The sequence below is a fragment of the Schistocerca serialis genome, chromosome 6, assembly GCF_023864345.2.
Source record: "Schistocerca serialis cubense isolate TAMUIC-IGC-003099 chromosome 6, iqSchSeri2.2, whole genome shotgun sequence".
Taxonomy (NCBI): Eukaryota; Metazoa; Arthropoda; class Insecta; order Orthoptera; family Acrididae; genus Schistocerca; species Schistocerca serialis.
In genome coordinates this window covers 548,885,711-549,029,889 of record NC_064643.1, presented here as the reverse complement: position 1 = coordinate 549,029,889, position 144,179 = coordinate 548,885,711, and the positions used below count along the sequence as shown (strand labels likewise).

The 144,179-nt window shown below is 42.1% G+C and overlaps 1 protein-coding gene across 1 annotated transcript; it reads right to left on the bottom strand.

The window, feature by feature from the left end:
* Positions 1 to 25,327: 25,327 nt before the first annotated feature.
* LOC126483817 (solute carrier family 52, riboflavin transporter, member 3-A-like) lies at positions 25,328 to 125,215 on the bottom strand. The gene is made up of 3 exons (XM_050107010.1): positions 125,149 to 125,215; positions 76,219 to 77,428; positions 25,328 to 25,736 (listed from the first exon to the last, which is right to left on the bottom strand). Exons 2-3 carry the CDS (start codon positions 77,353 to 77,355, stop codon positions 25,542 to 25,544), a joined length of 1,332 nt encoding a protein of 443 aa, XP_049962967.1. The 5' UTR covers positions 77,356 to 77,428; positions 125,149 to 125,215; the 3' UTR covers positions 25,328 to 25,541.
* Between the last annotated feature and the right edge of the window lie 18,964 nt (positions 125,216 to 144,179).

Here is a 144,179-nt window from a genome sequence, read left to right as displayed (position 1 = left end):
AGCACAGTACGTCAGAATTGCTGCATTCAACCGCCGAAACCTGAGAATAGCAGGGAAGCTGCACTACACCACACCACACGATCTAGTTTACGAGAGCACCAACACCCGCTCATTTTAGATAACTCCAGAATGTGCCAAATACGGCCTGAACACAGTAGGTATGGAAGGGATCATGAAAGACCTAATCTGCAGACCAAACTATGAGTTCAGAATTATCCAATTCAGACACCCTTATCCCCCAGACTTCATCGCACACGCAATCCAAAGAACTTTCCCTAATAATAAGGAGCTTATCGAAAAAAAAAATCAGGAAAAGAAGCATTCAGTGAAGGGAAATTCAGCGAAGTGAAGTGCACCACACAACTACCTCCTATCCTCGCTAATCACACCAGTGAAGTGAAGTGCAACGACCCATCGCAACTCCCCCCTGACAACCTCCCCACACACTAGAGATTAGGAATAGAATCAGCCAAAAGAAACCTGTAAAATAGACGCATACTCAGTCAATATAGCGAATAGCGTAGCCATAATCTACAATTTAGAACAAAATTCCGTATGTTGTTGTTGTGGTCTTCAGTCCTGAGACTGGTTTGATGCAGCTCTCCATGCTACTCTATCCTGTGCAGGCTTCTTCATCTCCCAGTACCTACTGCAACCTACATCCTTCTGAATCTGCTTAGTGTATTCATCTCTTGGTCTCCCTCTACGATTTTTACCCTCCACGCTGCCCTCTAATACTAAATTGGTGATCCCTTGATGCCTCAGAACATGTCCTACCAACCGATCCCTTCTTCTGGTCAAGTTGTGCCACAAACTTCTCTTCTCCCCAATCCTATTCAATACTTCCTCATTAGTTATGTGATCTACCCATCTAATCTTCAGCATTCTTCTGTAGCACCACATTTCGAAAGCTTCTATTCTCTTCTTGTCCAAACTATTTATCGTCCATGTTTCGCTTCCATACATGGCTACACTCCATACAAATACTTTCAGAAAAGACTTCCTGTTACTGAAATCTATACTCGATGTTAACAAATTTCTCTTCTTCAGAAACGCTTTCCTTGCCATTGCCAGTCTACATTTTATATCCTCTCTACTTCGACCATCATCAGTTATTTTGCTCCCCAAATAGCAAAACTCCTTTACTACTTTAAGTGTCTCATATACTAATCTAATTCCCTCAGCATCACCCGACTTAATTCGACTACATTCCATTATCCTCGTTTACAGAAGATAAAATCCATTTATCGCAGACTAGAAACCTAACTTTGGAAACTAGCAGAGATCAGAAGATAAAAATCCAGCGCTATCCCTGCTGGGGTTTTGCTGGTTTTCCCCAGTTGTAAGGCGAATACCGGGATGAGGAATTCCACCACACAGATTTTGCAAAATCTGACTATAAAATGGCTTGCGCCACTATAAAACTAACAACCAAGTAGGCAGGACTCCCCCATGAAATAAATAAATAGTATCCCAACAGCATTAATCAAGCCCAGGCTGAGAAGGACTTGGATCCTCAAAAGCCGCCACTACCCGCGAGGGTATGGCATCCCTAAAAAAGTAAAACAAGGCCGAATATCATGTCGTACCTAAACAGCTCAATCGGCAGAAAGCAGCGCATTGCAAAGCCAGATGGCAAGCGGCTGCACCAAATGTGTACTCACAGGCGGCGAGTCGAGATGGAACTGTGGAAGTGCCATACAGCGACAGGAACGGAAGGTTCATGGGTCTCAAGAACCTCTGCTTTCCGTGACCATCCTCCAGGTCGTTTATGACCACGTTAGCGTCGATCTGACCGCCCCAAAGAGAATCGAGGCTCATCCATGAACAGCACAGAATCCCTGTCTATAATCCAGCTGATTCTGGCTGTGCACCATGCAGTCACTGTTTCCTGTTGCGTAGGGTCAGGCAACAGTTGTACACAACGCAATTCGAATTCTCAACCCAGTTTCCAGTTATATTTTCCCAATGGTTATTGGTGACATTTTGCTTGTAATCTTGCTCGCATTGCAGGTGCTATCATCCACCTATTCGCCATAGCCACTCTCGAACAATACTTCCATCTGTTTGTTCACTTTCCAGTCTTTTCTGATGTTTCTCAACATGTGTGTGTGCGGAGCGTTTTTGAGTGGTTCTCTGATTGAAAGACCACGACTCGCTGCGGTAAGTCGAATCTTGTTTTACGCACTGATTATTTTCAGACGCATAGGAAGTGCAGTTACGAAAACATCGATCCTTTTCTTACGGACACTCCAGGCCGTTATTTTATCTTATGTTTATTTCTTTCGTTTGACAATCCAGTCATCAGCTGTTCCATTACATCGTTGTTAGTTTTTTCAAATGGTTCAAATGGCTCTGAGCACTATGGGACTCAACTGCTGAGGTCATTAGTCCCCTAGAACTTAGAACTAGTTAAACCTAACTAACCTAAGGACATCACAAACAACCATGCCCGAGGCAGGATTCGAACCTGCGACCGTAGCGGTCTTGCGGTTCCAGACTGCAGCGCCTTTAACCGCACGGCCACTTCGGCCGGCCTGTTAGTTTGTATTACTTTATTTTCGATGTTCTGTTTGCATAACATTTCAGTGCTGTTATAGCCGATTTACAGACCTAATTTCAAACTGCCTATAATAAGTACTTCCATCCGTTGTTGAAGTTTACCTGCACTATAGAAGGACAGTCATCCGCGAAATGAAGCTGTTTCAGGATTGATCCATTAACGTGTATTTCTATTGCTCTGGAGGTCTACTATAAATTATTTTATCCTCATTTTTACACTTTCGTACTGTAATATAACAGAATATCCGTAATTTTATAGCTTACAAAAGGTTTTTACATCACATGCAAAGTGCCTTATTCCTAGATCTGATATAAATCATTTGGCTTCTACACTAACACTAGTTATTAAAAATTAAAGGTGTAAGTGTCTGTGTAGTGCACACGTTGTATACATCTATTCGGCAAAAAATCGTAGATGTACAATAGGCTAAAGGTATACCAACACTGTTCTTATCAGCGTTTCTAATATATCAATGATCATTAGTAAAAACGTGGACTGTATAAGGGACTAGCCCTTACGTGAGGTAATCTGATGACCCGTCAGCACACTTCTTTTTTCACGAATAAACGCGGGAAACTCGTATTTACTATCTAGTTTTGGTCTTTAAATTTCGAATAATCGAATAAACTATTTCATGGCAACCAACATGACGTTTAGATAACATAAAATGCCACCTGATATCCAAGCTATCTGGCGATGACCGGTGGTACTTGGCGATCGTGTTCATCTACGGTCATCCGTGACGTGTACCCATTTCTGGAGAGTGCTATTCCAAAGGCTCGCATTTCATAACCTGCTATACTGGAGTCAGTATACAAAGCAGGAAGTAATTTTATTTTTAGCGTGTCGGTGTTACGAAAAATAATCAGCTCGATCGCATCTAGCTATCAGCTAAATACAGTTAATTTGACTGATATATCTTTCTAATAACATTAGCAATATATGTAGTATAAAGCAGCAATAAGATTAGAAGCAGATGAAGTGGGATTTGCCCAGGTTAAATAGAGAGACAGTTCTAAAGTTAGTACACTGGACTCGCATTCGGGAGGACGACGGTTCAATCCCGCGTCCGGCCATCCTGATTTAGGTTTTCCGTGATTTCCCTAAATCGCTCCAGGCAAATGCTGGGATGGTTCCTTTGAAAGGGCACGGCCGATTTCCTTCCCCACCCTTCCCTAATCCGATGAGACCGATGACCTCGCTGTTTGGTCTCTTCCCCCAAACAACCCAACCCTCTAAAGTTAGTGATAATATTCAGCGAGATTAAGAAGGCTGATTAGTGAGCCAGTGCCACTAAACGTTACACTGTGAAGACGTAGTTATAACATCCCGTTCAGAGGCAGCTGAGTTCATATCCACGTCTGGCCATCTCGATTTAAATTCCATCAATTTCCCCTGAAACATCAGTCAAAAGTGTCGTATTAATTGCTGCATTTATTTCCAGCTGATGTGGTCTTTCTTTTGTATTGATCTGAATGTCGACGGGACGATGAACTCTTAACTTTCCCCCTCTAGTGAAGATAGTGCGGTAAACAGTGGACTTTGCCTGAATCTAACTTCGTAAGTGACGTGTTCCTGCTGTAACACCCACACGTGTTTCTCGGGTATCACATTATTAAGCGGTTTCAAGGACCCCAGCGTGTTTTCAGTTTACGGCTGGTGGGACTTAGATAACACCTTACAACACTGTGAGCTAGACAATGTTGATAATGTGTTCTTTAGACACGCAACTATGTTACAAATGCCAAGTCCTCACGTTAGGATAGAAGAAAGTCAGAGGATGAGATTTTCACTCTGCAGTGGAGTGTGCGCTGATGTGAAACTTCTTGGCTAGCCAAGCTCAGGTGGTAGAGCACTTGTCCGCGAAAGGCAAGGGGTCCCGAGTTCGAGTCTCGGTCCGGCACACAGATTTAATCTGCCAGGAGGTTTCAAGAAAGTCAGAGTTTAATGTCGTGTCGACTGAAGAAACGCTACTTGAGTTGTTGTTGTTTGAGGTTTAAGGCGTCCGTCGCTTACATTATTAACACACGTACATAATTTTCGTATACGAGGGAGCTTATAAACTGTTAAAACCTTTGTTATGAATTCGGCAAACAACACTAATAGTAAAAGGATTAAATAATACGTAATGTAAGAAACAGCAATAAGATAAAAGCTTTATAAACTGTAGCTGATTCACTAATAAAAAAAAATGGGAAAGGACCACCCACTGTTAGCAATGTCAATGATGCGTGCGTGGTAGATCACGCTTAAAAAAACAAACACGCAAACTTAGTTACTCACTCGACACGCATCTTAATTTTGTAGGATTCTGTAACCATCGAAAGAAGAATTATTAAAAATGTAGTAGTGAAATAAGACCAGTTTAAACTTTTACGTAAATGGTTGTGACTGCCTAACCACTGATAAAATGAGAAAGAGCGAGCCACTCCAATCCAATCAAAATCTAGCACAAATAATCTAGGGAATAGTCCTGTTATCTCTTAATTTTTAAATTCGTGCCACACTCGTCCTGTCTTCACCTGAAATAGAGCCAAGTACAAACGTAATTGTAGGACTGTCCTCTTCTCAACCAATAAAACACAGTGAATTAAAATGTAGCGTACTGTTGGGGGTACTTGACTAACACTGCGCTCTGGTGAAACCTCTCGTTGGAGCAGAAACCCATGTGTCAACGGACTGTGTCCAATGTAAGGGCATGTAAGCAGCGTTTCATTTCGGCTCTGTGACATGAAGGTTCAAAAATGGTTCAAATGGCTCTGAGCACTGTGGGACTTAACATCTGAGGTCATCAGTCCCCTAGAACTTAGAACTACTTAAACCTAACTAACCTAAGGACATCACACACATCTATGCCCGAGGCAGGATTCGAACCTGCGACTGTAGCGGTCGCGCGGTTCCAGACTGAAGCGCCTAGAACCGCTCGGCCACAACGGCCGGCGTGTGACATGAAGGAAACGCGCTAGTGTTGCGTAGTTGGCTTCACTAGCCGCAACATCTTTTCGTATTCTAGCTACGGAATTCCGAAAGCCCTGATGGCCTGAGTTCTTTGTAGGCTAACCTGTGCATGTTCCCAGCAGAGGAAGCATTCGACATCATCGGGGACACCCACTTTTGCTTACAACACCTGAGGACGCAGATGGTATTCTCCTGGGTGCCATGGCGTGCGGGAATTCAGAGCAACGAATTGGCAGATACGGCAACCAAAGAGGCGTACAAAGTAGCACTCGCGCAAAATAATGTGGCACCGGCACAGAAACGCACTCTCACTGTGAGCGTTGCGCGATAGTGTGCCTATGTTCCGAAGGGGGCGGGAGGGCACCTTACTTCATTGCCGCCTAATGAATTACACACTTCGAGCATTCTCGTTGCTATCTCTTTATTGCATAATATTCCATCACTGTCTTCGCGTACTGTACGTACAGGGAAGTCTACCATAATCAGATAAAAGTATGTGTATACCATCAGATCAAAAGTGTCTGGACGCCCTTCCCTAATGTGGAATGGCCTACCACATGTCACGAGAGGCGAACTCGTCGGTATCAAAGGAGGCGGGGGGTACTGTGCTGTCAGCAGGGTAGTAGTAACAGCAGTATGAGTCGGTCAAGGGAGCTCAGTGACTTGGAACGTGGACTAGTCACTGGATGTCACTGAGAAACAAATCCATCAGGGACATTTCAGTCCTTCTATAGCTGTTCTGTTTCACTGTTGGTGATGATGTGATTGTGAAGTGGAAACGCCAAGGAACAACCACCTACACCACGTCCAGGCAGACCTCATGTACTGGCTGACAAGGACGTCGAGCTTTGCGCAGTGTGTTTGTAAAAAGTAATCGCATGAAATCATTGTAAGGAGTCACTCGTGAGTTCCAAGGTCTGCCAGAAGGCCATCTAACACAATGAACGCGTGTAGGGAGTTAGAAAGAATGGGTTACAGTGGTGGAGCCGCTTCTCATAAGCCACATATTTCTGTAGTCAGTGGTAAGCGACGGTCGAGGTGGTGTAAAGAACCTCGTCACTGGACAGTGGACGACTGGAAACGAGCGATATGGAGTGACGAATCAAGCAATACCCTGCGGCAATCTGATGGAAGAATCTGAGTTTGCTGCATGGGGAACGTTACCCGTCATAATGTGGTGTGCCAACAGAGATGTACGGAGAAGGTGTCGTTACGGTGTGGAGCTATTTTTCGAAGTCAGGGCTTCGTCCTCTTCTCGTAGTTAAGTAAGCACTAAATGCGGAAGGATGTCAACACATTTTACGGTATCACGTACTGCGCACAGAAGGGGAACAGTTCGGAGACAATGATTTTCTGCATCAACGGGAATGCACACTTTCATAAAGCAGCACCCGTGATGGAGTGGTTTTTGGACAATGACATTCCTGAAATGGACTGGCCTACCCAGAGTCGCGTTGCGAACCCAGTGGAACACCATTAGCTTGAGTCAGAGCATCGGCTTCGGTCTAGGCCCCAGCCACCAACCTCATTACCTTTTCTGGTTTCATCTCTAGATGAAGAACGGACTGCCATTCCTCCACAGACTCTTAGACGCTTGCTTGTAAGTATCCTCACTGAGTTCTAGCCGGCATAAAGACGAAGGATGTACACACCCCATATTAATGTCCATGTTGTCTGGATGCCATTGATCAGACAGTGTATCAAATGAGATTAAATTTTTGTCCGAGGATGACAACGAGGAAGAAAACGTCTTATAAAAACTGTACTTGAGAGGATTGCAGGAAGCACTAGGTATTATAAGCACATAAGAAAGATAATAAAGAAATGGGAAAACGTAGCTACAAGTAGTTCCCAAAAATTCACTATTTCGGAAAGACGCGAGAGAAGAAAATTTTATTGTCAGGTAATATTATCGTTCAGGTTATCAGAGGAGTGAATATAATTTCCATTTGGCACATGTTCCTTATAATACATTGTACGGGGTGTTCAAAAAGTCCCTCCGCAGTGCCGTATGACTGTCAGCCATGCCGTATGCCGCAGTGAATGTACCGAAATGAAACTCAGTGAAATACAAGTTAATAATTTATTGAATATTCACTTTTGCTTACAAATGTTCACATTGAACGTTGAAAGCGTCCGCCTGTTGTTGAATACACAATTCGATTCGACTAATCATGTTTCCAAACACAAGCTGTAACATTTCTTCTGTAACAGAAGCAGTGAAAGTGGATACCCACAAACCGCCGTCTAGGAACTGCCAACTCCTATTTTCACAGAATGAAGTGATTCCTCATGAATACACAATGGATTTGCAGTACTCCACATACGAGAATTTATCGAGTTCATGTACGCGGATAAATGAAACCACGCTTCACAATTGAAAAATGTTTCATTAAGAATATCCCTTCCATTTTGTTGAACGAAATTTGTGAACCATTAATAATAATGCAGTCTCTTGCCATGATCAGTATTTTTCAGTTCTTGCACGACTGTCACTTTGTATGGGAAAAATTCTAATTTTTCCTTACAGCTGTGTGGGCCGTTCCGACACTTACATCAATTTCCTGGGCGAGTTTTCTTACTAACTTGTTCGGACTCATGGAAATTTTATCAGAAATATCGAGTAGTTTATCTCAGACAAAACGCTAGGACGACCACTTCTCGGTGCATCTGTCACTGAACCCGTACTTCGAAATTTGTTAATCAAATCTCCCACAGTATCGCGATGTGAGAGTGTTGTCTCCGGGAAAACTGAATTAAATGTTTAACGAACTGAAACTGTGTATTTAGCGCCAGCTTTGAACACTTGTTCGACTAAAACACACGTTCGTCAATGGTTAGCATTTCAACAGTGACAAAAACGAAACAAACGAACAAAGGAACTAAATTTAACGTCCACGTCAACACATAACGAGAAGCACCAACGATACTACTGACGCTGGCTGAGATAAACGAAACAGTGGAATGTTGGGAGAGTCCACTTGAAGGGAAGTAACCCAGGCAGGTGAACAATCATACGGCACGCGCCGTATCATATGGCACTGAGGAGAGACTTTTTGAACACCCCGTAGGATAGTAAGTGACGTTGACCTCTACGCGCTAATTTTTGCCCACTTCTTGTTTTATGAGATTTCCTTCTGGTAGCGCATGGTCGAAATTGTTTTGATTTGTTCGATCCTTTGCTTACGCGACTATTTCTTTTTCGGTGCTCTACTCAGGTACTTTTGACTTTGAACATCTACATTTGTCGAATTATTGATCGCACTGACTTAACCCGTTAATACGGATGTCTAAAAACTCGCTAGCTGCTAACTTACAAGCTATGGCCGGCCGCGGTGGCCGAGCGGTTCTAGGCGCTTCAGTCCGGAACCGCGCGAGTGCTACGGTCGCAGATTGGAATCCTGCCTCGGGCATGGATGTGTGTGATGTCCTTAGGTTAGTTAGCTTTAACTAGTTCTAAGTTCTAGGGGACTGATGATCTCAGATGTTAAGTCCCATAGTGCTCAGAGCCATCTGAACCATTTTTACACGTTATGCGAGATACGCGTTTGTGTATAGGGTTCAGTTGTAGAACTGCACCTCACTACCTTGAGGTATTCGTACACAATGGGCCTCACCTATCCACTCCCCTGACGCACCTTTTGCGCTGTTACGGGCCAAATTATTTCGAGTGTACTCTACAAACTGTGAGGAGGCAATCGTAAGTCCCCTTCATGCAGTGACCTCACTCCTCAAGTAAAGAAACGTATGTTGGTAGGAGGAAAATGACTGTGGCAGACAATACTGAATCAGCACGAGAGTAAAAAGATATTCACCAGTGTCTCTTTACAGGTATAGAGTAGTGATGTTAGGAAAATGTTGGTCCATATGGCTGGAAAAGAATGTATCCTGTTTCTCTACATATTTCATCCGATATCTTATCTATTGCTACATCTCGGCTGCTAAGTTTTCGCCGGTCCTGAACGTCAAAGATGTAGACTGAATTAATTTTTAAATAAGTTATGGGAGAGGCTAAGGTATTAATTTCAATTTGATGAGTTCCATTCTGTGGTAGCCTTATGTTTGTTTTTGGTTAAAGTCGATGTGCACATATTCATCATCATTGTTCTGCCAAAAGGCAGGTTTTCACGTGGTAGTTCTCCAGCCTGTCCAGTCTACTGCCATCCTCTTCAGGTCTGCATAATTTCCTCTTCCCTTTATGTCGTCTATCATCTTGTATCTCCTTTCTTCCTCTCAGTCTTCTCCCACAAACCAATCCTTCCAAAGCATCTGCTAGCAAGCACTCCCTTCTCAACGAATGTCCCAACCAGTTCTTTTTCCTTTCTCTTACAACCTTCAGCAAACATCTTCTCTCACCAACCATTTCCAATACTCTTTCATTACTCACTCTTTCCATCCAGCTTATTCTCTCCATTCTCCTCCACATCCACATCTCAAATGCTTCTAACATTTTTTCATCCTCTCGTCTCAGCGTCCATATTTCTGCCCCACATAGTGCTACACTCCAGACAAAACATTTGCCAAGCCTTTTCCTTAGTCTTTTATCCAATTGGCCACATAAGAGTCTCCTCTTTCTGTTGAATGCCTCCATCGCTATGGCAATTCGAGTTTTCACCTCCTGGTGACATCTCAAGTCTTCAGTTATTGTGCTTCCAAGATATTTAAATGCATTTACTTGGCTAATGGTAGACTGTCCTATTTTAATATTGGACAGTCTGAGTCTTGTACTAATGTCCATACTCTTTGTTCAAAAATGGTTCAAATGGCTCTGAGCACTATGGGACTCAACTGCTGAGGTCATTAGTCCCCTAGAACTTAGAACTAGTTAAACCTAACTAACCTAAGGACATCAAAAACATCCATGCCCGAGGCAGGATTCGAACCTGCTACTGGAGCGGTCGCGCGGTTCCAGACTGCAGCGCCTTTAACCGCACGGCCACTTCGGCCGGCCATACTCTTTGTTTTTGCTGTGTTTATTTGCATCCCATATTCCACACAAGCTTCATTCAGATCTTTCAGCATGTTATTCACTGTCTGCTCACTTTCTGCCACTAATACCATGTCACTAATACCATGTCATTGTGCACTAAACAACAACAACAACAACAAAAAGAAAGTGAAGCACCCACAAGGAGAGGTGGAAACTAAACGAAACTTCACGGGTTGAGAGGGTGTGTGATGATACTGCATTAATTACAAAATCGAGTCATAGTTATAAAGAAATTAGCAGTATGAGCCCAGTTATGAGTTTGGCGTTACATCCCCAGCCTCATGACCCAGGCAAGGATGCATATAGTGACTCAGTTTGGTATAGTGACATAAAGCCGTTGTATCCTGTCCTGAGGCAAGCTGGTCCACAACAGTTGTACCTGGTCCTTCATATCCTGGACTCTGGAACTGGGACTGAGTTAACGTCCGAGCTGGCCTCACACGTGTTCTACCGGGGACACATTTCAGGATGTTTCTGGCCACTGGAGTACCTCTACATCACGCAGCCAGTTAATAGAGACACGTGCCATACCTGGACGAGCATTGTCCTGTTGAAAAATGACATCGCAATATTCATACATGACAGGTAACACATGAGGATGCAGGATGTCCGTGACTTACCACTGTGCCTCAAGAGCTCCTTCAGTCTTTGCCAGCTATAACCGATGGCTGCCCTTCACCATGCCACCGGGAGTAACATCGCTGTACCTCTCCGAAATGTTGGAAGAATGGGACCACTCTCCAGGTCACCATCATACTTGCCAATGAGGGTCATCCAGGGTAGTGCAGAACCCCGATTAATCGCTGAACACAATGCAGCGCCATTCATTAGCTCTACATGCTTCCCAGTCATGGCACCGCTCCAAGTGCAACCGTTTGAGCTAACGGCAGCCTACGCACGCTATCTCCGACCATCAGAGCAGGATGACGCAAGATGTCGCCGAGAGTTCAGTACTTCCTCTCGGATGGGAGGTCAGACATGGTCGAATGGAACCTTGACCACAAGTAACCGAGCCCTCAACTTCCCGCATCGTCCCACTTTCAAATCCGAATGCTCCATAAATCTGATTCGTCCACCCTGTCCAATGGAGACCCACAATGAGGTCCCTTTCAAACTCTGCCAAGCGCTGATAACGCTGTCTCACACGGTTATCCACCATCTCCGTGTTCTTCACATTTCATCTGATGCTGTTCACGTCCCTTATATACCCTACCAGGCCTAAACACGAACGACCCTAATGCACTCTGGTGGCCGTTCTACCTGTCACAGAGAATTGCAACTCTAATCATTCACATACTCGCCGATGAAGTTCACGTGTACGAAGTTTCTTTGACATCCACACCTACATAGTTACTCTGCAATTCACACTTAAGTGCCTGGCATAGGGTTCGTCGAACCATTTTCATACTACTTCTCTACCATTCCACTCTCTAATAGCGCGTGGGAAAAAGGAAGACTCAAATCTTTCCATTCGAGCTCTGATTTCTCTTATTTTATTATGATGATCATTTCTCCCTACGTAGGTGGGTGTCAACAAAAATTTTCGCATTCGGTAGAGAAAGTTGGTGACTGAAATTTCGTAAATTGATCTCGCCTTTGTTTCAATGACTGCCACCCCAACTCGCGTATCATATCAGTGACACTCTCACCCCTATTGCGCGATAACACGAAACGAGCTGCCCTTCTTTGCACTTTTTCGATGTCCTCCGTCAATCCTACCTAGTAAGGATCCCACCCCGCGCAACAATATTCCAGCAGAAAACGGACAAGTGTAATGTAGGCTGTCTCTTTAGTGGGTTTGTCGCATCTTCTAAGTGTTCTGCTAACAAAGCGCAGTCTTTGTTTCGGCTTCCCCACAATATTATTTATGTGGTCTTTCCAATTTAAGTTGCTCGTAATTGTAATTCCTAGGTATTTAGTGAATTGACAGCCCTTAGATTTGTGCTATTTAGCGTATACCCAAAATTTATCGGATTTCTTTTAGTACCCATGTGGATGACCTGACACTTTTCTTTGTTTAGTGTCAATTGCCACTTTTCGCACCATAGGGAAATTCTCTCTAGATAATTTTTTAATTGCAATGATTTTACTAAACGGTAAATTACAGCGTCATCTGCAAACAATCTAAGGGGGCTGCTCAGATTATCATCTAGATCATTTATGTAAATCAGGAACAGCAGAGGGCCTATGGCACTACCTTTTGGAACGCCAGATATTACTTCTGTTCTACTCGATGATTTACCGTCTATCACTACGAACTGTGACCTTTCTGAGAGGAAATCACAAATCCAGTCACACAACTGAGACGATACTCCATATGCACACAATTTTATTAATAGTCCGTTGTGAGCAACGGTATCAAAAGCCTTCTTGAAATCTAGGAATATGGAATCGATCTGAGATCCCTTGTTGACAGCACTACGTGGGAATAAAGATCTAGCTGTGTTGTACGAGAACGATATTTTCTGAATCCGTGTTGGTTATGTATCAATAAGTCATTTTCTTCAAGGTAATTCATAATGTTCGAGTGCAGTCTATGCTCCAAAATCTTACTGCAAATTGAGGTCAGTGATATGGGTGTGTAATTCGATGGGTTACTTCTATTTCCTTTTTTGAGTTTTGGTGTGACCTGTGCTACTTTCCAATCTTTAGAAACAGACCTTCGGACCACTTTTTTGTCCGACAGTGAGTCTTATTCACAACAAAAGAGTTAGCCATTCTGACTGTAGAATAATGGTTCTGCACTCTGATAATAGTGGCAGGCTGAGATTTCATTTGTTCAGTTTAATTTCTTTGTCTAACATGCGCACCCTCTGTAGAACTCACGCCATCGACTTCCGCAGAGACCAACCACACCACGGCAGTACTTTCTCATTAGTGGGTACGAAGTCTGCCCCAGTCACGTCGTTAACCATCACAACGGCGCTTGCGCTGTTTCGGCTGCCTCACTCCTTTCGTACCTTCACATTCAACCGCACAATATTCTCTAAGTTCCAGTGAGCGAAATGCATGGATTGATTCCAGTTAGGCCGGCCGCTATGGCCGAGCGGTTCTAGGCGCTTCAGTCCGGAACCGCGCTGCTGCTGCGGTCGCAGGTTCGAATCCTGCCTCGGGCACGGATGTGTGTGATGTCCTTATTTTAGGTAGGTTTAAGTAGTTTTAAGTTCTAGGGGACTGATGACCTCAGATGCTAAGTCTCATAGTGCTCAGAGCCATTTGAACCATTTTGATTCCAGTTGTTTATCTCCTAGTTACTGCCTTCTTCTTTCTCCGTACTGTGGTTCAGCTCGTTTCACTTAGCAAAATACGCTACTTAGAGTTTCTCTTATTCTCGCTGCATTCCTTGTGTTTATCTTTCTCTACAACACTTGGTGACATTAATTGCACAATTCTTACTGGTTGTGTTACTGTCTGAACTTAGCCCTCTGATTGCGGTGTTGTTGTGAGAAATACAGGGTGTCTAAGAGTTGTCTGGATCATGTCCTCTGTTGTTTCTGCTCGTATTTGTAACTTTGTGTTTGCAACGTGTAGCTAGAGTCAGCTCTAACAAATACTGCTAAGTCGCTTCTGGGGTGCCCGACGCATTCCGTCGACACTGGGCATCGTATGAAAGTCATGATGAGCAAAATTTGTTTGGGCTGACACGAGCTAAACACTGCAAATCTAAATTGCAGATATCTGCCGTAAGACCAGAGAAAATGCGCCTGACGAATCTTAGGAGAAACCCCCAGTATAGCACATACAACTGTCTCCTACTTCTACTACATGTACTCTACAGCTACAGTCTACAAGCCATCTTACGCTTACCAATGTTTCATTGCAGTCTGATTACTTCATATGAACAGATATCTAAAAAAAAGTCCACTGTGCAAATAAACATTTGAAAAGTAACACTTCAAATTCGAAAAAAAGAGAAAGATTTGTGAGAAATATTGTTTGACTTCTAGGAGCTTACAAGCTCTGGAAACTTTAAAGGCAGATATAGAGCAAAATAACGAAAAAAATCAAAGTTTTTTTATTTCTTAATTTATTAGATTGATACTTTAAGAACGACATTTAAAAGTTTCACAATCTAAATATGCCTACAAATAAGTTCTAAGAAATTTCGTTTGGCCGTCTGCGCCTGCCATGCCCCCTTTCTCCGTGCTGTGATCCACATCTAGCCATTTTTCGTGTTAATATTGTGGGGAGCATGCTCAAAAGCGAATGGGAGGCAGCCTCCTCAGTTGGGAGAAAGAAATACAGGGCAAGAAATTAGAAGATCTAAAGACACTGGGACGTGCTAATTGTTTGTGGACAAAGAAACTCACACGTTACAAACATATTATGGTAAAGCCATCAGGGACAATGCACATAGTGTGAAAACAATGCAGCAAACAGTGTGGCCAATATTCTTTCTCGAACTTTGCACAGATGAGAATCCTTAGTACTTCCTCTGTGATGTATCGTGGTACAAATATATTGAGGCAGAATCCATAAACATGGTTTCCCCCTTACTGTTTTAAATGTTATGAAACCAACTTTCAGATACCTAGCGAACCACAAACTGCTGAAGAAATATGTAAGTGGTAAAAAGCAAAATACGAATGAGAGCTAAAATCATGTTATATGGATGCTTTGTCCAAAAACAGTATTTGTGTTGTCAAATGTTGAGAAGATAGCTGCATCTGATGCCTATCGACTGTTTAATAAAGGAAATGTAGGTAGGATTAAATCCCTGCGGAGATTAGGCTTCCAGCCAGGTGCATTCACGCTGGAGATAATTAGAAGCATCTAAGCAGAAAGACTTGACAAAGCACAGGCAGCACAGGAAAATATGCAAAAGATCGCTAGGCAAAGGAGGCAGACAAAGAGAGTACTCCAGGAAGATATAAAATAGAATGAAGGTCGTGGATAGGGACATAGTACAGGTATGAGAACATGTTAAAAATTGAAATTAAAACTTTATATGAGATTTGCCGTCCAGTGATTTTTCTGGGATGTAATGTACCTTTTCCAGTATCAATAAAAGTTAACATCCAGAAATTTGGCACAATTCTTAAATACAATTTTGTGAATAATCAGGTAAAGCACTTTCTCTTTATCTTGTACCTGAGGAAAGTTCTCCATTACTGTATTGTGAAATAGAGCAGGCTCGGTTAACATAAGACTGAAACATTAATCTGAAAATAACTATGAGTGTAAACGAACATCTGTTGCACACATTTTACCAGCCTTTTATGCAGATGTAAGCTGTAAAGTTTTATCTACAATGCATGATTGTTTTATGAGAGAAGGTACATTATGTGTACAACGGTAATTAAAAATTCAAATCGTTATAAAATTACTGTCCATGTACATTATCGAACGAAACCTACACAGGTTGTCATGCAGAATGTTCTACATCATAACCTAAAGTTTTACCATTTTAATAGAAGTATTTTAGGAGATACCAATTTTTAAATGTCATTACGCATTTTAGCCCACATCTGCCCTCAACTATAAACCACAGAATGATGCAGAAGCCATCTTTTGCAGCGTATACCACTAGAGTTGGCTGAGCATCTCCGTGACGTTTTTGCGCATACTAAGTGAACCTGTGCCTAAAAGCGCTGCTCTTCTTTGGATTTTCACTATTTCCTCTGTCAATATTATCTGGTACGGATCCCAAAATGACGAGCAGCCTTCAAGTATTGGGCGAACGAGGGTTTTGTAAGCTATCTCCTTTGTAGGTGGACTACAGTTCCTGAAGATTCTTCTAATTAATCTTAGTCTGGCATAAAACTTACCTGCGAATTAGTTTTATCTGGTCGCTTAAATACTCTGTACGCGTACTCCTACGTATGTGATGGACATCACTGTTTCAATTTGCAAACGTCTAATCACACAATAACGGGTTTTTCTATCATGTACAATGTGTTACATTTGTTTATGCTGAGGGTCAGTTGCCAGTCCCTGCACCAATTGTCGATCTCCTGCTGGTCTTCCAGAATTTCACTTCAGTTTTCCAGAATTTTGACTTCTCTGTGTTTAATAGCATTCTCCACGAAAACCCTCCCGGAACTTCGACGTTTCTCATTAGGTCGTCCATAATGGTCTTTCATAATTATCTCTGCGCTTTCAGAAGACGTTTCCGTGAAAACAGCAAGACATACAGAAAAATGATACATATCAGTGGCTGGAACATCTATCCCAGTCAGAGTTCGTAATGCTTTGGCAAACGACGCACCATTAGGGGCAGCCTTGTCAGGACATGTTAATGAATTAGTTCCACTGAACAGATTTCAAAAGCGAGCTGCTGTTGCTGCGCCTTCCTCTGCTTAAATCGATTGTGCGCACATGCCCTTCCACAAGTATTGATGTTTTACCACATGACAAACGGCGAGCACCTGTAATTTGAGTTAAAATCTTCATGAGATGCTCTATCTACTGATGTCTGTCATTTTTAGTAAGTCTTCTAGCTTTCACGCAGTCGTCTTCTGAAAGCACAGAGGTACTTGCGAATAACCGTATATATATTATGAAAATTAGTGGTCCTATAATACGCACAACACCATAATTTCTACATCACGTTTGTTGAGCGATGGATGGGAAGAAGAGGTCTATTAGCAAGGGCTCCCTGTTCGGCTGACCTTCATCCCTTAATGGTCTGGCTATCAGGGTGTTCGGAAATTCCCGTTACAAACTTCTAGGATTTGTAGAGGTAAGTGGGTACGTAATATTTTGAACAGAAACTCATGTCGCGAAAAGTATCGTTTCGGTTCTACGACGGGTTCATTTCAGATGTGTAATGCGTCCACGTCTGCTGCCAGACGCATAAAAGTCTCAGAGTGGCTTGTCCTAGTATGCTATAGCTTCGTCAGGATGATGTGGACTGTGTTAGATGGTCACCTGATGTCACTTAACGTCTGCCTCGTTGCGAGACCTATTCAATGCCTTTGCGTCTCCGATACTGTAAATACGGCACGCTACACGTTTACAGAATGCACAGACATGCTCGTCGTGTATGGCGAAGCTCGAGGTAACGGGAGAGCTGCAAGTCGGCTGTATCACGAACGTAGCATGCCACATCACAACCTTTTTGCCCAAGCTACGGAGCGACTCCGAGAGACAGGCACCTTCACAATGAGGATGCAGGACTGTGGTGCTCCACGACAACACCGCTCTCCCGAATTTGAAGTAGATATACTGCATCGCGTTGAAGAGAACACGTCAGCAAGTACACCGACAATTGCGCGTGCAATGGCTGTTAGTCACAGTATCGTCTGGGAAGTTCTACCTGAGCAACAATTACACCCGTACCACTTACAGGGTACACGCTATGGGTCCAGCCGATTTTCCACTACGCGTCGCTTACTGCACATGGTTTCTGCACCACTACATCGACACACCCCTTTTTCCACGTCGAGTTCTGTTCACAGATGAATGCGAGTCCACTAGGGACTGTATTCTGAATTCGCGAAACAGCCAGGTCTGGGAAGACTAAAACCCTCTTGCCGGTTTGGTATTAACTTGTGAGCAAGAATTCTCTAAAGTTATGTGATTGGACTATACCACCTTCCACTCAGGCTAATTGGTCCTGCATACTTTATATTCATACAAAACGTATCGGACACGATCTTGGAAGTTGTTAAGTACGATGGTGAACCACATCACTTCTCATATGCGGTTCGGAGACATCTCAACAGACGACATGGCGAAAGATGGATAGGCCGAGGTGGTCCAATCACGTGGCGCCGCGATCGCCGGATTTAACTCCTATGGACTACTTCTTGTGAGGTTGTATGCAAAGTTAAATTTACGAGACTTCTGTAGAGGCAGAAGAATATCTGCTGGCACGATTTCTGGCCACTGGTGTGACGTCATAAGCGAGTGACTGCGTGTGAGATCGCTCTCTAAGTTTTTATATATTTTTAGGCTTCAGATACATATTTTAACTGTTTTTGTGATAATATTTACTATATAAGTGACTTTTAGTAGTTTCTCCATTCACCTCTGCCTTTGTTGTGTTGTGACCTGATATTTCTAAGTGTTTCGTATCGGGCAACTTAACCTCTTACCTGTGTTTACATTCCGCGCTGACCAGTTGCAGCTGTAGCGGCGCATCGAAAGCTAAATACTAATTAATTGTTTGTGTATAGTAGTTTATTTAGGAACTTTAGTAGTCTTCAACCGGTGTTCTTGGTGTTTTCTGTTGAAATAATTTCAGAAGAAATTTTTGGGAGTTGTTTTCAGTTTCGTTACTGTGTCATTAGACGTTTGATTTTCTTTCTGTGTTACTCTTTTGTTATATTCTCATTTATTTTTGATTAATACTGTTAGTAATAGTAGTTACTTCCCTTGTAGAATAAGTTTGTGATTATTGTAGTCAGTTTTTTAACATCTTCTTATTGTCGTAGCGGAACTTAGATAAAGTAGTTTTCTTGTTACAATAACTGTAAAATTTTACCATGAGTGAGAAGTGTGGGCTTTGCCGTAGGTTCGTGAGTAGTGGATTGCGGTGTGAAACTTGTTCGAAGTATTTTCACTGGGGGGAATGCAGTGGGGAAGCCAGTGGGCATTCTGGTGAGATCCTCTCCTGGAACTGCAGGTTATGTAGCAAGAGTAAGTTGATAGAGGAGCAGGAGGGTAAGATCTGTGCCCTTCAGGTGCAGTTGAAAAACGCACAGGAGGAGCTAGATAGGATGAGGAGGGAGAAGGGGGTTGGGGAATGGGAACAGGCTGTTGGCAAGTGATCTGCTAGGAGAAGGAGATTTTCAGACAGTTTTACTATTGGTGTTTACAATAGATATGACCAGCTGTCAGAGTCTAGTGGAGAGGAATCTCTAGTAGCTGTAGATGTAGGAAGTATGCAGCAGACCTCAGCAGTTACGGTGGCTAGGACAGTTGCAAAGTCGAAGAGAAAGAAGAAGGTACTGCTGTTAGGTATTTGTTTTCCGTTAGAACGTTCAAAACAGGGTACTAGCACAAACAGGCAGCCTGGGTGGCTGACTAGAGGGATAAGAATATCTTTCAGAACAAAGTGGCAATTATATCAAAACGTTAGAAACAGTCACAATCAAAATACAGCAGCCCATTACAAACAGAATCGAAGGTGCTTAAAAATGTTATTAGGAAGGCACAAAGTATGTGGTATGCAGATAGAATAGCTAAGTCTCAGGATAAAATTAAAACCATATGGTAAGTCGTAAAGGAAGTGGCTGGTCTGCAGAGACAGGTCGAGGATATAGAATCAGTACGTAGTGGGAATGTCTGTGTTACTGATAAGTCGCATATATGTACAGTATTTAATAATCACTTTCTGAATGTAGCAGGTGAACTAAATAGAAACCTAGTCCCAACAGGGAATCATATAGCGCTCTTAGAAAAAAGTGTTCCGAGACTGTTACCTGAAATGCTCCTCCATGATACTGACAAGAGGGAGATTGAGTTAATAATTAAATCACTTAAGACCAAGATCTCTCATGGATATGACGGGGTATCTAGGAGAATACTGAAGTATTGTTCTATGTATGTTAGCCCAGTACTTAGTCATATCTGTAACTTTCCCTTAGGAGTGGTCAGTTTCCTGACCGATTAAAGTACTCGGTAGTGAAGCCACTTTATAAAAATGGAGACAGGGATAATGTTGACAATTTTAGACCTATTTCTATGCCATCGGTGTTTGCTAAAGTTATCGAGAAGGTTGTATATACAAGGTTACTGGAGCATTTAAATTCACATAATTTGCTGTCGAATGTACAGTTTGGTTTTAGAAATGGTTTAACACCTGAAAATGCTATATTCTCTGTTCTCTGTGAGGTTTTGGACGGATTAAATAAAAGGTTGCGAACGCTAGGTGTTTTCTTTGATTTAACGAAGGCTTTTGACTGTGTTGACCACAAAATATTACTGCAGAAGTTGGACCATTATGGAATAAGGGGAGTAGCTTACAATTGGTTCGCCCTTTACTTTAAGAACAGAAAGCAGAAGGTAATTCTCCGCAATATTGAGAGTGGTAGTGATGTTCAGTCCCAATGGGGCACTGTTAAGTGGGGCATTCCCCAAGGGTCGGTGCTGGGGCCACTGCTGTTTCTTATTTATATAAATGATATGCCTTCTAGTATTACAGGTGATTCAAAAATATTTCTGTTTGCTGATGACACCAGCTTGGTAGTGAACGATCTTGTGTGTAATACTGAAACAGTATCAAGTAATGTAGTTCATGAAATAAGTTCGTGGGTTGTGGAAAATAATTTGATGCTAAATCACAGTAAGACTCAGTCTTTACAGTTTCTAACTCACAATTCAACAAGAACCGATATTTTGATCAGACAGAATGGGCATATTATAAGCGAGACGGAACAGTTCAAGTCCCTAGGCGTTCGGATAGATAGTAAGCTGTCGTGAAAAGCCCATGTTCGAGATCTTGTTCAGAAACTGAATGCTGCTTTATTTACCATTAGAACAGTATCTGAAATAAGTGACAGTTCAACACGAAAAGTAATCAACTTCGCATATTTTCATACGCTTATGTCGTATGGTATTATCTTTTGGGGTAATTCTTCTGATTCAAAAAGGGTATTTTTGGCTCAAAAACGGGCTGTTCGAGCTATATGTGGTGTAAGTTCGAGGACCTCTTGTCGACCCCTATTCAATAGTCTGGGAATTCTGACATTGCCCTCACAGCGTATATTTTCTTTAATGTCGTTTGTTGTTAGCAATATTAGCTTATTTCCAAGAGTTAGCAGCTTTCACTCAGTTAATACTAGGCAGGAATAAAATCTGCATGTGGATTGCACTTCCTTGACTCTTGTGCAGAAAGGAGTGCAGTATTCTGCTGCATCCATTTTCAATAAGCAACCACAAGAACTCAAAAATCTTATCAGTAGCCCAAACTCTTTTAAGTCCAAACTGAAGAGTTTCCTCATGGCTCACTCCTTCTATTCTGTCGAGGAGCTCCTGGAAGAGCTAAAAAAATTAAGCAAATTCCAATGTTACGTTGTTGATTTTCTTTATTTAAACTTACGACTTGTCGCCTCAATATGTTTCTTATATTTCATTTTATCTGTTTCTACTATCGTGTTATAATTTCAAGTATTGACTCGTTCCATGACCATGGAGACTTCTCCTTAATTGGGTCCCACGGAACAATAAATAAATGAATAGAAAGACACTGAAGAGACAACATGTGGGATGGAGAATGTGTACCAGAACATGCTTCGTAGGTACAATGTCTGTAACAACGTTGGTGGTCGCCACATCGAGTCGCTGTTGTAATGCATCAGTACTGTTCATTACCTACAGTATGCTGGGTTCTTTTTTGATTTTGAATAACGTAAGCACGTAATGTTTAAGTGTCAATACAAACAAACTTGCTTAAATGATAAATGGATGCTCCGTTAATTTTCCGTTCGAATTATACTAAGTCACGCTTAACTCGGTTCCTCGAGCGGAAGTGAATGAGTTAAACCTCTAAACTGAAACCGTTGTAGAACGTATACGGTACGTTTCCGGACATGGGCTCCTATTCAATATATGATTTACTCACTCCCCCCTATAAGTCCTAGAAGTTTTTCGTAGTCGGTATCTCATGACTTCTGTGGCCTCAGTGTATGTGTATCTCAGTTGTCTGTATGTTGTGAAAGTGAAGGAATCGTGTAACTCGATGGAACTTGGTGTCAGTCCCGTATTCATTTAGGGGGATGTGGTAAACCGCCTGAAAGCTAAATCTATGGTGGGCGGCACAACAGCCCTCATTGTTAATCTGGCGGGCGGATTCCATCCGGGGCTGGCGCCTATCCCCGTTAAGGGAGCAGCATTTCAACAGGCACGGCTATTCAGGTGGATACTGATCTATGGAAGTACATCGTACCTAAATAAATAACCAAAAGTGAGTATCACTTGAATGAATTTAAGATGAGGCTGCGAATTTTACACGGGTCTTTAACGGACAAACCCAAGTTTTAAATGTGTGTAATTGCTCACATTTAAATACTTGCTGTTTCTATGAAAGTGTGAAACAGTGTTAATGTAAGAATGGAAATAATCTTTCATGTGAGAATCACTAGCTTTTTTTTGTACGTTGTTATCCTATTTGTATATTTTTATGTTAATGTTCTTATAGTTCTATTAAAATTGTAATGTCTAAGTGACAAGTAAATTCAATTATAAAATTTTATGTACATGTATTTTAAATTATAATGTTTATTGACAAGTCCTATGTCATTTTGATGATTTACTACAAGGGCGCTATAAATTGAATTGAATTGAACTGAATGTCGCCCGGCTTTAATCGATGGCTTCGCTTAGAACTGGCAACACCATCTGGTAGCCTACAACTGTGGCAAAACTGACGATTTGCCATAGGAACGTAAACGAATTCTTGTTACATGAATGGTCGTGTCAGGCGCGAGAAACAGTCATGAAAAGGCCGCACCAACTTTCATGGATCTTCTCTGAGTGAATACGCTGTGTTGAGAATGTATCTGACGCAGTGGAGCGAGACGCGCACATGCTGTACGTAGGTATGACTAATATCGCTGAGTTTGGGCGGCGTGTGAGCAGTTGTGGATAAAAATTGCTACCGGACACTTTCGATGGCTCGTGAGTTCATGGTGTGTAGCTGCTACTGCAGGGTCAGTCAAAGTTGATTTTAGAACTTTGGAATGATATAGAAATTTATTGAGGTAACTTTCAGAAGTGGTAGATGTGACATTTTGTAGGAAACAAGCTCAAGTTTCACATGAAAGTTTCAAGTGTCATTTTGATCCGATGTGACTACCATTTGTGATGCGGCAAACATCCCACTTGTAATAAATTTCCTCCCATATTCGTTGCAGCAAATCGGGCGTAACTTGTGCAACAGCAGCGTAGGTTCGATTTCTCAAGTCGGTTAAATTGTTTGGTAGGGAGGAACACACATACGGTCTTTAGCGAAACCCCAGAGAAAGAAATCCAGCGGTCTTAAGTCTGGAGATGGAGATGGCCTTGCGGTTAGTCCTTCACGGACAATCCACTAACCTGTGCAGCGAGTGCCCGGGAAACCTCGAACTTCCGTGAGGAAATGAGGTGGTGCACCGCTTTGTTGGTAGTAAACGGTCCCATCTCGGTCATGGTTCAAATGGCTCTGAGCACTATGCGACTTAACTTCATCTCGGTCATCTTCATCGATCTGTGGAATAAAAATAAATTTCAAGCATATCCAGATACACAATACCAGCGACAGCACGTTTTCAATTTGCTAAGGGCACAAAACACATTAACTCTGGGGCTGTCACGAACGTGTTCCAGGGTTGGATGTGAATTTTCGCAGGCACATACTCTGCAGTTAGAGGTGTTCACCACGCTACTGACATGAAAGGTTGACTCATTGCTGTAGATTACTGTGTTCAGGAATTCTCGTCGTCCTCTGTCCGATGCAACTTTTCTTCACAGAAATCCACTCGAGCAACCTTACCTTCCTCACTAGTGTGCTGTGCCAATTTCAAGACTAAAGAAAAATCAACACATGTTCGTAGGATTTATCGACCTGGAAAAAGCGTTCGACAGTGTAAAATTGTGCAAGATGTTCGAAATTCTGAGAAAAATAAGGGTGAGCTATAGGAAAACACGGGTAATATACAATATGTACAAAAGCCAAGAGGGAATAATAAGAGTGGACGACCAAGGACGGAGCGCTCGGATTAAAAAGTGTGTAAGACAGAGTTGTATTCTTTCCCCCCTACTGTTCAAAATGTACATCCAAGAACCAATGATGGAAATAAAAGAAAGGTTCAGGAGTGAAATTAATATTCAAGGTGAAAGGATAGCAGTGATACGATTCGCTAACGACATTGCTATCCTGAGTGAAAATGAAGAAGAATTACGTGAGCTGCTAAATGAAATGAATCGAAGAAAGACGAAAGCAATGAGAAGTAGCAGAAATGAGAACAACGAGAAACTTAACATCAGGATTCAAGGTCAAGACGTTGATGAAGTTAAGGAATTCTACTACCTAGGTATCAAAATAACCAACGACGGACGGAGCAAGGAGGACATCAAAAGCAGACTAGCACTGGCAAAAAGGGCATTCCAGGTCAAGACAAGTCTACTAGTCAATCAGTGCCTTAATTTGAGGAAGAAATTGGTGTTCATAAATGGCAACACAACAGAATGTACGTTTGGACACAGCATTGTTCCGTAATGAAACATGGACTGTGGAAAAACCGGAACAGAAGAGAATCGAAGCCTTTGAGATGTTGTGCTACAGAGGAATGTTGAAAATTAGGTGGGCAGTATTTTGTGGAATGCCAGTCTCGTGAGGCGCGCGTCGTGCTGATTTTTGTTGACTGCGGGCACAGCTCTCCCAACCTGTTCGAAATAATCATCAACACGTGGGCGACCTGGCGATTTATCATATCGCAGTGAACAGTCCTTCTCAACAAATTTATTGTGCCAAGAGTAAACTGTAGGCCTGCTTGCAGTTTCTTTAGTGTATTCGGAGCGAAATTTACGCCGAACAATTGTTGCACAGTTCGTTTGATGAAAGCAAAACACACAGCAACAGTGAAAGTAGCCATTTTAACTGTGCACTATGCCCTGGCACTGACGGTGGCGCAATGGGGTGCTGATGCACTTCGTGAATCAGACTTGAGGTTGTTTGCTAGAAAATGATACATCCACAGATTCTGTAAGTTATCGTAATAAATTGCTATGTCAATCCAAAGTTGTAAAGTCCTTTTTGACTCATCCTGTATAGAGCAGACATTGCGTGGATCTCTTACATCAAATCTCTACACGAATATTTGAAAAACATCTTGGTAACCTGTCGGTGGACACACTGTTATTCTTTGGACACTGTGTGCGAGGAGCCAGAGTTGAAATAAAAAAACATATACGGCATTTATTGTAAATGGCAGTATACATATAACACGTAAACAATTAGTAGACAAAACTGATGTCGTTGTCAGTTTCACAGCACAAGGTATTGTCATCTGCAGATCGTGTTCACTGGGCAGTATAAATAAACTTGCACAGTCACTGTGTGACGTGCGCAGCTTGTGGTCTCGTGCACACTGTCTGTGGAAGTGATCAGCATGGAGAGTACGAATGGAAGATGCCGGCGTAGTTGACCAGGAAGAAGGTGACCACGGAAGCGACGGCCGACCCCATCTGCTGAGCGGCGCCGCACCAGAACAGGCTGCTACCGCCCTCCGTGCGGAAGATGGACGCTATCGCCAGCTTCATGTACGAAATGGCTCCCGTGAAGATCACCCACGAAATAACCTGGAAACAAGCAAATATCGGCATTCGGTAGTTCTTCAAATACACTAACGGAAAAGAATCGCAAGGCAAAGAAATAATTAATGTAGAGTAATGAAATTTCGGGGATACATTTCTCTACGAAACATACTAAACTTTTTAACACTACAAGATCACAGGTTAATGTAAGAGCGAGACAAGCCACTGGAAATCTGAAAATCTGGTACATTAATAACCAGTGTAACCACTAGAATGTTGAATACAAGCATGCAAACGTGCATGAATTGTGTCGTACAGGGGCCGGATGTCAGTTTGTTTGATGGTCATTCAGGCCTGGTGCACTTGGTCGCCGGCCGCTGTGATCGAGCGGTTCGAGGCGCTTCAGTCCGGAAGCACGCGGCTGCTACTACTTAAATCCAACTAACCTAAGGACATCACACACATCCATGCCCGAGGCAGGATTCGAACCTGACACCGCAGCAGCAGCGCGGTTCCTGACTGAAGCGCCTAGAACCCCCCGGTCACAGAGGCCGGCCTCGACACAATTCCTGAGTCCCTTTCCTTAACTATAACATACCACACATCTGTACAAAAAATGAACTTTTCCCCAAAGTTGGAAGAAAACACGGGTTACATTCGCCTCCAAGAAAGGCAAGAAAGGTGGTGAAAGTAATCCATAACACTGTTGTCCAATATATATATGCACTATGGGACTCTCTCTCTCTCTCTCTCTCTCTCTCTCTCTCTCTCTCTCTCTCTCTCTCTCTCTCTCTCTCTCTCTCTATATATATATATATATATATATATATATATATATATATATATATATATATATATATGCTCACCACGAAGGAATTAAACGAATGGGACGGAACTCGAGAGAAAAAACTTGACAAATTGAGCAAGTTAATAAGTCGTTGGCCCACCTATGGCCCTTGTGAAAGCAGTTATTCGACTTGGCATTGACTACCAGACCTCTCCTGAGGGATATTGTGCCAAATTCCGTCCAACTGGCGCGCTATATCGCAAAAATCCCGATCTCGTAGTAGGGCCCTGCTCATAGTGCTCCGAACGTTCTCAAATGAGGAGAGATCCGATGACGTTGGTGGCCAAGGTAGGGTTTACCAACCACCAAGGAGAGCAGTACAAATTCTCGCCATGTGTGGGTGGGGAATTATCTTGCTGAAATTTAAGTCCAGCATGGCTTGCCATGAAGAGCAACATACAGGCAAAGGGGTCTTGCTACTAGAAGAAAACTCCTAGCTGTCAGACCAAATGTCAGGCAACAGTCAGGTTGTGGTCCTACCGCTGTCCAGGGCGTTTCCAAACACGTCTTTTGCCTGGAATCTCTTTGAATAGAGTAGAGTTGTCTTCAGTGATGAGTTCAACTTTGAATGAGCCTCAATAAACATTCGGGTAAATTCTTCATGGTGCGTCGTTTTTTTGTGTTAGTGAGTGTGTGAGACGTCCATCGGTTGTAGAATTATAGGACATATTCTGCGCTCAAACATAATAAGGAATCTCGAACGAATTATCTTCATAAAAGTCAACCAGAATGTTTTCCACGAACATCGCTTATGTGAAACGCAATTAGAGCATTTCGCAGATGACATTCTAAAAGCTATAGTTGAAAGCAGTCAGGTAGCTGCAATATTTATTGAGTTCCAAAACTCACCTACGCTTATTAATGAAAGTGCAATAATATGGGGCATCTAATTAAATCTATGACTGGGTTGAGGATTTCTTGGTAGGGACGAAGCAGCATGTTATCTTTTTTGCAGAGCCATCGACAGATGTAGAAGCAAACTCGGTTGTGTTCCATACTAGTGCCTTACAAACCTTGCTGTTTGTTTTCTGTATTAGTGATCTAACAATAGTAGCCTTGCCTTCTTGCAGATGATGCAGTTTTCTGTAACGAAGTTCAGTCTAAAAAGAGAGGACAAATACTGTCAGACCTTGATAAGTCATCAAAGAAGTAAAATGATTGTCAGCTTGCTTTGAATGTTCATAAATGTAAAATTGTGAGATTCAGAAAACCCAAATAGTGAGAAAATACGATGAGTCTACAAAGCAGATTGCCTATAAAACGCGTGCACGAACCCATCACAGATTATTTCTGAAGTGTGTGGGACCCAAAGCAAATATGAATGAATGACTAACAGAGGATATTGACCGCATACAGAGAAGGGCAGCACGAATGGTGACAGATTTGTTTGACCTATGCGAGAACATCACGTAAATGCTGAAAACGTTGAACTGTCAGGCACTTGAAGACAGACGCGCATTATTTCCTGAAAGCCTACTTGCAAACTTTCAGGAAACAGTAATCAGTGAGGGCTCTATAATATACCACAACCCTCTGTACTTAGCTCCATATGGATCATGAAGAGAGGATTACACAACTTACAGCATACACATAGACATTAAAGCAATCATTCTTCCCATTCTTCACATATGAATGGAACGGGAAGACACCTTAATAGTGGTACATTGGGAAGTTCCCTGTAAAATCTATTTACAGAGGTCTGAAGAATGGCAATATAGATGTAGACGCACTGTTGACCACTGACAACTGCGTCATTTGGATACGTTATGGAGGGGTATGTCATCAGCATACAGCTCTTGCAGACACTGTTAGCTTCCGAAACACGGGAGCTACTACTTCTTATTCGAGCAGAATTCGACAATGATTGCAAAGGGAAATCACTTGTGGCCTGTTTGGAGGAATTATTTTTGTGCTGGCTAAACTGTCGCAAGCACACTGGCCAGCAAAGATGTAGCGCGAAGGTCGATAGCAGGCGCTGGATCAAGTGCGCATATCACGAGAGAGGCCAGAGGCAGACGCGCAAACAACACGCCGCCAACGCCCTCTCGACAGCAACTATTTAAATCGCAGCTGCTGACCAGAGGGTCTCACTCACTAGCACAGTCACTGACTCCCTGACTCATTCTAGTTTGGCGTTTGTCATTCATTCACAGAGCGGATCACAGGCTATGACAGTACACAGTGACCAGATTTGGACTACAGTGAGTAAAGTTTGGAACAGTAAGATTTCCAATAGTGTATGCAAGAGGACTACTATTACTGAGCTTGTACCACAACATATGGACTCTGTTCAAGATACGCAGCTTCCTGTTCTTGTAAACAAAGAACTGCATTGGTCCACATGTGTACTTGTGTCGTAGAGAGAGGATACTGGCCACCCATACCAACATCCTCTCCCTTGCTCCATTGGTAGAACACTCTACAATTTTAAAGTTCATATTTAGTGATTTAGATGATCGACAGTTACACTTGGATTCTAACTCAGTTGCTCCCGAATGCGAGTCCAAAATCATGGGTGTTGCAGGATTTCCTTCAGTGGAACTTCCCAAAATATGTCTTGCTGACATAGCGACGTCACTTTTCCCTGGAATTTACGAGAATAACTGCAGTCGCAACGAGAGAGCAGGAAAGATTAGAAGTCCCAACACGGGACGAGGCAGCTAACTTTGGCGTGTACGCGGACGCGAAAGCTAGCCTCAAGAAAGACATCACTTGAGTCACATGGAACGTTCTAGTTCACGTGATTTGTGATTGTAGCGCATTCCAGCGGCAACTGTCGGCTGGTTTGCAGACCACAGTTTCTTTATAAAAATGAACGCGCGTAAAATCCCTACGTCAGGCTTTTTTTTTTTTTGTCAGACTTCTGGTTGGTTCGATGCAGCCTGCCACGAGGTCCTCTCTTGCGCCAGCCTCTTCATCTCTGAGGAGCACATGCACCCACATCCCCATAATGCACGTTTCCTCTCTTGCCATATCATAGTCATGTTGCGCTGTCTGTAGGATGCAGCAATAAAAACTTCAGTGTTCATGAACACGTCACAAAAAGAAAAAGAAAGACCGATGTTCAGTCAGTAAGGATATAACCTTATGAAACTTCACAAAATCTGACAAAAGCATCTGCTGAGAGAGAGTGCACATATTTTTAATTAAAATCGAGTTTTACAAAAAATATTCCTATTAATTTGATAACAAAACCACACAACCTTTTGAAAATGTGGAGGGAACTAGGCTTCAGGTGACTGTTATGAATTTTAAACATGAAGTGACTGGTTACCCCCCCCCCCCCCCACCCCCCCCCCCCTGCTGTAATTATGCCTGGAAGATAAGCAAAAATCGGGAAACAGTGCTATGTATTCAATTTTTCTTACTAGGCAAAAGTCATTAATGAAGTATCCCAACATTCAGTCCTAGCTCGACCGTTGTTTTGCATGATACATTTAAATGGTCTTCCTTTCAGTACACAATAAGAATTGGGAAGCTAAGGCGAAATGGCCGCAGGCAATGCATGAACAAATCTAAAAAGAGCTGGCTATCTGAAAGATAGATACAAGAGATAGAAAAGTCAAAATAGCATTTGATAAATTAAAAGTAAAGCCGTCAACATAAATAGTGCACGGGGAATTCCGCTGTTAAACATAGTGAAGAGAGCGGATTGGTGGAAATAATACGCTGGAGGCCTCTGCGAGTGAGTTGAACTGTCTCCTGACGTGATAGAAGAAAGTCACACAACCTTTTAGAAAGTGTGAAGGGAACTAGGCGCCTGTAGAATGCGTGCAGTATTACATGTTCCCTAGGTGCGCAGACAGTGGCCAATCGTAGTGGTGGAGACTCCTGTGGGCATGAGACTGTGCGGTAGGGGAGGTATAGTTCTGCAGCTTAAGCCTTCACACATACGCCATCGCGCAGAACATGTAAGCTATAACTAGCAAGTCGGAAAACGAACGTATTAATGGGTTACGCCAATATGACAAATCGTTCAACAAATCAATCGTTTATTATTAGAAACACAATGGTTTCAGGATGGAGCTGAAATTGCAACAGAGGGAACGATTTATTTTCACCTGTCTTGTACACCATTTTTTTCTTTCCGTTGTTGCCATGTTAAAATTAGCTTTTCTTCCATCACACAGCAGCGTTTACCCAATTTCGCATCAAAAACATGCTAATGCAGTTGCATAAAAGAGTCTGCTATTAATCAAACAATTGCGGACAAGTAAGGTCAATAGCTTATGAAAAGCACATGTTCAGAATAAAAATAAAAGTGTGAATCCCAACAGTGTAAAATCCAGGATAGAATAATGACAATATTATGAAAAGGTTAGATTGCTACTCACTATATAGCAGAGATGTTGAGTCGCAGACATACAGAACAAAAAGACTGTCAGACAAGTAAGCTTCCAGCCAAAAAGCCCTTATTCCGAGTTAGACAATGCTCTCTCTCTCTCTCTCTCTCTCTCTCTCTCACACACACACACACACACACACACACACACACACACACACACACGCACACACACACACACACACACACACACACACACACACACACACACACACAGGCAAATTCAACTCAATCGCACATGGGCACAGTCTCTGGCAGTTGAGGCCAGACTGTGAGCAGTGCATGATGAGAGAAGAAAGCTGGGTGGTGGGCGCATTGAGACTGGAGTGTGAGGGGGACGGATAGCAGAGTAGGGGTGGGAGGAAGTAAAGTGCTGTTTTTGCGATCATAGAGGGATGAAGTGGAGAGTGGGTAGGGGAGATAGGTGCAGTCGGGAGGTTAGACGCCGGGCAGGGGATGGATCGGGACAGCGGAAGAAGAGAGAAGACAGTAGGTCAGTTAGTGGAATAGAGGGTTGTGTAGTGCTAGGATGGGAATAGGTTAGGAGATAGGTGGGTGTAGCACAATAGCTAACGAAGTCTGATGCAGGCGGATTATAGGAACGTAGAATATACTGCAGGGAGAGTTTCCACCTGCGCAGTTCAGAAATGCAGGTGTTGGTAGGTACGATCCAGATCTGTCACGCTGTGAAGCAGTCACGAAATGAAGAACGTTATATTGAGCAGTGTGCTTAGCAACTGTGTGGTCCAGCTGTTTCTTGGCCACAGTTTGTCAGTGGCCATTCATGCGGACAGGCAGCTTATAGTTTGTCATGCTAACGTAGAATGCAGCGGAGTGGTTGCAGCTTAACTTGTAGATTACAAGACTGGTTTAACAGGTAGCCCTGCCTTTGATGGAATAGGTGATGTTTGTGACTGGACTGGGGTAGGTGGTGGTGGGAAGAACTATGTGACACGTCTTGCATCTAGATCTATTACTGGGATATGGGCCATAAAGGCAAGGGGTTAAGGAGTTGGGAGCAGGAGTGGAATAGGGGTGGACGAGGATATTGTGTACGTTCGGTTGACCATTGTGGGAGGGGTGGGAAGGATAGTGGGTAGGACATTCCTCATTTCAGGGCAGTTGTTGCCTAAACACATTAATACTTCTCGAATGTAGTTCAAGTCAATTCACTGGAGCATTACTTGCTAAACTGTGTATCTCATCAGCAAAACAGAAGTTTAATATCAAAAGTCGACTCACATGGTTAACTTTCTTTACGAATCATACTATTACTGAGTACAGCTTTGCCTAATTAGGCTGGCGACCGTTTCTTTTTACGTAATTACAGTTCGCCTTATTACTTATAGAACACTGGTTCGATTGCCGTTTGTTTTGCTGTTGTTCCACGTGATTTCAGTAGAACTGCCGGACATCACCTGAAGATGGCCAGAAGACCCTGCACCGAAGTATTGTGGCAGGAAGTTGCAGACATATAGCAGTTCTCCCGAAATGTTGTGGAACAATATGTACATCGTGAAAGTTTTAATCTGTTTTGGTGTTGTTTCCTCTGAATTAAGTCTTTCTACAATAGAAAAAAGACCGATAGGTTTCTATTACGCACAGTCACGGCCACAACAGTCCTTTCACAGACATAACATGGTCGGTATGCTGGAAATTTAGTAGTAGCCGGTAGTGTTACACGTTGCGCCGCATGACAGGACATTCGTTGAGTTCTTACACGGTAATATACTGACCATAGCACATGTACCAAGCGCAAAACAAATGTATTACAAGCACTGAATATCCAGCGGCACGAACTTGCAGTAATTGAATAAAACAAATGACAGCAAATATTATGGGAGTTTAGAAAGTAAATTCTAATTCATAATCAATATTAAATGGATACAAAAACAGTAGTAGATCAAAGCGAGCAGAACGTGCAGTACAGGGCGTACTGAGAAACATCATGGAGCCCGATAGCAGTTACCGAAATGGGTACACAGGTAGCGCCACAGAACTGCGGTTGGCTTACGTAGCATACCATACGTATGTAAAGACCAGATTCAGATGATGAGTCTGTCACAAATAAAACAGAAATCAAAGGACGGAACGAATATGGGGAACATAATGATTACGTAAAAGAATCGACTCATATGTTCAGTACTTCGCAAACAGAGAAAGAACCGATGTAAAATCAGAGCACGGGGTTGGAGTAGAGCAGGATAGCGAAAACCATTAAGCATGAACGACTTATTCAAACTTTTATCTACAAAAATTAATGATCAGAGTAAAGCACAAATTAGTGGCATTAAGAGTCAAATTAAAACACAGTTAGTGGTCTTGAGAATCAACTGAAAACACAGGCAAGTGATATTAGTAGCCTCAATAATCGAATGAAAGCACAGGGTGCAAAGATCAATATAAAGATCGAAAAAGTAGACGAGAAATAGGTGTTTTGAGTACTGCAATGAAAGACATGAAACTTGAAATCGATACCATAAATACCAATGTAGCCACTATGCAGGGACAGATCAATGATATCAACGAACGGTTCGATTTAGAAATCATAAAGATCCAAAAAACTGTAGAATATTTAGAAGTAACGAAAGTGAACGAAAAAGTTTTCGGTCTAAAAACCGAAATTGTTGAAGAATGTAGAACACAATGTCACGTTTCAGAGAGACAACGGTTGTTTCTGGGAAAGAAATAAGGAAACAAGTAAATATTTGCAAACAGAAGTGTAGCCAAAACAGTTCACAAATTCAAGGCATGATGTATGACCTCGAAAAGAAAATAAGAGACAAGTCCAGTTGCGTCAATGACAGGATACCTCATAACAAACTATTAGAGGGTGAAGAACGCTTTGATCCTACCAAAAGATCTACTGGCTGCCACCCGATGGATTTTTTGAAAAATTGAGAAAGGATTCTTCCTGAATATTTGACAGATCAGGAAAAGATTAATGTAGTTGTCAGTGCATTAGCAGGTGAAGCTCAACGATCGGGACTAAATTTGAACACTAATCAGGTTACATTTAACAAATTCAAACAAAAGTTTATCGAGGAATACTGGTCAGAACAAAAACAAGATTGTTTATGGTGGGAATTCATATTGACTAGATTATGACAGTAGGCGCAAAAACTGTATGAAAGATTTCCCTGAATCTTGGTACCAAAAACTGATGCCCTTAAGAAACAGACGAGCCGAATCCGAGATTATATGGGAGGTGCGGAAAAAGCCGCCAGAGAATTCGTAGAGACACGTCGGAAGCAATCATAAAACCTTTTCTCCGTTTTTAGAAAAAAGCAGAGGATGAAGACCATTGACGAAGTAATCGTGACCATCACCGTAATAACTACACTAGAACTAATCACAATGAGAATGAACAAAATGACGGCGATACGTGTCTCGTTAATATTGTTCAATAAGGTAGGGGCAGAGGTCGAGGTACTTTAGTCTGTCACAGAAGAGGATTTGCCCCGCGACTTTAGCACAACAACAACCATGCGAAGAACTAAGAACCGCATATGTTGTGTGCCAAACTGATGCGGGCAGACTTTCACTGTCGAAAAGTAAGAAACAACACTGGCGTCAAACCAGTGAAACTAATACTTGAGAGAGCAATTGCACAGGTCGCTGCAACTAAGGCGACAGGTGCGCTCAGGAATAAGTCACTACAGGCAGGTGATGAAACTAGTGTGCGGACAGAAGCCCTGCCAGTGAAGACTACATCAGTACGATCAGCTGTCTGTATGGAAGATACAAAAAATGTTCAAACGTGTGTGAATTCCTAAGGGACCAAACTGCTGAGGTCATCGGTCACTAGACTTACAGACTACTTGAACTAACTTGAACTAACTCATGCTAAGAACTACACACACACCCATGCCTGAGGGAGGACTCGAACCTCCGGCGGGAGGTGCTGTGCAAGTAAACGTGAACATGTTCGTAGGCGAGGAAAAAGGTGCTGCCGACAATTTGAATAACGACAAAAGTTGCGAAAATGAGTTGTCAGGGATTGCTAGTTGCTGTGAACAGACGAATGATCTGTACCAAGGGCTAAAGCAGTACGAGTGGGAGGATTTCAATATGAACTGTGCGACCAAAAGGTTAGGTAATAGTGAAAAGACGAAAAAGGATGTCGAGAATAGGACATGGCCTGATAGTAAGAAAAGAAATACGGCCGCAGTGAGGAGGATGGAAGAAAATGAAATCCTCAGCGTCAGGACGAAGCATTCCTTACTAACGAATCGCCAGCGGAACAAACTATTGTCAGTAAGCCATCAGAAGTAGATAAAGATGATTGTTTACGAATTACTGACGTTCACGAAGGCTACACAAAATACGAAGTAAAGGTAGACGACTCTAGAGCTGCTGTAAATGACTGTTCTGACGAAAAATCTGTAATGAAAGGGAAAGAACTAATAATAGTAGGAGGAAACTGTGACCCTACATATTTAAGGGCCGACAAAAGGTCGAATGAAGAAATTAACATGTGTCTATGAAAGGCGTTTCTTTTAGAAGAAGGTCTCTAGAAGAGCGTAGAGTTCCAAAGGATTGGAAAAGGGCACAGGTCATTCCCGTTTTCAAGAACGGACATCGAACAGATGTGCAGAACTCTAACATCGATCAGTTGTACAATTTTGGAACACGTATAATGTTCGAGTATAATGACTTTTCTGGAGACTAGAAATCTACTCTGTAGGAATCAGCATGGGTTTCGAAAAAGACGATCGTGTGAAACCCAGCTCGCGCTATTCGTCCACGAGATTCAGAGGGCCATAGACGCGGGTTCCCAGGTAGATGCCGTGTTTCTTGACTTCCGCAAGGCGTTCGATACAGTTCCCCACAGTCGTTTAATGAACAAAGTAAGAGTATATGGACTATCAGACCAATTGTGTAATTGGATTGAAGAGTTCCTAGATAACAGAACGCAGTATGTCATTCTCAATGGAGAGAAGTCTACCGAAGTAAGAGTGATTTCAGGTGTGCCGCAGGAGAGTGTCGTAGGACCGTTGCTATTCACAATATACATAAATGACCTTGTGGATGACATCGGAAGTTCACTGAGGCTTTTTGCGGATGATGCTGTGGTATATCGAGAGGTTGTAACAATGGAAAATTGTACTGAAATGCAGGAGGATCTGCAACGAACTGACGCATGGTGCAGGGAATGGCAATTGAATCTCAATGTAGACAAGTGTAATGTGCTGCGAATACATAGATAGATAGATCCCTTACCATTTAGCTGCAAAATAGGGCAGCAACTGGAAGCAGTTAATTCCGTAAATTATGTGGGAGTACGCATTAGGTGTGATTTAAAATGGAATGATCATATAAAGTTGATCGTCGGTAAAGCAGATGCCAGACTGAGATTCATTGGAAGAATCCTAAGGAAATGCAATCCGAAAACAAAGGAAGTAGGTCACAGTACACTTGCTCGCCCACTGCTTGAATATTGCTCACCAGTGTGGGATCCGTGCCAGATATTGTTGATATAAGAGATAGAGAAGATCCAACGGAGAGCAGCGCGCTTCGTTACAGGATCATTTAGTAATCGCGAAAGCGTTACGGAGATGATAGATAAACTCCAGTGGAAGACTCTGCAGGAGAGACGCTCAGTAGCCCGGTACGGGCTTTTGTTGAAGTTTCGAGAACATACCTTCACCGAAGAGTCAAGCAGTATATTGCTCCCTCCTACGTATATCTCGCGAAGACACCATGAGGATAAAATCAGAGAGATTAGAGCCCACACAGAAGCATACCGACAATCCTTCTTTCCACGAACAATACGAGACTGGAATAGAAGGGAGAACCGACAGAGGTACTCAAGGTACGCTCCGCCACACACCGTCAGGTGTCTTGCGGAATATGGATGTAGATGTAGATCTAGATGAACCGAACAGTGACGCAGAATGGTCAGATACAGAGGTTAGTTCGGATGAAGAGCATATTGAAGTAACGGAAATGGAGGAAGATGTGACGAAATGTTGTTTTGTACTACCAGACGAAGCAACTTCAAAACAAGAACCGGAAGTAAACACAGAACCACGAAAGAAAGAACCTCGAGACTATATTATACTTAACCAACAACTAACTAATTCAAGTCACAAAAGACTTTGAAATCTGTAAATCGAAAAAGTCTCCAGACATATGTAATTTGCAGGTGAATAACATGTCTTGGAATGATCTTAAGGTAGGTCAAGATTTGTTATGGGAGGAACAAAAGAACTCCGACAATAAAACAACTAAAGAAACTATCATCCCTAACGAAATTTACAACATTAGGCAACAAGTCCTCTTAGACAATGGGTCACAAGTCAGTGCCGTACATTAGTCATTTTTGAGTACATTTCAGATAAACATGGATTAATAATGACTAGAGACCGGATTATATGCATTTGCATGTTGCATATGCATTTGCATCTATGGCTTCTTTTCACCGGTTATTGCATATTTTAACTAAAAAATAGTGACGACGCATATTTTCGCTCCATGTTTACAATATTTAAAAAATTTAGACGGTCTCTAGCTCGATCTAGTTTTGATGTCTCCCAGATTGACCGCGACCTACAACTAAGTGCAGTCGCTAACCGAGAGGCCACTGCCTAGCGAAATCATTGCAGAAGAGGAACAGGAACAGGCAGACACAGTCAACGTTCCTGCGCCCGCGCCCCAGGTTAATCCCCTCCGCTGTCATACCGTACGCGTCGGCAACAGTTAAATTAAACTACGCAAGCTTTTAGTAACACGTCCGTTGTTCCAGTTTGGCTTTCTATTTACTTGTAGATAGTTGAATGTGTTTACAATGTGTATTGTGTAACGTGTTGTGCGCCATGCCACCCGAAAAAAGAAACGTCGTTTCGTGGATAGCTGACCAAACTGGAACATTTACATTTGATGGAATTGTTTCATATTGTCGAGTTTGCGAGAAAAACGTTTCGTGCAACAAAAAAAAAAGGTTTCAAATAGACCAGCATATCAAGGCAGGTCTTGGAATGCAGAAGAAAAGACCTCGACAACAACTTCTGACAACAGCAAGTTGCAGTACCAGGGATTTGTTCAAAGTTAACCAAAAAAGAAGGTTTTACATGGATCTATGTGAAGCATTCATTGCAAGCAATATTCCTCTTCACAAACTTAAAAACCCCATTCTCAAACGCTTTCTACGCAAATATTGCTTAAATCAAAATACACCAGATGAATAAACATTGCGAAAAGATTACATACCGACAATTTACGTAAGTTTTCTGGAAGAATTACGCAGTGAACTCAAGAACAGCGTTATCTGGATTTCAATTGACGAAACTACAGACACTTGTGGCCGTTATGTGGCAAATTTAATTGTTGGTGCTTTAAAAGAAGAGCCTTCTTATTCCTATTTAGCGGCCTGCAAATAACTTGAAAAAGTAAATCATTCTATGGTCGCCAGATTTGTGAATGAGGGTATTAGAAAAATATTTCCTGAATCTTCTGCATATGAAAGGGAGTTTGTGTTTATTTCAGATGCTGCTCTCTATATGATCAAAGCAGAAAAAGCCCTCCGAGTATTTTATCCCAATTTGATTCACGTGGCGTTGTTTGCTCAGGGAGTAAATCGCCTTGCTGAAGAAGTACGTTCCACGTTTGTGAATGTAAATAAACTGATTTTATCCACAAAGGAACTGTTTCTAAAGGTTCCTGCTCGCATCGAGACCTACAAAGAAAAACTACTAAATGTGCCTTTCCCTCCCGAACCAGTAGTAATTCGTTGGGGTACGTGGGTCGAAGCTGTGTTTTACAATGAACATTTCGAGGCCATTAGAGGGGTAGTAAACGACTTCGATGGTGCAGAGGCTTTGGCAGTTTGCTAGTGCAAGGAAGCTTTTAATGATTCCGGTATTAAAAAATACATTGCTGTGATAAGCACTCAGTTTTCCAAAATACTTGCAAATATTCAAAAGCAAGAAACTGGAGGTTTGGCGTTGAATAAATCTAGTCAGTTAATGAATAAAATTATTCTAGTGAACTCCTCATTGCCGGAGGTATTCCCAAGAAAACTTAAAGAAAAGTTTGAAATTATTTTAAACAATAACATAGGGTTTGAACCCTTGTGCCAAATTGACAGTTTTATTAATGGGACAGTGGAAGTTTTACCAGAAACAGTAAGTGCCAACATAGCATCCAAATTCAAATACTGCCCAGTTACCTCAGTTGAGGCAGAACGGTCCTTTTCTGCTTATAAAAATGTTTCGCCTGATCTAAGACACAATCTTGTTGTTGTTGTTGTGGTCTTCAGTCCTGAGACTGGTTTGATGCAGCTCTCCGTGCTACTCTAACCTGTACAAGCTTCTTCATCTCCCAGTATTTACTGCAACCTACATACTTCTGAATCTGTTTAGTGTATTCATCTCTTGGTCTCCCTCTACGATTTTTAGCCTCCACGCTGCCCTCCAATACTAAATTGGTGATCCCTTGATGTCTCAGAAGATGTCCTACCAACCGATCCCTTCTTCTGGTCAAGTTGTGCCACAAACTTCTCTTCTCCCCAATCCTATACAATACTTCCTCATTAGTTATGTGATCTACCCATCTAATCTTCAGCATTCTTCTGTAGCACCACATTTCGAAAGCTTCTATTCTCTTCTTGTCCAAACTAGTTATCGTCCATGTTTCACTTCCATACATGGCTACACTCCATACAAATACTTTCAGAAATGACTTCCTGACACTTAAATCTACACTCGATGTTAACAAATTTCTCTTCTTCAGAAACGCTTTCGTTGCCACTGCCAGTCTACATTTTATATCCTCTCTACTTCGACCATCATCAGTTATTTTGCTCCCCAAATAGCAAAACTCCTTTACTACTTTAAGTGTCTCATTTCCTAATCTAATTCCCTCAGCATCACCCGACTTAATTAGACTACATTCCATTATCCTTATTTTGCTTTTGTTGATGTTCATATTATATCCTCCTTTCAAGACACTGTCCATTCCATTCAACTGCTCTTCCAAGTCCTTTGCTGTCTCTGACAGAATTACAATGTCATCGGCGAACCTCAAAGTTTTTATTTCTTCTCCATGAATTTTAATACCTACTCCGAATTTTTCTTTTGTTTCCTTTACTGCGTGCTCAATATACAGATTGAACAACATCGGGGAGAGACTACAACCCTGTCTTACTCCCTTCCCAACCACTGCTTCCCTTTCATGTCCCTCAACTCTTATAACTGCCACCTGGTTTCCGTACAAATTGTAAATAGCCTTTCGCTACCTGTATTTTACCCCTGCCACCTTTAGAATTTGAAAGAGAGTATTCCAGTCAACATTGTCAAAAGCTTTCTCTAAGTCTACAAATGCTAGAAGCGTAGGTTTGCCTTTCCTTAATCTTTCTTCTAAGATAAGTCGTATGGCCAGTATTGCCTCACGTGTTCCAGTGTTTCTACGGAATCCAAACTGATCTTCCCCGTGGTTGGCTTCTACTAGTTTTTCCATTCGTCTGTAAAGAATTCGTGTTAGTATTTTGCAGCTGTGACTTATTAAACTGACAGTTCGGTAATTTTCACATCTGTCAACACCTGCTTTCTTTGGGATTGGAATTATTATATTCTTCTTGAAGTCTGAGGGTATTTCGCCTGTTTCATACATCTTGCTCACCAGATGGTAGAGTTTTGTCAGGACTGGCTCTCCCAAGGCCGTCAGTAGTTCCAATGGAATGTTGTCTACTCCGGGGGCCTTGTTTCGACTCAGGTCTTTCAGTACTCTGTCAAACTCTTCACGCAGTATCATATCTCCCATTTCATCTTCATCTACATCCTCTTCCATTTCCATAATATTGTCCTCAAGTACATCGCCCTTGTATAGACCCTCTCTATACTCCTTCCACCTTTCTGCTTCTTACTACCCAACATTTCGAATAGTACTTGATCGCTTGTGTCTACAACAGTACAAAAATGTAAAATAAATTGTAAATGATGCGTTGGTCCAATATTATTAATTAGAAGTTAATGATGTTCAAAATAATTCATGATCGTGTGTTGTTTCTTAAATACAATATTATAGAGTTTTTGAGCGTGGCCCTCTGTGTAGGATATATCTCGAAGTTGGTCTTGTACATATCGATTGTTTCGATGCGACTCACTCACGTCACAACTGCTTGTTACCGTCAACAATAGCAAAGAAGGAACAACTTTTGAAACACGGTAGGCGTTCACTTTTTGCAAATTTTTATAAAATAACCCCAGAAAGTCTCCCTTCCTAACTTCTACCAGAAAGAATTCAGAAAATGATTTCAACGTTCTAAATGTACCGATTTTTCGTGTGGCCTGGGGCTCCCCTTCGTAACTGATATGCACAGATTCAACTTAGAGATGTAATGCACACAGTAACTACCACGTTTTTTTCATTTTTTTTACTAAGTCTTCTGAGCGCCATTAAATCACGTGGACGTTGAGGGAAAATTTTTTCCTTTAGGTATCCCCAAAGAAAAAGGTCACATGAATTGAGGTCTGGACTATTGGGGGGCCAATTTTGTCCGTCATTGAAGCGACCTGGAAACCTGAGTGAAATGATCAGCATGTCGAAATGCTCGTGTAAAAACTCCAACACAGTGTTTGCAGTATGTGGCCTTGCTCCATCTTGCATGAACCACTGCGTGTTGAAGGGCAAGCCAGTAGCAAGAAGCTGTGGAATTTAATAGAGCTCAGAAGACTTTTTCTTCAAGCTTGCAGTGAAATTACGGAAGACATATGCCGTAGGGTAATCACTAACTGCAGTGTTCGTTTGAAGGAAGTTAGCAAACGAAATGGTGGACATATTGAGCATGTGCTGAGTTATAACAAATCTCTATGGACGGCTCTTCATTTTAGTGTATGTTCCTTTCAGAATGTATTGACAATGAAGTTTATACTCAAAAACAAAATGGTAACACATTTCGTGCGCCACCCTGTAGCCTCAGTCAGTAATATGATCAAGAAAGTAACTTACCGTATAAAGTCGTGTGACATTTGCTAAATAGCGAAGGTAGCGAATCGAAATAATCAAGGTCCTGTGCAAAACAACACACTGGAAAATACGATGTATCTACTGTCCGTGGATTTGTACAGCTCCATTCCGAAAACTTCTGGAAATTGGACATATATTTTATTACTATTAGAAGTATTTTCAAAGTTTATAAAACTTTTTCCTGTTAAGAAGGCAGAAGTTAAAGCAATATTGAATAGGATGTTAGAATACTCCAATATCACAGGAAAACCTAAATCAGTGTTGTCAGACAATGTGCCACAGTTTATTTCAAAGCTTTGGAAACAGGGTATGGAGCAGTACAATTTCCATGTAAAATATATTTCAGCCTACCACCCAGCAAGTAGCCCTGTTGTAAGGTACATGCATGTACTAGGTAGATTATGTAGAACTTACTGCCACCACAGCCGTAGGGCGTGGGGCAGATTTGTGTCAGAATGTGAAGTTGTCATGAATGCCCTACACCACGAGTCCAAGGGCTGAACTCCAGAAGAAATTTTGCTAAATAGTAAAAGTATAATAGAAGAGACCTTAGAATTTCCATCATGTGTAAACTCAGGACTTAACATAAAAAAGGAATTCGTGAGCGAAAGAAAGAAGCAAAAATTGGAAGCCAGATCTAAGTCGCATGATAAACACCTCAAAGTTACCAAGTTCAGAACTGAAGAGTTTGTTCTCGTTGAAACTCATGAGAAATCTAATGAATTGAATCATGACATTTCCAAATTTAAATATATTTACAATGGCCCATTTGAATTGCAAGGAACTCCTCACACTAACACATACTATCTGGTGTACCCAGAACAAAAGAACCCCTCAGGTGTTCATAACATAGTGAACTTGAAACTTTATGTCCGGAGCACTGTTTGAGAATGTGTCCTGAATAATATGAAATGTATTATAACATTTTATTTTTTTACAATATATGTTTTATAACAGATATTATAATAGTGTGAAGACATGATGTTATAATTTTGCTAGTATATGTTTATAAGTTCCAGATTCTTAACGATGTAACTGTGTGTAGATTGAAATGGACTTTCCAAAACAGTGAAATAACATGCTAAAAGGCTGTCTTGCGAAATGAATTGCAATTTGATAAAATGGACTGCCAATATGTGAAATAGGCATCAAAATTTCTTGTTAACTGAATAAAGCATGGAAATATGTTTCAAAAGGACTGCAAAATATCTCAGTGAGCAGCCAACTGATTCCTAGGTAAAGCAAGGTTTGCAAAGAAAGGCATTGGCGTGGATTGACTACCTGAAGTTATGGAGGGGCAGTGCGAAAATTTATGCTTGTTGTGAACATAGTTTTGCTGAACTGAATATAAATTAATGCAACCAAAAACACATATCTGGTGAAAGTAACAATTTTTCCTAATTGCTTTTCATACACACAAACTGAAAGTATAATCTTCAATAGTATTTTTGAAAATGATAAAAACTTTGAAGAACAGCTGCCTATATTGCCTTGAAGGCAAAATAAATGAATTACTTAAAGTTCCTAGTAAACAACTATAAATACTGAAAAAATTTAAATAATGTTTATGAAAAAGCTTGTATCATATTTTCTCTCTTGTATTTATGTATTAAGTGTTATCTTATTCATGTGTCATTATAATGTTGGTGTAACCATTGCTGTTCAGTGCTCTATGTAACGAAGAATTTCTTCCTCACAGTGAAATATTATATCAAATGTAACTAATGTTGTTCTTATGTGAATAAGGTGAAATGATGCTTTTTGTTTTTCTATAGTCATTTATATGAAGTGAATACTGTTGTCTTTTGTTTGCAATTTTTTTCTTTCTCCCTACACTGTTTGAGGTGTTATAGATGTTTCACTGATGTATCCCTAATAGGAAACATCACTGGAACATGGGGCATGTGTAACATAATTATCTATATTACCTGTACTAGTTTTATCTAGATTATTTTTCTGTTTTTATCTAATGTGACTTCTGTATTACTATGCTCTTTGATACAACATCGATGTTAATGTTTTATTCTTTATTTATGATAATTTTATGTTATTGTAATTAGTCTATGAATACAAATCCAAAAATAATGTGCTGTAAAAAAATGAAAAAGCTAAAAATTTAATTGTAATACTGGTTCATATATAGTGAAAGGAAGTTTGTAATCAAGTAAAACTTGGAGGGGAGTCCTTCCGCAACGGAAATGGCTAGGTGGGAATAGAAAAGATGGATCTGGGTATCGAACTGCAAGGCTCATGTGTGGTATGAGTCAGTCGAGGGCTAGCAGGAAACGGATGCAACTGCTTGTGATCTGAAAGAGGCGAGAAGAACTGTAAGACAGTATAATATAGCCACGGATGTGGAAGTAATGCGGCTTATTATTCATGGCATACTTTGGTTAGCTCTGTACTATGAAAATCCGACGTTAAGAAGCGAATTTCCAGAGCTCATCACACAGAAAGAGCCATGGATACTTTTGCCATCCTGTTTTGAATAGCACAGAAGATCGACGCTGCCACAACCTCTATCTCAAGTTAGCAGTTGAGTACTGTACGAGTATAACTGCGTGGGCAGTTATATGGTTTCTTTTTCAATAATAATAATTTTGTGTTCTGTAAATATCGTGTTGAGCCATCGTATTTGATCCTTGGTCATTTACCAAGACAGGGTCCTATCCCAAGTGCTACGATTAATCCGATAATCATGTTTTACTGAACTGGAAAGCAATTATTTTCCTTAACAAAAGTTAACAGACTTTGTGGAGTTGTAAAGTACATACTTATTTAGTGAGCCTAAGTTTTAAAATACTCTATGTAGTCTTCATGAATGGACAGTTAAAGCACTCAGTTCAAAGATTCTTTTACTTGAAATAATAGTAAACACAGTTTCATGTGTAATTTAGTTAACAGTGTTTCCCATTTTGTGTTGTGACTTAAGAGTACAGCCACAATCTGAATCTACCGATAAATTAGATTATGGGTCCCCATGCTGGTTGTTGAGACAAGTTTAAATGTCATATTACAATAACAGAAACCAAAAATAAGTATCTGGCTACAATTATTCAAACTGTACTAGATACAGGTGCTGTCCGCTTTGGTCGAGCGGTTCTGGGCGCTTCAGTCCCGAACCACGCGGCTGCTACGGTCGTAGGTTCGAATCCTGCCTCGGGCATGGATGTGTGTGATGTCCTTAGGTTAGTTAGGTTTATGTAGTTCTAAGTCTAGGGGACTGATGACCCCAAATGTTAAGTCCCATAGTGCTTAGAGCCATTTGAACTAGATCCATTGAGCTAAATAATATAAGGTAGTGAGTGTTCCTTGAAAATGCAAAACATAATCAGTACAAAAGATTAATTCATAGCTATTTCAATAGTAATAATTTCCTATAATTAAACTGACAAAAGAACCCCTTTTCATGTCAATACTGCTCCTCCATAAGTAATTGTTTACTTATAATTATCATCATCCTTCTACTGTAATTTACACCTTCCCAAGTGTAGTTCAAGTCAATTCACTGGAATATTACTTGCTGAATTGTACTTCTGTCCTCTACCTTATCAGCAAATCAGAGGTTTAGTATCAAGTAAAGTCGCCTCACATAGTTAACTTTCGTTGCGAATCACACTAGTACTGATTACAACTTTGCCCAATTAGGCTCGTGATCATCCCTTTTACGTAATTACAGATTTATTGATTACTAATTGAACCTTGGCTCGATTCCCTCTTGTTTTGCTATCGTTTCCTCTTAATAAAAATCTTTCTAGAACGGAAAAATAGTCCGATACGTTTCCATTGCACACGTTCACGGTCACAAAAGTCCTTTCACAGAAATAACTTTATAGGTAAACTGCAAATTTAGTAGCAGCCAGTAGTGTTACACACAACGTCTTCATCTCAGAGTGGGAGCTGCACCTCACATCCCTATAATGCCCGTTCCCTCTCTTGGCCATAGCCTAGTCATGTTGTTCTGTCTGTAGCATGCAAAAATAAACACTACAGTATTCAAGAACGTGTTACAACAAGAAAACAAAATCTCCATGTGCGGTCAGTAAGGATATAAGCTTATAAAACTTCACAAAATCGGACAAAAGCACTGATGAGAGAGAACGTACATATTTTTAAATAAAATCGAGTTTTACAAAAAATATTCCTATTAATTTGATAACAAAACCACACAACCTTTTGAAAACGTGAAGGGAACTAGGCTTCAGGGGCTTGTCATGGACTTTAAACATGATGAAGTGACTGGTTGCCCCCACTGCTGTAATTATGTCTGGGAGAAACGCAAAAATCGGGAAACAGTGCTATGCATTCAAGAAACCACAAATTTTTCTTACTAGGCAAAAGTCATTAATGAAGTATCCCAACATTCAGTCCTAGCTCGATCGTTGTTTCGTATGGTACACGTAAATGGCCTTCCTTTCATTACATGATAAGAATAGGGAAGCTAAGGTGAAGTTGCTGCAGGAAATGTGTAAACAAATCTAAAAAGAACTGGCCATCGGAAAGATAGATTCAAGAGATAGAAAAGTCAAAACAGAATTTGATAAATTAGAAGTAAAGGTGTCAACATAAATAGTGCAGGAGGAATTCCACTGTTAAACATAGTGGAGAAGGGGGATTGATGGATATAATACACTGGAGGCCTCTGCGAGTGAGTTGAACTGTCTCCTGACGTGACAGAAGAAAGGGACCTAGGCGTTTGTAGAGTGTGTGCAGTATTACATGTTCCCTAGGTGTGCAGACCGTGCAGTAGGGGCGCGGACAATCGTAGTGGTGGGGGCTCCTCTGGGCATGAGACTGTGCGGTAGGGGAGGTGTAGTTCTGCAGCTTAAGCCTTCACACACACACCATCGCGCAGAGCATGTAAGTTGTAGCTAGCAAGTCGGAAAACAAACGTATTAATGGGTTACGACAGTATGACAAATCGTTCAACAAGTCAACCGTTTATTATTGAAAACACAATGGTTTCATGATGGTGCTGAAATTGCAACAGAGGGAGCTATTTGTTTTCGCCTGTCTTGTACACCATTTTTTCTTTCAGTTGTTGCCATGTTAAAATCTGCTTCTTTCCCAAAACATAGCGGAATTTTACACAACTTGACACCAATAACATACTAATACAGTTGCAATTGCAGTAGAACTCTGAAAGAGTCTGTTGTTGATCACACAACTGAGGACAAGTAATGTCAATAGCTTATGAAAAGCTCATGCACGGAATAAAAATAAAGGGGTGATTTCAAACAATGGAAAATTCAGACTGGATTATCACAGTATTATGAATAGGATAGATTGCAACTCACAATACAGCAGAGATGTAGAGTTGCATATAGGCACAACAAAAAGACCGTCAAAAATGTAAGCTTTCAGATAAAAAGGCCTTTACCCGAATTAGACAAAACACACACACACACACACACACACACACACATGGCGCGCGTGCTCCCACGCACGCGCACATGTCTGCAAATGCAACTTACACGCAGATGACCACAGTCTTTGGCAGTTGAGGCCAGACTGTGAGCAGCGCATGATGGGAGAAGAAATCTGGGTGGTAGGGGTACAGAAGTTGGCGTATGACGGAGAGGTATAGTAGAATAGGGGTGGGGGAAAGCAATGTGATGCTTATGGGATCATAGAGGGATGAGGTGGATTGTGGGTAGGGCAGCTATGTGTAATATGGAGGTTAGACAGCTGGTAGGGAAGGGGGTGGGACAGAGAGAAGTGAAAAGACTGTGCGTTCACTAGCGGGATAGAGGACTGTGTAGTTCTGGGGTGGGAACAGATAAGGGGACAGGTAGGTGTAGACTAGTGAAGGTTGAGACCAGTTGGGTATGGGAACTTAAGATATACTGCAGGGAGAGTTCACACCTGTGCAGTTCAGAAAAGCTGGTGTTGGTATCAAGGATCCAGATGGCACAGGTTGTGAAGCAGTCATTAAAATGAAGAACGATGTGTCGGGCAGTGCATTTAGCAACTGGGTGGTTCAGCTTTTTCTTGGCCACATTTCGTCAGTTGAAATTCATGTGGACAGACAGCTTGTTGGTTGTCATGCTAATGTAGAATGCAGCAGAGTGGTTGCAGCTTAGCTTGTAGATTACATGACTGATTTAACAGATAGACCTGCCTTTAATAGGGTATGTGATGTCTGTGACCGCACTGGAGAAGTGTGGGACAAGTTTTGAGTCTAGATCTATTACAGGGATATGAGCTATGAGGCAGGGAATAAGAGGTTGAGAGCAGGGTGAGGTAGGGATGGACGAGGATATTGTGTAGGTGGGAAGCGGAATACCAATGTTGGAGGGGTGGGAAGGATAGTGGGTAGGACATTCTTCATTTCAGGACACGAGTTGTAGCCGAAACATTGGTGGAGAATGTGATTCAGTTGCTCCAGTCCTGGGCAGTACAGAGTCACAAGCGGAGTGCTCATCTGTGGCCGGACGCTGGGGGGTGAGGGGTGACTGGAGAGCTAAGGTATGGAAGATGTGTTTCTGTACACCTGTGGGGTAAAAGTGTGATTTCTTCATTTACTTTTCTAGATACCAATTTTCGTATTTTCTTCATAAAATTACGTTATTTAATTGAAAAATTTGTAGTCACTTGTACACCACAGTATATTAGAAAGTTTCGCATGTAAGTTATGTCGGAAAATATTCACTTCTTTTCACGCAATAATTTGCCAAAACTTCGTTTCGGTATCTCGAACTCTTTGTGAGATATGAGGACTATTGTGAATATTTCACTTCAGCTCTGTTGTTTACGCACAAAATGGGAAGTGGGTGCACGACATACAATTCATTTTCCCAAGGCAGGCGACAGATACTGATATTGTCTCAAGTTTAAATAAAAGTTCAATATGTTACCTCCATTTTGTATGCAGTAATATGGGATCCAACATGCACCAAACGCAAACACTTAGCGACCCCATTTTTCATTGCAAACCATTCGAATCGCAGTGCTTACTAAATATAGAAATATCAAAGTAATTATGACCTTTAATAAAATGGTAAACAGTTCATCACAAAGCTCTCGAATGGAGTACGTGGCTCTCATTTTCTTATCAGAGTTTCTTTAATGTCGTTTGAGAAAGGTTGCAGTGCAACCGGCGTGCACACGCATCCATTCCCGCAGTGTAGTCGAGGCGGGCAGGGACCATTTCGTTCGTAACGGACGAAGCTCACAGCTCAGTAGGCTACAGGCAGTTTAGGCGGTCGTTCCTTCAGAACAGAGGCCTAGACTCGCCCGGCGCTGAGAATTGGAATGCGCTCCTGCACGCTTGCCAAGTCACATTGTGCGAGCTCTACCGACTACACTACGCTGAACTCCTACAGCAAATAACTTCATATTTTATGTTACGATCTTCTGATGGCTTTACTAACCGATATTTGGTTACTTAACATTTAATTATGACAAATACTATCAAGAGTGATGCATTTTTGATGAATCTTTAATGTGCATTACTATTAAAGCAGCTTACCTACATAACACGAAAATAACTAAATACGGAAATTCTTTGACCAGCAATATAACGTTTCCCATCATTTTATTACAATAAATCCAACTAAAACGATGCAGTTTCGAAAGATCCTCTAAGTACTGATGCTTAGAAACAGCGTATATCCATAAGATGGGCTTCAGATGAAAACATAAAGTACAATATGGCGCATCGCAAGTTCTGTTTGTAGTGTAGAGAGTGTTCTTGCTTCTTATTGCTTCAGTCCTGCGTACCACGTTGCTGATATATCGCAGAACCTATTTCGTGTTTCATGCGAGTGAACGTAAAGTAACAGGAAGTGCCGTCACAAAATTTGTACAGTTGCACGTCAAGGATAGCTAACCGGTCGTAAGCGTGGCTTTAATGACCTGCCACGGACTTCAGAAATGGCGAGGTGACTGGTTAACACGACTGCTATAATTACATCTGGCAGATACGCAAAAATTGGAAGACTGTGCTATGCAACTAAAGAAAATCGGAAAAATTTCATACTAGGGAAAAGTCATTAATGAAGTATCCCAGCGTTCAATCTTAGCTCGACCGCTCTTTACTGTGGCACATGTAAATGGTCTTCCTTTCAATACGCTATAAGAATAGGGAAGCGAAGTCGAAATGGCTGCGGGAAAAGTGTGAACAAATCGAAAAAGAAATGATCGTCGGAAAGATAGGTTCAGCTTACAGAAAAGTCAGAACGACGTTCGGTGAAATTAAAAGTAAAGATGTCAACATAAATAGTGCAGGAGGAATTCCGCTGTTAAATGTAGAGGAGAGAGCGGATTGCTGGAGGGAATACACTGAATGCCTCTGTGAGAGGGAGGAACTGTCTTCTGACGTGACTGAAGAAGAAATGGAAGTCAATTTGGGAGACACAGGACATCCAGGATTACTATCACAGTTTGGCAGAGCTTTGGAGGACCTACGATATAATAAGGTAGAAGGCAGAGATAACATTCCTTCGGGATTTCTAAAATCATTTGGGGAAATGGTAACCAAAAGACTGTCTATGAGATAGGATACATACCATCAGCCTATCAGAAAAAGTTATCTATCAGTTCCGAAGACAACAACGGCAGAAAAGAACAGGAATTATTGCGCAAGCAACTTAACGGCTAACACACCGAAGTTACTGACAAGAGTAACATTCAGAAGTAATAAGAGGAAAATTGAGGATCTGCTAGATGACGATCAATTTGCCTTTACAAAAGGTAAAGCCGCCAGAGATGCACTTCCTAAGTTGCGATCAGGACCCTTCGAAATCAAAACTGGAGTCCGACAGGGGGCCGGATTATCTCCAATGCTTTCCAATATTGCTCTGGAAAAGATCATCGGGGAATTGGAATCTCATGTAAAGGTCATCCAAATTGTTATCATAAAAGAGAACCGAATTAAAGTCAAGTGCCTTGCTTTCGCTGACGATATTGCAAATATCACCAGTAACAGAACAGAAGCGATTCACGCCATGGGAAAACTACATGAAATTTCAGGAAAAACCGGACTACAGATATCTTATGAAAAAACAAAATATATGGAAAGACAGACAGAAAATAGATCCCCTTTAATCAGAAGACATGGTAAAACTGCACAAGTCTGCCATTTTAAATTCCTCGGAGGAATTATTCAGTCCTCAGGATTAAACCGAATCGCCAATGAACAGAGAATCACCAAGCTCCAGAAGGCCTCCAAGATAACATGGAAGCATCACAACAAGTGCATTTCGACAGACGCAAAATTAAGGCACTATAGAACAGTGATTCTTCCAGACGAAATCTACGCAGCTGAAACGATGGTGATTGATGGTCAGTCAAAAATTAGGGAAATAGAAAAGCAGGAAAGAAAAATTCTCAGGAAGATTTGCGGTCCAATCAACAAAAACGGCATTTGGATGAAGAGACCACAAAACGAGCTCTATATAAAGACCAACTGGGTAACAGACGAAACCAGAAAACGCCGAGCCAAATTTTATACACATATCTACACAGGATGGAAGACTTCAGAACAGCAAGGAAACTTTTCAATATTATAACAAAGAGTGAATGCGACACAGAATGGCTGAAAGGAGTCCAGAGGGATCTGCAGCAGATCAACATAAAAAATCTCGAAGACCGCATTGAGTGCTGGAATAAAATTACAAGCGTGAAGTTTGAGGAAAGAACATGGCGCTAGCCTGTTAAGGAATGGATAGAAGAAGGAGCATTCTGGGAAGATGAAGAGTTTTTGGGAAGCAAAGAATAAAAACGTCCGGAGTTGAAATTATGAATTCAAGTTCAAATGCTCTCCTAAAGGGGAGCAATCGTTATAATAATAATAATAATACTAATAATAATATATACACTTACTTAATTGTTGACAAGATGGTTAGTTAGAATTCCATCTCTCACTGCCACGAATGAAAATTAGTTTCACACATTGCTTGTCAGCTCTAGATTTCTGACATATTGAAGTCTTTGTTTTGCTTATTCTATTTAGTTTACCAAAAGCACTGCAGATCATTTTTACTCAACAAATTCCTTTCCTGTTTACGGAGTCGTCGTCTTCATTTCCCACAAATACAAAGACTCATCAGCTTGTTTAAACAGCTAAAATAAGGAGCTAAGAATTACTTGTGAAGTCATACTGAGTGTTGCTCAGTGAACAAGGAAGGGAAGTAAGTTGCGAATTACCACGAGACACAAGAAAACAAATAAGTGGACTACGATGAGAAAGATGTGCAGTGGAAGACATAGTTATGACTTGGCTGGAGATAAAAAGGATACACAGCCATGTGACAAGATTGCAGATGGGCCAAGGTAATTCTTTGTTAAATTCCAAGGGGTGAGAAAAGCTTGAGACTATAACGTAAAGGAAGCTGGGCAGATGCCACTAGAGAGCATGAAGGAGCTTGGGTGCGAGTTGCTGAAGACCAGAATGCAATGAAAAACCTGGAGGAGGCCATTGTGCAGCAATGGGGTCACATTCCTAGGGATGAAGCAACCACGAGTGGTCCTTTTGAAGATAGCACAAGTATTAAAATCAATCCCCGTACTTGTACGCTAAATTAAGAAACTGTGAGTTATGTCTCTAAAATAATTATTTTCTGATTTTCTGCAGATGTCTCTCTCTGTTAACAACATAAAAGAAACCAACAAAACGCACGATAACAGTATATTCAGCTTTGAACATCAAAGGTTACAACTAAGACGACATCTTAAAAAAAGTATGGGAAATTAAGTACTCGAAAACGCTTTCTGAAGCTTCCTAAGCAGCTGAATTTGACCACTTTCGTACTTGTATCACTGCATGTTTTGGAAAAAAACAGAATGATAAATTAATTTACTTTGCTTTTTTCAGTAATATACTATGAAATTATATTTTACGGCCATCTCTCTCTAACACCGAATACTTCCGTTGCACAAAAACTTTCCGTAGGAAACGTTTGTGGTTATCGTCCACAATCGGCTAGTAGAGAATTGATTAAGGAGTTTGGAATGTTAACTACAGCATCTTGTCAACAATTAAGTAAGTGTACATGTAATTATTATTATTATTTACAATTGTGACGATTGCTCACCTTTAGGAGAGCGTTTGAATTTAATTCATAATTTCAACTCCGGACATTTTTATTCTTTGCTTCCCAAAAACTCTTCATCTTCCCAGAATGCTCCTTCTTCCGTTCTTCTATCCATTTTTTAACAGGCTAGCGCCATATTCTTTCCTCAAACTTCACGCTTGTGATTTTATTCCAGCACTCAGCGCGGTCTTCGAGATTTTTTATGTTGATCTGGTGCAGATCCCTCTGGACTTCTTTCAGCCATTCTGTGCCGCATTCACTCTTTGTTATTATATTGAAAAGTTTCCTTGCTGCTCTGAAGTCTTCCATCCTGTGTAGATATGTGTATAAAATTTGGCTCGGCGTTTTCTGTTTTCGTCTGTTACTCAGTTGGTCTTTATATAGAGCTCGTTTTGTGGTCTCTTCATCCAAATGCCGTTTTTGTTGATTGAACCGTAAATCTTCCTGAGAATTTTTGGTGATTATCTGTTCATTGGCGATTCGGTTTAATCCTGAGGACTGAATAATTCCTCCGAGGTATTTAAAATGGCAGACTTGTGCAGTTTTACCATGTATTCTGATTAAAGGGGATCTATTTTCTGGCTGTCTTTCCATATATTTGGTTTTTTCATAAGATATCTGTAGTCGGGTTTTTCCTGAAATTTCATGTAGTTCTCCTACGGCGTGAATCGCTTCTGTTCTGTTACTGGTGATATTTGCAATATCGTCTGTGAAAGCACGGCACTTGACTTTAATTCGGTTCTCCTTTTTGATACCAATTTGGATGCCCTTTACACGAGATTCTCATTCCCTGATGATATTTTCTGGAGCAATATTGAAAATTATTGACTATGATCCGTCCCCCTGTCGGACTCCAGTTTTGATTTTGAAGCGTTCTGATATTTCGCTCATGAATTTCACTTTGGATGTTGCTCCTGTAGGTGTCTGTTCTGTGATTTTTCGTGTCTTTCGGTCGATCCCAAATTCTTCCATGATTTTAAACAGAGGTTTCACGGTTCACTGAATCGTATGCTTTCCAGAAGTCGATAAATGTAATTACTGTGTTTCTGCACACACACATATATATATATATATATATATATATATATATATATATATATATATATATATATATATATTCACTTACGTAATTGTTCGTAGTAACCTAGTAGGGTTCAAAAGGAACAACTATTCCCATGATTACAATACCAAAAAGAGATAATCTTCAAGAAAATTTTTCAATTCCAAATTTTTGCTCAGTTACCTATTGCCATAAAATGCTTGACAGTAGCACAACTTGATTTAAACATTTACCAGGTACGAGTAGGACTAGCACACTGAGGCTTCTGTACAAACTAAATTATGTATACAGAGACTTCATCCATTATGGGAAAAGAGAATTTCGACGAGTTTTGCCTGTCATCAACATTGATACTGGCAAGATTTCGGTCCCAGAGATTCCAAGACTTTCGTGAATGTTTTAGGTTTGAAGTCCGATAACAAATGACAAAAGACATATTTTTGTGTGATATAGTTATAAATTAACAATTTTTTGAACTGCTTTTCCTTTGCTTGCACTCTGAGTCCTTTCACCTTGCCAAATTTAATTATTCTAGACCAAAGAGAAGTACCCTATAGGTTTTAATGAGTGAACTGCGAGTCTCAAAATGTGTGACATAAATGGCTGCATCTTTATATTGCTTTGACGCTGAAGTTAATTTTTTACACCATCAAAGAATTATAGACCTCAGTATCTGATATAAATTTCAGCTTGATGCGTCTACCCACCACTGAGGAAAAGGGGTCTTAAGAGGAGGACGGAGAGAAAGACAGTCGGATAATAAACGGAAAAAAATTCTTCATGTGATATAATGACAAATTAACAATTTAGGATTTTTCCCTTTACTTGTACTGCGGAACCTTTCTTCTTACCAAATGTCATGGTTCATGCCCAGTGAGAAGTAACCCATAGGTTTTTATGAGTGATTTCGCGAACGTTAAAATATGTGGCATTTTAACTGCATTGATTTAGAAGAAGCTAACGTTTATTATACCGCGAGGGGCCATAGACCTTAGTATGTAACATAAATCTGAACTGATACGTCTACCCATTCCTGAGGAAAAAGAGCCGTCACACACATGCGGACAGAGAGACAATCTGATAACGAATGACAAAAAAAATTTCGTGTGTTATAATAAATTACACATTAACAATATTCGAATTTTTTTTGTTTGGCTGTACTGTGAAACCTTGCTTCGTAACAAATTTCATGAAAATGGGTGAACGAGAAGTACCATGTAGGTTTTGATGATGAATTCGCGAGTATCAAACCATGTGAAACAAAAAGCCGTATGACTTAGTCGCATTGCCTTAGAACCTTACATTTATTACACTGCCAAGTTACTATAGATCTTTATATGTGACATAAATTTCAACTTTATACGTCTACCATTTCCTTAGAAAAATGGTTCTCAACAGTTGCTCGGAAAGACATTTGCCGACTGGGGTACGAAACCATAAAAACGAGCTCAAAGACTTTCTGCTGGAAAACTCTGTCGATTTTTACTTTTTTATAACTGAAAGATTTTCTATTATTGTGTTAATTCACTTGTAAATGGGCAGTATTGAGCCATACACGATTATTCGCAAGTATTTTCGGGGTCTCAGAAGACGACTGCACGAAAACTACAAGACTTATGGAAAAGCGACACTCATCAGTGGATAAAGCATGAAGTATAGTTGCACTGCGGGGCAGGCGTATCGTACGCTCTGTATTGTCGCATAAAATTTGTTCACGCACGCTGATAGGCGACTCAATGAATGGATTTCCACAACGGGTTGCTGTCACACCTTCCCAGCAAATTCGTGTCAGTGAACTGCACACACGTATTGACGTTTGCCGCGTCACGAACGGTGCCCCCATTGATAACCTGTAATGTGAGTTAAAATCTTGGAGAGAGGCTCGATCCACTGATGTGTGTCTGCTTCCTGTACTTCTTGTAGTTTTCGTGCATTCGTCTTCTGAAACTTCAGAAGTACTTATGAGTAACCCTGCATACCTAACTTACATGAGTTGAACACACCTTCCCAGAAAATTCGTGTCAGTGAACTGCACACACGTATTGACGTTTGCCGCGTCACAAACGGTGCCCCCATTGATAACCTGTAATGTGAGTTAAAATCTTGGAGAGAGGCTCGATCCACTGATGTGTGTCTGCTTCCTGTACTTCTTTAGTTTTCGTGCATTCGTCTTCTGAAACTTCAGAAGTACTTATGAGTAACCCTGCATACCTAACTTACATGAGTTGAACACACCTTCCCAGCAAATTCGTGTCAGTGAACTGCACACACGTATTGACGTTTGCCGCGCCACAAACGGTGCCCCCATTGATAACCTGTAATGTGAGTTAAAATCTTGGAGAGAGGCTCGATCCACTGATGTGTGTCTGCTTCCTGTACTTCTTTAGTTTTCGTGCATTCGTCTTCTGAAACTTCAGAAGTACTTATGAGTAACCCTGCATACCTAACTTACATGAGTTGAACACATAAAATCAGTTGTGCAGTGGTATGAAGTCTCGTACAAGAGTCTTGTAGGATGCTGAGATCCACATCAGCCCAAAATAAGTGATGAAGTGGAAGGAATTCGAAGGGATAGGGCCAGATTTGTGACTGGCCAGGTATGCCAGTGAGAAAGTGTTATGTACAAGCTCAGCTATCTTACATGTGAATTTCTGCAAGAAATTATTTTTCGAAAATACGTTATGTAAGTGTGGACAATTGACAACAGAGGCAGAGCATGGAATGATTACAGTACCTGTCGCATAGCTCACGCTTAGATCACGACAACTTAGGGTAATTAGGGACGTCAAGGAGATTTTAAATATTTTCAACATTTCGCGGCCCTGTCAGCAACTGTATAAATATTAATTTTAATTTTAAAAATCAACAGGTTCAGTTGCACAGATTAGCTAGATTCACCCAACCTTCTTCAGAATAAAAGTAACTACCGTTTGTCCATAATGGACATCGTCAAGCTAAAACTACAAATATATAAATTATCGTCAGACTGTAAAAACTTATCTGAAACTGCCTCGGCCCCATTTCGCGACCGCGTTGCGGCAGCCATGACTGCTGTACTGGAACTAATTTATGGATTTGTAGTTTTAGCTTGACATTGTCCATTATGGACAAACGGTAGTTACTTTCATTCTGAAGAAGGTTGGGTAACTGAGGCTGTTGATTTTTAAAATTAAAATTAACCTTAAGGAGACATGCAGACAATAATACTTTACTTGCACCATACACAAAAGGAAGTAGGTAATAACGGGACAAACTACATTACAGTGTTGCACGGATTACAGAGTATGCATATAGATGTAGATGAAAGTAGAATGTTCCAAGCACACTGGATTTAAACAGTTCTTGTCTACTGGTGTGTCCCTGTGTAGCTTTTATACCAGTTTGTAGGAAATACATCATTTGGATCTTTATCATTGTATGACCAGTAAATTGCAAGGTTCCTGTCAGAGATTTCTTTGCACAAAACTGTTATCGCCTCTTAATCAGTTTTCGGTGCACACATAGAACATACTCCCGGTAAATCACGAAATTACCTATATGCACAGCGGCTTTAACGTTATAATCACAACAAATTATCGTTTTGATATGTCCTTAGGATCAGCAGGCAGCAACTATAAGAAGTATTCGTCTGTACAACGATGCGCTTCTGTTTTTCGTCATCTTGTCGTCGACGGCACGTTATACTCTTTTTCTGCCATATTAGATTAGACACAATGTTTCCGACATAAATTTACTGTATAGTGAGTGTATCCCATAGGATATAGAATATGTCAATAAACAAGACCACACGATATCTGTTTACAGAAAACGGTTATGCTAATGTTCTTTCCTCAGATCCTGTGTGATATGGTCCTCACGGATGTAGACTAAACATGTATCATCAAACATAGCAGTTTCCAATACTTGTCTGCATTTGTCACATTACTACACTGTAGATGTGCAGAAGACTTCTTTTACGCAACCTACACGTTATTTGAAATTATTAAACGGCCCAGTCAATTAATGTTCGACGTCAACGTGCAATAACGGCATAACGCCAGTGGACGCTACGTAAACCGTATGGCGGGAGGAGGGGAGGGGGGGGGGGGGGGGGCGGAAAACAGTGCTCTTGTTGACTGCAGAGACGGAGCGATTTAACTGCGTCGAATAGGGCATGTTCATTGGCTTTGGGACAAGGGTGGAAGCATTTCCGAAACGACTAAACTTGTAAACCGTTCGGGTGTCGCCTTGGTTAAAGTATATCGAGCATTGCAAAATGGCACTCTCAAAAACCAGCGGCAAGGCAACTATGGTGCACGACGGGCCATATATGACGTGAAATGATAATTAAATCAAGACCCTAAGCTGTCGACAGCCGTTGATATACATTATCGGGGGCAGTTAAAAATGTGTGCCCCGACCGGGACTCGAACCCGAGATCTCCTGCTTACATGGCAGACGTTCTGGCAAATGGCACTGAGCACTATGGGACTTAACATCTGAGGTTATCAGTCCCCTAGAACTTAGAACTACTTAAACCTAACTAAGCAAAGGACATCACACACATCCATGCCCGAGGCAGGATTCGAACCTGCGACCGTAGCGGTCGCACGGTTCCAGACTGAAGCGCCTAGAACCGCTAGGCCACACCGGCCGGCGGCAGACGCTGTATCCATCTGAGCCACGGACAGCATAGGCCATAGAGGATAGTGCGACTGTAGGGATTTATCCCTTTCACGCTCCCCGTGAGACCCACATTCCCAACTTAATTTCCAAACGCTACATTCGTTGTGCCCCTGCCTATTACATTCATTACTCGCGGCAGACAATCTTACCCAGCCTCGTAAGGGTTCGGGCAATGCGTGTGCATCCAGCACAGAAGAAGACGGTCAATGGCCGGTTAGCCTTAACTATATGACGATGGTATCTGTTCTTTCGGACATGTCCGAAAGAACAGATACCATCGTCATATATATGACGAGGGTGAACGATGGCTGCGAAGATGTGTACGGGCGAACAGACTTACGAGTGTTGAACAAATGGCCGCCCAGATGAATCAAGGTACTCACAACAGTGCGTCTTCAACGACCGTTCAGCAAACGTTGCTCTGCAGCAGCCATCTACTTCATGCACCCACGCTGACAGCTATTCATCGGTGAAGAAGATTGGAATTTGCACGCCTGTACCGCACCTGGACTTCCACTGATTGGCGACAGGTGGTCTTTTCACGTCACGTTTTATGCTCCACCGGACAGGCAGCCGTTCGCGTGTGCCGCGTGAAACGGTTGAAAGCGAAGGACCACGACGGAGGGGGGGCGCGTTATAGTTTGGGGAACGTTTCGTGGCATTCCCTGGGCGATCTCGTCATTCTGGAAGGCACAACGGTTCAACACAAGTATTTATTTATCCTTGGAGACCGTTTCCACCCCGGCATGCAACTCGTTTTTCCTCAGCACGATGTCATCTGCCAACAGGTGCCTCACAGCTCACGGTGTATGCGTGAGGCTCGAAGAGCACCAGGATCAGTTTGCCATACTCCCCTGGCTATTTAAACTCCCCGGATTGAAACCCAATCTAGAATCTGTGGGATCAAGTCGGTCGGATTCTTCGCGTCATGAATCCTCAACCGAGAATCCTAGCGCAGCTAGCTGGCCGCGGCGCTGGAGTCGACATGGCTCAACACTCCGTCGATACCGTCCAGAATCTCACGGACCCTGTTCCTGCACGTCTCACAGTGGTCCATGCTGCAAAATGTGATTTTTCAGGCTTTTAACAGGTGTTCACATTTATGTTACTGAACAGTGTGATAAAACACTACTAGCCATTAAAATTGCTACACCCCGAAGATGTCGTGCTACAGACGCGAAATTTAACCGACAGGAAGAAGATCCTGTGATATGCAAATGATTAGATTTTCAGAGCATTCACACAAGGCTGGCGCCGGTGGCGACACCTACAACGTGCCGACATGAGGAAAGTTTCCAACCGATTTCTCATACACAAACAGCAGTTGACCGGCGTTGCCTGGTGAAGCGTTGTTGGGATGCCTCGTATAAGGAGGAGAAGTGCGTACCTTCACGTTTCTGACTTTGATAAAGGTCGGATTGTACTCTATCGCGATTGCAGTTTATCGTATCGCGACATTGCGGCTCGCGTTGGTCGAGATCCAATGACTGTCAGCAGAATATGGAATCGGTGGGTTCAGGGGGGTAATACAGAACGCCGTGCTGTGTCCCAACGGCCTCGTATCACTTGCAGTCGAGATGACAGGCATCTTATCCGCATGGCTGTAATGGATCGTGCAGCCACGTCTCGATCCCTGAGTCAACAGATGAGGACGTTTGCAAGACAACAACCATGTGGACGAACAGTTCGACGACGTTTGTAGCAGCATGGACTATCAGCTCGGAGACCATGGCTGCGGTTACCCTTGGCGCTGCATCACAGACAGTAGCGCCTGCGATGGTGTACTCAACGACGAACCTGGGTACACGAATGGCAAAACGTCATTTTTTCGGATGAATCCAGGTTCTGATTACAGCATCATGATGGTCGCATCCGTGTTCGGCGACATCGCGTGAACGCACATTGGAAGCGTGTATTCGTCATCGCCATACTGGCGTATCACCCTGCGTGATGGTATGGGGTGCCATTGGTTACACGTCTCGGTCACCTCTTGTTCGCATTGACGGCACTTTGAACAGTGGGCGTTACATTTCAGATGTGTTACGACCCGTGGCTCTACCCTTCATTCGGACCCTGCGAAACCCTAAATTTCAGCAGGATAATGCACGACCGCATGTTGCAGGTTCTGTACGGGCCTTTCTGGATACAGAAAATGTTCGACTGCTGCCCTGGCCAGCACATTCTCCAGATCTCTCACCAACTGCAAACGTCTGGTCAATGGTGGCCGAGCAACTGGCTCGTCACAATACGCCAGTCACTACTCCTGATGAACTGTGGTATCATGTTGAAGCTGCATGGGCAGCTGTAGCTGTACACGCCATCCAAGCTCTGTTTGACTCTATGCCTGGGCGTATTAGGGCGGTATTACGGCCAGAGGCGGTTGTTCAGGGTACTGATTTCTCAGGATCTATGCACCCAAATTGCGTGAAAATGTAATCACATGTCAGTTCTAATATAATATATTTGTCCAATGAATACACGTTTATCATCTGCATTTCTTCTTGGTGTAGCAATTTTAATGGTCAGTAGTGTATGTACATCAAATGGTTCTACTAAGGAATTTGTCAATGTAATAGGAGGAGTTGGCCTTTAAGAAACCATTCAGGCTCCTCTTGAACTCAAATTTATTGCCAGCGAAACTTTTAATGGTTGGTGGCAGATTACTGAAAATACGTTTCCCTGAATAATCAACATTTTTTTGGATAAAAATAAGTGACTTAAATCTTACTTCTAGTATTGATTCCATGAACTGAGCTCTTGGTTTAAGAAAGAGACACGTTATTTCTGATAAACTTAATTAAGAAGTAAATATATTGGCAAACATAGTTACTACCCCCAGTTTCTTGAACAGGCATCTGCAGGATGTCCTTGACTTCAAACAGCAAATAATTCGCATTACACGCGTTTTGACTCGGAGAAATTTTGCCTGAATTGATAGTTACCCCAAAAAATGATCCCGTGTGACGTTATGAGATGGAAGTAAGCAAAGTCTGATTTTTTAAATTTTTTACAGTAACTCTGTGTTACAACGTCCACAGTTGAAATGATAGGCATAAACACCAACTCATGGCCTTTGCTGCCCTGCTGTTATCTGAAAATTCGCTGGAGTCGGTTCTTCCTCGATCGTAAATCTCAAGTAGGGATCATGAGACCATGATAAGATGGATTAACGTGCGTAATGAGGCAGACATATTTGCTCTGCTTCATATCTGAATACAACAGGACAGCAAGAAGTTAATATTCGTCTGATGCACCATTTACCAACCCTTGTATACTGGCTTGCAGAGTATGTATGTACTTGTATAGAGTAGAGATGGAATAATTCGTTCATGGTCGGGACTAGTTCACTAGTGGCCGGTCCCCTTTTCGACTCACTCCTGTTTACTTGTTCACCATAACTTTATTTGTTTATTTATTTTTGTTGCTTTGTTCTGCGTTAACAAACTGATGTCCAACCACAGATCTGCAAACCGTATCACTGTCTAGCAGATCTCAGAGGGCAGGGCAGTCCGCAAGGCCACTTGTCATTTAAATATCTTACATACATCAAACGCAAGTAGTTTCAGAAAGTTTCGAAATTCCAACTAAAATTGTTGGTGACACGAGCAAGGGAAACAGATTACCATGGGCTCCGGATTGTTCACCTACTCTGACTCAAAAGCTGCAATCTGAAAATGGTATAGGGAACTAACTGTTCTGATAAATACAGTTGATTCCATTTCAAAATTTAATTGTTTTAGCGATTCGTGGAAACTACAGATACCGTAACTGATATATTACCATTGACAGACGTTACTTGTAAACGCTAAACTTCGGTTACACGATAAATCAGTCTAATCTAAAATCCGTAAATTCAACTAAATACCTAGGTATTACAATTACGAACAACTTAAATTGGGAGGAACACGTAGAAAATGTTGTGGGGAAGGCTAATCAAAGACTGCGTTTTATTGGCCGTACACTTGGAAAATGTAACAGACCTAATAAGGAGACTGCCTACACTACGCTTGTCCGTCCTCCTTTAGAATACTGCTGCGTGGTGTGGGATCCTTATCAGATAGGACTGACGGGGTACATCGAAAATGTTCAAAGACAGGCAGCACGTTCTGTATTATCGCGAAATATGGGATAGAGTGTCACAGAAATGATACAGTATTTGGGCTGGAAATCATTAAAAGAAAGGCGTTTTTCGTTGCGACGGAATCTTCTCACGAAATTCCAATCACCAACTTTCTCCTCCGAATGCGAAAATATTTTGCTGACACCGAACTACATAGAGAGGAACGCTCACCACGAGAAAAGAAGGGGAATCAGAGCTCGTACGGAAAGATATAGGTGTTCATTCTTTCCGCGCGCTATACGAGATTGGAATAATAGAGGATTGTGAGGGTGGTTCGATGAACCCTCTGCCAGGCACTTTAATGTGATTTGCAGAGTATCGATGTAGATGTAGAGTTTTATGGGCACTGTGTTTTCGAAATTGTGCGGTAGTATATCTAGCAAACAATTTCTAGCGAATCGGAAATTCTTGTTAATTTTAACATACAATTACAACAGAGCTATAAATTACCGATCGTAGATGCTGGACAGCGTTCACGAAGAACTAAGTCTCGAAATTTATTGAAGGGTTTGAAATTGAACGAAAATGGGTGAACACAATGAACGAAAAGAACTACAACTGAAAGAAGGATGGTGGAAATGGAACGAGGAACAAGTGAGCACCCAAGGAGGACGAGACGGTCTGAACGAAACCGAGATGGGAAGGAGGAACGGCAAACTGGACCTAGGGAGGAGATGGAAGCTATCAGAATACACTGTCAGCTGGGAATGAGATCTGGTGGAAATTGAATGAGGAACGAGACCGAGACGGGAATAAGAAATGGCGGAATTGGTACTGGGAATAAGGCCAAAGTAGGAACGAGGAGCAGCAGAACTGCAACTAGGAATGAAACTGAGGTTATTAGGATCAGCAATGGACTGGGAACGAGAAATGGCGGGATTGAAACGAGGAAAGAGACCAAGGTGGGAATGAGGAACGGTGGAATTGGAACTAGGAATGAGATCAAGGCTGCCAGAATCCGGAGGTGGTGTGCAACAAGGAACAGTGGAAGTGGAATGAGGAACGAGGCTGAATGGGATCGAGGAATGGGGAAACTGGTATGAGGAACGACACTGAGGTGGGAACGAGGAACATCGGAAGTGGAACGAGGAACGGGACTGAGGCTGAATGAGACTAACCTGAAGGGAATGGTGAACGACTGTTCCTCAGAAGCCGTTCCTCGGTCCTACCTAACAGTTTAGCGAACGGTTAATTTCGACCTGTTGCCATCTCGAGAAGGAAGCTCCATCTCTAGTACAGATGTACTGCTGCCCAGTTTCCTGTATTTCACTGTGCATGAATATGGGGCGTTCAGCTGTAGAAGGCCGTAATAAAAGATTTAAAATTAACTTACAAACGTCTTTTTAAAACGAAACTCAACGCAATCACCCTTGGAAACAAACGAGTGCTGCCTTAGGGTATTTTATTTATAAAGGACCAATGTTAAATGCATAATTTATAGCAATTTCTAACTGGTTTCGCCTGCGCTTTAACACTCACAGCTATCCAGGGCGGATAGACTAGCAATTGTACAGTATAAAATAAAGCATTTCTGAAAAAAGAGAAGCACGGTCTGTCTGAAAATATATGACTGGAGTGTAGCTTTATATGGAGCTTTTGAAATTTGATGTTACTTGATAATGCTGACGATCAGAAAGGATAACTAAAGAAGAGGTACTGCATTAAACTGGAGAGAAATAAAATTTATGGTACAGATTAACTAAAAGAATGACTAGGTTGTTGGACACCTCCTGAAGTGTCAGGAAATAGTTAATTTAGTAATGGAGTGGCAGTGGCATCTGGGGGTTACAAAACTAGGGTGATTTTGGTTGGTTGGGAGAGGAGACCAAACTGCGAGGTCATCGGTCTCATAGGATTAGGGAAGGAAGTCGGCCGTGCCCTTTTCAAAGGAACCATCCCGGCATTTGCCTGAAGAGATTTAGGGAAATCACGGAAAACCTAAATCAGGATGGCCGGAAGCGGGATTGAACCGTCGTCCTTCCGAATAAGTAGAGTGAGACTGAGTCTTGGTTACTGTAAGCAGATTCAAGTGAATGTACGTTAGAGTAGTTTTGCTGCGATGAAGAGACTTGCCAGTATAGATTAGCGTGCAGAGTGCATCTGATGTCTTTGGACTGAAGATGACAACAACAACAATAATTTCATCAGGCCGTAAGTACCGTGTAAGAAAGCATTTTGTACTCCAGACGTTGCTATATTTCACCAAATAATAAATACTCTAATTTTTAATGTAGTTGGTTATGAAGCAATGGCAAACAAAAGAGCCAAGGGAGGCAGAGTCAACCCCCTTAATGAAGGAGCCCAATTGCTCATGAGAAACGTATTGCCGTGTGGCAGAAGTATAACAATACGTCTTCAAAATCTCGTTTCCTACAACTCAGGTAGTCCTCTACGGCTGCGTTGCAGAAGCTGTATGTGAAGCTGCAGTTTAAAAAAAATGTGTCCTCCAGTTCGTAAGAGAGAAAGCCATTCACAGAATACCATTTCACTCGTTTACGTAATCTATACTGCAGATCCGATCAGCTAAAGCCTAATTATCAAAATTCAACGTTTCAAAGTAAAGTTACTATCTTAAAGCAGCCTGCCAGCCCTGCGTTATTCAAAATTTTGCGCTGGCCGTAGGGCTCCATTCAGTCCACTAAGCCGGAATCAACGACTTGCACCGCGCAGCTTTCATGCTACGTAGCTGAGACCGCGGCCCAGCAACACTATCTGGAGATGAGTCCTCGTGGGGATGTTTCGTCCTCTTTCTTTCTGTACACAACGGCAGTATTGCACTTATGAAACCACCATACATAACATTTGAAATAGGAAATTATAAAAGAAAAAGTCAACAGAAACGTAACTCAAGTCAATATTATATGAAAGTCAATGCCGAAGTCGAACGGCAACTTAATTTACTGCTGGACAGCTATTTAACACCGGAATTCTTCCTGAAGACAATATAACTCTTTCTGAATTCAGTTATAATGGAAAATACGAGGGCAGTTCAATAGGTAATGCAACACATTTTTTTTCTGAAACAGGGGTTGTTTTATTCAGCATTGAAATACACCAGGTTATTCCCCAATCTTTTAGCTACACAACACTATTTTTCAACGTAATCTCCATTCAATGCTACGGCCTTACGCCACCTTGAAATGAGGGCCTGTATGCCTGCACGGTACCATTCCACTGGTCGATGTCGGAGCCAACGTCGTACTGCATCAATAACTTCTTCATCATCCGCGTAGTGCCTCCCACGGATTGCGTCCTTCATTGGGCCAAACATATGGAAATCCGACGGTGCGAGATCGGGGCTGTAGGGTGCATGAGGAAGAACAGTCCACTGAAGTTTTGTGAGCTCCGCTTGAGTGCGAAGACTTGTGTGAGGTCTTGCGTTGTCATGAAGAAGGAGAAGTTCTTTCATATTTTTGTGCCTACGAACACGCTGAAGTCGTTTCTTCAATTTCTGAAGAGTAGCACAATACACTTCAGAGTTAATCGTTTGACCATGGGGAAGGACATCGAACAGGATAACCCCTTCAGCGCCCCAGAAGACTGTAACCATGACTTTACCGGCTGAGGGTATGGCTTTAAACTTTTTCTTGGTAGGGGAGTGGGTGTGGCGCCACTCCATTGATTGCCGTTTTGTTTCAGGTTCGAAGTGATGAACCCATGTTTCATCGCCTGTAACAATCTTTGACAAGAAATTGTCACCCTCAGCCACATGACGAGCAAGCAGTTCCGCGCACAGATGGTTCTCCTTTGCTCTTTATGGTGTTCGGTTAGACAACGAGGGACCCAGCGGGAACAAACCTTTGAATATCCCAACTGGTGAACAATTGTGACAACACTACCAACAGAGATGTCAAGTTGAGCACTGAGTTGTTTGATGGTGATCCGTCGATCATCTCGAACGAGTGTGTTCGCACGCTCTGCCATTGCAGGAGTCACAGCTGTGCACGGCCGGCCCGCACGCGGGAGATCAGACAGTCTTGCTTGACCTTGCGGCGATGATGACACACGCTTTGCCCAATGACTCACCGTGCTTTTGTCCACTGCCAGATCACCGTAGACATTCTGCAAGCGCGTATGAATATCTGAGATGCCCTGGTTTTCCGCCAAAAGAAACTCGATCACTGCCCGTTGTTTGCAACGCACATCCGTTACAGACGCCATTTTAACAGCTCCGTACAGCGCTGCCACCTGTCGGAAGTCAATGAAACTATACGAGACGAAGCGGGAATGTTTGAAAATATTCCACAATAAATTTCCGGTTTTTTCAACCAAAATTGGCCGAGAAAAAAAATGTGTTGCATTACTTATTGAACTGCCCTCGTATTACAAATTATACAAATTAGGAAAACAAAACGTCATTCAGAATGCTATTTTAAAATTAGTCCCCGGGCATCAATGAGCTCTCGATTCTGTTCTACGTTTCTCTTTCTGATCTAATTGGAGTTGAGCTCAGGAAGATATATGATAAATTATGGAAAAATAACAGATTTCCACTGAGATTCGCAGAACTATTATTACTGTTCTGATTCTAAGAAATCAAATTCTCGAGGTTTACAGAACTGTATAAATATAACAATTGTAAATGCAGACTTCAAATCCCTGACGCGACTCATGAACAGCGTGAACATCAACGGACAGCTGTCGGTTCCAGAGCCACCCAAGAAGGCCGTTCGCCAGAGCTGTCCAGTGTCCACAACGCTGTGTGATCTTGTTGTAGAAAGCTCTTAATGTGTTGGCCGGAGAGAAACTCAAGCTGCATGGAACAGGACAGAGGCAATAAGAAAGCTGTCACACAATGACATTGGAACGAAAACTCCAAGCACCATTTTATGTCCGAGTGGGACGGATAGGCACACAGCGCATGTTTTCGTCTGAAGGTGTGCAACAGAGAGACATGATAAAATGAAGACTCGACAGAATTTGAAGTTCCCCGGATTTCAGCGAACGACACGTTTCTCAGTATTATGCAAAAACGGCTTTAGAGAGGAACATTATTGGCAAATGTGTGTACTTCTTTCAGTGTAGGGAAAGAAGGTGTTAAACAACAGCAACGGAAGTTTCTAACAAACAATTAGATTGCAGAGCTAAGAATGTCAACTGGCGAATCAAATGTAAGGACGTACCCAGAGCAAATGTTGCAGAATGCTAAGGAGGAATTGTAGTGTGAACACACCACTGCGAGGCCAGATGTAAGGTACTTCACCTACTTCTCAGAGCTTGCTCAGTACTTTCATTCTCATTGCAATAACTATCAGTTGGAGCCTTTGTCGGTAGGTACGCGCCCAGCCGGTCGGCGCAGTTCAACCACCATCTTCACGCAGGTTCCGCAGCGGCACTGCTCGAGTTACTCCACGCTTCCTACGGACCTGTCAGCACTTAATGACAACATGCGCTGCAGCAGTCCGGTAAAAGTCTGTCTCGCAATACTTCATTTCTCAATGGGCAACAAATAACAATAACATCTAGGAAAGTTACCGTAAGAATTTCATTTAAACAGTAGAGATATTGCTGAGGTTGTGGTCTTCAGTCCAAAGACTGGTTTGATGGAGCTCTCCATCCCACTCTATCCTGTGCAAGTCTCTTCATCTCTGAGTAACTACTGCAGCCTACATCCTTCTGAATCTGCTCAGTATATTCATCTCTTGGTCTCCCTCTACGCATCCCTCCAATACTAAAATTGGTAACCCCTTGATGCCTCAGAACGTGTACTGCCAAACGATCCCCTCTTCTAGTCGAGCTGTGCCACAAATTCCTCTTCTTTCGAATTCTATTCAGTACCTCCTCATTAATTACGTAATCTACCTATCTAATCTTCAGCATTCTTCTGTAGCACCACATTTCTAAAGCTTCTATTCTCTTCTTGTCTAAACTATTTATCGTCCATATTTCACTTCCATGCCGGGCTACACTCCCATACAAACACTTTCAGAAAAGACTTCGGGACACTTAAATCCATACTCGATGCTAACAAATTTCTCTTCTTCAGAAACGCTTTTCTTGCCATGGCCAGTCTACATTTTATATCCTCTCTACTTCGACCATCATCAGTTGTTTTGCTCCCCAAATAGCAAAACACATTTACTACTTTAAGTGTCTCAGTTTCTGATATAATTCCCTCAGCATCACTTGATTTAATTCGACTACATTCCATTATCCTTGTTTTGCTTCTGTTGTTGTTAATCTTATATCCTCCTTTAAAGACACTTTCCATTCTGTTCAACTGCTCTTCCAAGTCATTTACGGCCTCTGACAGAATTACAATGTCATTAGAAAACCTCAACTTTTTTATTTCTTCTACCTGGATTTTAATTCCTACTTCAAATTTTTCTTTTCTTTCCTTTATTGCTTGCTCACTATACAGATTGGAGGACATCGGGGATACAGAACAACCCTGTCTCACTCCCTTTCCAACCACTGCTTCCCTCTCGAGCCCTTCGACTCTTATAACTGCCATCTGGTTTCTGTACAAATTATAAATAGCCTTTCGCTCCCTGTATTTCACCACAGCCACCTTCAAAATTTGAAAGAGAACATTCCAGTCAAAATTTGGTTATAGTGAGACACGAACCACCAACACTTCAAAACCTCACTATTAGTCTTTTACGCTATTCTCTGTGCTACTGCAGGTATTACTGTTATTAATTATGGGTGATGGATAGGTATTAATTGCGTCAGAATAGATTTATAGGGTTTTAGTGCAATCAGCCTAGTTGTGGTCTAAATAATATTTTTTTGGAAATCAAATGATTTTAACGTGCCCTATTTACATTTTGCAATAATCGTTTCACTTCTTATTAATTTATTCGTATTAATTTATTTGTTATTAATTAGCTTCATAAAGTGCACACAACAACCACTACACAGGAAGTTCTCTAAGACCTTAGAAGGACTACAGGAATTTAAGTGTAGAAACAGTTTGCCATAGATAAACTGGTGACATCAGCCTTTTACTTCATAATGAGGAAGAGCAGAAAATCGCAAGCTTGTACGCAAATTTGGGAATAAAAGTGGGACCAGTCTTAAATTGTCTAAATCAGGAATGATATCTTAACGGACACAGAGAAGTGATTGCAACCAAGCTACCATCTTTAAGGTTTCCTTGGCACTCAACTCTAGCTTATGTTAAGAGATGCTAGTAGCAAGGTAAACACGCACACACTATGAAGCTACTTTACTCATGCATACCCGGAAGGTTATACAAAGCAACCTTGTCAGCATGACCAAACACCTGTTTCAATTTCTACAACCAAGTGAAAGAAACCCAGCTATTAAATAATTGTCGTGTGACTAGGACCTCGCGTCGGGTAGACCGTTCGCCGGGTGCAAATCTGTCGATTTGACGCCACTTCGGTGACTTGCGCGTCGAACCCAGCTATTAATGTGGCATCTATTAGCCCACACCACAGTTTGTCAGTATAATTTTAGTTCAGGCAAGTTACGTATAAGTCGATATCCTAACCGCAAATCTGACAAAGACACACAAAGCCCGAACGCATACAATATTCACAATAAGATTGATTAAACTATACTGTCAACAGATTGTCTAGAATATGGACAAAGAGAGACAATACTGTCCTATAATTAAGAATCTGACTGGTGTTTTATGACGTTATGAGTGAGATGATACCTACAGCAGAGTGTCTACATAAACTCCGACACAGCCCTTACTGCGAACACTACTTGCTTGTTCACACGTTCGTTTGTAAAAGTCAGTAGGAGATGTAGAACTGAACGAAAACACAGTATTATCCAAAACATCATGGAGTTGGAATCCTTACCCACATCTGAAAAATCTGGCCCACCGAGTAACTAATGTGTTATGCAATTACTAAGAAAAGATCTGACTTAAGAAGATAGTCCTCTTTAAAAATGCAAAAAATCGATTTTTTAGGCTTAAAATGTTCTCTTGGCTGTCTACGTTACTGTAGTGCTCATCCCTAGTTCACCAGAAAATCCGTTATCAACTACAAGGCGATTTGCATAAAAGTGTATCCCTAGAGCATTTACAGCGGGAAAAAGATAGTCCACAAAAAAAATGGTTCAAATGGCTCTGAGCACTATGGGACTCAACTGCTGTGGTCATCAGTCCCCTAGAACTTGGAACTACTTAAACCTAACTAACCTAAGGACATCACACACTTCCATGCCCGAGGCAGGATTCGAACCTGCGCCCGTAGCAGTCGCACGGTTCCGGACTGCGCGCCTAGAACCGCGAGACCACCGCGGCCGGCGATAGTCCACATCGCGGCCAGTATGGCAGCATGTGATTTCAACGATCGCCTAACACGCATTATGGAAATTATGAACGTGCTTGCACTTGAGACTGGACCAGCCTGTTACAACTTCAGCACAAAAGCGGACAAAAAGTGTATCGAGCGAGCAGTGCAGCGGATGACACAGGCTGCTAAAGAGGCCCGCAGGACCACCATGGCCACGAAGAAGATTGAGAAGGACCTCGTCTTGGATCTGGAAGGACTGCTGAATGGTCCATGGACGCTGACTAGAGGTATGTTTAACCCAACTACACTCCTGGAAATTGAAATAAGAACACCGTGAATTCATTGTCCCAGGAAGGGGAAACTTTATTGACACATTCCTGGGGTCAGATACATCACATGATCACACTGACAGAACCACAGGCACATAGACACAGGCAACAGAGCATGCACAATGTCGGCACTAGTACAGTGTATATCCACCTTTCGCAGCAATGCAGGCTGCTATTCTCCCATGGAGACGATCGTAGAGATGCTGGATGTAGTCCTGTGGAACGGCTTGCCATGCCATTTCCATCTGGCGCCTCAGTTGGACCAGCGTTCGTGCTGGACGTGCAGACCGCGTGAGACGACGCTTCATCCAGTCCCAAACATGCTCAATGGGGGACAGATCCGGAGATCTTGCTGGCCAGGGTAGTTGACTTACACCTTCTAGAGCACGTTGGGTGGCACGGGATACATGCGGACGTGCATTGTCCTGTTGGAACAGCAAGTTCCCTTGCCGGTCTAGGGATGGTAGAACGATGGGTTCGATGACGGTTTGGATGTACCGTGCACTATTCAGTGTCCCCTCGACGATCACCAGTGGTGTACGGCCAGTGTAGGAGATCGCTCCCCACACCATGATGCAGGGTGTTGGCCCTGTGTGCCTCGGTCGTATGCAGTCCTGATTGTGGCGCTCACCTGCACGGCGCCAAACACGCATACGACCATCATTGGCACCAAGGCAGAAGCGACTCTCATCGCTGAAGACGACACGTCTCCATTCGTCCCTCCATTCACGCCTGTCGCGACACCACTGTAGGCGGGGTGCACGATGTTGGGGCGTGAGCGGAAGACGGCCTAACGGTGTGCGGGACCGTAGCCCAGCTTCATGGAGACGGTTGCGAATGGTCCTTGCCGATACCCCAGGAGCAACAGTGTCCCTAATTTGCTGGGAAGTGGCGGTGCGGTCCCCTACGGCACTGCGTAGGATCCTACGGTCTTGGCGTGCATCCGTGCGTCGCTGCGGTCCGGTCCCAGGTCGACGGGCACGTGCACCTTCCGCCGACCACTGGCGACAACATCGATGTACTGTGGAGACCTCACGCCGCACGTGTTGAGCAATTCGGCGGTACGTCCACCCGGCCTCCCGCATGCCCACTATACGCCCTCGCTCAAAGTCCATCAACTGCACATACGGTTCACGTCCACGCTGCCACGGCATGCTACCAGTGTTAAAGACTGCGATGGAGCTCCGTATGCCACGGCAAACTGGCTGACACTGACGGCGGCGGTGCACAAATGCTGCGCAGCTAGCGCCATTCGACGGCCAACACCGCGGTTCCTGGTGTGTCCGCTGTGCCGTGCGTGTGATCATTGCTTGTACAGCCCTCTCGCAGTGTCCGGAGCAAGTATGGTGGGTCTGACACACCGGTGTCAATGTGTTCTTTTTTCCATTTCCAGGAGTGTACAAAAAACGTAACCCAAAACTTTAAACGCGTTATTCTAGAATCCGTATTTTTCAAATTGTCTGGAAACATAACCTGAGAACGGACACACGATTTTGATCGGAATTTGATGCTAGAATTCTAAATTAAATTCTCATCTTCAAAAAATGGTTCAAATGGCTCTGAGCACTATGGGACTCAACTGCTGTGGTCATGTCCCCTAGAACTTAGAACTACTTAAACCTAACTAACCTTAAGACATCACACACATCCATGCCCGAGGCAGGATTCGAACCTGCGACCGTAGCAGTCCCACGGTTCCGGACTGCGCGTCTAGAACCGCGAGACCACCGCGGCCGGCTTCTCATCTTCAAAAGTCTATTTACAATTCACGCCATTATTTATTGCTTGCGAGAAGAAAATGGAACTGGTTTCAACACGTCACCGTTTCGTTAAAATTTACTATTTCTCAGTTGTCCTATGTACGCTGATAGAAAGTATATCGACAAGACTTAGGAATAATTATTTTGTTACATGTACAACAGGGCTGCTACGGGAATTCCAGTCGATGACCGATGTTCCGGCTGCAAGGGGTCCTTCCACTTCGTGCAGCTGCAACAGGGAGCGCCCGATGTGGACATAGAAATGATTTCTTGATGAAGTAAGTGCAAGGAATAAAACTATGACGACAAATTTAATATTACCTATTATTTTATTTGAAAAGAAATCACGGAAATCAACTATTTTTCCTGCGTTCAAAGACGGCTACCCCCATAGGTGACTATAAACTGTATTTGGTGGAGGAGCGCTACCAATACAAGAACTACGTCAGCACCAATTACAACAAATATTTGCAAATTTTGCTTAATACTGGACTTTCCCAAGACCATGACTATGCCCGTCCTTGGAAACCAAACTGATTCATTCATTTTCCCTAAAATGGGAGCAGGGTCTAGATTTTGCTTAATTTAATTTTGGTTTCACTTTCTCATGTATGTACTACAAGGTTTAGTTACGTTTAGAGGATTGTCTCTTCCAAATCAGCTAGAAGCAGCTGTTTATGGTCGACGACTCATGCACTGGCGACAAGCAGTTGACTGTGGACACAAAGGAATCACAGACATTGGTTGGAAGCAGGCATTGATTGGAATCAATTGTGAAAGTTGAAAATTTGTGCCGGACCGGTAATCGAACCCGGGTTTCCTGCTTACTAGGCAGATGTTCTGACCACTTCTTTTAAATGTATTCGGTAGCGAGACATTTTTCCATTTTGTTCGTTATTGTTCGTTGCATTTGGTCGGAGCGGACATCACACGACATCCGTTCAAGTTCATCTTTGACCCCTTCACTCGATTTTTTTTTTGTTACATGGGTATTCTGAGCTACTGTGCAGGTATCGAGTCCTCCGAACACAGTGGTTATTGGAACCACACAGACTACCCTAGCATGCCTCCCATTAGAACCAAACCTTCAACTTATTCACACACTGCTAATATAGTACTCCTTGCCGATTATCCTCATTACTAGCAGCATTTCGCTGATTCGCATAATAGTTCGAGCCTGATGTGCATCGGCACTATTAGAGATTATTGGCCGTCTCATATATATATGGTGTCTGCTCATCCGAACCTGTCTGCAAGAGCAGACACCACATATACGAGGCTTGCCCAGAAAATAATGCACCGCATTTCTTTTCTTAGGTGAAATCAATGCTACGAATGCGAAACGTTACATATGTATTATCTGAAGCCTCCTGAGTGAGCGCGCTAAGTTTCCGTCACTTCCGACAGATAGCGTACCTGCAGGACAGTTTCAAAATGGAGTCTGTAGGTGATGTACGTTCCAAGCAACGCGCCATCATTGAATTTCTCACTGCAGAGAAAGAAACTGTGGGGAATGTTCAAAAACGCTTCTGCAAAGTCTATGGAGCATCTGCTGTCGACAGAAGTACAGTTAGTCGCTGGGCAGGGAGGGTGAGGTCATCAGAAGGCGTTCGGCGGAGCTCCACAATTTGAAGCAGTCTGGGAGACCATCCACGGCTGTCACCCCTGACCTAGGCCCCTCGTACTTCCATTTGTTAGCGACATCAAGGGAAGCCATTTGTGGAAGAGATTTTGAGGACGATGAGGAGGTAATTCACATAGTGAAGCACTGGCGGAGCCACCAGGACAAGTATTGGTACCGACAGGGCATACACGCCCTTGTTTTGCGCTGGAGAAAGGTCATAGAACGGGATGAGATTACGTGGAAAAATAGGGTGTGTAGATAAAACACCATTCTTTCGTGTGTGTAATTCTCATTACGTTCAATAAAGAATTGTTGAAGAAAAAAATGCGGTGCATCACTTTCCGGGAAACTCTCGTATAAGCAGTTGACTGTTTCGTAGGGCGTTTTTTCCAGCGAAAGAAGCCACTTTTGGGGAGGATAGAGGCTCGATAACAGAAGAAAAATGTAGCTGAGGTCACTAATCTGCTCCTGCGGTAGTGGTCCGCTCGGTGGTAGAACAGAGACTGTATTTGATGTTACGAGTAGAAGAATGATAAACATTACATGGGTAGATAGAACAACTAATGAAGGGACACTAAACAGTATCTGAAAGTAGTGAATCATTAAGACACCTCCTGACTTACAGAAGGTATCAGTTGACAGTGCACAGCGTGAGGCATCAAGGAAGTGAGAGGGTCATGTAGTGTAGAAGAGTTGGTGGGGAATGGGAGGGATAAAACCGTACAGTAAGATCAAGGGTTCACTGGAGTATGTAGATTCATATGCCAGAATGATATTTTCACTCTGCAGCGGAGTGTGCGCTGATATGAAACTTCCCGGCAGATTAAAACCGTGTGCCGGACCGCGACTCGAACTCGGGACCATTGCCTTTCGCGGGCAAGGGCTCTGCCAACTGAACTACCCAAGCACGACTCACTCCCCGTCCTCACAGCTTTAATTCCGCTAGTACCTCGTCTCCTACCTTCCAAACGTTACAGAAGCTGTCCTGCGAACTTTGCAGAACAGGTCCCGAGTTCCAGTCACGGTCCGGCACACAGATTTAATCCTCCAGGAAGTTTTAGATTCATATGGTTGTGCAAGAAGTGGAGAGGCTTGTGCACGGCAGATGAACGTATAATGCTGCAGCAAACAAGCCTTGGGACTGAAGACTACAACAATTCTAAAAGACTGTTATGTTACTTAATCCGGATATCAACTTACAGTACGTCCGTTACACCAAGTTCATTGTCATGGGCTGATTTTACGCCACACTTCCCGCTTGCCAGAAACGTTACCGTACTTTGTATTTCATGACGTGCTTTCAGTACACTGCAAGATTATTAAACGCTGGAACTTCCTGGCGGATTAAAACTGGGTACGGGACGGAGACTCTAACTCGAGAGCTCTGCCTTTCGCGGGCAAGTACTCTACCATCTGAGCTACCCAAGCATGACTCACGACCCGTCCTCACAGCTTTAATTCTGCCAGTACCTCGTCTCCTACCTTCCAAACTCCACAGGTGTTATTGAACTCTGTTTATAGTGGTAGTGGCGCTGCGTTGTAGAGGCTAGTACTTACCACGAGGAACTCTCCACCCGCGTGGCCAACCAAAGGCGGTGACGGGCTCATGAGCGCGGTGACGGCGATGTAGACGGTGAAGGCGGCGCTGACCACTGACAGCGCGGATATTGTCCTCACTGACGTCTTCGGCAGGAAGAACTGCAGGAAACACGCCAGAGGGTTCGCCATGGCGGAGAGGCTGACCGCCAGGTGGTAGGCGACGTTCCCGTACGGCAGGCACGAGTAGGACTGGATGCTGGGGAACGCGCCGTTCCCGAAAGCCGCCACCAGCGACACCAGCACCATCAAGTAGACGTACGTGCGGCGCGGAAGTCGAGTCACTTCTTGCAAGTCTGACCGCTGGCTAGCTGCCGGTCCAGCGCTGCCCTCTCCGCTGCCATCTTTAACGGACTTTTCCGCCTTCTGCTCTCTTTGCGATCTGACTCTCTCACCCTTGCACACTTTCAAATTATTCAGAAGTACGAAAGAAATTGTGCTAATGGCGAGGACTGCGAAAAGAATGAAGATAAAAACGGTAGTCGAGAAGTTCGGAGGAGGCGTGTAGGGGGCGACTACCGTATAAGACTCGTCTGGGTTCGTGGCGTTCACGACAGTTTGGTTGACACAGGTCGGGTTGCCTCCGACACCTTGTATAAGGGCGAACACACTCGGCAAGAAACCACTGAGGCCCTCGCCGACGAAATAAGAGGTGAGGTACGTCTCTCTGTAGTTCCTCATGAAGGGCATGAAGAGCACAGAGCTGGTGCAACCGACGAGCGCAATGAAGAACGTAAGCACCAGTAGAGACGTACTGCGCATTTCACCTCCGATGTACGTCGTCTCCTGGTACAGCAGAGCCATGAGCAAGAGAGCGATGGTCCCCATTATCAGTAATCCGTAAATAATGAAACTGTCCCGCAGTTTGCCTGGGAGGAACTTCTGTGTCAAGCCGTATAGGATGGGCCCGATGTTGGCAATTTGCACGATGATGGAAATGAACGAGGGCAGGTTCCACCCTTCTGGCTGCGTCTGGACGAGCAGTGGTAACTGGACGTACATTCCGTTGATCGCCAACCATGTTCCGATCCCGAAGAGAACAGCCAGGATGTCCACCACTACTTTCCGGTCGGACAGTCCTTTGATGTGGAACTTCATGTTGATTTGGTGCTGAAAGGTACGTGGGACTGCAGGCAACAGAAGTGGAGTGCCTTCGTCGGTTTCAGGCAACCTGCGAAAGATTAAAAACTTCATTAAAATCTATAATCAGAGCCGGTTTAAGGCACAAGCGGCCGCCTGAGGCGTCAAACTGAGCTGAGAGGGGCGTCAGAGGCGCTCAAGTACAAAATCTGTACGCAGGCTATATAATTATTAGTGGCGAAAATGGACAAGCGTGGAAGCATACTATAATGTAAGCAAAAACATGTGGGTGTCCGCAAACCAGAAGTAATGTGTGGTTACGAGCCGCCACTGACTTCAGTATCAAATATTGTCCTGAAACGTAAAATTTTCCTTTCCGTCCCCATTTTTTATCACAGCGCCCATTCTTTTTGCTGGAAGTTCTCCACGAAGCTCATTATCTGATATTACACTGAAGCGCCAAAGAAACTGGTATAGGCTTGCGTATTCAAATAAGGAGATATGTAAACAGGCAGAATACGGTGCTGCGGTCGGCAACGCCTATACAAGACAAGTGTCCGGTGCAGTTGTTAGATCGGTTACTGCTGCTACAGTGGCAGGTTGTCAGGGTTTAAGTGAGTTTGAACGTGGTGTTATAGTCGGCGCACGAGCGATGGGACACAGCACCTCCTAGGTAGTGATGAAGTGGGGAATTTCCTGTACGACCGTTAACGAGTGTACCATGAAAATCAAGAACCCGGTAAATCATCAAATCTCCGATATCGCTGCAGCCGGAAAAAGATCCTGCAAGGACGGGACCAACGACGACTGAAGAGAATCGTTCAACGTGACAGAAGTACAAACCCTTCCGCAAATTTCTGCAGATATCAATGCTGGGCCATCAAAAAGTGTCAGCGTGCGACCCTTTCAACGAATCATCATCGATGGGCTTTCGGAGCCGAAGGCCCACTCGTTTACCATTGCTGACTACACGACACAAAGCTTTACGCCTCGTCTGGGCCCGTCAGCACCGACATTTGACTCGATGACTGGAAACATGTTGCCTGGTCGGACGAGTCTCGTTTCACATTGTATCGTGTGGATGGCCGTGAACGGGTATGGAGACAATCTCATGAATCCATGGACTCATGAGGGGACTGTTCAAGCTGGTGGAGGCTCTGTAATGATGTGGTGCGTGTGCAATTGGAGTGATAAGGAACCCCTGATACGTTTAGATAAAACTCTGACAGCTGACACGTACGTAAGCATCCTGTCTGATCACCTGCCCTGCATCCATTCATGTCCAACGTGCATTCCGACGGACTTGGGCAATTCCAGCAGGAGAATGCGACACCTCACACGTCCAGAATTGCTGCAGAGTGGTTCCAGGAACACTCTTTTGAGTTTAAACACTTCCGCTGGCCACTAAAGTCCCCAGATATGAACATTATTGAGCATATCTGCTATGCTTTGCAACGTGGTGTTCAAAATAGATCTCCACCACTCCTCCCCCCCCCCCCCCACCCGTACTCTTACGGATTTATGATGGATAGCCCTGCAGGATTAATGGTGTCAATTCCCTCGAGCACTACTTCAGACAGTTTAGTCCATGCCGCGTCGTGTTGCGGCACTTCTGTACGCTCGCTGGAGCCCTACACGGTATTAGTCAGGTGTACCAGTTTCTTTGGCTCTGCAGTGCACAAAGCCATCACTATCATATTTTCCTCTCCTACATCAAATGGCATGTAGATGACTAATGAGATTGCCCCACGCTGGGCGCCAAAATGTAATGAATCGAGAATTCTTAGCGAGCTCTTCTACGAGGGTAATCACAAAAATAAGGTCTCCAATTTTTTTATAAGTACATAGATCTGTTTATTTCTACAATGGCTTACATCATTTTACAGCTTGAACATTTAGCTATTTTTCGCCTTACCTCCATTTCCGTCGATGCGTTTTTGTAGACGCTATGGCAGTTTTTGTATGCGCATGTCATACCAGCTCGCCGCCATGCTGTTCAGAAAGTTATGAACCTCTTCTTTCACCTCGTCGTCGGAGCTGAATCGCTTTCCGGCCATATGGTCTTTTAACCTGGGGAACAGGTGATAGTCACTGGGCGCCAAGTCAGGACTATAGGGTGGGTGGGTGATTATGTTCCACTGAAACTGTTGCAGGAGAGCAACGATTTGCCGAGCGATGTGTGGGCGAGCGTTGTCATGCAGAATGTGTACGCCCTTGCTCAACATTCCTCTTCTCCGGTTCTGAATTGCCCGTTTGAGTTTTTTCAAAGTCTCACAGTACCTGTCAGCGTTAATTGTGGTCCCAGCAATTCAGCGTCGACGACAAGGTGAAGGTTCATAACTTTCTGAACGGCATGGCGGCGAGCTGGTATGACATGGGCATACAAAAACTGCCACAGCGTCTACAAAAATGCATCGACAGAAACGGTGATTATGTCGAAAAATAGCTAAATGTTCAAGCTATAAACTGATGTAAACCATTGTAGAAATAAACAGGTCTATGTACTTACAAAAAAAATAAGAGACCTTACTTTTGGTATTACCCTCGTATTAACTGACCTAAGATCACTAATTACCTTGTCCCCTACTGGGTGGTGATGTGTGACTTCAATAAACAAGGAAACTCAAATAACAAAAGGTTATAAGATTAAGGGATTGATAAGTAAATGGAAGCCATTGCTTGAATGAATAAAACATGAAATGATTGTATTTTCAGTAACTTTTACATACATTTAGAAAAATTACATATCTCAGGGCCGATTTGACTGGGCGCAGACACTACTGGCTATTAAGGGAAAGGAGGGGGAGGGGGATGAATCATCTAATCATTCTTCATGGGCGTTATTTTTTGGTGTTGACGGCGGCAGGCGCTCTGTCGGGACGGCGTGTCACCTCGTAGTTGTGTGGCGCGAGTCGGCCGCTCTCCTCGGTGTGAAGCGAGGACCCTGATGGGTCTCAATCGCCAAGTCGCCGTGTGTTGCCGTAGCCAAAGCAGCGTTATCGTGGGGTCGGAAGGCGGATGTTGGAGATCCAAGGAGTAGTCTTCGTGTCCTCTTGCTTCCGCGCTGTCTCACCGACTCTCCCTTTTCAACCTTCGCAACTCATCCATCTCTAAGCTCAAGGACTCCTCGATTTTTTCCTTCTTCCTCGACGTTGTCATTGGCGGACAAAATTTGCAGTGCTGTCCAGTGACTGATGGCCGTTTCATGGTCAGGTCTCCCAGTGCAGGATGGAAATTTTCTATCTTGCGTGGGCTGTCGTATGACTCGAGAATTAGCATCTTTCTCACGATCTCACAGTCAAGGCTGTTCCCAGCGTTGGTCGCTTGTTTCGATCTGTTTTGGCTTTCCTAAGTTGTTGTAAAAGCAGCCACACAACACTTCTTTGTAACAGTTTCCTCTGCTCTGGCCAGTCTCATGTTTGCCGGCCGCGGTGGTCTAGCGGTTCTAGGCGCGTAGTCCGGAGCCGCGCGACTGCTACGGTCGCAGGTTCGAACCCTGCCTCGGGCATGGATGTGTCTGATGTCTTTAGCTTAGTTAGGTTTAAGTAGTTCTAAGTTCTAGGGGACTGATGACCTGAGAAGTTAAGTCCCACAGTGCTCAGAGCCATTTTTCAGTCCCATGTTTGTGTGTCGTCTCAGAATCTGCTGGTGTTCGTGATTTGTAAGGGTCATCCCTACAGCCCAGAAAACATTTTTTTCAAGCTGACTGGCTTGTTTCGCAGTTCTTTAGTTTCACACGACTCCCTGTGCGAATTATTGGTGTTTTGTGTTCGTTCCTTCCCAGTGCCTGCGCGGTGCTGGAATTCTCGACATCTTCTTGCTTTCTAAGGCAGGTAAAAACAGTTTCTGCGAACCAGAAGATTCAGACGCCTCCGCGTGTGCGTTCTGGACGCTTTATCTTCGCTCTGCCTTAGTGGCTGCAGGGGTCCATCAGTTTTCGGCACGCTTCTCTTTGTCCGCCAGCTCTTCCTACGTTGTCCATTCTTCAGCGAGGCGAGGGTATCCCAGCCCCGGTGTGGTTGCAGAATGGCTCCAGCGTCCAGTCTCGGGCTCTCGCTTCATGGAATCCGCCTCTCTCCTCGTCGTGGGCCGCTCGGGCTTCGAGTCGGCAAAAGTGGCCCTCAGTGGCGGTAGCACAGTAAGCTACAAATCATCTTGACTTTACACACATGGTGTTCCAAAAGCAATGGTCAGTACTCAGGGATATGACAAGAACAATAATTCGAAAAGAAAATGTTAAGAGCTATGAGCTCTTTTCTGTAGACAAAAGGGCCACAAACATTAAGAAACGGAAGTCAGAAGAAATACGGAGAGCATATCAGACGAAAATAGAAGAGGGGATTAAGAATGACACCGACACATCAAATGAACATATAAGTAATGTGAATCCTCGAGGCACCTGGAGAGGTTTTAGGACGGGCTCAAAGGAAGGAAGATTGGTTTGACGAAGAATGTATAAGAAGAATTGAGGAACTTAAATAGCACGAATGAAATTATTGCAGAGAAGAACTCGAGCAAATCTCAATGAATATAATGAAAAGCGCCGTATAGCGAAGAGGGTCTGCAGACATAAGAAAAGAGAACTAGAAAGAAAAAACTGGGAGAAATTGAACAGCTCGGAGAAGAGACGCAAAGTCGTGAAATGTACCAAAAGATTAAAGAAGGAAAGACCGGGTTCCAATCCAGAACAAATATGTGTAGGAACAAAGAAGGGGATTTGATAGGGGAGAGTAATAATATACTTGACAGGTGGGCAGAATACTTCCAAGAGTTACTGAGTCCAGAAGTAGAAGGGTTAGAGCGAGAGGAACTGGTGGAACTAACTTACTGTGGCCCAGAGGTTTTAACACCAGAACCTACACTGGGGAAAGTGATGCAAGCCATTAAGACCTTAAAAAACAATAAGGCGCCTGGAGAAGATCAGATCCAGGCCGAACTTCTCAGATATGATGGGAAATGCTGTGGAAAACAATTCATAAAATAATACTGAATATCTGGCAAGAGGAGAGCATGCCAAAGGAGTGGAAAACAGCTATAATGTGCCCCATACATAAAAAAGAGATAAACTAAACTGCCAGAACTATTTAGGAATCTCCCTACTTAATACTACATATAAAGTTTTCTCCACCAACAGGCTTACTCCATATGTGGAAGAGAGAGTTGGAGACTATCAGAGTGGCTTTAGAAGAAATAGGTCGACAGCTGACCAGATATTCACATTGCGTATACTACTTGAGAAATGTTACAAATATCAAATTAACATACACCAGCTTTATATCGACTTTAAACAAGCCTATGATAGCATCTCAAGAGTGGCATTGCGGAATGTAATGGAAGAGGCTGGAATACCTAAGAAGCTCATTAAACTTTCTATGATGACCCTCAGCGAAACCAACTGTAAAGTAAAAATCCAGGGCGAAATCTCCAGAGAAATGGAAGTGAAGAAGGGACTTAGACAGGGTGACAGTATCTCCTCATTGCTATTCAGTCTTTGCCTAGAAAAAGTCATAAGTCAGATGGAGTTAAATAAAGGAGGAGCCTTCTTAAATCGTTCACTACAGTACCTAGCCTACGCTGATGACGTGGCATTACTCGCACGAAACACTGCTGTGCTAGGCGAAGGCTATCAACAATTGAAGAAAGGTGCAAGAGAACTTGGCCTGACAGTCAGTGTCCAAAAGACCAAGTATATGGCAATGACCAACCAACAAACCCTACCAAATCTCAGGATAGCCGACAGGGAGTTTGAAAGGGTGAGGTACTTCAAGTACCTTGGGTCGACTATCACTGAGTCAAATGACATTGGTAGTGAGGTGAAAGCCAGAATAGCAGCAGGTGGCAGATGCTACTTTGCCGCATTACCCATGCTTAGGAGTTCGCTTCTATCACGAAAATCCAAAATCCTCATTTACAATATAATTATAAGACCAGTTGTTATGGACCGAGCGAGGTGGCGCAGTGGTTAGCACACTGGACTCGCATTCGGGCGGACGACGGTTCAATCCCGTCTCCAGCCATCCTGATTTAGGTTTTCCGTGATTTCCCTAAATCGTTTCAGGCAAATGCCGGGATGGTTCCTTTGAAAGGGCACGGCCGATTTCCTTCCCAATCCTTCCCTAACCCGAGCTTGCGCTCCGTCTCTAATGACCTCGTTGTCGACGGGACGTTAAACATTACCACCATTACCAGTTGTTATGTATGGTGCCGAAACGTGGACCATGACTGTAAATGATGAAAGGATCCTTAGCATTTGGGAGAGAAAGATGCTACTTTAAATATATGGCCCAATATATGATCAAGAAGGTTGGCGCATTCGTACGAATGCAGAACTACAACACCTTTTTGAAGAATATCACATTGTCACTACCAGTAAAATAAGAAGACTGCGGTGGGCAGGGCCCGTGGTCAGAATGGAAGAAGACAGAGCATGTAAGAGGATTTTTGATGGCAAGGGTGGAGGCAGACGGCGGAGGGGACGCCCCAGAAAGAGATGGGTGGATGGAGTTGAAAAAGACATGAAAAAGCTGGGTGTCAGAAGATGGAGACGGAAAGCCATGGGTGGGATAAAATGGCAGGATATTGTGATGCAGGCCAAGGCCCTTCAAGGGCTATACGGCGGAGGAGTAAGTAAGTATGAGCTCTCCTTTATCTCTGATACTACGAAACAAATTTCTGCTACTGCAAGGTCTTTGCTTTCCATATTTTCGGGAAGTGGCAGTATGAACTAAGATAAGAAAATAAAATACAGTAAACACCGGCTCTAAACTGCATACCTTAAGAGCTATGAGTCCTTTTCCATGTTCCTACTATGAAGCATGTCTCGTCTACTGAACAAATACTCATAGCGCTTTAGGTACGCATTTTAGAGTCCATGTTTACTAGATAATCGTTTATTGTTTAGATCCATACTACCTCATTCCAAAATATGTGAAGCAAAGAGCTTGCAGTACTAGAGATTTGTTTCACACTATCTATATGAAGAGATGCTCATAGCTCCTAAGGTAGGCATTTTAGCGTCCATGTTTACTCGACGTTTTTTGCTTCGAATAATCGTTCCTATCGTATTCCTGAATATTGATCATTCGTCCTGTGACACACTGCGGTTAGTGGTCAAACGAGCCTTTATCAACACAGAACGTATTTTAAGCCAACAGTTTCTCTAGTACCCTTGATTGGACAGCCAAATTTAATCACTGATTAGATTAGATTCAGTTTTCGTTCCGTAGACCCAAAAATGAAATGATTCTCGTGGGTGTGGAACATGTCAGAAATTATAACAAAAAAACAGAACATAGAACATTTGAATATAATACTCACTTTACTGATCATTTTTCAGCAGCTTTTCAAGATATATGAATACATTGCAGTGCACTGGAACTGCTAATATTTACAGAATTAATACACTTTTAATAAATATATCGTACACAAAATACCTAATCTTGAGTGTTGTGACCAAATGCAGTCAAAACTGAAATCTAACATACATTTTTACTTAAGCTGGCCCACAGTTCTTGTTAAGACATTGCTCTATAGAGGAGGCATTACCTACCAAAAACTCCTTCAAACTCTGTTTAAACTGTGCTTTATCTGAAATTACGTTTTTAATGGTCGCTGGCAATTTACTGAAAATAAGTGTTCCTGAGTATTGGACCTCTTTTTGGACTAAGGTATGTGGTTTTTATGTATTGTTCTTATTGAGCTGTTGGCCAGAAATAGAGACATATTATTTACAATAAATTTTAATAAGGATTAAATATACTAAGAAACACTGGTCAGAATACCCAGTTCCTTGAACAGGTTTTTACACGATGTTTTTGAATTTATTCCTCGAATGAGTCACATTACACGCTTTTGCACTCTAAAAAGCTTTGCGCAGTGACGGGTGACCAAAGAATACTATCCCATGTGACATAACATAATGAAAGTAAGCAAAGTATGCAAGTTTTTTATATTTATATTTCCTACACCTGACGTGAATCGCATTGCAAATATAGACTTGTCTAGGCGCTTCATAAATTCTGTGGCATGCCCTTCCCAACTGAATTCATTATCGAGTTGTGGTCGCAGAAATTTAACACTGACAACCATTTCTATCTGCATGTCTTTATACGTTATACACATGCTGGAAGAAAATCTCTTACAGGTTCTGAACTGCATGTAGTGGGTTTTTCAGAGCTTAATGACAGTGGCTCTGAGCACTATGGGACTTAACATCTTAGGTCATCAGTCCCCTAGAACTTAGAACTACTTAAACCTAACTAACCTAAGGACATCACACACATCCATGCCCGAGGCAGGATTCGAACCTGCGACCGTAGCAGTCCCGCGGTTCCGGACTGCAGCGCCTAGAACCGCACGGCCACCACGGCCGGCTTTAATGACAGTTAATTAGCTTTAAACCATTTATTAATGTAAGTGAAAATATGATTAGCATCCATTTCTAAATCTGTATTTGACTTGCTATTTATTGCAATGTTTGTATCGCCTGCAAACAAAACAAACTTTGCATCCAGCAATGTAAAAGACGAAAGGTCATTAATGAACACAGGGAAAAGCAACGGACCCAAGATGGAATCTTGAGGCGCAACAAATACAATTAATTTCCAGTCAAATGAAGACTGATTTCTGACTCCATATGTATTTCGCAACGACTCCCTCCGTTTCCTGTTAGTTTTGTAAGACTCGAACCATTTTGCAGCACTGACAGTGACACCATAATATTCTAATTTAATTAAGAGAACGTGATTCGCACAGCAAAGGCTTTTAACAGGTCACAGAAAATGGCCGTAGCCTCTAATTTGTTACCTAATGAATGAAGTATATTCTCACTCTACGTGTAAGTAGCCTTGGTCTCAATAGATTCTGTTTCTATTTTGAAAGATTTTTCTGAGGTAAAGGGTAGAAAAATGTGATCATGTTTCTTATCCTAGCGAATAATTATAAGTATGTATACTGAAGAATAGGAATTATACGTGACATTATTAATACAATATTTCTCTTTTGTATCACACACAAATTTGTGTTGTTCTCTTAAGCTGCATACATAAAAATTTTGAACACCTTTTCAGTTTTCAACTACTTTGATGGCAAATTTTCTAAAATGTATTTACTTACTGATAAGCTTTCTTTACCTATTGCATACAACCTACACAGTTAAAAAGTGTCTCGTGTTTAGCACGTCAGTACAAAATTAGATGGTGTTTTGGTATTTGTCCTGATTTTTCCGATGAAAAGCGATTAATCGTTAAATTACAGAATTAAAAAAGTTCCTTTATTTAACTAAAAATATCAGAACTTTTATATTTTAATTCTTCTACTCGATTTAATAATTAGTAATTTTTTTTATTAGAGCTAGAACAATTCAATGAATCTAGTTCTTCCTGCTCTCCCTAACAGCCTCTAAAGATCTCAGGAATTATCTTAAATGAAAATGAAATGTTTCTCCTTTTAATTTCTACCATGCAGTTAACATTCATAAATTTATTTCTATCACAAACGAATGTGTGTGTAGCACTTAATGAAAATAAAAAAAAGGACAAGTCAGAGTAGGACTCACGCTCTGAGTGTTCAATGCGGACAGTTATGTATTATGTACTGTGTACATCTACAGGTTTTGATGAGTCAATTTGCGAGTATCAAAATATATGGCATAAATGGCAGTACCTTTCTTTTGTATTGACGTAGAAGCTTAAATTTTTTACTCCGCCAAGGGGCGATAGACCTGAGTATTTGACACAAATTTCAACTTGATACCTCTGCCCGTTACTGAAAAAAATTGGTATTAACAGACGGAGAGACGGACAGCACAGTGATCCTATAACTTAATTTTATCCATTATTTTCCAGTGTTTAGTCCGCGACTGTTTTAATTTCGTAAAATGAAGAACGAACCGCCTTCAGTCACAAGTTGCATTTATTTACTGCACTATGCATTCGAGCCCTGGAGGCTCATCTTCAGGTGCTTTTTAGTGATTTACATCAGGTTTTTAGTTGTTTTCCTGTTGATATTACATTTTGCGTTACAACATGGTATATTGTAGATATAAGTTTAACAGCGTTAATAATAGGAAACTAACTTACAGTTTAACATTGTATGATGTCTGTTTCTGTTGTGCAGTTGGTATACACAATACACATCTTTAATTTTGCAGTACATACTGGGATATATATATAATCACACACTTTTTCGTACATTGTAGTAGCAGAACGTAAACATGCCAAAGATTCTCGTTCATACAGATGTTCTACTTCTAAATATAATCGATGGTGGTGGTGGTGTGTTGGGGCTTATGGGCGCTCAACATCGAGGTCATCAGCGCCCTGACACACATTAAAAGGAACGAATGTGGACAGACCTAAGAAAACTGAAGCACACACTCAAAGAAATCAGGAAAAGAAGAAAAATGCTACATAAGAAAGTAAAACCTAAGGAAAGGGGAAACATAGCAACAAGAATGTCACAGGAAATTGTTATTGGCTGGCCACTTACATAAAATATGGGCGAGCTTGTCACACAGTGAGCAAATTAAAATCCTCTCCCTAAAATCTTTGTAAAAACATTTGACAGGGCACAGAACTTTTAAACTTTAACCACATTCGTCCGAGTGTTGCCTAAAAGAGATGGCAGGTCCGCTGGCAAGTCAGCCGCGACCCGCTGGTCAGAAAATAAAACGCAATCCAATAAAACGTGGCGCACAGTGACCTGGACGCCGCAAGCACCACAAATTGGAGGGTCCTCTCGCCGGAGCAGGAAGCCGTTGCCGTGCGTCATAGGGCTGTGGCCCATTCGAAGCCGAGTGAGGAGAACCTCGTCCCGTCGATTGGGCTGAAAGGAAGTACACCACACACGCGTTGTGGGCTTGACTATACGGAGCTTATTGTCAGTCACTTCCAGCCACTCATCCTCCCACCGACGCATGACCCGTGAGCTCAACAGCGAGGTGAGTGCGTGCAAGGGGATAGCACACTGAGATACTTGTGGGGCGAGACACGCCTCCTTGGCTGCGAGATCTGCCCTTTCATTCCCAGCAATGCCAACATGCCCCGGAACGCAGCAGAAAGCTACAACCTTCCCCAGTCGCTGTAGTCGGAGGAGGGCATCCTGGATAGTCTGGACAATTTTGTCTGCCGGATACAAACGTTGCAATAAGTGAAAGGCACTGAGTGAATCGGAACAGACAAGAAATTTAGGAGAGGAAGAATGTCTCATGTGCTCCAGTGCCCGCAAGATCGCAAACAATTCTGCATCAAAGACAGTAAAAGTCTGAGGCAGTCGGACCTTGAGGACACGATATGGAAAAACAACTGAGCAACCAACAGAATCCCCTTGTTTCGACCCATCCGTAAAAACAGTTACATAGTCGTGGTGCTCAGATAAGATGGCAGAAAATGCTGCATTAAAAACGGTGGCAGGAGTGCAATCTCTCTTGTACTGCAATAAATCTAAAATCACTCCGGGCCTCTTCAGTAACCAGGGTGGCAGGCGGTTAAAACCTTGGATTTGAGGTTGTACAGACTCCACACCGAGGGACTCTAGTACACGTTGCACACGGATCCCAATCGGCAACGTAGCCCGGGGACGGCGGGAAAAAAGGCGGTCCAGAGGTGGATGGGGAACAAGACGTTGAGCAGGCGAGCTGGGAGCTGCAAGAAACTTACAAGCCTGGCGCACCAGCAGGAGCTGCCGCCGGATGATAAGTGGCGGTTCGCCAGACTCAGCACAGAGGCTGGGTACGGGACTGGTCCGATAAGCACCCGTGGCCAGTCGGATCCCAGCATGGTGAACAGCGTCAAGGGTCCGCAAATAAGATGGCCTCGCTGACCCATATACTGTGCACCCATAGTCCAGCCGTGAACGCACAAAAGCTCCATAAAACTGAAGGAGACGCGCCCTGTCCGCGCCCCAAGACCTGTGGCTGAGGCACTTGAGGATGTTCAGTGCCTTCAGCGTTCTGGCTTTCAAGTCACGTAGGTGTGGCAGCCATGACAACATGGAGTCAAAAATTAGGCCCAGAAACCGCACTGTGTCTCTAAAATGTAGGACATTTTTTGTTTGTTGTTATATTTAGAAATAGAACATCTGTATGAACGAGAATCTTTGGCATGTTTACGTTCTGCTACTACAATGTACGAAAAAGTGTGTGACTATATATATATCCCAGTATGTACTGCAAAATTAAAGATGTGTATTGCGTATACCAACTGCACAACAGAAACAGACATCATACAATGTTAAACTGTAAGTTAGTTTCCCATTATTAACGCTGTTAAACTTATATCTACAATATACCATGTTGTAACACAAAAATGTAATATCAACAGGCAAACAACTAAAAAACCTGATGTAAATCACTAAAAAGCACCTGAAGATGAGCCTCCAGGGCTCGAAATGCATAGTGCAGTAAATAAACGCAACTTGTGACTGAAGGCGGTTTGTTCTTCATTTTACGATCCTATAACTGCTCCATTTTTACTGACTAAGGTACGCAACCCTAAAAGCAACCTATTTCCACGATCACTATATTTAGATTTGTCTTTAAAGGTCTTACCAAGAGCCCAAGAAAAGGCAGGTAATACCTGTGGGGAGGGGAGGACGTCAAATGATGGGCCTATGTTGAAAATTTTTATCGAAGGGACCCTGCAGGCTGGTTGCAGTACAAGTTATTTTATCTCTGATAATTTCAGTGTTCCAAATAGTGAGTGACACTCGGCTAATGGGAGCGACTATAAATGGTAAATGCCTTTACTATCGCTCCCATTAGCCACCGCGGTGAATGTCAACTTCTGCGCGAATAGTATTCCTGTCAACCTTGACATACGTCTAATGCACGACACTGGTAGATATTTGCGAAGTAGCAGTAAAACGTAATCCGAACCACAGCATTCACACGATTCATCAGCAGAGCTTACCTGACAGTATTCTGGGTGTTATGTTCCGAAACGGAGAGTTGATCGTCAGTGACGTGCCACGACAGAACACCGCCTGTGCACCAAATCGTTTGCAGCGAGCTGTATCGCCATTCCGCACTTGCCGGTTATTGCAACCATCAGCAGATCGCTGCGATCTTTAGTGTCTCGGAGTTAGAGGCGAGGATAAAGTAATCCTTGCGTTATCTTGCACCGCAGGAGAACAATGCTCGCTGACATGAGAATACCACTGACACGCATTATCAGTCACGTAGGGCCAGCTTAGCATTCGCTGAGGCGGGTACCATCTGTTCCCGCGATAAAAGCATCGCCAAGTTCGCAACGAGCACACTCTGTCTTCTCAGGAAGTAAGCAGTTCTCAACCCGAGTTCAAGAGTTCAACCAACACATATGGAGAGACAGCGATTTGCTGTTTTCATTTTTTGTTATTATTATTATTTTTTATTTTATTTTATTATTATTATTATTTCTTTTTTTGAGTCATCAGTCTTCTGACTGGTTTGATACGGCCCGCTACGAATTCCTCTCCTGTGCCAACCTCTCCATGTCGGAATAGCACTTGAAACCTACGTCCTCAATGTTTTCCAGTCTCGGTCTTCCATTGCAGTTTTTACTTTCTGCAGCTCCCTTTACTGCCATGGAAGTTATTCCCTTATGTCTTAACAGATATCCTACGACCCTGTCCCTTCATCTTGTCAGTGTTTTCCTTATATTCCTTTACTTGACCTCAGCAGTTAAGTCTCATAGTGCTCAGAGCCATTTGAACCATATTCCTTTCCTCTCAGATTCTGCACCGAACCTCCTCATTCCTTAGCTTATAAGCCCACCTAATTTTCAACATTCGTGTGCACCATCACATGTCAAATGCTCCATTCTCTGCTGTTCTGGTTTTCCCATTGTCCATGTTTCACTACCGTAGAATGCTGTGCTCCAAACGTAGAGTCTCAAAAATTTATTTCTCAAATTAAGGCCGATATTTGGTACAGGTGGACTTCTCCTGGCCAGGAATGTTCTTTTTGTCAGTGCTAGTCTGCTTTTGATGTCCCCCTTGCTCCGTTAGTCATGGGCTATTTTGTTGCCTAGCTAGCAGAATTCCTTAACTTCATATACTTTGTGACCATCAATCATGATGTAAAGTTTCTTGCAGTTCTCATTTCTGCCACTGCTCACTACCTTCGTCTTTCTTCTATTTACTCCCAATACATATTCTGTACTCATTACATTGTTCGTTCCATTCAACAGATCCTGTGATTTTTCTTCACTTTTACTGAGGATAGCAATGTCATCAGCAAATCTTGCCGCTGATATCCTTTCATCTTGAATTTTAATTCCAATCTTGAACCTTTATTTTATTTCCACCATTGCTTCTTCGATGTATAGACCGAACAGCAGGGGCGACAGACTACATAGTTATCTTACATCTTTTTTAATCCGATATGTTTAAGACTCCCGTATTCCGAAAATAATCTGAGTTTAAACGTATTAAACTACCATTAAATGAAGGGCATTCTCCATGGAAACTAGCATGGGTTCTGAAAACATTCTACGCCTACTAATGAAAGTTCTTTCGTATAAGATATGTGGCTTAGGCTATACTGGGGATTTCCTGAGAGGTAGGATGCACCATTCGATTCCGGATGTAGAGTTATTCCCAGAATCAGTGTTACTGTTAAAGGACATAAATTCCTTGACTGAGTCTGCGATACTTATGAAACTTCTTTGGGAAGAATACCGTCTACATTTCTTAACGTATTTGTCTATTAGATAAACGACATATTTACCCCAATGCAAACATCTAATCCAAAAAGTGAAAGTTTCTTTCACAAATTTTCAGTTTTGTATCTGCTTTTCTGGAGAAACAGAAATATGTCCTTAATGTAATAAATTACAAGAAAAGAACTTTAAGCTACGAGGGGCGTCCAATAAGTAATGCAGCACTTTTTTCTGTAAGAAGGTTGGTTTTATTCATGATTCCAATGTACCATATTGTTCCCCACTCTTTTGGTTCTAAACCCTATATTTCAACATAATATCCTTTAAATGCGACGGCTTACGGCCACCTTACTGGGAGTGCTACACTATGTGATCAAAAGTATCCGGACACCTAGCTGAAAATGACTTACTAATTCGTGGCGCCCTCCATCGGTAATGCTGGAATTCAGTATGGTGTTGGTCCACCCTTAGGCTTGATGACAGCTTCCACTCTCGCAGGCATACGTTCAATTAGACGCTGAGAGGCAGCTTGGGGAATGGCAGCCCAGTCTTCACGGAGTGCTGCACTGAGGAGAGGTATCGATGTCGGTCGGTGAGGCCTGGCACGAAGGCTGCGTTCAAAACATCCTAAAGGTGTTCTGTAGGATTCAGGTCAGGACTCTGTGCAGGCCAGTCCATTACAGGGATGTTATTGTCGTGTAACCACTCCGTCACAGGCCGTGCTTTATGAACAGGCGTTCGATCGTGTAGAGAGATGCTGTCGCCATTCCCGAATTTCTCTTGAACAATGGGAAACAAGAAGGTGCTTAAAAAATCAATGTAGATCTGTGCTGTGATAGTGCCACGCAAAACAACAAGGGTTGCAAGCCCCCTCCAAGAGAAACACGTTCACACCGTAACACCACCGGCTCCGAATTTTACTGTTGGCACTGCACACTCTGGCAGGTGCCGTTCACCGGGCATTCGGCATAGCCACACCCTACCATCTGGTCGCCACATTGTGTACCGTGATTCGTCACTCCACGCAACGTTTTTCCACTGTTCAATCGTCCAATGTTTACGCTCCTTATACCAAGCGAGGCGTCGTTTGGCATTTACCGGCGTAATGTGTGGTTTATGAGCAGCCACTCGATGATGAAATCCAAGTTTTCTCACCTCCCGCCCAAATGTCATAGTACCTGCAGTGAATCCTGATGCAGTCTGTAATTCCTGTGGGATGGTCTGGATAGTTGTCTGCCTATTACAGATTACGACCTCTTCAACTGACGGCGGTCTCTGTCAGTCGACAGACGAGGTCGGCCTGTACGCTTTTGAGCTGTACGTGTCCCTTCACGTTTCCATTTCACTATGACAGTGTACCTAGGGATGTTTAGGAGAGCGGAAATCTCGCGTACAGACGTATGACACAAGTGACACCCAATTACCTGACCACGTTCGATGTCCGTGCATTGCGCGGAGCGCCCCATTCTGCTCTCTCACTAAGTCTAATGACTACTGAGGTCACTAATATGGAGTACCTGGCAGCAGGTGGCAGCACAATGCACCTAATTTGAAAAAGTATATTTTTGGGGGCGTCCGGATACTTTTGATCACGTAGTGTATATGGCCTCATGGTAGCAGTCTACCGGTCGACGTCGGAGCCAACGTCTTGTTTCATCAATAACTTCCCCATCAACTACGTACTGTTTCCCGAAGAGTGCATTCTTCATTGGGCCAAACATATGGACCTCGGAAGGTACGCCCTGCACGGTGTATGAGAAGGACAGTCCAATAAAGTTTTGTGAGCTCTTCTCAGGTGCGCGGACTTGTGTGAGGCCGTACGTTATCATAGAGAGGGAGAAGTTCGTTTGCACGCTGAAGTTGTTTATTGTGTTTCCTGTGGGTAGCATAATACACCAGTATACTACTCCTGTAGACAACTCCTGTAGACATGAAATACCGCATAAAACGGGCATGTTCTACAAGTTCTAATGGAGTTCAATGCGGAGTATTATTGGAAGATGCCAAATCAAACACCTTTCAGCCGTCTAGTTTTCAAACTTATTTTATTTGGCCACCAGTTTTGGGGATTTACTACGCCATCTTCAGGCCCCTGACCGCCGTGTAGGAAGATTCCACATCGGTTTTGGTCAAAACAGGGGCCAGCAATACTGGTATTAGTAGATTTCTGCTTGCTATAGCGGTCACTTCAGATAAAATAAGTCTGAAAACTAGAGGGCTGAAAGGTGTTTGATTTGACATCCTGCATCGAACAGCTGAGTCCTGCAACAATCTCTGAAAAAGTGGGCATCAAGAGATGGGTATGCGTAAATACTCAGCGTCAAAATTCGAATTCTTGATATGGTAGTCATAATAATAAACATAGAAACGTACCTGAATTGCGAGTTTGTTTACATTTAGTAAAGTAGGACAGACAAGTGTGGGGTGTCTTCTCCTAATGGTAGGACTGTTGTTTGCAGTGTTACTATCTTGTTTCTGCAATGGTGTGCAAAGCTTAAGGACGAAAGTAACTCTCGCCTGATGCGTCACTGCTAACGAACAAAGCTCGACGAGATTTGGACCACGCAAAGGAAAAACTGTTGCAGTAGAGCACAGAAAGTAACTGGAAGAAACACACAGAGATGAAAAGAAATGATACTATATGAAACTTCCTGGCAGATTAAAACTGTGTGCCGGACCGAGACTCGAACTCGGGTCTCGTTCGAGTCTCCGTCCGGCACACAATTTTAATCTGACAGGAAGTTTCATATGAGCGCACACTCCGCTGCAGAGTGAAAATCTGATTCTGGAAACATCCCCCAGGATTTGGTTAATCCATGTCTGCGCAATATCCTTTCTTCCAGGAGTGGTAGTTCTGCGCCGGCCGGTGTGGCCGTGCGGTTCTAAGAGCTTCAGCCTGGAACCGCATGACTGCTACGGTCGCAGGTTCGAATCCTGCCTCGGGCATGGATGTGTGTGCTGTCCTTAGGTTACTTCGGTTTAAGTAGTTCTAAGTTCTAGGGGACTGATGAACTCAGAAGTTAAGTCCCATAGTGCTCGGAGCCACTTGAACTTGCTCGTTCTGCAAGGTATGCAGGAGAGCTTCTGCGAAATTTGGAAGGTAGCAGACGAGGTACTGGCGGAATTAAAGCTGTGAGGACGTGGCGTAAGTCGTTCTTGGGTAGCTCAGTTGGTAGAGCACTTGCTCGCGAAAGGCAAAGGTCCCGAGTTCGAGTCTCGGTCCGGCACACAGTTTTAATCTGACAGGAAGTTTCTTATCAGCGCATACTCCGCTGCAGAGTGAAAATCTCATTCTAAATGACACTTTGTTACAAAGCAATAACTACACTGAAATCACCGCGATTCATGATAGTCTTCCGGACATTACAAACGGCAGGACAGGGCTCTTAATGTGGTGTGTCATCACCATGGACGACATTACATGCTCTGCAACGTGACACAAGATTGGATATGAGTTGTTGGGGTAGGCGATCCATTGCTACACCAGCGCGGTTGAAAACTGCTGGATGGTCCTTCCTGGATGTGGAGTTGCTACAATGCCTCGCTCCAATACATTCCACACGTGCTCAATGCCATTTAAGTGGGAGGAACTGACAGGCCAGTCCCTTCGCCGATTGTCCTCTCGTTCCATGAACTCCTCCACCCGCGCCGTTCGATGCGGTCGCGCATTGTCATCCATAAAAATGTCCCTGGGCGAGTGACGTATTCCCACCTCTCTCGTTATGAGGGTGTGTACAAGCACTGGTGATGCGAATGTTATGATATGGTGAGGCATAATGTTGCATGGGCGTACTGACGTCCACATCTTTGAACACGGTACACTCACCAATAACGCTATTGTTGACGGAATGAGATTTTCACTTTGCAGTGGAGTGTGCGCTGATATGAAACTTCCTGGCAGATTAAAACTGTGTGCCGGACCGAGACTCGAAATCGGGACCTTTGCCTATCGCGGGCAAGTGCTCTACCAACTGAGCTACCCAAGCACGACTTACGCCACGTCCTCACAGCTTTATTTCCGCCAGTAACTCGTCTCCTACCCTCCAAATTTCGCAAAAGCTCTCCTGCATACCTTGCAGAACGAGCAAGTTCAAGTGGCTCCGAGCACTATGGGACTTAACTTCTGAGTTCATCAGTCCCCTAGAACTTAGAGCTACTTAAACCTAACTAACCTAAGGGCAACACACACATCCATGCCCGAGGCAGGATTCGAATCTGCGACCGTAGCGGTCATGCGGTTCCAGACTGAAGCGCCTAGAACCGCGCCGCCACACCGGCCGGCGCAGAACTAGCACTCCTGGAAGAAAGGATACTGCGGAGACATGGCTTAGCCACAGCCTGCGGGATGTTTCCAGAATGAAATTTTCACTCTGCAGCGGAGTGTGCGCTGATATGAAACTTCCTGGCAGATTAAAACTGCGTGCCGGACCGAGACTCGAACTCGGGACCTTTGCCTTTCGCGGACAAGTGCTCTACCATCTGAGCTACTCAAGGACGACTCACGCCCCGTCCTCACAACTTTACTTCTGCCAGCACCTCGCCTCCTACCTTCCAAACTTTGCAGAAGCTCTCCTGCGAATCTAGCAGAACTAGCACTCCTGAAAGAAAGGATATTGCGGAGACATGGCTTAACCACAGCCTGGGGGATGTTTCCAAAATCAAATTTCACTCTGCAGCGGAGTGTGCGCTGATATGAAACTTCCTGACAAATTAAAAACGTGTGCCGGGCCGAGACTCGAACTCGGGACCTTTGCCTTTCGCGGGCAGGTGCTCTACCAAAGGAGCTACCCAAGCACGACTCACGCCCCGTCCTCAAAGCTTTAATTCCGCCAGTACCTCGTCTCCTACCATCCAAACTTCGCAGGAGCTCTCCTGAATGCCTTGCAGAACTAGCACTTCTGGAAGAAAGATATAATGCAGGAGACCAACTGCGAAGTTTGGAAGGTAGGAGACGAGGTACTGGCGTAATTAAAGCTGTGAGGAGGGGGCGTGAGTCGTGTTTGTGTAGGTCAGTTGGTAGAGCACTTGCCCGCGAAAGGCAAAGGTCCCGAGTACGAGTCTCGGTTCGGCACACAGTTTTAATCTGCCAGGAAGTTTCAACGCTATTGTTGCACTGTACTCTTTCCCCTTTGTGTCTTTTCAGGGGTGCAAGCGGTTCTGGCTTCTTTTTTATGCAAGACAATGCGTGACCGCTTCGAACAGCGCAAATGGAGTAGCTCTTGGAACGAGAGGATATTCGGCGAATGCACTGGCCTGCTTGTTCCCCCCACTTAAATCACATCGAACGCGTGTGGGATGCGTTGGATAGATGTATGGCAGCATGCCCACATACAGCAACGCCCATGCAGCAGTCGTCACCCGCGCTGGTGGAGGAACGAAACACCCTACCACCAGCACTCCTTACCAAACTTGTGCTCATACACCCTATTAAGCAGCATGTCCCGCCGTTTGTAATGTCTAGGGGACTATCATGTATCGCGCTGACTTAACGTAATTATTGTTTTTGAAGCAAGGTGTCATTTTTTTCGTCTCCTTGCGTATTTCTTTCAGTTACCTTCTGCACTACATTGTAGCAGATGTTTCAGTATATGGCCCAAGTTTCATCCAGCTATGTTAGTTGGTAGTGACAAATCATGCGAAAGTTACTTTTGCCTTTAAGTTTTACACACCAGTGCATTTAGTTTCACGCAAGGGAACTACACAGCGTCAAACCGCACTGCTTACACGAGCGGTTGACCTTGTATACGGCAGCCGTTCTGGAAAATAAGGTATGTAGCCTCGTGTCCTTGGAGTCTTTCGCGACGGCATACATGAGTAAAACGTTCTCGGTTTTCCAGCCGCGTCAATTCGAATAAAATCCTCAAGTTTTCGATGGCCATCTCCGCCATCGTCGTCAGGAGTTCACTGACTGCCGAGGCTTTCTTGCTTGCTTCGCAATTCACGGAGTTTCATACTCCAGTGATTTGTAGGGTGGGCGGATCACGCATTTCCTATTTCTTCCTGGGGGTGTCGGATGTTGTCTTCTCGTCTGAATCGTCCTTACGGTTGCGTTGCTGCTAGCAGTTCTTCTGGCTCATTTTGCGGCGTTCCTTTACACCAGCATCAGGTCTGGCCACCTTGTGGTCGGGCGCCAGTGCACTTGGTTGCCCAAGTTGCGGACGAGGTCGTCCTCAGACGTCCGGTGTTCGACCATGGGGCTGCTATATTTTTTTTTTAAATTGTGATTTTGCACCTCATACAAGGTGGGCTGGCAGCGTAAAAATTTTACTCCGCTCTTCAGCCACAAGCAGTACAATAAAATAGAAAACCAATGAAGACAGAAAAGTAACATAATGGTGGTTAAAAAACAGTAGATACAATAATTAAAAAAACACGAAGCCGTTCACACTCGACAAAAACAAGAAAACTGTCGGCACTGTACACAAACACTGATGATTCAGACGACACATACGAACGAAGGAGCGTGGGCGGCGAAAAACACTGAATCACAAACACGACGGCACATACACTAAGCCGATGGCGATGATCTCTGGCGCGCGAATGTCCACTTAACGTGTGCGAGACCAAGGCCCTGCCAAGAGGGGAAGAAGGTGGTGAGGGATGGAGAGGGGAGAGCAGAGATGCCAATGGATGGGGAGATGGAGGGAGGAATGAAGGTATGGGGGGTAGGGGAAGCCCGGGGGAGGAGGGGGGAGGAAGGGAGGAGGGAGGGAAGGGAGAGAGAAGGGAGAGAGGGTGCTCTGAGGAAAAAACACAGGAAGTGGGAGGGGAGGATCAAAGTTGATAGGAGGGGTAGGTGGAGGGGAGGATGGCATCATCAGGAGGGGGAGCTGGCAGAAGCCACCTTGGGAGAGGGTATCGAGAGTGGATAGATGGAGAGCAGGTGGGACGTGGAAATACAGGCACGACAGCGGATGAGGGTGGGAGAGGATGTGAGAGACAAGCGGGTGAGGAGGATCTAGTTTACGGGAGGTGTAGAGGATCTGTATCCGCTCGAGGAAAAGGAGGAGATGGGGGAAGGGAATAAGGTCGTACAGGATCCGCATGGGGGAAGGGAGATGGATGCGATATGCTAGGCGAAGAGCATGGCGTTCGAGGATTGGAGGGATTTGTAAAAGGTAGGAGGGGCAGAGATCCAGGCAGGGTGGGCGTAGCAGAGGATAGGGCAGATGAGGGATTCATAGGTGTGGAGGATGGTGGAGGGGTTCAGACCCATGTACGACCAGAAAGGAGCTTGAGGAGACGGAGTTGGGAGCGTGCCTTGGCTTGGATTGTCCAGAGATGGGGGGTCCAGGAGAGGCTCCGATCAAGGGTGACGCCAAGGTACTTAAGGGCGGGGGTGAGGGCGATAGGACGGCCAAAGCTGGTGACATAGAAGTCGAGGAGGTTGAAGGAAGGGGTGGTTTTGCCTACAATCATCGCCTGGGTTTTGGAAGGATTGACCTTGAGCAACCACTGGTTGCACCAAGTGGTGAACTGGTCAAGATGCGATTGGAGAAGGTGTTGGGAGCACTGCAGGGTGGGGGTGAGGGCAAGGAAGGCGGTGTCATCGACGTACTGGAGAATGTGGATGGGGGGTGAAAGCGGCGGCATGTCTGCCGTATACAGAAGGTACAGAAGAGGGAAGAGGACGGAACCTTGGGGCACACCGGCGGAGGGGAAAAAGGTGTAGGAATCCGTGTTATGGATGGTGACGTACATGGGACTGCTACGGTTTCTTGCTTATATAGGCATGATGACATCATAAGGAGCCAATCAGATCGACCCAATGTGGCGCGCGTGCGTAAGTCGACCCGGGCAGCTAGCTGAGCTGTTGCCCGTGGCAGCACTGGCGACGTCAGGTGGCGCCAGGGTTAGGCGCCACGTTCGAAACTGCCGCTCCCGCGTCGCGCATCTGTCTTTGCTTTCTTTCGATGTCCAACGCCCGCTCCCATGTCCTGCTGAGTATGTATTCCTGGTATCTGTTGAAATTGTTGTTGTTTAAACGAATCTCGGCCGCTTCCCTTATAACGGAGTCCCAACATGTATACGCATGAGCCAACACTTTTGTATTTTCGAACTGTATTTTATGTCCGTTTTCTTGGCAATGCTCCGTTATGGCCGACTTGTCAAGCTCCCTTTGTTTTATATGGCGCTTGTGCTCAGTACAACGCTCTGCAACCGTGCAAATTGTTTGTCGAATATACATGGTGCCGCATTCACAGGGTACACCATACACTCCGGACACTCGAAGAGCAAGTCGTCTTTAACAGGGCGCAACATATTTCGTATCTTGGGGGCGGGCCAGAACACTGGTCTTAGCCCATATTTCTGCAGCAGACGTCCTAAATCAGATTAAATGGCACTATGGGACTTAAAATCTGAGGTCCCCTAGAACATAGAACTACTTAAACCTAACCTAAGGACATCATCAACATCCATGCCCGTGGCTGCATTCGAACCAGCGACCATAGAAGTCACGCGGTTCCGGACTGAAGCGCCTAGAACCGCTCGGCTACCGCGGCCGGCCAGACGTCCTAACTTGCTGCTAGTTGCTCCACAATATGGCGGGAATACAGTCCGTTTGGCCTCTTCTACTGATTCACCAGGTGTCTTTCGTCAGCGGGCCTTGAAAGCGTTTTCGATGTCTTTTTTGCTGTATCCATTTCCCCCGAAAACACGTTTTAAGTTCTGCAATTCAGACTGTAAGTGGTCGTCGTCAGAGATAATCTTGGCTCTATGAACCAAGCTCGAGGATTTTATTCGAATTGACGCGGCTGGAAAACTGGAGAACGTTTCATTCATGTATGTAGCCTCGTTTAAAAAAATCCGTGTCGTAATTCAGCAGCTATGAACGTTGGGAATTACTGGCGTATGTTGGAAAATGCGTCGTAGGACCTGTAATCGTATCTTGATATACAATGACGGAAAAAAATTGCAACGTAAACGAAAGTTGGTTGTTTCTTCATCTGAAAGACAATGTCTATTCAAATTTCACTCCAGTTGCAAAAGAGTGGCGCTACTAGCGCCACTACGAGGACGCAAATCAGGTTTGCTTTAAATACACGCTGTAACGGTAATGAGCCTTAGTTACCATTGAGACTGGCGTGGTGAGTTGAAGTTAGTTAAGAATGCCTTTAAGGCGACGAAGACGCCATTATCAGCAACTCACTGAGATACAAGGTCGTGTAAAGGATTGGCAGGAATGTAGCCTCCGTACATGATTGCTGGCAGTGGTGGTCCCGAGAATGGACGGTCATTAGAAGTCTGGGCTCCGGACGGACACGTAGCGCTATCGACAGGAGAGACCATTGTGTTCGGCGTATGGCTCTGGCGCATCATGCTGCCTCTGCGGCAGCAGTTTGGGTAGCAGTTGGCGCCACAGTGACACAATGAAGTATTACAAATCACTTTCTTCAAACGCCCTGTAGCGTCCATTCCACTGACCTCAAACCACCTCCATTTCCGACTTTAGTGACGTCAAGCGAAAGCTCATTGGAGGGCAGCGTGGAGGTCTACTGCGTTTTCTGATTAAAGCCGGCTCTGCCTCTGTGCCAGTGATGGCCGTGTGTTGGTTAGGAGGAGGCCAGTTGAGTACCAGCAACCAACCTGTTTGTGTGCTAGACACACTGGTCCTAAACCTGGAACTATGCTCGGGGGTGCGATTTCGTGTGACAGCAGGAGCATTGTCATCGTTATCCCACGCATCCTGACTGCAAATTTGTACTTTTGTCTGGTGATTCGACCTCTTGTGCTGCCATTCATGAACAGCATTCCAGGGGGTGTTTTCCAACAGGATAACGCTCGCCCAGAGGGGTTGTTTTCCAACAGGATAACACTTGCCCAGATACCACTTTTGTAATCCAACTCGCTCTACAGAGTGTCAACATATTATCTTGGCCTGCTGTATCACCTGATTTGTCTCCGATTGAGCACACATGGAACATCAGCGGACGACAACTCAAGCAGCATCCACAAACAGCATTAACCGTCCCTGTATTGACCGTCTTCGTCCCACAAACTGACATCCAGCACCTGTACAACGCAATGCATGCCCGTTTGCGTGCTTGCAGTCAACATTTCGGCGGTTACACCGGTCATTAATGTACCGGCATTTCACATTTACAATGTCTTATCTCGCTCTTAGTTAAACTGTGACCTTGTAATGTTAATCACTTATCTGTGTTATCTATACCAATGTATTCCCGAAATTTCATTATTCTACATTAATAACAGGGTGGCGCACGAAATGTGTTACCAATTGTTTCTTCCACAATTTACGACGCACATTAGATATCCGTCTGGAATCTCTACAACAGTACCATCAGAGCTTGGAAAAAACAAATGAGTTACGAAATGACGTGTAATTTACGATACTGTGGCTAGGAGACTAGTAAGCAGCAATGGCTGACAATGGAAGACTGACGACACAGCAACGATCGGCAATTGTGTTACTTTTTCTTGAAACGAAAAGCCTTGTTGTGACTCAGAGGCGTTTTCGACAACAGTTTGGCATACGATGGGTCCCTTGCAAGAAGACCATCCACAGGTTGTACGATAAATTTGTACGGGAAGGAACAGTATTGGAAGCGAAGCGACCTCGGCCTAAGCCTGTTTGTTCGCCGGAGAATATTGAAGCGGTACGAGATGCTGTACAGAGAAGTCCCGGGAAATCGTGTAGAAAGGCAGCAGTGCAACTGGGAATATCCAGACGCTCCATTCAACGCATTCTTAAAAGTGACCTCCATATGTACCCAAACAAGATGGCCTGTGCACAGAAGCTCACTGAAGAACACAAGCAGCAGAGACTACTGTTCGCTCAGTGGGCGGAGAATAGGGAAGAAACTCTCAACAACGTTTGGTTTTGAGACGAGGCGCATTTTCATTTAGACGGTGTGGTTAACAAACAAAATGTATGCTTTTCGGCCACTGAAAACCCGCAAGTGCTTCATGAACGACAACATTATGCTCCGAGGATTACAGTGTGGGCAGCAATTTCCAGTCACGGACTTATTGGACCCTTTTTCTTTGAAGAAATTGTGGACATATTGAGCATGTGCTGAATTAGAACAAATCTCCATGGACGGCTCTTCATTGTAGTATATTTTCCTTTCAGATTGTATTGACAATAAAGTTTATTTTCAAAAACAATATGGTAACACATTTCGTGCGCCACTCTGTATATTTTGGTGCTACGAGTTTTTCCGTCAGTGTATTTCCTTATTTTGGATATGTTTGGAGTGACCTGTCTTAACAGTCTCGATATGCGCAGAATGATTTGGAAGCTAATGTAGAAACTGTCACTGGAGGCGTGTGTGTTCCCAAGGTATTCGCTTAGTCTGTAAGGAAACTACACAGCGCTGCAGAGACCAAACCGCACTGCTTACACGAGCGGTTGACCTTGTATACGGCAGCCGTGGCGGAACAGCTGCCAGGAATGGCCGCAAGGCTAGACCTGCCTGATAAACGCACCAGACCGGCAGGAGCCTCGCTAGTTTCTAGCGCACAACACGTTGCGGAATCGAGTGACGTAACGCACTGGTTGCGGCACTGGATTCACACAAGCAAAATCAGAGTCCAAACGCGCGTCTAGCGAGCCTCACGTAAGCTCACTGCCGTTTCGGTACATGAGTCCAGGCGAATGCTGGTGTTGTCCTTTGAACATAGCCGATTTACTTTACTTTCCATGTCCAAAAGAGCTAGCAGAAATAACGGAAGGAGGGAAGGAAGATTACAATTAACACCCCTATGACAATTAGCTCGTTAGGAACGGAGCACAAGCTCGGATTATGGACGAGTCATTATGAAAGGAACCATTGCGGCATTTGCACAGGACCATTTAGGAAAATCACAGAAAACTGAAATCTGAATGGTCGGGCGGAGAACTGAAGGTTTGTCCGGGGAACTGAACCGTTGTCCTCCCGAATGCGATTCCAGTGTGCTAACCACTGCGTCACCTCACTCGGTAGGAAGAATGGGACGCATAATACAATCTGTTTTAAGAATAATGGTATATCGTGCAAGGTAGACTGCGTGGCGATGGCCAGGTCCCAATAACAAGTAAATTAAGTGAAACTATGGCAGCAAAACGAGGATAATGGAATGCAGACGAATTAAGTCGGGCGATGCTGAGGGAAGTAGATTAGGAAATGAGACACTGAAAGCAGTAAAGGAATTTTGCTATTTGGGGAGCAAAATAACTGATGATGGTCGTAGTAGAGAGAATATAAAATGTAGAGTGGCAATGGCAAGGAAAGCGTTTCTGAAGAAGAGAAATTTGTTAACATCGAGTATAGATTGAAGTGTCAGGAAGTCGTTTCTGAAAATATTTGTATGGAGTGTAGCCATGTATGGAAGTGAAACATGGACGATAAATAGTTTAGACAGGAAGAGAATAGAAGCTTTCCAAATGTGGTGCTACGGAAGAATGCTGAAGATTATATGGGTGGATCACATAACTAATGGGTGGATCATATAACTAATGGGGAGGTACTGAACAGAACTGGGGAGAAGAGAAATTTGTGGCACTACTGGACTAGAAGAAGGGATCGGTTGATAGGATATGTTCTGAGGCATCAAGGGATCACTAGTTTAGTATTGGAGGGCAGCGTGGAGGGTAAAAATCGTAGAGGGAGACCAAGAGATGAATACACTAAGCAGATTGAGAAGGATGTAGGTTGCAGTAGGTACTGGGAGATGAAGAAGCTTGCACAGGATAGAGTAGCATGGAGAGCTGCATCAAACCAGTCTCAGGACTGAAGACCACAACAACAAAGGCAGCAGAACGAAGTCAAATTAAATCAGGCTTTGCCGAGGGAGTTACGTTAGCAAATGAAACATCAAAAACTGTATGTGATTTTTGCTATTTGGGCGACAAAAGAACTAACGATGACCGAAGTAGAGGGGCAATAGGAAAAAAAGAGTTTCGGATGAGAGAAATTTACTGACACCGACTATAAACTGAAGTATAAGGGAGTCCCTTCAGAAAGTACTTGTCAGCTGTGTAGCCTTATACAGGTGTGAAACATGGAAGATAAATAGTAGAGGCAAGAAGAGAATACGAGCTTTTGAAATGCGTTACTACATAAGAATACTGAAGATTAGATGTTCAATATGGACAACTCATGAAGAGGTACTGAATCTAAACAACAGGGTCCAGAGGGAAGGGGGAAATTTTTGCACATCTTGACGAAAAAAGGGACAGGTACATAGAGCACATTCTGAGACATCAAAGAATAGTTAGTTTGACAACGGAGGGGAGAGTGAAGAATAAAAATTAAACAGGAGGCTAAAGTTTAAATACAACAAGCAATTTCAAGTGGATGTAGGTTCGCTACATGAGTTATGCAGAGGTGAAAAGAGTTCCACTATATAGATTGACGTGGAGAGCTGAATCAACCCAGATTCAGACTAGAGATCCAAACAACAAGGAAATACATCTAATTGAGAAATGAGTTGCCTTTGTTTGAGGTGAAGATATTCAACACAGGAATTACAACGTGTAGGCTTTCACTCTTATTCAAAGCTGAGATGCCGTTTTCTTTGACTCACAAGGGGAAGCCCTCAGACACGGCCAACCGATTCCGTCATATCTGACAGGTCACTTGTGTACAACGTAAAACGAAAGACGCTTTGGCTCAGCTTTCCTCAGGTTTGAGAAAACCAACCCTAATTTCATCATGCGCAGTCGACTCGAAACTTGCAGGATCAAGAGATAATTGAAAAGTGAGCATTTTTCATCATCATATGGTGGGTCTACAAACATATATTTTCCTAGAAATCGATGAAAGAAACTGTTACCACTGTCGCTTATGTACTCTTAAGGACAGCGCCGCATAACGAAAGCGTCTCTGGTGTAGCGACCAAGGCATGTGACTGGGGAATAGGGAATCAGTGTTCTATTCTCAAAAGCATTCTGCAGTTATTTTTAATTTCTATTTTGTGCGTCTCGAAATAAGTAGGAACAGGAGGGTTAATAGAGTAATCAGTGGGGAATAATAACAAGTAGATAAATAAATTTCTCCAACGACTAGGATTGATAAATTAGTAAAATTTCAAGCTATGATTTCCTGTGCGTGGTACGCACTAAAATTAATTTCCGAAAACGAAATATTTAAAAATGTAAATCAGGTCAGTTTTCTGCCAAATCTTCGAAGGAACGATGTAGTCGCGCGAGGATTGCCATTCATTAGATTTTTAAAGATTTTTGAAGATCCGTATCCAAAGACGAGAAAGTTGCACAGATCACATAAGTATTCAAGAAAGATAGTAGGAGTAATGCACTTAATTACAGGCCCATATCATTAACGTCGATATGCAGAAGGATTTTGGAACATATATTGTGTTTGAACATTATGATTTTTTTTTTATTCCGAAGGGACCAAACTGCTTAGGTCATCAGTCCCTAGACTTACACACAGCTTAAACTAATTTAAACTAACTTACGCTAAGAACAACAACACACACACACACACACACACACACACACACACACACACACACACTTGCCCGAGGAAGGACTCGAACCTCCGGCGGGAGGGGCCGTATTATGAATTACCTCGAAGAAAACGGTCTATTGACACACAGTTAACATGGATTTAGAAAACAACAAGCATGAAGTGTTGAGTGCTATTGACAAGGGATTTCAGATTGATTCCGTATTTCTGGATTTCCGGAACGCTTTTTACACTGTACTATACACGCGGCTTGTAGTGAAGTTGCGTGCTTATGGAATATCGTCTCAGTTATGTGACTGGAATCGTGATTTCCTGTCAGAGAGGTCACAGTTCGTAGTAACTGACAGAAAGTCATCGAGTAAAACAGAAGTGATTTATGTTGTTCCCGAAGATAGTGTTATAGGTCCTTTGCTGTTCCTTATCTAAATAAACGGTTTGGGAGACAATCTGAGCAGCCGTCTTAGGTTGCTTGCAGTTGACGCTGTCGTTTATCAGTCATCAGTCATCAAAAGATCAAAACAAATTGCAAAAAGATTTAAAAAAGATATAAACGGGGAAAGGCAAACAATCGCAGAATAACATACTGCTAAAGGAGGGGGATAAGGTAATAAATGATCCACAACACTTAGCAAACTCTGTAAACGAGCATTTTTTGAGTATTGCAGAGAAGTTACAGCAAAAATTCCCCAAAACAAATATAACACCTGTAAATAATATTGCACTAAATAAAATGTTACTTCCAACCACAGAGAATGGAGTCAATAAAACTGTTCAAAAACTAAAAAATAAAAAGTCAATAGGCTTAGATGAAGTACCAATGTGTATACTGAAATAATGCGTATGGATTATACCAGGCCCCTTAACAAATATGATAAATGAATCCTTCACATCAGGGAGATTTCCAGAGCAGTTAAAACAGGCAACAGTTGTACCTTCGCTTAAGAAAGGTATTGCAGAAGACATAGAAAATTACCGGTCCATTTCCTTGCTGTCAGCATTCTCAAAAATAATAGGAGCAATTATGAAAGACAGATTAATGAATTACCTGAATAAGTACAATCTTTTAAGCGAATCACAGTTTGGTTTCGAAAGTGGCAAAAATACGGAGTCAGCCATAGTAGAATTCACAAAGTTGTACTTAATGCTCTTGATAAAGATGAGTGTGTCACAGGCATCTTTTTGGATCTTTCTAAGGCGTTTGATACAGTCGACAACAAGATTCTATTAAATAAATTAGAAGCATTAGGAATAAGAGGGGTAGCTAATGACTGATTTCGATCATACCTAGCAGATAGGGTACAAAGAGTAGAGGTAACACATACTTCAAATAGATCCAAACATTTAGTAGAACAATTATCACAACCAAAATACATTAACATACAGGTTACGCAAGGTAGCATATTAGGACCAATACTGTTCCTGATATACATCAATGACGTTCCCGCTAGTGTTACTCATGGTGAAAAAATTCTCTTCGCTGATGACAGCAATCTTATACTCACTGAGAAAACAAGGGAAATCCCTGCTGAGAAAGCAAATGAAACTCACAAGGAAGTTTATGATTGGTCAATAAGCAATTAAGTGACATTGAACATAAAGAAAACTAGTGCCATGACTTTCAGTTTGAAGAGGAAAAATGTTAATGTTAAATTAAATGTAGATGGCACCTCTATAAACTGTGTAACAAATACAAAATTTCTAGATATGAACATTGATTCTCAGTTGAAGTGGTGTGAACACACAAAGGTACTTGCAAACAGAATGTCATCAGTATGTTATGCCCTTAGAATCCTATCATCAGTGTGTAACATGCAGTATCTTGTAGTTACATATTATTCATATGTACATTCAATTCTTAGCTATGGCATTCCTTTTTGGGGAACAAACGCCGAAAATATGAACACAATTTCCAAACTCCAGAAAACAGCCATAAGAATAATAGCCAAAAATTCTAGTCGAGCTCATTGTAAAGATCTGTTCAAAACATTGGGGATTTTGACTGCGCCATGTGAATACATTTACCAGTCAGTTGTACACACCAATAATAACATTGGTAGTTACTGCACAAACAGCTCTGTCCATGACCATGCAACAAGAGATAGACTCAACTTACATTTACTAAGAAAAAAATAAGCATACAACTCAAAACAGCATTTTCTACCAAGGAATAAAACTGTACAATAAATTACCAAAAGAGGACAGGACACTTAGAAAATATAACAGATCTCTTAAGGAGACTGCCTACACTATGCTTGTCAGTCCTGTTTTAGAATAGTGCTGCGCGGTGTGGGATCCTTACCAGATAGCAGTGACGGAGTACATCGAAAAAGTTCAAAGAAGGACAGTACGTTTTGCATTATCGTGAAATAAGGGAGAGAGTGCCACTGAAATGATACAGGATTTGGGTTGGACATCATTAAAACAAAGGCGTTTTTCGTTGCGGTGGAATCTTCTCACGAGATTTCAGTCACCAACTTTCTCCTACGAATGCCAAAATATTTTGTTGACACGAAGCTACTTAGGGAGAAACGATCATCATGATAAAATAAGGGAAATCAGAGCTCCTACGGAAAAATGTGGGTGTTCGTTCTTTCCGCGCGCTGTACGAGATTGGAATAATAGACAAGTGTGAAGGCACTTAAATGTGATTTACAGAGCATTCATCTAGATGTAGATGTAGATGAGAGCTAGATCTGCAAATGATCTTCTATTTCACATCGATGTTCGGGATGACTCTCACCGTGAGATAATCTTTGACAGCTATTCGGGACTATTGTTAGTAGTCTCACAGAGGACTGCTCATTGTCAGTGCTGCCACCACTGTAATACAGATAAGCTTCTGGTGCTAGAATAGTACGAGCTTCGACCTTTTTCTAGTAGGATTTCCTTACTTCCACGTTCTGTAATCCAGGAATTAATTCACGTCATGGTAATCAAATTGACATCCACGAAGCTGCATAACTCACAGAGGAGAAATATTACCTACAAGCAATCTTCACTACGCTTCATTTTATACACTTCGGATTACAATTATGGTAAACCATTTGTATACAGAACTCACCTTTAATCGAGACTTGTAATGATTAACTGCAATATTCACCACTTAGCGTGGAGAACAGGGTTCGAAAGGAAGTATCAGATGCGCGTATTCACAGACATTCGACTAATGATGTACATACTCTTAACATATATCAATATCCTTTTTTGAACGAAATAGTATCGCTGGATCTGAGAGTTTATTTAATTTTTGTGTCCTCTCATGTTTATAATTTAACCAAAATCGGAGAGAAGTTTTTGTCAGTGTATTTAACAATAAAACAAATCAGGCAAATCTGTTATTAAGTATAATGTACGAATGTACGTACACACAGATGTTCAAGTAAAGTTCTGCTTCTTCTTCAATGTTAAGGAGGTTATAATCTCTCAAATGGTATTAGTGTACCCGAGAAGAAGCACCCCACAGCAAAATAAATTTTGAACTTGTACTGTTAATTACAACGCACATACTGACATAAATTTTTTGAATGGTATTCTTTTTAATGCTACATTTAAATATCAGCCCTTCCATGTACCCATTTAAACGCGTTATACTCCAGGATTGGCTGTATGCAACGAATACGTTTGAGAAAGTCATTATCTACCCAAGGACCAGAGATTAAATGTGCCAATGCAACAATCTGTGAGATTAAGCTTGCCAGAGAGAAAAACTGTCCATTGAAGAGAATAACTTGACACTGCTGGAAGGGAGATAACTAACAGATGCAAATCAGGTCACTTCTTTGCAATATATCGATTTTTTGGGATTTATTTTCGATTGACGTCACACGTATAGCTTTTCATTTCTGTGATGCTTCTTACTGGCGCCTTTACACCGACCAGTGAGAACATTACGATCACCTACCTAATAGCCTGTATGTCCATCTTTGGCACGGATAACAGTGGCGACACGACATGGCATGCAAGCAATGAGGCCTTGGTAGGTGGCTTGAGGAAGCTGGAGCCGCATCTGCATACGCCAAGTGACCTAATTCCCGTAAATGATGAGCTCTGACGCCAAGTTCAATCACATCTTAGTTTGGTCGGGTTCAGATCTACCGAGTAGGGGAAGAGGAGGGGGGGGGGCAGGACGTCAATTGAAAGTCGCTGCTGTGTTCCTTGAACCACTCTATCACACTGCTGGTCTTGTGACGTGACTCATCATCTTGTTGCAAAATACTACTGTTGTCTGGAAACTTGGTCGTCAGGAAGGGGTGTACGTGGTCTGCTACCAGTGTACAATACTCCTTGGCCGTCATGGGCATTGCGCGAGCTCCACTGGACCCATCGACGCCCATCTGAAAATTCCCCAGAGCATAATGAAGCCGCCGCTAGCTTGCCCCCGATCCGCACCACTTGACTCCTGGTCATACTGTTCTGGCTGTTCACCTGGAAGACGACAGATTCGCGCCCTCCACCGGCCGCTGTGGCCGAGTGGTTCTAGGTGCTTCAGTCCGGCACCGCACTGCTGCTACGGTCGCAGGTTCGAATCCCACCTCGGGCATGGATGTGTGTGATGTCCTTAGGTTAGTTAGGTTTAAGTAGTTCTGGGTCTAGGGGACTGATGACCTCAGATGTGAAGTCCCATAGTGCTCAGAGCCGCCCATCGACGTGATGAAGAAGGTATCGGGACTCATCATACCATGCACTGCGCCAGCGTCCAGTACCGACGGCCACTTGCCCATTTCAGTCGTAATTTCTGATGTCCTGGTATTAACATTGGCACATGTATGGCCGTCGGCTGCGGAGACCCATCGTTAGGAGTGTTCGGTGAGCTCTGTGTTCAGACATACTTGCACTCTACCCAGCATTAAAGTCTGATGTTAGTTCCGCCACAGTTCGCCTACTGTCCTATTTTACCAGTCTGCCCGGCCTACGACGTTCGACATCTGTAGTGGGGGGTGGTCGCACAGCCCCAAGACGTCTGAACTGTGGTTTCGCCACGTGTTGCAGACACTCACCACAGCAGTCCTCGAACACCCGACAAGTCGAGCAGTTCCCGAAATGCTCGTGCCGAGTCTCCGGGCCATCATAGTCTGCCCCCAGTCGAACTCTGACAGAACTCGCACCTTCCCCATTCTACACACTGATACTGCATGCATCGTGCGTATGTCTGACTAGCATTCATTCCTCGCTATGTGATGCTGCTATCGCCACGACGTGTCTATATCTATGGTAGGTCGGAGGTCTTAATGTTCTGGCTGAACAGTGTATAATGGTGGTGGTACGATTTCTAGAACCTGATACGATCTTGTTACATATGCAATCCTGTCATTTTACGAAATCGTAGCTTAGCGGTGGAAAAATTTGACTTCCAAGACGTGAATGGGATAACGATATAGCGAGATATTTACGCTACTGTCCATTGAAACTTAAAGACTATTAAGGATAACAAATAACGAAATCGGCCTGACTGTGTGGATACATGCCTTACTGAAAAATACCAGTTTATGACTCAAAATATGTGACTTAGCTGAGATATCCTAAACGGCTTAGCGAACACGAAGTAACTTCCGTTTCTATTTCCATCCGCGGCAGCGCTACGATCGCAGTTCCGAGCATGCGCGGCAGTTACTCTGACCCAGGGAGAAGACACGTACGCCATTTTCAGATCCCTGCTGCAGACGCGTGCTTTGTAGTGCTTCCTTATAATGTCAGCCGTAATTGAAAATGCCGCCCCGTGTGAAATCAGATCTGTGATTCGTTTTCTAAATGCAAAGAACCAAAGGAAATTCAACGGCAAATCTGCGAGGCTTACGGACAAAATGCTATGAGTGATACAATGGTTAGAAGATGGGTCAGACTGTTCAATGAAGGACGTGATCAAGCGCACGATGAAGAACGAAGTTACTGATGAACTTGTTCACCCAAATGAAGAGAAGATTATGCACAACCGTAAATTTACACTTAGTGACCTTGCTATGGAAGTTTCGCAAATCTCACGATCACTAATTCATGAAACTGTTACTGAAAAACTGAAATTTCGAAAACTTTGCTCACGCGAATGTGACCAAACCTTACGGGAATTCCACTGGGACGTGTTTGATCATCCTCCGTACGCTTTTATCTCTTCTTACACCTAAAATCTGTCCTTGGTGGTCAACACTTCAACGATGATGACGAGATGAAGGAACATGTTACCACATGGTTGAATACACAGGCGGCAACCATCAATGAAGAAGGCATACAAAAACTTGTGCCACGCTATGACAAGTGCCTACAAAATTTCGGAAGCTATGTAGAAAAGTATTTTAACAGTTGTAGATTTTTGTACAATAAATATCTTTTCTATATCTGTACACGTTTGTTTCATGTAACCAAACGGAACTTACTTTGTGGACATACCTCGTATGTGAGACCATAGACATCAACTGAACGGTGTGCGTACTTATTAGGTTGGTGCATAATTTCGTGTCTTTATTCTATACGTTGAATAAACTCAACAGATACGCATAACAAAGATTTTACTGATCAATAATACATTCTCCTTCACTGTTTACAACTTTCTGTCAATACTGGGGTAACTTTTCGGTTCTGCAGGGAACTAGTTGAGCCGTGTTCGGAGCCCATTTCCATCCGGAAAGGAAATTCTTTGAAGGCTATTCGATAGAGAGCGGAAAAAGTGAAAAACTCAGGGCGCAAGATCAGGTGACTTGGCAACCCATCTCCTGTATAGCGTTTTTTGTCAGTCTAGTGGAATGCGAGCGGGCGTTATCGTGGGGTAGCGTCACATCACGCTGTCTTCCTCGTTGTTGTTCTTGGATGATGTCTGCAAGACATCTCAGTTGTTGACAATAACTCTCAGCAGTGACGGTTACCTTGGAGATGCGTTTCGTATTATACCATACCGTCGCCGTTCCGCAGTCTTTTGTGGATACGTGCAGGTCGTTATAGAGGGCACTGTTGCTCTGTTAGGCTCAACCATTCCGTTCTTTTCCTTCTGATAGCATAAAGACACCATTTCTCATCACCAGTAACGATACAGGATAGGAATGGTCGCTGTTATTCATGAGACAACTAATGACGAACAAGCAGAGATGCACATTTGGCCACTCACTGATTTTTGTGATTTTGGTTTAGACCATGCGATTTTTTAACCTTTCCCATTGCATGCAAATGTCGTACGATGGTGGAATGGTCACAGTTCATCACACTGACTAGTTATCCAGTACACCGACGTGGATCATTGTGGATTAATGCGTTTACACGATCTTCATAAAACTCGGTAGGTCTTGCGGCGGCGCGGTTCCTTCCGACCCTTTACGACGAACCTGCACCTATCTGTGAACATTGTCTCAGCAGATCATCAGTAGGGATGCCGAGCGAAATCTACTGTACTTCGACGTGAACCAGGCTGCAATTAAAGTTACTAATCTACGTTTCGGGAGAAAGTTTTCTCTCGAAATGAAAGGTTGGAAATTTTATCCTCTATCGAATAGCCTTCAAAGAATTTCCTTTCCGGATGAAAATGGGCTCCGAACATGGCTCAACTAGTTCTTCGCAGAACCGAAAAGTTACCCCAGTATTGACAGAAAGTTGTAAACAGTGAAGGAGAATGTATTATTGATCAGTAAAATCTTTGTTATGCGTATCCTTAATTAATATATTCTGAAACTTAGGTGAACAAGTATCAGTGCCAAGCCCGTGCTAGTCTTAACACAGTCACTCACCATCCCTTTCACTCATGTTAGCAAGTTTGTGGTGTTGCATTTACCGAAAACGTAATGGCTACAAAAAATATGGATTGTTTTTGATTGAGAAAGCTCGCCAAATCTCAAGTCCGTCGGTACCTAATGCAGTCACAATTTTTAGCCACCGACCTGCTCAATACGCCACGCGGAATTTATGTCTTTTCTCGTCACAAAATTCACTTAAATTTCTACAAACGCATCGGAATAATTACGCCGTCACTTTACAACACTTTTGATGTATGAAACACTGCTAGATCCGGCAATTTACCATTTCCATCCGAACTACTACTACACACGTCCGAACTGTTTCATGGCTAGGCTCCGACTCCTCTCTAGAATACTCTGTCTTCTCTACCAGCAGAGAAAGGCGCGCGAAGAATATTGCTTTACTATTGGTCAGTTTACTCAACAGCCAATAGCAAAACAACATTCTCCCGCGTCAGTCCGCGCTTTTCATCAATAACCAATCGCAAAATAGTAAACCTAACGACTGCACTTTTTACCGACGTAATTATCTAATATGCTGAAGTTTTGTTTATGCATAGAGTTATTTACTATTGTTATTTATAACTGAATTAACTTTCCCTTTACCATAAACTTATTTTACAAATCTATTCTACAAAAATCCCCTTTGTCCACATCCATACTTCTTCGAAATGTTCCCACACAAAATCCCATTAGCTAACTCGTTTAACAATTATCTTCATATTAACCTTAAACCACACTCACACATAATACATTCTGCTAAAACACATTTATAACATTTTACATACACAAAAAGGCGTAATAACACTTTATGAAAAAACTAGAATAGTTTATGAAAAACATTCTATCACTTTAGTGCACTCTAGTTGGCACAATCGAAACTAAATCACAGTCCCCTATCTAATACAATCCTCTATCGGCTGATACATAAACTACGTGCGTGTCCAGTCTCGCGTCACCATCTGTCACTATCCAGCTCTGAGACGCATCTCCCACTTAACCGCCTCCAAGGCAGGATTCGTATACGGCGGTACGCCTCAGTCTTCCTGATTGCTGTGGGTCACTGATGTCAAAACGATCCTCCTTAAAACGAGAAAACCATTTTCTTGCCGCGCTCTGTCCGATGACATTATCCCCATACAAGGTGCAAATGGTTCTGGCTGCCTCCGCTGCTTCCAACCCTCTGTTGTCCACAGACAGCAGAAAGTGTCGGAAATGTTCCGATGTTGGGACGCCATTTTCTGGTGTCCATAGCTCCGCTCACTGTGTCTAGACAAAATGACAGAATGTAAACTCAAATAACAACAGTGAACTACAAGTAAAAAAATAACAATCGATAAATAAACTCATTGCAATCGGAATGCGAATATACAAAACAAAAACGCTGCGAACTTATGCACCAACCTAATACTTCGAGGCTGAACATGAACAGGACGCGAGCAGTTCCGTATCACAGCTAGTAAAGAGAACTTTTTAATATCTCGGTATTAGGGAAAGTAGAGTGAAGCGAATTGTAGAGAAAAGCGTCATGTCCCGTATCACAAAAAGGGTCTGGCAGGGACAGGATTTTGCACTGGACAAGTTTAGAAAGGGAGTCCTCAGGCGGAAAATCTATAGTTTCCAATAGTACGGGTGTATTGGGGAAGTTGAAGACTGAAGTGGAAGACTTTCCTAATATGAGTGAAACAACCCATTGGCGTGCTATTCGGAAATGGGGCTTCAAATACAAAAAGTTCAACAAAAGAAACCAGTTCTGATGGAAAGTAACCGAGTGGTAGGAAAAAGAGACGAGGTTTTGCGTGAAATAAGACAAAAAAATGGCTCTGAGCACTATGGGACTTGACATCTATGGTCATCAGTCCCCTAGAACTTAGAACTACTTAAACCTAACTAACCTAAGGACATCACACAACACCCAGCCATCACGAGGCAGAGAAAATCCCTGACCCCGCCGGGAATCGAACCCGGGAACCCGGGCGTGGAAATAAGACACTAGCGAAACACTGGATGAACTGTTTATTACAATGATGAGAGTTACTATGGTGTAAACCATTACAGAAAGTTTGTATGGCAGAGTAAAAAATACCTTATGCGTCAGAAAACTTATACGGTTCTCGCAGATGAGGTGTTTCAAAAGTGGAGTGACCGGAAAGGGAGTATTAAAACACCGACCGGGTCTGGAAAAAGGATTATAATGCGCCACATTGGGAACGAAGACGGATTCATACAAAATGATGAGTTATGTTTCACTGGGCAAATAGGAGGTGCAGATTATCGTTCTGAGATGAATGCCAGACACTACGAAGGGTAGTTTAGGAGCATTCTTGAAAAATTTCTAAACAGACCTACGATTATTATAGACCAGGGTAAATGCCACAAGCTGATAAAATCTCTCCGTCCAAACAGAACTCGGATGACCCAACAATACCAACCGATCGCCCTCTCATCCTCAGCCCACAGGCGTCACTGGATGCGGATATGGAGGGCCATGTGGTCAGCACACCGCTCTCCCGGCCGTATGTCAGTTTCGTTACCGGAGCCGCTACTTCTCATTCAAGTAGCTTCTCAATTGGCCTCACAAGGGTTGAGTGCATTCCGCTTACAGCAGCATTCGGAACACCCAGACGGTCACCCATCCAAGTGGTGGCCAAGTCCAGCAGAGCTTAATTTCGGTGATCTGACGCGAATCGGTGCCCGGAGGAATTACGTGTCATGTGAACAAACGCCAGAACAGATACGCAAAAAAAAAAAGCTCACCGTCTTGGCATTGCAATAAAACTACTGTTGATCCAAGTAGATGACTGTAGTGGGAGCAGCAAGACTCAGACAGCAGCGAAAGCGATTAAGGTAGGTTTCATTTCATTCATCATTATTTTCTGCAAAATTTTATTCGGGCTATTCGATTTTTCTTTCACTGTTAAAATGTACAGTACTTTTCATTGTTCATTTAATGTCAGCCACAGAGTGTACTCGAATGCGAGTAAGATGTTGCTATTCTTCGCTGGTGAATAGGCGCTCATTGCACAGTATAATAATGGCAGCGCATCGGCATGATAACTAGCTCCATTACAGCCCCGCAGGCTTTACAGTCACTTAAGTGACAAACGTGAGGATTACTGATTACTAATGACATGCGATGTAACCATCAGAAGTTCAGGCTTTACGTCCGGGCTTTCTCCGCTACGATAGCTACAACGGTACGCTTAATCGCAGCGTCTTGCGTTTGATATAGGGTTAATATCGGAAAATAACGAAAATACACTTGCAAACAGAAAAGGGTTGTATCTTCAAACTGTGCAAAGAAAATTTCTTCCCTAATTATTGTCTGCTTTCTATAACTCCTCGAATCTGACCTTCATCAAAACATGTTTGAAAAGTATGCATTCCCTTAAACATTACCACTTTTGTCGCCCTCTTTTCATCTAAAATGTAATGTTCATTCACCAAATAAAAGCAGATAGTCCCACAAAAATTCCGACAAAGTACAACACATCGATGTTCCTCGTTCTATATAACCAAAATATGAGCTTGAAGGCAGGGGTCAATCACTATGAAATGAATAACAGGATAGGGCATAGTAGGTTGCGGCTGTTAAGGAGGGCATATGCCAGGGACGAAGTTCGTGGTTTTTAAGTGGAAGTTGGTTTAAGAACAGAAGGAAGAACGGAGGCGTATGGAGGGTAAGTTTGGATGTAGTGGCGGACCTGGGGACCTAAATGGGTGATTAGTGGGTTGACTTAGGAAGCTGGGACTGGGTTTTTCGGCTGCTGTACTGGATTCGAAAGTATTATACAGACGGAAAGAGATGTGCAAAATGGATGACATGGTTAAGGATGCCAGTGGGTGAAGGTAGGCTAATGGGGAACGTGAGTTGGAGTACATGTCTTTCTGGTATATCAAGGGAATTTTATCATTTAGAAAGAATTTTCCTTGGCAGTAAACGATCCACAGGATAGAGTTTCATGACACCGTGGTATACCGGGTTATTAATTTGAATGAAACAAACTCAATATGAGTAGTTTTCAGTAGGCGCATATCGAGACTACTGCGTGATGAAGTTGACAATCGTGCAACATAAAACTAAATTTTCTTGTCACAACAAATGCGTAAAGATAGTCCAATTCTACAAACTTGTGGGTCCTGAGAAGGAACTTCCTACTTGTTATATGACCTTTATATGATCTTTTCAGCCAGTTCGGTCTCATCTTATCACCATCTGAGAATCACGTGTAGGATAATTAAAGGTTATTCCATGTCGCAAGCTTACAACCTCCTTAACAACACGTTAAGCAATAGATACTAGTACTTTCAGAGATATTCTGACAGTGACAGAAGCAGAGTATTTAAACTAAATGATATTTTGCCTCAAGGATCTGTTCCGGCTCGCTTTTCAGTTCGTACACACACGACTTACCGAAAACATGTTCATGGAAATTCATTTATGCTGTGACTTTTTTTGGTGTCTCAGACCTCCAACACTTCTGATGATGAAGCCACTTTATCCACAGATATGGAAGCCTTTGATGTTTGCTTTACGATATGGTGTCTCTGTCTAAAACTTCAGAAAACAGGTATAACTGCATTTCACCTAGCCAACAGACAGGCAAATTACAAACCCAAGAAGCCATATCTTGTCGTACTGCAGTACACCAAAATACCTAGGGATAAAGTAGATAGAACTCTGACTTACAAGCTGATCTTCGAAATGTAACAAATTCTTCAAAAACTTGCTGGTACCTCATGGGGAGCTAATGCTCAAATTTTAAGATCCACAGTCTTAGCCCTGTCATTCTGTTAGTGAATACTCCTGTTCGATCTGGTTTAATAGTGCTGTCACTAAGAAGATCGACGTGGAACTCAGTATGGCAGTGCGAATAATTACGAGGTGTATTCAGAATACAAACACCCTATGGTTACCTGTTCTCAGCAGTATCACACCTCCTGCTCTAAGAAGATCAGAAGATTGTTCTGGAACAATATTCAGATGAATCCTCAACTATCCATTAATCGAGATATTGCACAAGCAGAACGCCAGCACTTGAAATCAAGCAAATCGTAGCGGCGCAGAGCAATTTAAACGCGATCGGACAAACACTGACGACGAAGCGAGCTACAGACCTTTCAGCTCAGTTCATCAAAAAGTAAACCATTGATAAAATCCATGATATGATAACGCAGGGCCAACGAATTAAAATTCGTGAGACAGCTGACACTTTAGGCATCTCAACGGAGCGAGTGCATAGCATCTAGCACCGAGAATTGGCTATGAAGAAGCTGTGTGCAAGGTGGGTGCCACGATTACTCACAATCAACCAAAAGCGCATCCCGCACAACACTTCGATAGAATCGCTTGTGATGCTTAATCGCAATCCGCGAGACTTCTTGCGCCTTTATGTGACTTGATGAAACCTGGATCCATCATTACACACCAGAGTCTGATCGTGCAACGAAGAAGACAAATATCATTTTGTCAGCTGATAACGTGATGACCACTATGTTTTTGGGATTCTCAAGGAATAATCCCCATAGATTACTCGAAAAAAGTCTGAACCATAACTGGATCCTCTTTTGCTTCATTGTTGGATCGTTTGAAACTTGAGTTGGCTCAAAAAAGACCAAGTTCGGCACACAAAAAAGTGCTCTTTCACCAGGATAATGCACCATCCCGCACATCAGCGGAAGTGCATGCATTGGGCTTTGAATTGGTTTCTCATCGACCCTATTCCCCAGACTTAGCACTATGTGACTTCTTACTGTTCCCTAACTCGAAACTCTGCCTTTCTGGGACGAAATTGTCATCAAATCAGGAAGTGATAATTGCAGTTAATGATTATTTCGCAGAGTCTGACAGAACCTTTTTTACGACGGAATGAAAAAGCTGGAGGATAGCTGGGCTAAGTGTATATCCCTCAAAGGAGGCTATTCAAGAAGTATGGTGAGTTGTTTACCCAACAAACATTATTTCTTGCTTTTTTACCAGATTTATCAAACAGCCCTCGTATATTGCCGGCGCATTGGTGGGGACACGACGACTATCATGCGAAATGGGAATCAATGGGTTCAGGAGGGCCATACTCAACCTATACAGGATCTCAACGTTCTCACGTGACTAACGTCTAAGAGGACACACGTGTCGTTAACTCCTCTGCGCAGGATCATATAGATAATTCACGTACCTTGAGTCAGGAACTGGAATTGTTTGCTACAAGACAAGTATCAACATGGACAGAGCGACGACGTGTGGATCATCACGTGTTGCCACTATAGCAAACTTTGTTCCAGCTTCCTGTCACACGGCAGAAAACAGACAAGCTGGTAGCGCTGCACTCAATAAAACTGGCTCAAGAAGTGGCACCACGTCCTCTGTTCAGACGAGTACAGGTTATACTTACAGCATCGAGTTGGACGTATCCGTGTGTGGAGACTCCGTGGTGAACGTACATTGCCAGTGCATTTGTCCTCGTCTTCCGGGACCAGCACTTGGTGTGATAGTATGGGGTGCCACTGGGTACACTTCTAGTTTGCATAGCCGTAAACTGAACAGCGGCTGTTAAATTTCTGACATGTCAAGTCCAATGGCTGTGGTCTGTTTTAGAGGTCTCTGTGACGCCATCTTTCAGCAACGTAACCAAAGGTGACAATACTGCCCATGCTGTCCTAATCTGACTCGATACAGAGGGTGTTCGACTGTGACACTGGCCTGCACGTTCACCCATTGAAGCCACGCGGTCACGGGTTGATGAGGAACTGGCACATTACTCGTCAGCCATTACGACTGGTCAACTCTGCAGTTGAAGCAGCATGGAATGAAGTACTCGTATCTGTCATCCAGGCTCATTTCGACTCGATGCCAAGACGAATTGGAGCAATTGTTGCTGTCAGGGTATCAGCCCAACTATCGCACGCTGTACATTTCAGATACACATTTCATCGTGCATTCTTTCCACTTTACTGTTTTCACACTGTTGTGGTTGGCAGGAGAGCCAACACCGTGTTACTAGAGGAGGCCGAAAGGCACGCATTTTAGCTCACGGAGGCTGGCGTGAGGTCTGGAACAGGACAAGGAAATTAGAATTTAGAAAAACGGACGTAGCTGGTGGAATACTTAACTTTAATCCATTAATGATGAACGTCGCTCTTGACGGTACATGATTCACAATATCAATAATAACTGAATATGGCGCCTTGCTAGGTCGTAGCAAATGACGTAGCTGAAGGCTATGCTAAACTATCGTCTCGGCAAATGAGAGCGTATTTTGTCAGTGAACCATCGCTAGCAAAGTCGGTTGCACAACTGGGGCGAGTGCTAGGAAGTCTCTCTAGAGCTGCCGTGTGGCGGCGCTTGGTCTGCAATCACTGATAGTGGCGACACGCGGGTCCGACGTATACTAACTGACCGCGGCCGAATTAAAGGCTACCACCTAGCAAGTGTGGTGTCTGGCGGTGACACCACACACACAATAACTAAAATTACTATGCTCTATGCTCCATAGTGTTGCCATTTAAATAGCCAGCAGTGCAAATGCCTCCTGTTATTCTCCACAATCTATTCTATCGCTTGCGCCTTGTTCCTGCAGTGTGCACAGGGTTGGCGTGGTTAATTCGGATTTGGCATGTTAATGCGAAGGGGTGGCCGGATGCCCTTCCTGCCGCCACCCCGTACCCCCCGGGATGGAATAAGTGTACCCCATCTGTCTGCGTCCAGTGTAAATCATCGAAAAGTGCAGATGTGTTTCAAATGTTTGTGAGTCGTTTAACTGAGGCGGGACGTGGGGACCAGCCCGGTATTCACCTAGAGGGATGTGTAAAACCGCCTAAAAACCACATCCAGGCTGGGCGGCACACCGGCCCTCGTCGTTGATTCGATCCGAGGCCAACGCGCCTACTCGAGTCCAGGAAGCAGCGCATTAGCGCTCTCGGCTAAACTGGCGGGTCTAATTCTCCACAATCCCCTTGCTACAAAAATCTTCTCATCTCCATCGCGAATTTGATCCTTCTTCTGACTTCACCAACACCACCATTAAATCATAGCAGCATTAACAACATTATCGCTACGTACACTCTAATACAAACGAAACGAGGCACCACGAAGGAGTTATGCAGATTGGTCACAAATTCATATTAGTACAGACATCAATGGAGAATCAAAATAGTGGATTTTGACGGCCGATGGATGAATGTGTGACGCTGCAGCGCAGTTTCACCGCGCAGCTGGCTAGGATCGTAAACAGAGGACATGCTGATACCAGGACATAAAGTCTTTGCGAATTCGATTCTGTTGTTCAGTTGAGTTGGACGGTAACTGTGCACTGCGGACTGGTACGTTAACATTATAATCAAATTTCAGCGTTTGAGAGGGGACGGGTATTTGGGCCCAGAGACGCCGGCTGGAGTAACTGGCGAATCACTCGATATTTGAATAGGAGCGATGCCACAGTTCGACGATGTTGGCAGGAATAGGTGGAACATGGCCGAACACAACGCCGAGAAGAAAGCAATCAACCTAGGGAGACCCCTAGGCAGAGCCCTTACAGCACAGCCCTTCATAGCAAGCCGTCTTGGTCTTACACTTCAGCAAGGTAATGCCCATCCCGCACATGGCAACAGTTACTACTGCTTGTCTTAGTGCTTACTAAACCTCACCTCGGCCAGCAAAGTCGCCGGATCTCCCACCAGTTGAGAACGTTTGAAGCATTATGGACACAGCCCTCCAAACAAATCGAGATTTTGATTATCTGAAGCGCCATTTGGATAGAACTTGGCACGACACCCCTCAGGAGCTACATCCAAAAAGTCTATCAACCGATGCCGAGCCGAATAACTGATTGCATAAAGGCCAGAGGTAGACCACAGCGTCATCGACTTGTTCGGTTTGTGGAAACCTTTCTCTGAATAAATCATCTAATTATTCTGAGACTGTAATCTATTGTTTGTCTGTACATGTGCAGCACTTCAGATTTTCGTCCCATTCGGATAATTCCTTCATGGTGCGTCTTTTTTTGTCTTAGAATTCTTAGAATGTATTTATAACTGGCATTTAAATTGCACGTCAGTGTTTAAAATTTGTAAAAGTGTCATTTGTGCTTAGTGTTAAAGCCAAAATTATAGCCTCATCTTATCTAATCTTATATAATACAACATCTGTAAATCACGTTTGAGTAACTATACGGAATTTAAGACAAAAACGTTATTGTAGCGATTTTTTCACTGAATCAATAAGTAATGCTGCTGCACAAAAGGAAATCATGTAAAATAAATTATAGAGTAATCTCCTTAGCGATTACTTATGGGACTAAACTGCTAAATATACGACTACTTAAATAGTAACTTGGAGGCCAGAAAACATTCCACAGAAAATACTGGCAGCTATTATATTTTAATCATGAATTTGGAAAATGACTTAAGCCCGTAGAGGTAAATTTTCAGGAACAACAAAGAACGGTTTATTATCTTACTGAAGCGAAAACCGGTTTATATTGTCGTACGGTATGATACGTAAAAATAAATGACATAAAACTGTTATTAAAAGAATGAGATAAAACTGGTGCCATTTTCATGTTAAACTTTCTTTCTTCTATTTTTTTTCCTAAAAAAAAAAGGTGGAACTTATGTCGTTTTTCAAATGAACTTCTGTTGCGTTCCTCACGCAATTAAAGTCTGATATATAAACACATATGTATTTTGTTAATTGAAAATTCAGAATACAGAGAACAGTAAATCATCAAGGGGAATGAAACATATAGAAAAAACTTTCCAAAATGGAACTGCGATTTTACTCATCTAACTTTGTTTCCCAAGCCACAATTTTTTTTTTTTTGAAATGCTTTGGACTCATCACTGTCGGGATGTACTTGAGGATTCTGCGTGTATCTTGAATTTTGATTTCACTGACTGGACACGCATCATTTGGATAAGCATGTCTAGTTGCTAGTCCCAGAAGATAATAGATATGTTGGACAGAGGATGAAAGAATGTTCAACTTTTCCGGCTCTGAATGGTATTGCCAAAATTATTCCGCTCCATTTCACAGAACAGCAGAACTCCATAAAGTTGGAATAGTAAACAATACATTTTTTCTCTAGGAACGTCCTTAAAAGAAGTCACTATGGAATTGACATTTATTTTTTTAATGATGTGGCCGCCAGTTGTTGACCTACGTTTCCACATGTCATCGTGTAGTGTGTTTTTATAACTTGAAGTCCCCTCCTGCTAGTAGAAATAATTGTCCTCAGATAGGGAAAAGGAGTCTGATGTTCAAAAAAATGCATCTGGGCACTTACAGGCATTAAAAACCTGGTGAGAGTATTGTTCTTATTCTGGCGGGTATTGAAATAATGGAGGAGGAAAGTGCATGCCTGATAAACGAAACATCTAATGTCCTAGAATAAGGCTGTTTTGCTGGCAAACACGAGTATTCTGTTACAGGAAATAATTAATGTACAAAAAATGCGGACTAAAGTCATTTTGGTCTAAGCTAGGCGAGTTAGACATCGGAACGTGGCTGTATTCATAACGCAAAACCATGAAAATGTGGACTTAAGTCGTTTTGCAACTTCACTATTCATTTGGATGAACTGTGTATTTATTTTCAACACGAATTCGGTCTGCAGTCCTAGATGAAACCGAATGAAGTACTGCAGTGAAGTGCACCCCTACCACCGAGAGGAGACGAGTTCACGTATCAGTGCGGTCATCCAGAATTTGTCGCGCTCAGTTTTGCCGTACTCCACTTCCGCCGAGTAAAACTTTCTCAGCTGATCTATCCCAAGTTCGTGACACTGCTTCCGTTGTGTCCACTCAATCCCGCTGTCACAACGCTGACGTAATATTCGTATACCACTCAGACCAACTTTGATAACACATTGCAACGCCAAGGAGCCCTGTTCCTGAACCGGAATCGACGAAATGTGTATTGGCCACTCGCAGCTAACGTAGAGAATGTTAATCGCAGGTTTTTGAAAACTGAACTTGTTTCATAGCAACGAAGGCGAACATAAGGTGAAACAATATTGAAAAGTTTCTCACCCGAACACCGTCGACTTGCTCGTACTGTCACGGACTACGCTTCCTGATGGGGTCGTGGCTAAGCGTGTTTAGGAGATGACGCGCTAGTGGGTGCGTCACTTAACCACAGCTTATTCGGGAAGTTACGGTGTGTTAGTGTGTAGTGCGACGATAGAACGGCACTTCAGCATGCGAGAAACGCTTTTTCTAATGGCTAAATCGATGAGTAAGTATTAGCAATAACATACATGGAGACGACTGCATCCAGAAGACTTGTTTACAGCGATGATCTTCAAAGGTTGAAACACTTCTTGTAGAGCGAGTATGTAAACACAAACTCATTTAGTACTGAGACATGTTTTCAGTTTCAGAAACTCCGAGCAGCTAGCAGCTACTGACGGGCAGGAAGGCAACCTTCGTGTAGTTAAACACGACGCCGCTAGATGTCGCGAACGTTCAGGAACCACGCGTGATCCCGCCTCACGCGATAAGGAAGTGACAGTTCCTCACATCTGCCCAGCTGTAGCGGAAGGGTCACGGCGGAACTGCGAATATGAGTTCCGATGAAAAGACAGCCGTAGAACAGTTAGGCGAGTGTAGTTTTATGTTCTATAAAAATGCGGCTATCAATTTTCAAAAAAACATTTTCTTTCTCAAAATGTTCCCGTTTGACAACTATACCGAGTTCACTAGACCTGCTGTATAAACGTCCAGGTTTTTCGGCTGATACGCTTGCTGAGCAACCCTGTAAGGACGAATTTAATACTGAGTATCACATTGCGTACCATCTGCGGAAAACTGTGAGAAGTGAAATCGCAACAATTCGGTAAACCAAAAAATGATTCATGATACTAGTGAACTGAAGGGCGTTTAAAAAAATAACTACCGGTATAAATAAATGTTGTAGCGAGGAAAAGTGTGTATTTCAGTGGCTCATCGTATGTTTTACCCATTCGAACAACAATCATAGAAAGAATATTAGCGGCTGCTTGTTGCTTTGTCTGACGAAGGAATATTCTTAAAATTTCCTTTCAGACGTTAGCTTTACATCCACTTCCAGGAGGCTTAAATATTGAAGGTTTACAACAAAAATGCAGGGACATCATTTTACATCGTCTTTTAAAAATAATGAGGAGTCCTTTAAAAAACGGTTTCTTTACTGTTCTAGGCCCAGGAGTCTTGAGAGTACCGATTAAATAAACCACATAAATAAAGACCTACATATGAAAGCAGATATTAATATTGAAATTAACCACATTCGCAATGATCCCCAAACCTGAACCTGGAGCAAATTATACGGACTGCATTTTTTCTTTCCCTTTATGTTTATTTCTATGGATAACTCTTTCTCTATGTAAAATAAGCCAAATGGAATACCCATTCCTAAGGGTATGAAGACAGTTGCTAATCGCACTGATGTGCAACTATAGAACATAGCTTAAAGACATAAGCAACAGTTTCATTACAATTATTTTGTAACATAAATGTCTCGTACAACGGAAAAGAAGAATCCAAGAAAATAATCAATTTTATGGGCACTTAAATAATTAATTTTCAGTTAAAGCTATACAAATGAGAAAACAAAAGTAATAAAAATAACAACACAGCAAAAGATAAAATGAAACGACAGCCGTGTGTCAACAGAAAAAAAATCATCCTTATTTGCAAGAAAAGAAAGAGTTTACATAAGCAATAAAAAATATCCAGACATCTTACACGATGAACAGACATACGCAATGTTAATGTTTTGAACATAGCTGTGATCAGCAACCGTAATTAATTACATACAAGGCCACAAATTTCCAGCCAACCGGTTGCAAATAGAATTTAACATTCTTTAACTAGTTTTGACTGGAGCAATGTCGCTCAAATTTCCTTTTAATCACATGTAAGGTAACAGTTTCTTCTGAAAAAGGCGCCCCTAGTTGGCATTGAAAACTAGTTAAATAATTTTAAAATCTATTTGCAACCGGTTGGCTGAAAATTTGTGACATTGCATACGCAATGTCTTAGTAGCCAGTCCGAAGACAGTAGGTGACAGATGAAATGCCAAAGGTACGATCTCCAGTCACCATTAGGAGTTTAATTTGCCACGTATGATCTCTTTCATCTCTGGCAATGGTTGATACATGGAGAATGCCGAAATGCACAGTGGTTCCTTGTCCACATTAAGCTGTAAGTCCCTCCAAGTCCTGGATAAATCAGCTCAAAGGTCAGAGGAAGACAACAGCATTCTCTTTCCAACGGGACCAAGCCTACTAAAGCGCTGTGCTGTTGAAACCAAATAGCACTGCAAACTATCATTCCTGGCTGTTAAGCCATATGGCGGGCGAGAGTCCTTGGCATCCCACCACTGTCGGGGTGTCTCCAACACTTCTTCATTGATGATCGGGCCTTGATAGGAAGACGAACTCAGCATGGAAGACAGTTCTACTCCAGTCAATGAGATTCCAGGTCGAAGATATGTCTGGAGACGCCCCAGAGAGCGGTGCGATACCAACCTGACAGTCTTCCGCCATACGGCCCACAATCAGATGTGACGATCTAGGGTGCCATGTCTTTTCGTAATAGTACCCCTTTGCTTATCATCCGCGGCACCTTTACAACACATCGCGTGACCGCTACGGTCGCACGTTCGAATCCTGCCTCGGGCATGGATGTGTATGATGTCCTTAGGTTAGTTAGGTTTAATTAGTTCTAAGTTCTAGGCGACTGATGACCTCAGAAGTTCAGTCGCATAGTGCTCAGAGCCATTCGAACCATTTTGAACAGCACAGCGACACGTCGACAACATTACGCCCTGTTTTGTTGCCCTTCATGGCAAGCTATCCTGTCTGACATCACTGTAAGATTAAGCCTGCCTGCACACAGCTGCTTGTCTTGGTGCTTGGCAAGCCCTATCTTGGCCAGCGAAGCCACTGAATCTCTCCCCAGCTGAGAACGTTTGGAGCATTATGGGCAGCGCTCAACGGTTATCTTGGGATTATGACGATCTAACGCGCGATATGGACAGAATTTGGGACGATATCCGTCAGGAGACATTCAGTCACTCTATGAATCAATGCCAATCCGAATAACTGCTTGCATAAGGGACAGAGGTGGACCAATGCGTTATTGACTTGCTCAGCTGGTGAAGCTCTTTCTCTGAAATAAATGATCTAACTTTTCTGGAATTGTAGCCATTTTGTTTGTCTGCACATGTACCTTACATCTACCGATTTCCAGCCTATTCAGGTAATTCCTTCGTGGTGCGCCGTTTTTCTTGTCGTATGCTGTACGTGTCCCATAGTTTTTGCTGTTTCAACCTACTGGATAAGTACAGTGTTATTCATAATCATCTACGGGATTTCAAAAGACAACTGCGCGAAAACTACGAGACATATCAGTGGATGAGCATCTCTGCAAATTTCGACTCGTCTTACGCCGTGGCGCAGTTGCAGAGTGATCATTAGCTGGCAAACGTAGATGAATCATTCACTCTGTGTCGTCACATCGAATCCGTTCGCACCTGCAGACAGGCAGCGCAGTGAACGGATTTCCGAAGCAAGCTGCTGTCTTATCATTTTCCCAGGCAGCCTTAGCAGTGACTTGAATGAATTTCACATACCTGCAATGCGAATTTCTCTGTCCACTCACATTTTTGCTAATTTACGGTAGTGTGATTCCAGTTGGAGGTTTGGAAACTGGGCCCTGTATCTGACTTATATCAACTGAACGCCCTCCAAAATAATGAATTAGCAATGAAATGACTTTTAAAAGAAACAAGAATCACAACTCTGTTTATCCGTCAAAGAAAACATTTGACAAGCAATGATAATACTATTCTAGTTAAACCTTGGGCCGTCTAATAAAAGGGTCTGTGGCAAGATTCCGATAATCACATGAATGAAAAATTGCAACCCTTATATTGTACCGTGATTGTCTTGACGTTAGTAGAAAAGACACATAGAACTGAAGAAGGGAATGCATCGAACCTGTGGTCGGAGCTGAAAGAAAGTTGATCATTGAGTCTGAATGAAAGACTTCAAAGTGAAGCTTGAAGCTACGAAATTGTATGAAATTGCTTTAATGTCCCTAATCATCGTCTCGTGGTTGCAGCTTGATCTCACCATAGGACGAGTAAATTGTAGGTGGATTCTGAAATGGCTGCAGAATCAGTCATTGGCACCACACCAGTGACCGTCGCCAACGGCTAAATGCAAATCAGCCCGGAATTTCTCTAAGTGCCTCAATTTATATGCTCAAAACTATCTCCGAAGAAGTCCCTAGAAGAAGCCTTGAGAAGAAATAATCGTGTACCGAGAGTTTGTTAAAAGGAAAGCTTGCACTTCCGCGTTTTCCCTCTTTATTCGGATTGTTTGGGCTATGGATCGTCTGAGCGCCAACTGGTAAAAATGTTCCTCAGAAAACGCTGCTTCCCTTTGTAGGGAAGCAGCCTACTCACGCTATAGTAAATTCACATCAGTTTCCATTGTGTGCCAGCCAGTCTCCTTTAACTAGCTCTGACGTCATAAATGTTGCACAATACCTTAAAAATCAAGCAAATGACCTAAAACTTTTCTAGCTTGTCAGGAATAATACTAAATTAATGTGTGTTAAATATCAGTTCGATAACTTCAGCCATTTTCGAAATTTGGACGTTTTCTGAAAAAATCATTGGCGCAACAGAAAAGAGCTAGAGACTTCAAAATTTGTATTTAGATTCATCTTTCATAATGATTTAATAAAAACAGTACTTTGGATTTCACAAATTAAGATTTTAGTGGAAATTCATGATTTTCTGGTTTTCGTCTCAAAACTGAAGGAAGCAAGATAGATTAAGTAGGCTAATAAATAAGGCTAGGATGTTTAGATTTAAATAGGTTGGAGGTCCGCTATGACTATGAAGATGTGAAAAGTTTCTTTTGAATACCTATAAAATTATAGCGATAGCGGATCTCAAAAGGGCCAGTTCAGAGCTCATCTACTGCGTGCAGTGTTATTAAATTAATTCTCTCGCCCAAAATATTTAACTTAGCCACGTCAAAATTTTATTATCAATACTTACCTGCGTGCTGAATGCACATTTAAATTAAGAGCTTCATCGGCCATCAGCAAAAGAAGCTATAAATTATTATGTAACTTGAAGTGGTGCGTTACTAGCCCAGCGGCTAGTCGGGAGAGCCGATTTGATCAGGCGTTCCCTTAGCCATCCGCACCGCGGCTTTATATATAAGAACGCTGCGCGAGGAAGCAAGGCCCCAGTGCTCTCCAGACGCTGAATAACACGCCATCTGTGTCGGGAGTCGCGTCGCATCGGTATCACTGCTACAAACAGCCTCGGGTGCCGTATTAAGTTACTAGAGATACGCGGAACCATGAAATCATTTCAAGTGAAGGGTTAATTCTGGGATGATTTTCATTATCTAGCTTCAGTTTGCGTATTGTCATATTTTCACGTGCCGTCGCGGGACAGACATTCTACCAATTATTTAGCGTGGCGTTTGATGAAATACTCTCATCAAATTATGGCGAGCATTCATTTCAACATTTAATTCGGACATTTATAGTTGCATCAGCGCATTAGACTCTGAACTGCTCTGTTAGTTAGGTTGTAGGGATACTTGTGTTTTTATCAGTGAATTTCAGAATATATTCAACTATTTTGGAAAATCGTTTTTGATTAGAAATCCCGGACAATCTCCTAATTCCTCAGAGCTATAAGCTGCAGCTATAATGGTATTCTCAGAGGAAGTGGGCACTAGGAACTCTAATTATAGGCTTCACGTTTTGTTAAATCACTTTCTGGGTGCTAAAAAAGTAAATAGAGAGCCAGTGTTGAGAACGGCGAAAGACAGCATTAACAACATTCTAAAAGCCTGAAACGGATTCAACATGCAAGCATTGTTACACCCTAATAAGTTTTACAACTTAACCGCCGCCCCACACCTTCCCTGAGCTCTTCCTTAGGCGGTTAACCAATAACGCTCGAATATTTCAACTAGACGGACGGCGTTGCGATGGGAAGCCCGTTAGCTCCAGTTTTAGCCAATCTGTTCATGGAGTACTTTGAAAGCATCGCCCTGGACACGGCTCCTGAAAAGCCTAGTTAATTTTATCGTTACGTCGACGACACGTTCGTTGTCTGGTCTCATGGACGTGAAAAGCTTGGAGAATTCTTGGACCACATCAACAACACCGATTACAACATCAAGTTCACGATGGAGATAGAGACAGATGGTGCCTTGCTATTCATTGATGTTCTCGTCCGCCGCTAAGCAAATGGGTGTCTCAGCCACAGCGTTTACCAGAAACCCACCCACAAAGACCGGATATCTGCAAGCTAACACCTACCACCATCCGTCACGCAAAAGTTCTTTTCTGAGAACGTTAGTGCATCGAGCCGAAACTGTCTCAGATTCTGGAAACTTGCCGAAGGAACTAAACTATTAATGGAAAGTATTCAAGGAAAACGACTACAACAACCGCCAGATTTCGCAAGCTATATTTCCGAAAATACGTAAGCAGAAAAACTCCAAGGAGGACTCGAAGAAGTTTGAGTTGTAGCCGTTCTGTGGCTCAATAATAGGAAGGATAATCCGACTCCTATAGAGGCATAAAATCGATTCGGTCTTCCGGGCTCCAGCAAAAATTCGACAACTCTTCAGGCCTGTGAAAGACGACGTAGACCTCAGAACATCTGGAGTATATAAAATACCGTGTGGTTGTGGACGGTTCTATATCTTACAGACTGTGCGTACCGTTGAACAATTCTGTGTAGAACACGAGAGATGTTTCCAGAATGAGATTTTCACTCTGCAGCGCTGTGAGGAGTGAGCGCTGATATGAAAGTTTCTGGGAGTTTAAAACTGTGTGTCGGACCGAGACTTGACTCCCAAGTTCGAGTCTCGGTTCGGCACACAGTTTTAACCTGCCCAGAGAAATCAAGGGTAGCAGAGCTTGCAATAGATAACGATCATCGTATTGCATTCGATGAGACGTCTATTATCACATGGAGTAACTGTTTTTGCGATAGCGTAATAAAAGCAGCGATCGAAATAAAAATTTGGAACAACACGCTTAATAAAGTCGGCAGCGCCGGCCGGAGTAGCCGAGCGGTTCTAGGAGCTACAGTCTGGAACCGCTCGACCGCTACGGTCGCAGGTTCGAATCCTGCCTCGGGCATGGATGTATGTGATGTCCTTAGGTTAGTTAGGTTTAAGTAGTTCTACGTTGTAGGGGACTGATGACTTCAGAAGTTAAGCCTCATAGTGGTCAGAGCCAAAGACGGCAGCCTGCAGTTAAGCACAGCGTGGAACCCGGCCATCGGAATGTTGAAGTGGGTGCGGTGGCCACACGACGCAAACATTACAATATATGGTGTCGGAGCAGGTACCAGTGACGTTACGAATGACAGCGCGACTATATAAGGACGGCAACAGCAACCAGAAGACAGTCACCATTTGACAATGGCCGAGGAATACTCGGACGAAAGCTCGTGGATTTTAAGCCACTTGACGTGGCTGGAAGCCTGAGAAACCTTTATTAGTACATATTGCCGTGAAACTATCCACTGCTATATAAGCTTATTAACTCTTATTTATTTTTATTGCCTAATTCTTTCATTAAATATCTTTTAACAGTTTCCATCTATACAAGGTGTCATTATAAAATATTAACTTTTAGAAAGTTTTTAAAAATATCGTACAAGATCGTTTGGTTTCGGATCTCAGCCATGGATATAGGAGGGTAAGTCAATTATTATCCGCAATTTAGTTACATTTTTGTTTATTTTGGTAGTACTGTCATTTTACGTTAATGACGCATACTTTATTTATTGTTATATCTTCGCAATTTTCAAGCTGCTAGGTTAGATTCGTTATCACTACCGTGCTCTTAATAATGGCTGCAACGCTGTCTATTTGCACCAAAGAAGAGCAACGTTCAGTGATCCTTTTTTGTGGTCGGTAGGCGTATCAGTGGCCGAAAATCATTGAAGACTTTCGGTACAGTACGGGAACAGTGTTTTGCAACAACGGAGTGTCTACGAATGGATTGAAAAATTTCGGATTCGTCGCACAAGTGTTACGCACGACTAAGGAGCCGGACGACCGTTTACAGCGACGAATGAAGAGACCATTGAGCGTTCACGTGAAATGATTCTCTTAGACAGACGATTAACTATTGACGAAGTGACACATCGTCTACAAATTAGTCACGGTTCTGCCTACGAAATCGTCCACAACAGACTTGGGTTTTATAAAGTTTGAGCAATATGGGTTCCAAAACAGCTCACACAGTTGCATAAACAAACGCGCTTGAACGTCTGCAAAAAAATTTGGATCGCTGTGGTAACGAAGGGGACAACTTCTTAGGCAGTATCATTATTGGTGACGAAAGATGGATCCATCGTTACGAGCCGGAGAATAAACGGCAGAGTATAGAATGGAAACATTCAAATTCGCCATGCAAGGAACAGTTCAAGACCCAACCGTCCACAGGAAAACTGATGCTTACAGTTTTTTGGGATGGACAAGGTCCAGTACTGGATCATTATGGGGAAAGAGGCACGACAATAAACAGTATATGTTACGGTGAGATGCTTACTGTCAGGCTAAAGCCTTCAATTCAAAGTAAACGCTGAGGACTGCTGCGAAAAGGTGTTGTGTTGTTGCACGACAATGCCCGTCCGCATACTGCTGCCCACACTGCTGAAACGCTCCAGAAATTCAAATTTGAAGTTCTGGATCATCCTCCATATAGTCCTGATCTTGCCCCTTCTGACTAACACTTGTTAGGTCCACTCAAATAGGCATTAAGGGGCCGTCGATTTGCCTCGGACGAAGAAGTGATAGAAGCGGTGCATTCCTGGCTTGCAGCTCAACCTTCTTTTATGAGGGCATCAGGAAGCTTGTACAATGATGGACCAAGTGCGTTGTAACGCGAGGAGACTATGTCGAAAAATGATGTTCTTGTAAGTATCCTATTTGATTACAGTAAAATTTTATAACTACTTTGTAGATAATAATTGACTTACCTCCGTATTAGTGATTAGTTCTTCATGCAGTAACTTCTCAGTTTTATGCACTACAACTTATGCATGAGAGGTCTATCAATACTCAGCAGCTCTCCTTCAACTACCTGTGCTTTGCCATACGGTATTCTTCACTTCAAGACTACTGTGGCCACACTACAGTTTGGCCCAAGTTTTACTCATTCCTTTGATTTCAGTCCTTCTACTTCTTTATTTTGTCCCCGAAAACGCAGTTTCCATTCATCCATCATTTTACTTCTGTTGCTGCTCATTTCGGGTTCCCTTAAATTGGAGACCACAAATCTGTAACAAAACGATCACAAGCATAATTTGGCTGTCAACACATACAATATTTACTCTATGTAAGCTCACTTTATTTTATACTCGTACATCCTTAAATTGAGATGTCACTTTACCGTATCTCTTTTCATTCTGAGATGTCACTTTCATATAAATTTTATGTTTATCTATGGTCTCTCTCTCTCTCTCTATTTAGCTGTAGATCCAAAAATACAAAATTATTTTTTCCTCCATCATGGACTGTATACTTTTTTGCCCTCAGTTATCTTTTAAATTTTACATGATTAAGTTTCATCTTCCAGCTCCCTGCCACTTTGACAGTTTATGCAGATATGTAAAATCATTACATCACACTTTCATCAGCTCACAAAATACTCATCTAAATCAGCATATCAAAACTCACACACATTCACATAAACCACTCACATATGGCTGGGTATCCAACATATGCTAAATCCTAAGCACAAGACATTACTTCATGCCAGCCAATAAATCATTATGCACCATGGCATCTGGTGTTTCTACAAAAATTAAGCTTCAAATTAATGCACATCTTCTACTCAGGGCAACTAACATCCAATGATCTGCTTAATTTTTCTCTTCCCTTTATCTCCTGCACCATCTTCATGACCCTGTCTGACATTATGGCCCTTGGTCCTTGCAAAAATTCATGTTCGACTACATATCTGTCCTATTTCCTAGTATCATCTCATGTTAGGACCACTGTTTTTTTTTGTCAGACTGAAAACTATATATTCCGTCTCTGTTCTTTCCATATTTCTTATTCCTTAATTGCTTTAATGTGCGAAATGTCCTGGGTTTCAAAAGACTTCGACATCGTGGAGATTTGAGTTCCATGGCTTTGTGATGGACAATTCTTTGCACTCGGTAAAGTCCACAAAATATGTAGAAAAATTTACTGTTCAAATATAGATTCTTCTTAGATCTTATTCTTGACTTTAAGAAAACTTTATCTCCCACAGTGAGTTTCATCTCCCTTGTTGGTTCTTTTTGGTTCTTCTTTCCTTTTCTTTCTCCTTTTGCAATAATTCTATCCAGTGCTAGTTTTACGACGTCTTGGTGGCGTTTACGTCAAGATGGAGGGAAGTCCGTTTTCTCTCTTTTGCTTTCCTGAGGTGCTTGATTCATTTGAAGTAATCTGGACGCCATTCCTGTAGCTTTGTGCTGTAAATCGTTCAGAACATTCTGAAAGACTTCCAGATACATATCCGATCTCTGATGTTGCTTGTGGCAGTGTAGCTTGCACAGTTTTCAAATTTCTCGCATTATCCTCTCCAGTGTGTTCGAGGCCAAGTGGTACTGTGATATATATATATATATATATATATATATATATATATATATATATATATATATAGGATGTTTGGAAACTCCTGTTACAAACTTTTAGGACTTGTAGAGGATAGTGAGTACATAATATTTTGAATAGCAAGCCATGTCCTGAAATATAATGTTTCTGTTCTATGACAGTTTCAATTCAGATATGTAATGTATTCATGTCCACTGAGGGGAAGAGAAGAGTCTCAAGAGTTGCTTGTCAGTCTGGTGGACAATAGGGTAGACAGTATGGTGTGTACTACAAGTAACTATATTCTGTATGTTCCTGCTCTTTTGGCCCACTAGCTCACTCACGAGTTAGCCAGCGCATACAGAATGTAGATTCTATTACATACATTTTTCAGCTCAAATTCACAATATTTTTTAAAAGATGAATTTAAGAAAATTAATTTAATATTTTTTAATAAAAGATGAATGTAAGAAAATAAATTAAATATGATTTCTTATAATATGTGATCGTAAGAAAATAAATTCAATATAATTCCTCATAAAACACGAATTTAAGAAAATAGATAAAATGGCTTTTTTATAAAAGGTAAAACGTAAGAAAATAAAAAGGTGAACGATTCTTTCACATTGAGAAACTGGAAGTTATTCACTTTTTGCTTTAGCAGCCATGAGATTTTTTATGAACAGCTGTTTGTAAATGTTTTTGAGGTAAGGTCTGTTCACAGTTTTACCATATTCACAAGTAACATTAGTTGTTTGGTAATAATACACACATTCTCTACATATATTTTTATATCTGTCTTTTCAATATATGTCTTTATGCAATTCTTCAATATTTTTTCTTCTGTACAGTTAGCACCATGATTTATCTGTTCCATTTAAAGAATATAAAATAAATTTATGATCCTAACTATTAAGTAAATAAATTCATTCTTAAAAAGTGCAAAATGGGTGTGTACCTTTCGAACCCAGAGGGTTTTTTTTTTTTTGCTTTTACTCTCTTTATTTCATTCACCCTCCAAGTTCTGCTGAATGCTGGTGTTGTTCTATGACCTGGATTTCTTCTTGCCGCTCAATCATCTTCTTCTTGCTGCATCTTGTCACCTATGTCTTGTGTGGATGGAAGAGATGCTGTCAGATGTTGACATCTTCTTCTGTGATGAGCTTGAGCAGTGGACAACGAGCTAGCAAATCACAGTAGAGTTTCTATAGCAATTCAGCTTCTTGCCCTCCAGGGCAAATCAATTCTATAAACAAATCGTACATGTAGTTGGCATTCGAGTGACAAAGTACTTTCGAAAAGTGCCATTTTTTTTATCAATTTGTTTTTAGTAAAATTTGAATTATTTCATCAAAATATACTTCTATTTGAAGACTCGAATTCGTAAATAAAGTATAACGATAGTTAAAATACTCAAATTATCATTAGAGAAAAAGTTATTGGAATTTAAAGTCAAGAATGTTCCCATATTAATTTAAAGGCACTGCCATCTGTTAACAGAATTTTGCACTAATTTTAACTGATTCTGAATATTTTGAGTTACTGTACTAGGATAGCAGGATGTCTAAAGAGACTGTGCACTTCTAAAATCACTTCCTCAGCGACAGCTAAGACAGTCTTTGACTGCATCATGCTTGCTAATTGCCTAGTCACACATGAGTCCATTCTTGAGATAACACTTGTCTTTTGTTGAGTTAGGTCAGTTATCTTTATCTGTCAGAGGCCACATGCAATCAGCAACTCGAGGCACACATCCTCCAAACGTTAGTCTCCACAGAGCCACTGAGAGAGAAACATCTACACTCATTTAATTCTTAGAGAAAGTTAGGAGTTAATTTCTCAACCAAACATTAACCAAATTAAAAATTCAAAGTGCTAACATAATCTACATCAAAAGAGCTATCTGGAAAATACATAATAAAAAAATTTTCAGTTAATGTTATGCGATATGCAGCCTAAGTGAATAGATCAGATAAACGATTTTTTAAAAATTCAAAGTGTTAACAAAGAGCTATTCAAAAATTTTCAGCAAGTATTCTGTGATGTCATTCATATGTAAGATTCTTCTTCCAATTCATTACTATATATCCTAAGGAATTTTATCATTTAAAGTTGCACAAAGGTTCATAGTCGTTTTCTGTGAAGGTTCAATACTCTTTTTTGAGTCATGTAAATCACATAAATCAGATAAATTGTCATGAAACTAAATGGAGTAATATCTACATCTCCTTTTAGTAGAGTGACTCGTTTAAAATCGAGAAATATTTTGTTTACTTTGAGGAAATTAGCTGGAGGAATAACATTCCACATCTCCTGTGGGAAAATTTCATTTCTTCCATTTTTCAAATATATATTCTGTAGTTTAACATGATCGAATAATGATGAATCAATTAGCTGATTTATTTTTACCATTTTTCTAAACTGTGACAAATATGAAATATGACAAGTCAAATTCCGCAAAGTTATAGTAATTTGTGATACCTAACTCAAATTTTTCTTGCCACTTAATCCAACAACTTCTATACTTTGTAGATCATAAAAAGATATGGGAATTTTTGCATTTTTCAGAATCTTTTCTTGTTGTTCTAAGTTGTAACTTGGTTCATGTTTAAAGACTGGTAGACGAATTTCTATCGATTCCATGACAATCTTTTTTTCTTTTGGAAGAGTTTCTTTTCTTTCAATTTTGGCATCATTATAATCAACTCATTGAAGAATTATATCTTCATTACTTGAACTTCTAGTAAAAATTACAGTTAAATCTCCTTCCCACTTAATTTCTTTATAATCTTTAAGAAATCCACCAAGCTTTGGTAATGGATAAAGTACTTCATTTCGCTTACTCTTGATTTTTCCATTATTAGGAATGTGTCCTTTTAAGCTTATTTTATCAGTAACAGATGAAGTCATATGCAGTAGAGCTGATGAGGAAATAAAAGAATGTTCGATTCTAGATAAAATATAATTTCCTTTCTTTATTGTTATAACATCAAACAATTTTGCCACATAATTATCGATTAATTTTTTATTAGATTTTCTACCATATGTTGGACAATCTGTTCTATCTTTTCCAATGACACTGAAATTCATGTAAAGTTGTGGATGATTTGGAAGAAGAAATCCATCACCAATATTTATTTCAATTTCTATATTCTTATTTGGCGCATTCAAATTATTTTTAGTCTTCTCTTACACAGAGAATGAGTAGAATTGATAACTCTCGATTTTATTAATGACACAGACAAAGACTGCTTTACCTGTTGCTTATTTATTAAGGAAAAAAATTATTAAGAACAAGACATTTCAAAAATAACTATCACAGTAGCTCGATTAAAGGCAATCAAATTATCAATTTTCGTCAGTTATAGTAATTTCTAAATCCTGAATTGGATCAAATATTCGAATATGAACGAGAAAATGTGTTTCATCAATTACTAGTCCACCACATTCTGCATTAGGTTCGAATGAAGCAGTAATTTTAGTTTCTCTGTGGAAATGATCATTGTGTTTCACAAACATTCCATCAGCCAAATTAAATATTGTATTTATTAATTCGAAATAAATAATTTTAGGAACATCTTTAGCAATAGTCTTTTCATTGGCTTCAATAATTTGATTATTAAATCCTAGAATACTTGAAATATTATCTTTTTTTGTATCTATACATAATTTAACATCACTCTCAATAGCAATTCTGTTTAAAATTTCATCTGCTTTAATGTGAATATTTGGCCTTTTCAAATGAATAAATTTTTCTAAATTTTTGAGAGAGTATTGACCAGTTGGAATTTCTATCGTTCCTCCATTGGTATATAATTTATTATTTTTCCATGTTGTATTTTGAGTTAAAGAAGATGAATAAAAACCAAGAAGTGAAACATTTTTATAACATTCTCATAGCACTCAATCTTTTTTTAAGAAAAGATGGCTTACCACTTGATTGAAATAAATGAATCATTTATTAATAAATTTTTTAAGTAAATGAACAAAATCGATTGGAAACCAAAAATAAGAATTCGAGAAAAGAAATTAAAAAATAAACATGGTAAACGTTTACTAGATTCTATTCGATGTGCAATCATGGGACAAGTGCTTGTGGAAAAACTACATTAATGATTGACAATTATATTCTAGCTCTGGGATGGAATAAAAATAATCACTTGTAGGTTTACTCCAAAAGTTTAGATCGGCCAAAATACTCGGAATTTATAGAAAGATGTAAAAAGATTGAAAGACAAAATAAGGAGAGGATTACAATATTGATTGAAAATAACGATGAAATTATTCCATTAGACGATACTGAAGAAAACTGAGTAGTTATATTTGATGACTTCAGTCTCGAAAATCAAGATGTAGGTAGAGAATATTTTACTAGAGGAAGACATGAAGGAATAGATAATTTTTATTTAGCTCAAACTTACTCAAAAATACCCAAACAGTTAATCAGAAATAATGTAAATTTTCTAAATATTTTCGGACAAAATGACACAATTTTAACTCATACTTATCATGAATTTGTTGGAGGTGATCTAAAGTTTGACAATTTTAAAGAAATGTGTAGTAAATGTTGGATGATGAGTTTGGATTTTTTACAATAGACCTGACTAGAAAACCAAATGAAGGAAAGTTCAGAAATGAAATACAACATTTCAAAACAACATAAGGAAATGTAAACACAAATGTTCAACATTAACAATAATGTTTAATTAATGTTTTATCATACTTAATAAATGTTTGGAAAGTATGATGAGGAGGTTGTTAAAAAACCAAACGAAATAGAAAGAAAGCTGGAGAACTGAAAGAACAATTCAAGCTTTGTATGAAACAACCAAGAAAACAATATGAAAAGTAGAAAAAAGAAGATCAACCAGTTATCGATGGTATTGAACAAGTTAAACAAGGAATCGAGGGATTAGGTGACAATATTCTGAAAGCTGTTGAAGAAAATAGAGAAGTTGAAAAACAAATGAGTCCATATTGTGATAATGATGATTTTGGAGTTTTATCACCAATTAAACAATTAGATGATTGGTCTGACGATATTCCAGGAAAATATGACTATACATTAAGTCAATCAGAAATTCAAGATGTATTGAATAAATGTAAAAAGAGGAAAAAATCCCAAATATGTTCAAAAATTAAGAGATTTGCACCAGTAAAAAAAGAACAGATGAAGATGTTAAAAATAAATGAAGTGGTAGAATATTATAGTATATTAATCACAGTGAAGATCCAACTTTTGTATTATGACCTGCTGATAGATTTAAATTTATTGGATATTTCCCTGTTTTCTTTTAACTAGAAACAAATTACTATGGATGATTTGAATGATGAATTTGATGGTGAAGATTTATCAAATTATGTAGATATATTATACCATTCAGTGAATTATATTCTGAAAATAATCCAAATGTAATCACATCAAGTAGAGGCAAAAAATTCGATAAACTGATATAATAAATCGTTAATGTCTCTTTCCAAAACTATATCAAGTGCCATCAGATTCAGATCTTTAGATTATTCAGAAAAAAGTTTATGTGAGAAACTGGATAAACGATTAATTAAAAAATATACATAAAAATAGGTGAATATGTTTGGATGAATGATATTAGAGACATGTTAGCAGTACTTCATGGTGACTTAGCAGGAAATAAAAATCATCTCTGTGAAAAATTTGGAATAATCCAGGTGATGACATATCAGTTTAGCTACTTTATTATTAGTTATCCAAAAGGAACCCCATATTTGATGAGAGGTTTGAATAATTCATGATAAACATTTTGGAAAAGTGAAAAATATGGAAAAGGATTATAAACACTTTAATTGACAAATTACCATTCGAGTTGCATCTTCCTGGTTATCGATTTTGTGGTTGAGGAACAAAATTAGAAGAAATATTAGATAATAGGGACCAAGGAATAAACAAATTAGAAGAAGCTTGTAAACAATACGATATTGCTTATACAGATCATAAAGATTTAGAATAACGACATGAAACAGATAAAGAACTTCAATTAGCTGCAAAGGAAAGGATGCTTGCAAGTGATTCTTCTTTAGGAGAAATACTGTGGCAACTACAGTTCGAGGAATAATGTAAGGAAAACGAAAATTAGGATTGGGTTTAGATATTGATGAAAAAGGATTGGGTTTATAATTCTTTAATAAATTTTTATCTATATAAATGAAGAACTTTTCAATCGATTATACTTTGCTTCTATGTGGTAAAACTAAGCCAACATCAATTAAACTTAAATTAAATAAAGATCATTTAAATGTAGATGAATCATTTTTGACTGATGTTCAAAAAAGAAAGAAAGAGAAAAAATAGGTGGAAATTTGCTTGTTTCTTTATCTATTCCTATCATAAAAAAATCATTGAATACCTGACAAAAAAGAAAGAAGGCGCTGGACTAACAAAACACAAAGGTGAATTTCTTCCTTTATTATTAACAGCTTTGCCATATCTTGCAACAAATGGTTCCCTTGGTGGCAGATCTGTAGCAAGCGCAAATGCAGTTATAAAAAAAGTAAGCAGATAAAGAATTGAAAGAACGGAACAAACATAATTTGGAAATAGAAAAGAAAGAAGGCACTAGATGACGAAAAATATCTAAAAAATGAATAAAAAATATGACTATCCTTAATTAAGGTGCTTCTGATTATGTTGGTACTCACTGGATTTGTTGTTATTAGAATTATGATAAAAATTAGTTTTTGATTCATTTGGGTGAAATATTCCTGGAGAATTAGTTAAACATCTCGTTTCAAACGAACTGTATTAAAATCGATAATAAACTCAGAATTTTGATGAAATAATTTGTGGTAATTTGGGTCTGCTCGTTTTTAAACTATGTGTGATAATTACAATTTTAACTACATTTTGAATCTGGTAAATTCACATTTTTAGAAATAAACTAGTGCCTAAAGGTGGATCAAATAATAAGAAATTTAAAAAGGAGATTCTAAAAAATCAAAACTGAGATTGAGCCAAAAATAGAAAGTTCAATCAGACAGTTTCATAAAGAACTTCACACATGTGACAAACGTAAGCTGAAATTTGGTTTTAATAGTGGTACACAAATATAAAAATACACATTTGGTTACAATGTAATAATCAAGATAATTATTTTATTTGGAGCCAATGTAATTTGTAACCTGTCAGCTATTAATTTTAAAATACAGACAAAAAGATTCAATGTTAATGACTGCAAATTTTATATCCTACACATTTCAATAATTCATCACTTGAAATGACAAAGAAAGATAAAATACTTATATTTCTAAGTGAATCTGCTAAAACTAGCTGTTTCAGGTGAACTAATCATGTTTCTTGAATTACTTTCGGAATATAATCGAGATGACAGAATGGAAGCATAATAAAATATATTACTAAATTTTTATTCTACATAAGTACTCAATCACAATCTCATCTATTGTTTAAAGAGTAAAAAATTTACTCAAATGCATAATCCTAACAGCGTTTCAACTAGAAACCACAGACAAAGAATTGAAGGTCTTTGTTCAATTTGTGAAAGTAAAGAGAGTAAATTCGATAAAAAATTTGTGTTCGAGCATAGTTCTTGACTGCCTCAGCAGTTGGTGAAGGTCTAAAAAATGTTCATGAACAAATTATTGATGAATTACATTAGCCAGTGCGAAAAAATTTTAAAAGAAGAAATGTTGTTTCTTTTGGTATATACATTTTATTGCAAGCTGACTTTGTTGAAGTGGATTCAGGTAATATGAAACGAATTTCGAAGATAAATAAAGGATATAAATATCTATTAACTGGTATTAATCTTTTTTCAAAATTTGCATCGGTTATTTCAGATAAAGATAAAACAGGCAAGAACATAGTTGATGCTTTTGGAAAAGTATTTCAGTTGAGAAGTCCAAAATATTTGCAAACAGATAATGGTAAAGAATTTTATAATACAGATTTTCATGTATAATGAAAAATATAGCATTAACCATTATTCAACTTTTATAGAATTAAAATTATGGTGTTGTCAAAAGGTTTAACAGAACACTGAAACAAGAGACACTGAAAAAATTTCAGTGATATTACGCATAGGTTGAATGAATACAATAACACAAAATATTCAACTATAAAAATGAAAGCAATAGAAGTTAATGAAAATAATTACAAACTAGGCACCATTGTTGCTAATATAAAGCGAAATTTAAAAAAGGTGATGAAGTTAGGATCAGTAAATTAAAAAGTCTCCGACTGCATCAGTCTGATGATTGACAAGTGTATTAATATCATTAATCAATTGTTCTTGTGTATAGTTATTCAAAATATTGAAATAATTCTGCCAACAAATAATTCTTAAAGTTTCTTCCATTCTTTGGTATAAATTTATTGAGTTCGGATTATAAATCTGTCCTAACATTTCTTCGCAATTTGGATTCCTATCTTCGATTCTA

Excerpts from the sequence above, each read along its gene's own strand:
- LOC126483817 (XM_050107010.1), bottom strand. The coding sequence starts at position 77,355 with ATGAAGTTCCACATCAAAGGACTGTCCGACCGGAAAGTAGTGGTGGAC. Across the intron at positions 25,737-76,218 it reads CGGGTGGAGAGTTCCTCGTG|GTTATTTCGTGGGTGATCTT; the intron begins GTAAGTACTAGC and ends GCTTGTTTCCAG.